This window comes from Stigmatopora argus, chromosome 11, assembly GCF_051989625.1.
Source record: "Stigmatopora argus isolate UIUO_Sarg chromosome 11, RoL_Sarg_1.0, whole genome shotgun sequence".
In the NCBI taxonomy this organism is placed as follows: domain Eukaryota; kingdom Metazoa; phylum Chordata; class Actinopteri; order Syngnathiformes; family Syngnathidae; genus Stigmatopora; species Stigmatopora argus.
Genome location: NC_135397.1, coordinates 3,539,204 through 3,659,555, shown reverse-complemented (window position 1 = coordinate 3,659,555; position 120,352 = coordinate 3,539,204). Strand labels below are relative to the sequence as shown.

At 42.8% G+C, this 120,352-nt stretch overlaps 8 protein-coding genes across 12 annotated transcripts; 3 read left to right on the top strand and 5 right to left on the bottom strand.

The window, feature by feature from the left end:
- Nucleotides 1-2,163: 2,163 nt before the first annotated feature.
- eef1akmt2 (EEF1A lysine methyltransferase 2) lies at nucleotides 2,164-4,788 on the bottom strand. Its single transcript, XM_077612507.1, has 6 exons — nucleotides 4,444-4,788; nucleotides 4,152-4,217; nucleotides 3,866-3,980; nucleotides 3,651-3,758; nucleotides 2,917-3,127; nucleotides 2,164-2,348 (listed from the first exon to the last, which is right to left on the bottom strand). The coding sequence occupies exons 1-6, from the start codon at nucleotides 4,662-4,664 to the stop codon at nucleotides 2,251-2,253; spliced, it is 819 nt and encodes a 272-aa protein (XP_077468633.1). The 5' UTR covers nucleotides 4,665-4,788; the 3' UTR covers nucleotides 2,164-2,250.
- Nucleotides 4,605-10,103, top strand: abraxas2 (abraxas 2, BRISC complex subunit). Its single transcript, XM_077612505.1, has 9 exons — nucleotides 4,605-4,722; nucleotides 5,758-5,848; nucleotides 6,135-6,171; nucleotides 6,387-6,453; nucleotides 6,519-6,709; nucleotides 6,785-6,907; nucleotides 6,979-7,063; nucleotides 7,151-7,268; nucleotides 7,341-10,103. Exons 1-9 carry the CDS (start codon nucleotides 4,651-4,653, stop codon nucleotides 7,850-7,852), a joined length of 1,296 nt encoding a protein of 431 aa, XP_077468631.1. The 5' UTR covers nucleotides 4,605-4,650; the 3' UTR covers nucleotides 7,853-10,103.
- A 736-nt stretch (nucleotides 10,104-10,839) lies between these two features.
- zranb1b (zinc finger, RAN-binding domain containing 1b) lies at nucleotides 10,840-22,740 on the top strand. Its single transcript, XM_077612503.1, has 10 exons — nucleotides 10,840-11,175; nucleotides 12,608-13,601; nucleotides 16,474-16,661; nucleotides 16,773-16,926; nucleotides 17,530-17,601; nucleotides 18,738-18,936; nucleotides 20,080-20,200; nucleotides 20,332-20,461; nucleotides 20,522-20,751; nucleotides 20,831-22,740. Exons 2-10 carry the CDS (start codon nucleotides 12,689-12,691, stop codon nucleotides 21,047-21,049), a joined length of 2,226 nt encoding a protein of 741 aa, XP_077468629.1. The 5' UTR covers nucleotides 10,840-11,175; nucleotides 12,608-12,688; the 3' UTR covers nucleotides 21,050-22,740.
- A 1,520-nt stretch (nucleotides 22,741-24,260) lies between these two features.
- Nucleotides 24,261-62,298, bottom strand: ctbp2a (C-terminal binding protein 2a). 5 transcript variants are annotated; one of them, XM_077613192.1, is made up of 11 exons: nucleotides 62,000-62,298; nucleotides 47,593-47,726; nucleotides 29,226-29,380; nucleotides 27,443-27,587; nucleotides 27,159-27,365; nucleotides 26,828-27,042; nucleotides 26,507-26,637; nucleotides 26,299-26,426; nucleotides 26,100-26,217; nucleotides 25,676-25,756; nucleotides 24,870-25,016 (listed from the first exon to the last, which is right to left on the bottom strand). In XM_077613192.1, exons 2-10 carry the CDS (start codon nucleotides 47,648-47,650, stop codon nucleotides 25,690-25,692), a joined length of 1,224 nt encoding a protein of 407 aa, XP_077469318.1. In that variant the 5' UTR covers nucleotides 47,651-47,726; nucleotides 62,000-62,298; the 3' UTR covers nucleotides 24,870-25,016; nucleotides 25,676-25,689. The 5 variants fall into 5 exon arrangements, with proteins under 5 accessions (XP_077469316.1, XP_077469314.1, XP_077469317.1 ...); XM_077613190.1 differs by lacking the exon at nucleotides 25,676-25,756 and having other exon boundaries at nucleotides 24,261-25,016; XM_077613189.1 differs by lacking the exons at nucleotides 47,593-47,726; nucleotides 62,000-62,298 and adding an exon at nucleotides 40,582-43,291.
- A 3,121-nt stretch (nucleotides 62,299-65,419) lies between these two features.
- Nucleotides 65,420-66,563, bottom strand: tex36 (testis expressed 36). The gene is made up of 4 exons (XM_077612949.1): nucleotides 66,360-66,563; nucleotides 66,100-66,240; nucleotides 65,895-65,969; nucleotides 65,420-65,812 (listed from the first exon to the last, which is right to left on the bottom strand). The coding sequence occupies exons 1-4, from the start codon at nucleotides 66,408-66,410 to the stop codon at nucleotides 65,498-65,500; spliced, it is 582 nt and encodes a 193-aa protein (XP_077469075.1). The 5' UTR covers nucleotides 66,411-66,563; the 3' UTR covers nucleotides 65,420-65,497.
- Nucleotides 66,564-66,665: 102 nt separating this feature from the next.
- Nucleotides 66,666-68,923, bottom strand: LOC144084481 (uncharacterized). Its single transcript, XM_077612948.1, has 6 exons — nucleotides 68,510-68,923; nucleotides 68,372-68,435; nucleotides 68,210-68,288; nucleotides 68,063-68,136; nucleotides 67,368-67,619; nucleotides 66,666-67,302 (listed from the first exon to the last, which is right to left on the bottom strand). Exons 1-6 carry the CDS (start codon nucleotides 68,595-68,597, stop codon nucleotides 67,218-67,220), a joined length of 642 nt encoding a protein of 213 aa, XP_077469074.1. The 5' UTR covers nucleotides 68,598-68,923; the 3' UTR covers nucleotides 66,666-67,217.
- A 204-nt stretch (nucleotides 68,924-69,127) lies between these two features.
- On the top strand, nucleotides 69,128-76,778 carry edrf1 (erythroid differentiation regulatory factor 1). The gene is made up of 25 exons (XM_077612946.1): nucleotides 69,128-69,483; nucleotides 70,161-70,375; nucleotides 70,688-70,754; nucleotides 70,828-70,953; nucleotides 71,057-71,181; nucleotides 71,254-71,392; nucleotides 71,469-71,573; nucleotides 71,642-71,763; nucleotides 71,844-71,955; nucleotides 72,023-72,170; nucleotides 72,247-72,358; nucleotides 72,439-72,550; nucleotides 72,638-72,913; nucleotides 72,995-73,066; nucleotides 73,273-73,420; nucleotides 73,638-73,826; nucleotides 73,892-74,092; nucleotides 74,157-74,372; nucleotides 74,460-74,686; nucleotides 74,773-74,931; nucleotides 75,005-75,154; nucleotides 75,252-75,405; nucleotides 75,485-75,600; nucleotides 75,686-75,828; nucleotides 75,895-76,778. Exons 1-25 carry the CDS (start codon nucleotides 69,406-69,408, stop codon nucleotides 76,055-76,057), a joined length of 3,675 nt encoding a protein of 1,224 aa, XP_077469072.1. The 5' UTR covers nucleotides 69,128-69,405; the 3' UTR covers nucleotides 76,058-76,778.
- Nucleotides 76,779-77,348: 570 nt separating this feature from the next.
- On the bottom strand, nucleotides 77,349-120,029 carry LOC144084818 (disintegrin and metalloproteinase domain-containing protein 12-like). Its single transcript, XM_077613591.1, is given in 29 exon segments — nucleotides 77,349-77,791; nucleotides 77,863-78,014; nucleotides 79,918-80,178; nucleotides 81,095-81,203; nucleotides 81,437-81,575; nucleotides 81,802-81,910; nucleotides 83,209-83,286; nucleotides 83,385-83,583; nucleotides 83,738-83,846; nucleotides 83,931-84,126; nucleotides 84,192-84,281; nucleotides 86,901-87,078; nucleotides 90,308-90,456; nucleotides 91,723-91,807; nucleotides 91,886-92,055; nucleotides 92,173-92,244; nucleotides 92,903-92,968; nucleotides 93,751-93,931; nucleotides 94,455-94,531; nucleotides 95,458-95,536; nucleotides 104,875-104,948; nucleotides 106,226-106,335; nucleotides 111,578-111,706; nucleotides 111,709-111,802; nucleotides 111,805-111,873; nucleotides 111,876-112,009; nucleotides 113,387-113,516; nucleotides 117,591-117,743; nucleotides 120,012-120,029. Coding segments are annotated over 29 exon segments (3,462 nt in total). The 3' UTR covers nucleotides 77,349-77,739.
- Between the last annotated feature and the right edge of the window lie 323 nt (nucleotides 120,030-120,352).

Sequence of the window (120,352 nt, the reverse complement as noted above, 5' to 3'; positions counted from 1 at the left end):
ATTAGGCGGGTATGGTATCTTGTAAAACTCTAATGTGTTAACCTGACATTGTAGGTTAGGGTTAAGGTGTTTCTTCTTTGGTCTACTGGTCCCGCTTCCAATTAGAAGTCCACAATGTGGTAGTTATTTATGAGCAGCATGACAGACAAGCCTTGTGGCCTCTTGTTTATTCATTATGTCAGCAGCTCTTCATCAGGACTCTTCTGAGCCCTGATTAGCTCGTTAGCTCAGGACCAGTTTTTTTTCTCTTTGACTGGACAGATGGTTGCAGTTAGCCACCGTTAGACAAAACAATGGTAGCTAAACGGGTCAGGGACTAAATGAGGCCCATGTTGGAGAAACAGGTTTAAAATGATGTTTTTCTTCGATTATTATTGTTATTTTTAATTCTAAATGTCTTAAATTGTCTTTTGGAGACTACAGTAACAGCATTTTGGAGACTAAGGGCACAAAACTGCTTTCAAACTGCCAACTACCATTGAGAAAACTGGTTTTACTTTAAGAACATAACAGTATTTTGGAGATTAGGGCCACCATCTATAGATAATTTGCGGAGGAAATATGAAGTGATGACAATAGAGAAAAATATATCAATTACATTGTGGAGAATCAGGCCACTTCACAGTAATTTCTAACAGAAAACACATTTTTCTTCTTTTGCAGCCGGAGTAAGCAAATCACACTTTGGCTCTGCGATCACCGCAAATAGGCCGAGATGAGAAATTGGACGGTAAAAACACAGGGCGTGTTGCTCGTGGGCTACTTTTGACAAATGAAAGGCTCATCATGTCACATGCCATGGGACTCTTCTTCTGATTTCAAACCAGAATTTCTATACCGGGCCAAGTCCTCATCAGCGCTAAGAGGTTCCATGTGAAAACATTTGGACGTGATCAGAAAGATCAGACGTGAGTGTTTTAAGCTCCCTTTTTTTCCTCTCTTCCATCAATCTATTTTAATAGCTTTTCGCTGGGGACGCATTAAGGGCTGTCAGTGAACATGGCTTATTTGAGTTGCATTCAAAAGAGTTTGGATGGCAAAAGACGCCTTATGTAAAGGGAAAGATGTCAAAATGCATGATAATGTGAAAGCAGCTATGCAAATAACACCTGTTTCTTAAAGGAAAACAAAACCTTTCCCCATCAACATTGACTGAATAGTGAGCATTTCATTTCAAACTAGCCGTGCACACTTTAGGTAAAGTATATCGATTAAAAAACAAAATGGGATAACCTTGTTACATTAGAACACTTATCTTAGCACAGAAAAGTTGGCCAGATTGCAAACAGCTGCAATAAACCTCAAACCTGCTCCGACGTTGTAAAATAAATCCACAGTCCGTTAATAATGATGATAAATGTCATTTAACAGAATAAAAATACAATGACCTGAATTAAGCCCGGACGACGTCATGCAGTTTTGCGATTTGAATCCAAGGCAGTGAAACACGTGTTTTTGTTATGTAGTTGTAAAATAAATCCACAGTCCGTTAATCATGATGATAAATGTCATTTAACAGAATAAAAATACAATGACCTGAATTAAGCCCGGAGACGTCCTGCAGTTTTGCGATTTGAATCAAAGGCAGTGAAACACGTGTTTTTGTTATGTAGTTGTACCAAAACCAGATGCTTTTCAGACTATCAAAATAACGTAGGTGCCATATGTGTAATATGTTGTTCATTTTCTCCAAAGTAAACTCTCACCACAGAAAATTTCACTTCAGTTTTCCTTCCTAAAGTTGTTGGAATGTGCAGACTATTCACAAGCATGAAGAAAAAACATCTAGAATAAAAATTCTACTTTCAAGCTACTTTTACATTTACAGACATCGGCTGCTAAATAAAATACACTGAGCAGCAGAGTGGTGGCGCCAGTTTCCCGTAATTGCTCAAAATGAGGAGCAAAAGTTGATTTATTTGTATAAAGCATGGTTGCTAAGGACCAAGGCAAAGCAAACAAATTTAAATGGGAAAATACAATGACTTTGCCAATAAGGAGGACAGCTGAAGGTTTTTGGAACAAGAGACTGGTTTCTCTGAAATAGCTCATATTTGGCTTCTATGTCAGTCAGACCAAGGACACAGTCAGTCGCATTACAATTGTTGCAGGCTTTTTAAATAGCAGTGTTGCATCATGAAATGATCACTCAAAGTCGTTCCATTGCGTAATATAATCTGGCCATTTTATTTAGAAAAGAAATCTATGCACATATACATACAAAATGTAGCAAAAACATGTTTGGTTACATCAGTGAACTCGCTGGAATATCAACGCAGTCACGCTGTTCCCAGTTTTTCCTCCAAATTGGAATCTGGGCGTTGGCAACTCCTGAACAAATTTGAATCCTGTGAGACATCAAAGAGGGTAAAAAGTCATTTGTCACATATCAACAAGCACACAGGCCTCACACAAACATCCTGTGTTCTTCAGTGTAAAATGCAACCCAATGATCTGCAGGCAGTCCCGTTCTGGGATGCCGACAGAAAAGGTGACAGCTAGCTGGCCGCATTCCAAATGACTTTAGACAGTTGTCGCCTGGGGCTCGACCGTTACAGGAGAGTTTGCGTGTTGACTGAGGGGGTCAACCAACAAAAAAAGGGCCCGAGAGTAAATATTTACAGTATGTTTCAATGCTCACAGGTTTCCATGCCAAAAGGTGAAATGAACACCTTTTGTATGTGAAGCTTTGCTGTTTTGCTCGGAAATACAAAGAAAATCCTTGGTTTTAGACAACTAACTATAAGTTGGTCATAAAGTATAGATGCACTGCATGAAAACACAATTTGTGTAGTTGCTCTACCTAGTGGTGGCCTTGCTGGAGTGCAATTGGTTTATCAAAGCAAGAATAGAATAGACAAGTTTCCAAACATGCCACGTACTAATAAAAATGTATACTTGGCATTTTGGCCTCACCTTCATTGAATCGCTCAAGCAGTTGTTCTTTAGTCCAGTTACATGAAGTAATAGAGAAGAACCCTTGATCCTTGAGGGAGTCTTTTAAAGCTTGGACGTATAGTCTTTTCCCTTCGCTCGTATTGTCGGGATTTAGGCTAATAGCATCAAATGTCCCTTTGTCCACGCACACGTCGTAGCCCTCCAGCCCCCCGCTGCAAAAGTCTACCTCCTAAACAGAGAAATACAAATAAACACATGCATCTGACAAGAAAAATGTATAGTTGGAGTGAAATAGGAGCGAGGACTTGACGTAATGCGGGTCACACTGACAGAAGAATTGAAAAAATGCTAATTGAGGTTACAAAACAATTATGTTGTACTATTAGGTGGTGGAAAAATATCTATGAGCAATAAAATAGTCTTTCTCCTCCGTCCTCTTTTAGGCCTATTCAGCTAATGTCAATATTGACTTCAATAGGAGCCTTTTCTGTCCAAGGAAAGCACACACACACACACACACACACACACACACAGCCACTGAACATATGCACTATTGTGTATATACACAGAAGACACGCCCAGTGGGACCGCCATTATAGAGAAGATCTGTGTTTATTTCTTCAAGGTTTAGAGGTGGTCAAATGTGGATGGTAGGCAAACCACCCTCACTTTCAGGGCCATTTTCAGGAAGACCACATTTAAACACAGCAAGCATTTTTCTTATATGTGTATTAAATAAATATGGAGCTCACCTTCACTTTGACATGTGCTAAACCCTCAGCCTGAATAACACTTTTTGCCATCTCCACAGAAGCTTGGGAATAATCTATTCCTGTAAGATTCTTGTAGCCATTTTTTGCCTTTTGACAAAAGACAAAACACATCTAGTAATCACCGAGTTGTTACTCTCAATGGATATTCTTGTTTTATGTGTAGTATTAAAGATAATAATCAGCCCTTTCCTTACCAATTCCACTAAAAAGGCCCCGTTTCCAGTGCCAATGTCCAAAATGGCAGCGTCTTCTGGAATTGTAGCCTTCTCCATCCATTTTAGCACACGACTCATGCTTTCCTCACCAAACCTTATTGGGAGAAAGATAAAATGAATATTTCATTTTCATATTTACTAATTTGTTGATGCACAAAATGTAAAATTGGTGCAAAAAATCCACACAGTATAAATGCATCGATTACTATATTTTCTTAAAAATAAAATAGCATAAAATTTGATTTTAAAAATAATAAAAAGTTACCATATTTCCCCCACATCCCCAATGTCTTTAAATGTCTCCAACTCCTTTTTGTATGCATCTTCCCAACTGCAGAAACAAAAGTATTGAAAAACATAAAAGAAACCACATTTCAACCAACAACTTCGTTACATCCTGAATAAAAACACGGTATTAATAGATCATAAATAATAACATGATTGCAGTTTTAACTCTAGCTTAGCCGTCCCTGTACCGGCTACATAAGCGAGAAATTACCACACGCAAACAAACGATCAAACTTTTTATCACGTGAGTCTATGCTTAAAAATCTTACTATTCTTTTGTTCCTAACTGCGAAGTTCCAAAATCATTTTCCGAGCCGCTGTCCACTTCTGAATCGGACTCATAAGTGTTCCGCACGGGGGCTGCCATGTTGGCTCCAAGAAAGGTAAAAACGACATTTCCCATGAGATATTGCGGCGATTCAAAAAACGCGTTCTCAACCGCAAGGGGCAGTGGGATTGATAGGGATGTTTCCATCATGGCGGCATCCATTTCAGGTTATACTTTTAGTTCTGTGTGTTACCACAGCGCCAATAGCAACTCCGATCATGTGAGTACACCGCGTCGTCTCGTCAAAATCGAGTGGGCGTTTGCCGTCGTTCTTTGGCGTCTTAAGTTTAGGGTGTCCGGCCACTGTCATGATCATGTAGCTGGGCTAGCCAGTTTTGGTATCGTCTACTCACCAGCGGATATATTCATTAGATCTTACATAGTAAGGCGTGTTATTGTTTAGCTAGATGTACTATGTCTTCGCAGTACTTAGATTATAAATCATTACTCTAAATCACGGTTGCTCATTCGTGTTACTTTACTATAACAAGTCGAGTGGGGGTTAGGTTCCAGGAAATACTCAGCTGTTAGCTCCTCTGGCAGAAAGCAAGTTGGTGCTAAGTTATTCAGTGGGTCCATTTCTTACTAGTTTACACGGTGAGATGTTGACGTTGACAATTCGGTTTTGGGGACTATACATTTAACCTAGATTGCCCAGAGCAGAGCTATTTGGATTTGTTTTTGTCAATTCAGTCCACAGGAAATGATGGTGCACCAGTCAATCAAAGCATCAGATCCATGACATGTCACTAGAGTGACACAAGCGTTGGGGATTCGTAATTGTTTGCCCTTCTCTAATTTTGATGATATTCACGAGCTTAGGGTGGGTGTTCCTCAATGATTTAGTAGTACTATCTCATTTTCCTGAAACGGCATCAGTCACGTGACAGTTTGGTTCAGTTGGCGCCTCCTACTGGCAGCTCATTAGAATGACAAGCGGGTGTTTGCCCAACTTTCCCAAAAATATGTACTATATATTGTATCTGTGGGAATTAAACCTAAAACATAAACTATCATAGAATTATCCTAGTTCATTGAACACTATTTTGGAATACAAACATGAATATTTGTATATATAGATGTTTTTGTGTTGTTGTTTTTTTCCTGATAAACGCACTCAGGATCCATTCAGTGGCTCCAATGTCCATAGAGCAATTGCTGTACAATGGCAGCATTCACGGAATACCAACAAATGCTTACATTGGGAATGCTTTGAATATTCCGCATTCATACTATTTCTGTGTTTTCTGTGCAGGAGGGCTTCCTTTTTGGTGAAGTGAGACAAGAAGAGACGATTACCATCAGTGACACTCAGATAAGCAGCGCCGAGCTCATCCAGGTCGTAGGTCAGGACTGCATTTGTCTATGTATCTGTCACCTCTTCACACCTACTCATTCATAGACCTGTATACTTGCCTAACTACACGACCAGATTTTATAAAAAAAATTAAAATTAAAAAAAAAGCTCCTCTTGTCTGTCCTAACGGAAAGAGATGCACAAAAGTGGATAATTTCAGTTCCGATCTAGGCAATTTGCATATGTTATTTAAAATCTGATCCCGGCATATTTTTGCGGTTTGAGCGTAGCCTTTCTGTCAATGATGTAACTGAAAATGCGTCTGTTTTTCACAGAAATCCATAACCATGAACCCTGTGCAAGATTATTTAGGTAAGATTTTATATTCTCTCTCTTCTAGGCTAATGCCACACTAATTACTGAATGACACTCACTCATTTAGTTTGTTTATTAACATTCTGATGCCATGAAATGGCAAGTAAATTCCTATCTATTTTGAGACAGTAGATGGCTCCATCTTACAAGATTGGCTAGCTGGCTCAAGCACATAAACAAGAGCGTAACACACTTTTTCCCTGTCTCACCAGCTTTTACGACTACGCCGGCAAAGTCGACCAAGATCATCTCAACAGAATTCTAAAAGACAAGCGAAAAGTGAGTCATGAATCCGTTTCGTCCCTCTTTACATGGCTTTTGATTGACATTACCCCCTCCCCCAGCACGTGATCGGCTGGTACCGCTTTCGACGTAACACGCAGCAGCAGATGTCGTTCAGAGAGCAGGTGATTCACAAGCAGCTGACGCAACTCCTCGGCGTGCCCGACCTCGTCTTCCTCCTGTTCGGCTTCATCTCCACCGCCAACAGCTCCACGCACGCGCTGGAGTACGTACTGTTCCGACCCAACCACAGGTAACGAGGCACTCACGAACTACGAGGCGCTCTCGGAACACCACCGCGACAGACATTTTGTCCATTTGCACCCAGTAAGTACAACCAGAGGATCACCCTCGCCATCCCCAACCTTGGCAACACCAGCCAGCAGGAATACAAAGTGTCCTCCGTGCCCAACACCTCACTCAACTACGCCAAGGTCATCAAAGAACACGGGTAACATGAGCGCTCACTTCCTGTTCACTTTGGATGGTTTCCTATTGATTTTGGAATCCACTTGACTTCAGTGCCGAGTTCTTCGACAAAGACGGCGTGATGAAAGATATCCGAACCATCTTTCAAGTGTACAGCGCGCTGCAAGATAAACTGCAGGTGAGAGAAGCGAAGAAAGCCGAGAAAATGATCTTTTTTTAATGATATCATCCCATTCAATATCTCTTCCCGTCACCCAATTCAAAGGCGGTGTGCGGCGAGGTCGAACAAAGCGAACGCGTGAAAGAGAAAATCCAAGAAGATGTGAACAAGCTGAAAGAACAAATTGCTCTCAGGAAACACAAGACGGCAGAAGAGGAGAAGCGTAAGTATCCGTCAGCGGCCATTTTGGTTCTATTTTCCTCACAAACTTGCAAATGTTGTCCCTCCTTGACAGGGTTACGTGAAGCCCAAAACCCCGACGCCACTCCAGAGGAAAACACGGAACCTTCGGATACGTCTCTCCTATCTAGGATAACTTTCCAAGCGCCTTCCGCGCCCGAGCGGCCCAGCATCTCCCCCAACCCTCCCCCTTACGCCGACCTCCTCTCCCAAGGCGACCCTCTGCTCTCGTCCTCTTCCCCTCCCCCCACCAGCGCCGCTCTACTTCCCCGGCCGCAAGCCGTGGGCTCGCCGGGGCACCCGGCGCCGGGCCCGCCGGCCACCGCCGCTCCCTCCAACCCGGTCGCCGCGCCTTACCTCGGCAACGGCGACGGATCGAGTTCGGACTCGTTAGACAGGCAAGCCGCCGGGCAGGAGTTTGACGAGGAGGACGAAGACGGTAGCGAGTACGAGAACCTGGTAAGCGAAGGCCCTCGCCCGGCCGCGACCCCCGCCAGCCTTTTAAGTCGGAGTCGGCCGTCCGCCCTGGGCCCCGACGGGGACGCTCGTGGCTCGCAGACCACATAGAAACACGCTTGCGTGCGAGGGACACTGACGCACCTTCTTAAGCAATCATAAAAAGTGCCAGTCCTGAAAGTGAACGGCATGTGCAGCTGGCATCCCGCTATGTCTTTTTGTTTTTGTCTTATCTCCATTTTAAGGGGAAACCTCGTCAGCTCACTGGAATAGGGGGGGTTCTTTATGTTCTCCGTTTTAGTTTTATCAAAGGGGCGCTGTCCGGGGTACTTCATTTTGGACGTGTCTGGGGTTTTACACACGAGGAGATTTCCTCTGCCAACCAGCGTGTTCATGAAAAGGCAGGTCCTGCTTCCCACTTTTTATTTTTTTTTCCATCCTTAACTAACACTCTTGCATCAATTTTGCACTATTTATTGCCTTCTTTTTAACAACGACCTCTTAAAGAAAACAAAAGGGAGACGATTAATCAGCCTTCAAACTGTTTTTTCAGACAATTGCTTTCCCATGCACAAGTGTCACATTTTAAGTTGGGGTTTTTACTGCAATGATTACGTTAAGTGGTTCAGTAGAGGAAAAAAACAACAAAAATGAAACGTCTCATAGGTAAATGAAAATAGATCACCAACTTATGGGTGCTTTACATATAAATATATATTTTCTTTTGGTGTGAGATGGATTAGACGTGAATGTCAACAGAAAACACGAAAATTGTTTTTCGCTGTGCTGCACTTCACATAAGAAAAATGTATCTTTTTCTTTGTGCTATACCAATGAGGTCCTGTCTTACCACTCGTGTAGTCCTGTCTGACCACTCTGCTCAGCTTTTGTACACGGTACAGGGCTCCATAGAGCACACACACACACTCTTAGACAATGTACTGTAGCTTTACTAATCGGACGCTTAAGAGGTTCCCTTCTACTGCTGCAACACAGAGAGCTACCACTAAACTTCATTAAAATCTACTGGCTTCTCTCCACTTTACTCTGCTTCTTGTTACTATTACTGGCCATGGATTTCTCATCATGTCACGCTCACTAATCACGCACTGGTTCACCATCAAAGTCACGAGCGGAAGACTCGCTTAACCCTTGCAGTCTGCCACTTTTAACCACTTGACCAAAGCTTCCTTTGACTTCCACTTTTGATTTTGTTGTTCTTTCTTAGTTAACAATAACTAGCCAAGAACTGCCCAACCCCAACAGAAGACTCAAAGAAGTACAAGTGCAGAACTGTTGCAACCAAGACTTTGCTGTCCGTCTTTGTTTTCACAAACTGGAATCCTAACGACACAGCCGCATTGAACCTGCCCTTTAATCCAGACACCTTCAAATAGGTCATTTGCATATTTTTAGGGCGAGAACCTTCTGGTTGTTCTTGATATTTAATGAATCTCTTTTTCCCCAGGAGAACCTGATTTTAGTTATGCAAAGGTGTTGCTATGCCATTTCATAATGGGGGTGGGGGTATATTTTCAGTGCTGTCTTATCATGAACTGACGCCGCTTTAATGTGACTTTATAATTGCAATCTGAATGTGATTTGTTGTTTGCTCTCATCTGGAAACTGGAGCATATGATCAACTTAAGTATTGAATGTACAGTAGACAAGGGAGATTGGTTTTATGCTAAAAAGGCCTACTAAAGAATTGTTTCCCATTTTTAAGGTCAAAAATAATACCTTCTGGATGCTTGTTGATTTGCATTTTATTCTGAATGAAGCACTATTACTCTCATCCTTTTTCTCTTCTAGTTGTCCTCCTACGGGCAATTGACTAACCAGATTTTCTTTCCTTAACAGTAAAGTGATTTAAATTGCAAATTGCCACAACCATGCAAGCAGAATTAGTTTAATAGGATGAATGCCAAAGTCATTTTTGATCTGTTTTCAGGAGAGAAAAAAAATCAAAATCAAGAGTTTGTAGTGGAAATTGCCTCAAAAGGGGGTTGATTTTTAATTAAATACATGACATAGGTATTGTTTTACATATTGAGATTATGACAGCGAGTTATGGCAATTTTGCTCTTTCGTACCTACTGTTATCAGTTTTAACTCGTCTTGCGTGAACCTCAACTTGATCAAAACCCAACAGGGCTCAGGTTTAGTTGTATTTGTTGGGTGTGTGTGTTTTTTAAAAAATATGTAACACTATATAAATAGACACTCGTACACTTAACTGAAGATAGGAGGGAGGATTTTTTTTTTATTTGGGGATTTGTGCATTTAGAATAAGACAAAAGACATCTTGAATGAGCACAGAATGGTCTTACAATACGGTTGAAAATAAAGACATTTAAATGTAGTGTCAATTTCTCATATTTTAGTTCATTTAAGACTCACAGTAGGAGTAACTGACCCATTGAACTGCTCTAAAATATTGTGAATTTTTTTAGTCTTCCTCACATTGATGGACAGCAGTCATTTATAGGAAAATTCAATAATTTATTCATATTTTGTGCTGCTTATAAGTGTCACCGGCCATATTAATCCTTTCAGTGTGTGAATTCATTCAATTTATGTCAACTGGGAGAGATCATGATTCATTGCAAGTGACGGCCTTAGACGTCCAATTCAGTTTTACTGTTGTGCCATAAATGCTGCAAAGAGTTGATAATAAAAGTGAAGATGGCTGCCATTGTGATCCATAAACAGAAGATGTTTGCGTCGGGCTGACATTGAAGCTGCCATGCATTGCTGCAGGCTGCTTGCAGTATTTTCACGATGACATCATCCTTTTATACCCCATACCACGTGGGTAGTTGCTGTTCCTGCAACAACAAAAAGATCTACGAGCAAAAATATCCAAGATTTTGCTAAATGGATAACCATTTTGCTGTCCGATTAACTAGTCCACTAATAGAGGCTGAGCGGGTCAACTCGAAAACGATGCTTTTATTCCGGATGACATTGAAGTACACTGTTTTGCTGTGACGTATGTCTTTAACATGGACAATGAGGTACGTCCATTTTCATTGGACGACGCGAGAGGATGCGCGGAAATCGTCCAATCGCAACACGCGGCAGATTCAGGTAGTAAATCCCCGGTCCAGCCTCCTCACTGTAACACGGCCCTGAGAGGGGGTTCCATACTTCTCTCGCTTGTGTGTTTTTAGCCATCGCGTCGCTGGATTTCTCACCGATCGCCGCCATTAACAGCCCTTCCGCTCGGCGGAAAGGAATCAACATGATTTAAAGAGTCCGGCGCGGGCAAGCGAGGAGGGACGGAGCTCCTCGGAGTGGGTGGAGGCTCTCGCCCTGTGGCTTATATGGACCTCCGCCATCCAGCCGAGTCAATATGCGGCTAGTGTCGGCGACGTGAGCGAAGCCCGAGTGGCTTCGGCTGGGAGTGGGACCCCCACGGCGAACGAAACGGGGTAAGGACATTCTCCTTGTGTTCCACTCGACGCTTTCGACGTCCCAAGCGCGATCTAACATAATCCATTCGTGTTAGTAGCGCGCGGGTGGCTAGCTTGCTCCGTAATTACTTATCTGGCAAGCTGACAAATCTCGTCGAGTTTGGAACACTAGATCTGAAATCTCGCGATATTCCGCACGTTGAGGGGAAAGTTCCTGACGCGTCCGGTGACGCCAAGGCACGTTTCTCACCTGGATTTCAGCACGAAACGATTAACGCGTCACCTGTAAACCTGTTAAACGAGATCGGCGTCCCTTTGGGAGAAAGTAGGGCGAAGGAGATGCTTGTTGTGGGCTTCAAAAATAAAGCCAAGTGGAAGCGGAGCGGTTGATCGCGCTCCCGTGATGAATTCCTCACCATGTAAACAAACATCCCACTCCGAAACAAACGGAATGTAAGCAATGCGCACGCGCCGTGGATTATTCCCTCACCCCCTTCCTTTTAATTTGGTTTTAATAGGCTTTGCGCTGAATTAAATTTCAGCGAGTGGGTTAAGTGTCTCAGGCGGTCACGCGTCTTTCCCTGCTGGGTGTCTGCTTTCATTCGCCCCCCGACCCCCGTCTCTTATTACAAGCCCCTCTGTGGTCCTGCTGCAGGCCACTCATGCGCGATGTCTATAAATTAACTTTGTATGTGTTTATGGTGGGTGTTGGGTTTCCATCCCGGTTGTTGTTGAGCATTGCTAGGTTGTGTGGCGTCATGTACTATACAGTCAGGAGCAAGCTTTCTGTGTGCTAGTAGTAAGTGCACCACCAGACACTCCTTTCGCATTGTGCAGATGTGCATTAGTGGAGATTAACATGCGATACACTAAAAAGCAGATTATAGTTGCCCTCGACCGCAAATACATAATGCACTCCCTGTCGTCATCATAAAACCTCTCCATGCCGTGGGCGTCAACCTGAATCCAAGCATTTACTGTCACTGCTGTACACGATCATATTTATTATACCGGGTTTTTCTCCTTTTTGGGGGGAAATTTGAGAATGCAGATCAGTGTAATGGGGAGATAGTTTCTGGTAGATGGTAACCATGGAAATCAACACATGAGAAGATGGAGTGATCTAAACTGTGTTTTTATGATAGAAACAAGGTGTCAGGAAAGGTAATGGAAAAAAAGATGGTGCAGTTCAGGAACAGCATTTAGAAAATCACCCTGAGTTATAATCTTTTTGTCATCAAAACTTGTTGTTAGTCTTTTTTGTTAGTTATTTATATTTTAAGGTGTCCCTAAAACAACAGCAATAGTGTAAAAAGTCACTTGTTTTAATGGGGTTTTTTTCTAGAAGTAGTTTTTCCCCCAGTCTTTGGTCAGAAACCAGCTCACATTAAATAATAAGCAATCACAAAATTTGGAGGTGCATTAACCGACTTTGTGTCTTTTGTCACAGTGCACGGTTTCTTCCCAAGTGGACCCGACAAGCTGAGATCCCCGCCGAAAGGCAGCGAGCCTCCACGGCGCGGGCGCGACGATGACCGAGCTGGTCGTCAAGTGGGCCTGTGAATACTGCACCTACGAGAACTGGCCGTCGGCCATCAAGTGCACCATGTGCCGTGCGCAGAGGCCCAGCGCGGGATCCATCATCACCGAGGAGCCCTTCAAGAGCGCCCCGGCGTTGGACCCTGCCGGTCTCGGCAACAGCCCCACCCAGGGGAGCTCGGCCTTGCTCATTTGCCCCGACTCCAGTGCGCGGCCCCGCGTCCGGGCGGCGGACACGCCCGAGATGAGTAGCAAGTGGTCTTGCCACATGTGCACCTACCTGAACTGGCCCCGCGCCATTCGTTGCACTCAGTGCCTGTGTCATAGGCAACACTCGCATCAACAAGGGCGGCACCCGGCGCGCAGCCCCACCGAGTCGCCCCAAACCTCGGGCTCCGGGTGCCGCCCGGCGCCCTCCTCCACCGTCACGGACCCCTGCGAGGAATACAATGACCGCAATAGGCTCAACACGCACGCCCAACACTGGACCTGCGCCGCCTGCACTTACGAGAACTTCCCCAAGGCGCTCAAGTGCGTGGTGTGCGACCACCCGCGGCCCAATCACGGTCCTCTGGCCGAACCCATCCAACTGGCCTCCGAGCCCGAGTGCCAGCAGCCGACGTCAAAGTTCATCGACGCCGACGTCGGCGGCAGACGGAGCGTCGGGGTCGCCGGCGGTCACGGCGGAGTGTCGGGCTCGCTCGGGGGCTGCAGCACCAGCCAGAGGAGGTCGCCGCCGTCCTCCAAACGCGAGTCGGAGTTGAACATGGACTTTCAGAGGATAGAAGTGGCGTCGGGGGCCGGGGTCAGGAGTAAAGAGGAGCTCGAGGTGGACTACAAAAAACTGAAGCAGATTAAGAACAGAATGAGGAGGACCGATTGGCTCTTCCTCAACGCCTGCGTTGGTGAGTTTAGTTTGAAATATGCACAAGGCTGCCATTTCGGAACTGTCATTAGATCATTTAGCACGGAGGGCTAATTGAATAAACATGCAATTCTGCATGACCTTATTTTTGCCGGTACACGGTCGATTGGTCGCCGGTCTTTTGGTCGCCCGGAAGGTTATTGATAATTACCATTTAAATCGTTGCTCAAATTCCCTAAATACAAACTGCGAATTACTATTTAGTCATACTTAATGCCCTAGTAATTATTAGGCTAAAGAAAAGCTCCAAATTTCCCGGACTTTTATTGTGTTTTGTTGGAGAACTTAAGACCCTGACTGACTTCGCTTCTTAAAGGGACAACGCATGTACATACAAACTCTTCTACACTCACACGTCGGCGCAGTGAAACTGTTCATGGCCATTGTTGGCTTTTATTGATGCGTGTTTGGTGAAAAAGTCAAATAAATGACTCGAAATATTTATGATAGCCACTCACGGGGGTTGTAACAGCCTGGTTTACACAATCCAGTCCAGACAGAAATAATTTGTCCTTTTTCATGCTTTTGTTAGCAAGCTTATCAGTGAATGATTCGAAGTGGAGTGCACAAGCAGCGAGTGTCCGGCCACCCACACCGTGGACCGGTGAACGTGGAGTGGGAGGATGAACAATTTGAGGAAAAGCAAATAGCGCTAGTTTTTATTCGGCTTTTTTACGTAGGCATTTTCCTCGCGTTCTCTCGTCAGCAGAAACGACGGATGGTTTTAGGCCGAGGGGACGTGAACTTGGAAAGAGGTCAGAGCCCAATTGTGTTGCGGACAATCCGTCACTTGAGTTTATCCTCTGTTGCTAGGGAGGTTTACTGTGACACATGCACGATGTGCGTGAGCAGGCTTTCCGAAGGGACCTGTCGCTTTAAAAATAGAGTGACAAGTCGTGCCGCGGTCACAAATATATATGTCTTGAGCAACAGTCATGACTTTCAGCCTGCATTATTGAGCACCTGACATGGACTTGCCATCACTCATCACATGACAAACAGCATCCGTCTTTTAGTACTCCGCTGGAAAGCTTGCTGTCAGAGTGTCACTTTGAGATACTTGCTTAGATATTTGTATTTCTACTGAGGACAAATAACAATAACACTGTCCTTAAAAAGAAAAAAACTCACTTATCTGCTTCCTAACTTCTAAAAAATATGCGCTTGAGATTTCCAATCAGTTGGTCGGAAACATTCTTAATTTTTATACCTTTTGAAATATTGTTTTTGCTTGTGGTCCTTCTCCCATTTACTGCCATTGACAGCAATAGACGTTATATTTAGTTGACGTGTTGTAAATGAAATGTGTGTGCATGTATGGGCACCAATTGAAAGCGTGGCTTAACTTTGTTATAATACATGACAAGTTGCCACCTTACAACACTTGTAATGAGATTAGATTTGGCAAAGGAGCTTGCAGGACTTATTAAACACCTCTGGATGAAGACGTGTAGGAGTGGCGTTTCCTGTTTGACATGTTAGTTCGTTCAATGAGGTGAGTAAAACAATGCTAAAATAAGTATGTTCTAGTTTGATAATGATCCAGCGAACTATATGAGTTATAACGCAGAGGTTGGTGTGGATTCATGGGGAGGTCTTGTACGATAAACAACCTTGAGGTGGCACAAAAGTTACTTTTTAAAACTGGATGGCGTTTTATCAGGTTTGTGCAATAATTTGCATTAAATGGGCTCAGGATGTCATTTTTCAAGTTACTGTAATTGGTCTAATTTGAATACTTTGTTTCCTCTATATTTATTTTTATTATTCTCCACTTTAAATTCGTTTCAAGATAACACGTCTGTTCCTTGTTTTTGATTTTATCAAGTGAAATTCCCTCCAAAATGCGACTTATATGATCCCCCCCCCCCCCCCCCCCCCCCGTATTGTACATTTTCCAGCTAGTGTGACCTATACTATAAAGTTATAGTCCGAAAATATTGTATATTATGATACATTTTTCAGCCACATAGCACCAGTTGACAACAATCACTCACTGCCAGGGACTTTCAGATGAAATGGTTTGGAGGTCTATCGCTGTCAATAGAAATTGCTACAATTGCTTTTTAGCTCAATCCACCTGAGGCAAGCGCCTTGTCTTATAGGATGTAGGAGTGTGGCACAAGGCTGGCGGCGGGACCACCGGCCCGCCCACGTCACTGCGCCGTTTTGTGAACCTCTCTTGTCACACTGCGCTGCTTTTGTGTAGCACCCCCCCTCAGCAGCTCCACATGGCACGGCGAGTCCTTCCACCCACTCTGTCTAGCTCACACAAACCTCTGTGTGCAGCCGAGTGTTGTCGGTTGACGAGAACAAAAAAAAAGGCCCCACAGTGTTTACGGTACTGCCAGAAGGATGTGGTCATTGTAGTACGTAAGATGTACGTGACAGCGATGTACGATATATATCAAATGGTATTTCGACATATTGTGATAGTGGGCTACCAGCATTTAAGACATGTGGAAATAGAGAAGCACTTTCGAAGAGCAGACTTGAGTCTAAGCAGGCAAATTCAAAGCCACGCTATTTTTCTGACCTTTTTGACTCTGCAAATTTTCTCTTCAAATATGAGCTATTCTGCAAATTTCAGTTAAACGGGTTCATTTTCAGTTCTCTAAAAATCATTTTATGACCTCAGTGAACCTTGACCTCATTACCCAAAAACCTCTTCTGTGTCATATTATAATAATAATTATGATACCACTTGTTAGCATTGCAAGTGGGTGAGTAGGAAATACAAGATGGGAAGACTCGAGTCAGTTCGCTTACAAGCGTAACGGCCTAAATAAAAGTCAGTGCTCAAATAACTTTTCAGGGGATTACCACTTTGTTTCCTCGTCTTTTTCGAACAGGTGTGGTGGAGGGCGACCTGGCGGCCGTCGAGACCTACAAGACGTCGGGAGGGGACATCGCCAGGCAACTGTCGTCCGACGAGGTCCACCTGCTCAACCGTCCGTCGGCGTTCGACGTGGGTTTCACGCTGGTTCACCTGGCCATCCGCTTTCAGAGGCAGGACATGCTGGCCGTGCTGCTCACCGAGGTCGGCGGAAAGCATCTCGTCGAGCGTTCGTTTATAGCCAATGATGGAAACGAATGAGTTAAATAAACGACTTGAGCACCCTTCTTCTCCTTTTGCGATTTCCCCCTGCAGGTGACCCAACAGGCCGCCAAGTGCATTCCGGCAATGGTGTGTCCGGAGCTGACGGAGCAGATCCGTCGCGAGGTGGCCGCCTCCCTCCACCAACGCAAGGGGGATTTCACCTGCTACTTCCTCACAGACCTGGTCACATTCACGTTACCTGCAGGTTCGTACGCTTTTAACTGACCAGATCTGGTCAGACCCAAACGCGTCATTTTCAGGGGATTGGAAATTGAAATTGTATTTATTTATTGGAGTATTATATAAGTATTCACTCATTGACTCCATACTACTATTACTACTACTAACCCTCTTACATGGTTTTACTGATAGATAGCCTTTTTCAAATTAAGAAAAAGTATTGTTTTTCCCCCTCCTTAATACATTTCTGAGTAATCTAACTAGGACTCGGTATTGACTTGAATACTTGATTCTCATGCAAAAATTTGTGAGCGGGTCATCCCTGTTATTTAGGGCCTTTTTATCAAATGATTTTCAACTGGCACTGTCTGGTTTAGTGTGTTGACAATGGCGACCTTGGCTTACAGCCACGGGCAGAGTTTTCCTCTCTTTCGCCCTTCGACAGCCTACGCGTCTATTTCTCTTTTCACGAAAGATTGGGCTGTTCTGTTGACAAGCACCGAAAGAGGGAATAAAAAAGAACGCTTTCCACTTTAGTAATGGCTGTTAAAAAGACGGCAAAGGCATTTGAAGCGGCAGTTCAAATAGCCACAAAAGAGTTCAAGTTGTTAAATCTATTTTATTGCAGATATCGAGGATTTGCCACCGGCCGTTCAGGAAAAACTCTTTGACGAGGTTTTGGACCGAGATGTGCAAAAAGGTAAGATGCACTCACTGTACGTATACTTGTTTTGTCCAAAGGCGAGTGCATGCACAAACTGCTGTTGGAGGGAGGTAAAACAGATCCAAGTTGACGGTGGTCCACCACCCCCAACGCACACTGGTCTGGTCATGGGAAGCATGCCAAGTATTTGCAACACTTTATTACTCGAACTTCCTCCCCTGCCAAAAGCGAACTGCGTCTGTCCCCTTGAGCGTCCTCCCGCCAGTCCCTTTTTTGGCAAGCTTCAGCAAGCATTTGGAACCTGACTTTTGCCTAAAATTCGGGCAAAAAAGACGGCTGCCCTCCCTGCCCCTTTTTTAGATTAATGGATTAAGATTTAAATCTGATCACGTGGCCAACTAAACCGCTTGACAAGTTTCTGTGCTTGGCAGGATAAAATGCCCACTTGTAAGTTTGAACATGATGCAGAAAATGCAGCTTGCAACAATGGCGCGCAGAGGAGGTCAACTATTACATTTGAAAGAGACTATATACTAAAATAAGGGCCTTTTTTTCTCTTCCAAACTGCACACGTTCGACCCGTACAAAATCCTAATCTCATTTAATATCTGGTGTCATATGCAACGAGATTAACTTTTTAAGGGACAATAGGCCATAAGCGTTTTTTGAGGGAATACAAGTTCTAGTTATAGTATTAAACAATTTCAACATTAACATTCTTAAACTGAAGTAGAAAAATATACAGTACATAAATGCATAAGATAAAAATACAGGGAATAAAACAATAAATGAAAAACAAAAATGTCACCGAAAGCAGAAACAAGGCATAATGTGCTGACAAAAAATACAAAATTGTGTGCGTTGTTATGCAGAAAATGTTACAATCAAATGAACGGTTAAGAAAAAAATGTTGCAAACAGGCAATCCAAAATAAAATGCATAACAAATAATTTGATTAATGAATACATTGAGTGACAAAGTGTAAATGCAGTTCTAAATATGATTTGAAAATGCAGAAAAATCATAATGCAATGGAAAGAAATAGAACACAACATTAAGCTTCATTCTCTGTAGGTAAAATCAATTTTTAATACATTTGACAAATGAAAATGAAAGCACTTGTGTGCCCAAATGGATCAATATGACAGAGGTTGTTGCTTTATCGTTTCCAGAGCTGGAGGAGGAGTCTCCCATCATCAACTGGTCCCTGGAGCTGGGAACCAGGCTGGACAGCCGGCTGTACGCTCTGTGGAACCGCACGGCCGGCGACTGCCTGCTGGACTCGGTGCTGCAGGCCACGTGGGGCATCTACGACAAGGACTCGGTGCTTCGCAAGACGCTCCACGACAGCCTACACGACTGCTCGCACTGGTGAGGTTGCAAATGAAAAACTCCAGTAGTTTTTTGTCTGTTTTTTTTTACTTGCTTTTGGAAGAAACACACAAAAATAGGCAGACAATCTTTCTGATGCGTACTTTTTTGCCATATGCAAAAACAAATATGTTCATTTTTTTGTTAAAAGAATTACGAGACTGAAAATACTTTTTTTGTCAAAAAAGCAACAGGGACATTTCTTCTGAAATGTTCATTTATAGCAGAACAGCCTAAAATTTAAGCTCAGTAAACCTCTTAGCATTTTGAAGATTCCTTTAAAAAAATTTTTTTTACATCAGTGGCCAGTGACCCTGTTGGTTTCCTGGCAGTGGACCAAGCTCATTCGGAGCCCTTCTTGGTGCTGCGTTCAAGGACATCCACAACAGCTGAAACGTGACTTGTAGCCACGTGACGCCATTGCTTGCGTTTTACACCTCAACGCGCCGATCGTTTTTTTTTTTAATATGCCACGCGCACATTGATCCCAAGGGAACCACACATGCTTGAGGAGCCATGATAAAAGACTTCAAATGTTGTCCCCTTTCAGGCTACCCCAAATGATTTATTTCAAAGTCAATCAATCGCACCCTCTCGGCTCTTGCATAAATTTACTTTTAGATTGCACTGAATATTATCACACTATGTAACCGCATCATTGTTTTCCAAAGCAATGTGGATATTTTGATTAATGACAAAGATACCACTATACATATTGGAGAATATTTCATCTTTTATTTTAAAGATATTTTCTCAAATTATTAAAGAAAATACAGTAATCACTCAAATATTGCTGCTATCGCTCCCCTTCAAGGACTTGGACTAAAACTCTCATTAAGATATTTTTTGGAATTATATCAAACGGAGAGGAACTATTTTCACTTTGAGTACAGCATTTTTATATATAAGATTATATTTAGGTATTAATGCATTTCAGTCCTTTGATATGCTTATAGCTGTAATATTTAATAAATATGCACTTTAATACTTGTATTTCTGTATTGTCGCGAATTGCGGTAGTAATATTGGGAGTGATCCTACTTTGCGATTTATCATTTATCATGATATTGGAGGGATTACTGTATATGGATTTTTTTTCTGATGGATTAGTTGGGAAAAAAAAACTTATTTGTGTTATGCAAGGTTCTACACTCGCTGGAAGGAGTGGGAGTCGTGGTATTCCCAAAGCTTCGGCCTGCACTTCTCCTTGCGGGAGGAGCAGTGGCAGGAAGACTGGGCCTTCATCCTCTCGCTGGCAAGTCAGGTACGTGGGTTGCCCGCCGAGCATTAAGGCTTGTCAATTATTCAAGGCGGCCCATGGCCCGTCCTCCTTAATGGCTTCCCTGAGTGCTTCCCGTCCGTCCGCCAGTCACGTGGCCTTCTTTTGCGTCGCAGCCCGGATCCAGTTTGGAGCAGACCCACATTTTCGTTCTGGCGCACATACTTCGGAGGCCGATCATCGTCTACGGAGTCAAATACTACAAAAGTTTCCGTGGAGAAACGCTGGGGTTCACTCGATTTCAAGGTCAGGACTCAGTCAATGACGGCGGCGTGCTTTTTTTAAAACATTTTTTTTAATGGTCAGGTGTGTACTTGCCGCTGCTGTGGGAGCAGAACTTCTGCTGGAAGAGCCCCATCGCGCTGGGTTACACGCGAGGACACTTTTCCGCGCTGGTGGCCATGGAGAACGACGGCTTCGACAACCGCGGCGCCGGCGCCAACCTCAACACCGACGACGACGTCACCGTCACCTTCTTGCCGCTGGTGGACAGCGACCGCAAGCTGCTGCACATCCACTTCCTCTCCGCGCAGGAAGTATGTGGCGCACCGCGGCGGGAAGGGAAACAAACGCCTTTGCGAAGCCGCCTTTAAAGTTTGCGTCCTTTCTTTTTAGACGGGCAACGAGGAGCAGCAGGAGAAGCTGCTGCGCTCGTGGCTGGACTGCTGCGTGACGGACGGCGGCGTGCTGGTGGCGCTGCAGAAGAGCTCGCGACGCCGCAACCACCCGCTGGTCACGCAGATGGTGGAGAAGTGGCTTGACGGCTACCGGCAGATCCGCGCTTGCGCCGCGCTCTCCGATGGCGAGGAGGAGGATGACGACGACGACGAGTGACGGACAAACGGATGGACGGAGCGAGCGACGGACGACTTTGGGACAAACTGTGACGCGCACGCAAAAATAAAACAGACAAACGAGAAAAAAGGTTTACAGATTCACAAGCAACTTTTTCCTTTGTTTCTCCCGCTCCAGCAGAATTGGCACACGGATAGAAAGAAGGCTCTCCGGTTCATTCTTTTAGCTGCTGTCCCGCCCGTTTGGACTGGGAGGGTTGGCAGCGACGACGCTGGGCAACGGACAAATCGTGTTACGCCAACAATCATGCTTCAGGTGTGCTCAACCTAAATTTGCGGTTAGATTCTTTTCTATATCCACTTTAGAAATTGAGTTTATTCCACTTACGACCCTTTTTAATCTGGGTCTATTTTCAAATCCAGTCGCAAAAATGTTTATCATATTAACAAACAATTGAAACTTTTATATAAACTTATCTTTGTGACATAAGAGCGTTAAACAGCATTGGCAACAGGAGTATTTTTTAACTCATCCAGGTACTGATGATTGAAATTTTTGGGGGTTAATTAGCTATTTTAGACAAAATATTTAACTTTACTCTCCCCGTGCCTGGATGGCTTTTCTCCAGGTACTCCAGTTTCCTCCCACATCCCAAAAACATGCATGCTAGGCTAGTTGAACGCTCTTAAATCCCTCGCAGGTGTAATTTTGAGCGTAATTGTGCCCTGCAACTGTTGGCTGGAATGAGCTCCGGCACCCCTGCGACCTAGGATAGAGAAGTGGCTCAGAAAATGAAAGATGTTTCATTTTACTTAATTTTGTGCTTGCTTTTTAACCTTTAAACAACAGAGTAAGACTTGCATGAAAGTTGCAAAAAAGTCATCAAGATTTTGTCCATGTTGCGTACAATCAAAAACATGTTTTTTTTTGGAATCGGGGCCTCCAAATTGTCTAAAATCAACATCTCGTTCATCGCGTGACAGAATGTCATGGTTGTTGTCGTCCATTGTTCTTCACTGCCAACCTCTCCCGGTCAAAGTCGATGGGACGGCGACCAGTGCGGTTAAGATCGATAAGGAGTGCTTAACCCAAAAATACCAGCATTCATGTGCACATTTTTACTATCCAGATTTTGCGATGAAATGGACGAAGCCATTGTTGTGTTTAGGAAGTTCTACTAAAGCACTGCACATTTATGAGGTTTTTACGTGATGGCTTGAATGAGGTCAAAAAAAGGGAGTCAATTCCCTTTAAGAAGTGGACTCACACTATATAAGTTTGTTTCTAGTGGACGTATTTATTATGATTGTATTTGAAAGCTCATAATCTGTATATTTTCTGTTCTAATTTTCTTTTTTTCGGGGGCGTCGTCGTCGTGAAGAAAGTACATGAGGGTTTTTGCCCGTTTCATTTTTGGCGTGTACCTCCATCGGACGCCTACAGCCTGGTTGGTGCTTGTTTTTCTCCTTTTTTTTCCTCCAGGTCACTTTCACTCACTTTTGTCAGCAAAGACATCCAAACCAAAGCAGATGGGAGTTAACTTGTTCGTCTTGTTCATGTTTTCACCACTTTTTGGGGGGTTCGGCGTGTTGCTCTGCTTGCTGTTGACGCCGGAGTGGGTTTGTCGATTTTAATTTTCACACCATCAATACTTGCAAGAGTGTAACACACAAAAACAAGTCAGCAAAAAAAATACAACAACCAGAAAAATTAAAACATTTTTCAATGTTTGAGGTGGTAAACTGTTTTTTTTTGTGACTGTGTCTTGCTCAGGTTAATCAAGTGTGAGATGGTCAACAAAGGAGACAACCAATCGTACCTAAAGGCAATTAAGTATCCAACCAAACTACCATGCGTGTCTTTAGAATGTGAAAGGAGAAATGCTAAAGATATGCATGTCTTTAAAATGTGGGAGGAAACCTATGCAAGGTGAGCTGAGTAGGATTTATACCCGAAACACCTGAAGCTGACGTGCTAACCACTCAACCACAGGAGTCCTGATAGTTTTACTTGATAAAAAAAAATACATCACATGATTTTAAGCCCTGAACACATGCCAAGTTTTATTTTTTTTTAACTAAAACTATTGGTGGCCTGTGGCTGAGTGGTTAGAGCATCGGTCTCAGAGATTTGGAGTTGTGAATTCAAACCCTCAATGTGTTGTGTCTTTTAGATTGCAAGCCTTTCAGACAAAATGAAAAGTCAACACAAGTGCACTGACTAGGATTTGAACTCAAGACCTCAGATCCTTGAAGCTGATGCTCTAACCACTGAGCCAAAGCCTCCTTAATAGTTTCTCTAAAAAAAAAAAAATTGACATGATTTTAAGCCCTAAAGTCAATTTTTTTAAATGTCTTATTTTTTTTTTTAGATGTAATTGTTAAGGAGGCTGTGGCTCAGTGGTTAGAGCATCAGCTTCAAAGATCTAGGGTCTTGAGTTCAAATCCTAGTCAGTGCACTTGTATTGAATTTTCATTTTGTCTCAAAGGCTTGCAATCTAAAAGACACTTATAATAGTCTTGTCTGTCTCCTCGTGCCCTTCGGGCACGAGGAGACAGATCCTCAGTGTGTAGTCTGTCTCCTCGTGCCCTGCGGGCACGAGGAGACAGACTACACACTGAGGATTTGAACCCAGGACTCCGGATCTCTAACGCTGACACTCTAACCACTCAGCCACGGGTCCCCCATTAGTTTTAGTTAAAAAAAAAAACTTGGCATGTTTTTTGGGCTTAAAATCATGTGTTTTATTTTTTTTTTTAAGTAAAATCATTAGGACTCCAATGGGTGAGTGGTTAGAGCATCATCTTCAAGGACCAGGTGTCTTGGGTACAAATCCCAGTCAGTCCACTTTACATTTTCTCCCTGGGCTTGCATGGGTTTCCTCCCACATTTTAAAGTCATGCATATCTTTAGCATCCCTCCTTTCACATTCTAAAGACATGCATGCTAGTTTGGTTGGATACTTTTAATTGCCACATGGTATATGATTGGTTGTCTAAGGTCAAAGGGTCAAATTGTAAGGGGCCCCGGTGGCTTAAATGTGTTGGCCTCACAGCTCTGTGGTCCTTGGTTAGTGAGGATAAGGAATAAATGAATCAACAAAAAAACACCATGTGTACCAGTAAGACTAGATCTTTAAAAAAAAAAAGTAGACTATTAATAGTATGCCTGTAGTCACGCAGAAGCACACAAGGGGTCACACTTTAGCATTTTAAACATTGTTCAATAAAACACATTTTAGCAACAGCACTTACCAATCAGGACAGCATGTTTTTATTTATGGTTTCTAGCTGCACCTTATGTTATACTTTTATGTTCACCTTATACAAGAACAAACACAGTCACGCAAAAAAAGAACGATAAAAAAACTAGAAGGAGAGGTCACGTGATTTAAGACATTCAATAACCAAACTGCACAACAAATAATTTGACGCGTTTAAAAAAAAAAATGAGGAAAAGAACTTAAGCGGATTGGTGTCGACCGAGATGCGGCTTGTTGTTCTGTCCTACTTGCTAGCTCATGACGATGCAAATATAATTTACGGATATCGTTTTTGTCTTGTAACGCTTGATGAGTAAAATTCCTGCTAGAAAAAAAAAACACGAGTAACACTTGTAGAAACAGAACAACACTTGCAACACAACATTGAAAGAAGAAAGAAAAGAAACAAAAACAAAATCAACACCAGACATGTTGGTTGCCGGAATGAAGAAAACGTTGAAAGGGGGGACGGGGGGGAAATAGGGGGCAAAGGGGAGAGAGGGCTGTAAATTCCCTCTTAAAAGTCCGGGAGGGACGCAACAGTCTCGTCCGCGGCCTCACGGCTCGCTCATGTGCTCTCTGCTGGGATCGCCGTGTTTGCTGGGCTGGTTGGGGGAGGTGGCCTGGGACGCGTGCGTGCCCGGGGGCAAGGTGTGGGCGATGGGCACTCCGCCGGGCAGAAGCCCCTCCAGGGGTCGGGGGATCCCCCCGGGCGCCACGCCCCCCACCATGCCAGGAGGGAACCTGTTCACGCAGAAAAAAACAAAACGCTTCAACAAAAAGAAAAAGAAAAGCGCTTTTCGCTTAAAGGCCCACTGTCACTTTAGGAAGTTCACTACCCAATTCCAAAAATTGACTTGTACGGAGTTACGACAGCTTTTTCTTTTTGTATATAAATATACTTTTAATCCCATTTCGCTAGGTGGTAATGTAATGTTAATCATTTGGTTCTGAATTCTGTTTTCTAGGACTTGCTTCCTCTTCTGATCCACTTTTTCATATTCCGACCCGTCACACGATAAAGTAAACAAGTCTTGACTACCGTTTTTCCATTAAGTCATGCACCCTCGGCCGAGACCCTTCTCTCCGATGACGTCGTCGCTTTCAACTATGCATCGGCAAACCGTCTCCAAACTAATTTTCATCTCACAATTTCAATAATTAAGGATCTTTGCGAGTATTAATCATTGATTTTGGAAAACTACATCATTTAAATTAGTGTGACAAAAACCGTGACAGTGAGACTTTAAAAGCCAGGGGTCCCCACAACGTTGATCCACGACAATTTGGGGAAATCAAGGGTGAAATCGGAAGGGAGTGGAGGTAAAATACAGTAGAAGTCAATGTAATACACACCGAGGTTGACAGGGGGAGCTTTTTTTGTTTGCTTTTGATCCATTTACCTGCTTTTTGAGCTTTAGGAATATATTTTGTCGTGCATCCCCCCCGTTGCTACGGCGTGAACCATGGTTTGGTTGATTCGGCTGTGTGTGAGAGAAGCACTTCAGTCAAGTAGGAAGCCCAGGTGGAAACTCCAAAGGCCAACGTCACCTCCTCACATTTCCAACACATTTTTTGGACACAGATTTGAACCCTTAAACAACTCTCGATTGGGTCTGGATCAATTAGAATCGGGTCAATCACACTGAAGAGAACCCACATCATCTGTACATATACACACATCAATGCCACTGACGGGAAGTGACACTGAAATGCCCGCCACGGAATATGAAGCGACCTGACGTCAACAGAAAGGGACGCTTGCCTAAATGGACTCAAATCGATAAGAAGTGAGTCCGAAACGTGCCGATTGTAAAGGCCTCCTACCTGTAGGCGGCACCGTTGATCTCCGGGTGAGGTTGCGGTTGCTCCATCATGCCCCAGGGCGCCGAGGTGACGAAAAACTCTTTGTTGACGCAGTTTCGCAGGCTGTCGGGAATACGACCTGACGCGACAGGCAAAGACACGCCAAAAACGTCCTTCCCTTGCCATCTTTAACCGTCCAACCCTTCATTTGCTTTCGTACCTGTGATGGCTCGTCGGATTTCCGTGGCGGCGGCCTCGCGCATCTCCAGCGACGCTTGCTCGCTGTACCAGGCGGTGTGCGGCGTGCAGATCAGGTTGGGGGCGTCCTTCAGGGGACCTTGGGAGAAACTGCAGAGTACAAAGTCTTGAGAAATAGCGGACGTCGGCGGCGGTCCGCCGAGCCGGTTGGCCTTTTTAATTGGACGCACCTAAAGGGTTCCGACTCGTGGACGTCCAAAGCGGCGCCACGTATTCTGCCTTCTTTGAGGGCCTGCGCCAAGGCCTTCTCGTCCACCAGGCCCCCTCGCGCCGCGTTCACCAAAAATGCGCCTTGACGCATCTGCAACAGATTTATTTTAAAAAAAAAATGTTTTTAAGTGTAATCATAAGAAAACTTCACATAAAATTTATATTGGCTTTTTGTCTTCTGGAAAAAAACCTGACTAAATTTGGACATATGTAGTTTTCAGTAGTAATGGTAGTATTATTTTTAAGGTGACTTGATTGATTTGAGTGTGCGCGCATCGTGCCTGTTTGATGGTGAAGTCATTGATGAGGTGGTGGTTGTGCTCATTGAGGTTGCAGTGCAGAGAGACGCAGTCGCTCTGGTAAAGGAGGTCCTGCAGCGTGTAGACACGCTGCACGCCCAGCGAGCGCTCCAGCCCGTCCTGCAGGTACGGGTCGTAGAAGATCACGTTGAAGCCGAACGCCTTGGCCCGCATGGACACCGCTTGCCCCGCGCGACCTAAGGAGGACCAACCAAGGCACCCAGTTTATGACCCGACTTCAAATTTCAAACAATCCAAAGAGCGTAAAACTGAAAATGCCATTTGTCAGCAAATCTTCGGGTCCCGGACTCACCGAATCCGATGAGGCCGAGCGTCTCCCCCCGGATCCTGGCCGCCCCCGACGCCACCTCCCTGATCTGCTCCACGCTCTGGACCCGCGTGCCCTCCCGGAGAGCCTGGTAAAGCCAGGTGTTCCGCCTGTACAGGTTGAGAATGTGACAGAGCGTGGAGTCGGCCGTCTCCTCCACGGCCGCCGAGGGAATGTTGCACACGGCGATGCCTGCGGGAAAAGCAGTCAGGGGAATTCCAATGCTGACCGCCCCGTACGGACGGACGGCGTCCACTCGGACGTCTCACCGAGTTCTCCGGCCGCCTTGATGTCGATGTTGTCGTAGCCGCTGCCGATGCGGATGATGATGCGCAGCGCTTTGAACTTCTCCAGGTCTTCTCGGGTCAGCGTGATGGTGTGATACATCATAGCTCCCACCGCCTCGCTCAGTACCTGAATGCAACATTTGGTCACACTTATCCTTATTTAATGACATAAACAGTATTTTATATAGTATATTTACACTAGTGAAACCAACATTGCAGAATTAATAGCGTAAACGACAAGAAAATCACAATCAAGAGACCAATTCATCACTGTAGACTATTACCTACTATATAAGTTTATTTATGACCAATAATAATAACCTAACTTTTTTAAGGCAAACTGAACGTAACTACCGCACGAGTGGACGGACCTCAGTCACTAAAAGCGTCCTGTTGTATTGCGGGTCGCAATTTCATTTGTCACTTTGTTCCAAAAGCAAGGCGACAAGCAAAAAAAAAAAAAAAGGTTTTTTTTTCCAGGATGGAAGTGAATTTCGACTCTCCGTCATCTAAATGCAAATGTCTTGTTGTGCAAGCGTTTGAATAAGAAGCTGCCAAATCGGCTGTTTGTCACATTAAAGTCAAGGTGGCGTAGCGAGCGCTTTTAAAAATAACAGGCTTAGATCCACAAAACTAACCGCTAACGGAATTAACTTCACCGCGGCGGTGGATTAGAATGGAATTTCCATAGAAGGTTTTTTTTTTGTGTCTGTTTTTTTTTGCTTTCAGGAAGGAAACCGGACACTCAAGCCAAGGTTAATAAAGCTCGCCTTTTGCTTTAATTCCGTTCCGGTATGAAACTGTTACGCTGGCGAGGGTTTATTAATTGCGGAGACAATGTTTTAGTTAAAACTGCGGCATGCAAATGCCACAAAAACTGGCAAATCAGGCAATTATGGTTCTGGTTCAATTGATGACTACACGCGAGCTCGTTTCATCTTCATAACAGAAAAGATGTGGAAAAAATGTTTAATATTATGTTCCTTTTACAGTCTTTATAAGTAGAAATGTCTCCCTTGCTAAAACATGTTTGAAGTCCTATTTTAGATTAGATGAGAGAACTTTATTCATCCCATATTTGGGAAATTTCACTGTCACAGTAGCAAGAGGGTGAGAATAAATAAATTTTTAAATTGTGGATGGACAATTATTCATTGCCATGAACCTCAAGTTAGCAATGGTAATGCCGTATAATGTTTAATATAGACGTTTGTATGTCTGAACTCTAATCCCACGGTGTGCTAAAGAACAATAAACATCTGTGAAAGGAAGTGTGCAGTCTTATATAATGACAATAAAAGCATTCAATAGGCGATCAACGGCGGAATTTTTAACTGGGCAATAAATGGCAACCCTGCAAATTTACCCACTTTTTTTTTAAATTTCCTGTGCGACAAATCGACTTATCGCGACAGGCTTGATTCACCACACGAAAAGCCTAGAACTTATAACTTTGTATTATATCTTACTAGTATCTTAGTAAAAAAAAAATCAAAAAACGGACCTTCTCATGAATTTCCTGCGGGGTTATATAATGACAATAAAAGCATTCAATAGGCGATCAACGGCGGAATTTTTAACTGGGCAATAAATGGCAACCCTGCAAATTTACCCACTTCTTTTTTTAATTTCCTGTGCGACAAATCGACTTATCGCGACAGGCTTGATTCACCGCACGAAAAGCCTGGAATTTATAACTTTGTATAATATCTTACTACTACTTACTATTATCTTGGTAAAAAAAAAAAAAAAAAAAAAAACAGACCTTTTCATGAATTTCCTGCGTGGATTGCGCGTCGCAGAAGGCCACGGTGGCCAGGTCCTTGAGGATGGGCATCTCCACCGTGCAGTCGCGTCCGTCCAGCAGCGCCACCAACGGACGCGGGTGCATGGGCCCGTTCATGATCTGCGGCCGGATACCTGCGGAGGAGACACGGCCGTTTGAGTTATTCGCTCTGAGGAAGAAGGGGAACGACAACAGGAAGTACTTTCCCCTAACTGACCCCTACGCTGGCACACATGCTACACACACACACACACACCAAATGCTGATACTGTATCTGCCACGTTACCCGGCAACAGGTACTTTGATTCCGTGAGGTCAGCACCTCAATCATCCAATCGGGTCAGATCTTCTCCATAACCCAAAATAAGATTAGATAGAGCAAGGAAAGGTTTTGGATGACTCCTCGTTGATGCCTGTTGTCATGGCGATTGCACGATTTGGGCGCGACGTGATTTTTATTCAGCGGCTGATGGAAGGAATGATCATCTTTTGTGATTTTGATTCATCTGAAATGAATGGCTGATCTTCTAGTAGGTTTCATTACAGTTATCCAACGAAGAGGAGAAATTTTGCCATTAAGGTTCGACACCTTTAAACGCATTTTAATGAGATTTGAGAACATTTGAGATGAAACTAAGGAAGAAAAAAGTTGCATTTTAAGAAAAGGAAAATGCTAGAAATGGCAGCGAGATTATTTATGGAAAATAGCTTTGAGTCATCCAAATATGAATTAAATTTAAAAAGAAAAATCTCATAAAGCACTGTTTAAATTGCAAAACATTAACACCCACTTGTCCCCCCCAAAAAAATCCATCCAAAATGTAATCTCATGGCCTCTAAAAAAAAACAGAAGCCACCAATATTTTATGTTATGACTAAAACCAATTTTTATGATGTTCTGCTTCCTGGTTTGGCTTCTAACTTTGCTTCCTGTCATCGCTCTCCTGTGTTGAATGATGTTTTTACAGCCATCTTGTGACTGGCTTTATGAGTCTGAAGATAAAAAGATGATTTTCTTTTTCTTTTTTCATTTTTTTTAACTAGAGACTTTTATATCACTCGCGTTAACAATATGACTGTGTGGGACTTGTAATAAAAGCAGCACTCCATCCAAGTGCCTGAGCTGGATATGATGAAGAGAGCTACATGAAAAGAAATGATCATAAAAAGAATAATGAGTGACAAAGGACCTTGAAAGGCAACTTTGCTTGCATTATTACTCGCAGGTGCTTCCATATACGCAAAAAAAGAAGGCTGGCCCATGTCCGACGATATATCCAACTTGTAATATATCCCAAAAGGTTCTCTATCGATACGCTTCCGTTAAGAATCAATATATCATTTTTAAAAGCAAAAACGGAGCCAACAGTTTGCAAAATTTTTCCAATAGAATAGTGTTGCCGTATTTTTAGGACTAATAAGTTGCAGCAACCAAACAATGCACAAAAGTCACGTTGGAATGATTTAAACTTTTGTTATTTCATGCATGCACACAGAATGCAAATATTTCCAGCTCTTTTTTTTTTGTGTAAGCGGCCTGTGCAACTAAAAAAATGTTTTTTTTCATTTGGATGTACTTTTTCTGTCATTTTGAAGATAGCAGACCATATTTTTGGCCCAAATCCATCATTTTAAAGACACTTAAAGGCACCTCACATGACTCCTGTCCTGTCCTCCATATTTTGCATGCACGAAAGCAATAATTCTTTAGATTCCCATGATGACACTTCCTTTCGGTTTATTAAATCCATATCTGCCCCACCCTGCGTCCAAACTGCAAAAACCGGACGGCGAGGGAAACCAGCGCGGAGCCCAAAGTCTCCGCCTCCAAGCAAAAAGTCAAGTATCATCTTGCTTTTAAGTAAACATCGGAAAGCACATGTAAGAGCGTGACTGAAGATGGTTTACATTAGACGGCGGGATATTTAAGGCTGGTAATGTTTTGGATAGAATTACAAAGTGCTGGTGCCAAACCCCCATTAACGTACTAAAAGCGTTTTTATCATTTCCCAACAAGCGGCTCGGCCGTTCTGTCCGCGAGCGGGGCGCAGAGCGCCGCGTTTAAACGGGTCCAACGTAAATATGGCTTTATCTGACAGCAGGTCGCCCTCTCCGCTGGAGGTCTGCCGGGATTTTTTTGATGTGCCGCTGCAAGCTTGAAAGCTCCATCCATCGTTCTACGGCCAACGCTAATCACAAACTGAATGATTCTCCAGGAGCTATGAAAAGTCTTTTTTTTTGGGAGGGGGGGTGAAGCTGGCAAGCGAGATCTCCAAACCACAAATGGATTGCACATGTTGCAATCGAGAAAAGAAAAACACTTTGGATTCTAATAAGAGACTGAAAAGGGAGGGGAAGGAGAAAGAGAGCATCACAAGATCTTTCGTTTTCACCAAGTACAATAGTTTGGTTCAATTTTGTTTTTTCTATTGTGGCCAAATTATTACAATTGACGTAAAAAACAAACAAACAAAAAAACAGATACATTAGTGTACCGCAATTAAGAATGTAGAGCCCAATTATGCCATTATATATATTTTTTAACAGGTGACTGTTTTTAGTAGTTTAAAAAAATTGATAAAATTCAAATTGAAAAATATATAGATTTATGTCATGTTAAATTAATTTTTCTGAGGTTGTTTTTATATTAATTTATAATAAAATTAAATATAATTTTAAATCATATTTGTGAATATTCCTCATAAAAATTTCAGTCATAAATTAATAAAATGTTCATTAAAAAAAGAAACAATGTTGTTATGGCCCAAAATAGAAGTTGACTTCTTTTTTATTCCATTGTATTTAACTCATTTCCTACCATCAACAAGCATAGATGTCCAATTGATTTAAACTGGAAGGGTTGGTTGCAAATGCTCATTTTTCAGTGCCATTGACAGAACTACTAGATGTGCATTTCAGTTTACTGGGAGAGGTTGGTAGGACCAAATTATGCAAATCTGGCTTGTCAATGATGAAAATTTCTGTTTTGGTAGCCCTATTGGTATTCCCTCCCTCCAAGAAATCGCTAGTATTCCATATTTCACACTGGCTTTAACATTGATCTCCAATGAGAAAGTATATCTTTCATCTAGTGCCACACTTGAAGTCTGGCGTTGGACCCCCCCAGACAGGGGGTGACCCACTTTAGGGATGGCTTTATGTCCATTTCTACTCAACTTCCCGTCGATTCAAGAGGAGAAAGGTGCTGAAACGCACGCCTCGGGTGCGCGCCCCCACATCGGGCCTCTCCATTAGCGGAACAATAAAAGTGCAAAAACAAAAGGAAGTGAGGAAGATTTTCCAACGGCGGGATGAAGTCGAGGCCACGGCGGCGGTCGTCGGGTTCACCACCAACATTCGCGGGAAAACTTTTCCGCGCTTGACCTCCAGCCAAGAGCGCCTCAATGGGCTCGGGACCAACAGCTGGTTCGGGTTACCTAGCAACTCCCAAGCCGGGGGGGAGGCTGGTGGATTTCGGTGGTGGCGAATGAGAACGCGAGTAGGACGAGGGGGGGGTTAGAAGGCAGGGCACGGAGCGCAGTTGGGGTTCTTTGTGGCAAGTGCGGTGATATTAAAGTCTTCCCAAACATGGAGGGTGAGCAATGGAACCCAAATAAGGGGTTGAGGGACATCAACTGGCAAACAGAAGGTGGCAGATTTTTAGAAGAGCCAAAGGACAAAGAAACTGATGACTTTTAAAGGAGGGACTAGTTGCTGGCAGGACGTCGCTTTGGCATTTAGGAGGCTTCAGATTTTATGAGCTGAGAAATAGTCAAGATCCTTTTTGTCAGAATCTGGATGAAGGTGATAACAAGGCATTTTTCTAGCCTGGATCAGAGGAACCAAAGAGTTGTTTTTTGATACGCATATTTGTAAAGTAGAAAATATCATGGGTGAAATTGGAACCAGTAAATCCTGTCAAATCCTATTTTTCCTATTTAAGTGATTGCTGCTGCTACTTCCTCAAGAAATGCTCTGTGTACGAATATTACATGATGCTCTACTTTGATCAATAATTTCTAAAAAGAAATAGTCCCACACAGCTGACATGTTGGTCTTGTTAGAGGTCTGTGCTTTTGACAAGACATGACTTAATATGTGGAAATTTGCCAATTTATGACCTCTGACTATTCTCATATGTTTTGCCAATACTTTTTAAACCAGTACAAATAATCCCCCAAAAAATCATGTAACCAGGAAATGACAAATCATACATTTTTGTATTAAAGTTAGCCTTGGTGGTAATGATATTACACGATACTTTGTTACTGTTTTTGGTTCCTAATCTCATCGGATACATCTCAGCAGTTTTTGGGAGTTACAGCAGTCAAAAAGTACGATTACACCGGAAACTCACAAAACTACTGAATCGGACCCGATCTCCCGATGAAATCAGATACTCCATAAATAGCCATATCGGATTGGAACATGGCTACAAGTAACACAAGTGCAAATTTGCAAACACACCCGTACATTTTAACCACATTCCCCTGCCGACAATACAAAACATTCAACTTTTGTGCACACATACGAGTTACAATAGGGGGGTGCTGTGTTCCTGGCACTGTCTATTTTCTGGAGTGGCTTTTATGATCCCCTGGCATCGGGCAAAAAAGAGGGCTGTGTGTGTGTGTGCAATCTTTTTGTAGGCCGACTTCTCTTCTGTGAGCCAACCCGCACCCCCACCCAATCTTCCTTTGCTTTGCCCCAGCTGGACCCTATCAGGGCCCCGTCTACACCAGCAGCCTATCGCTTCTTCTACTATGTGGCCACACAAAGACCTTGTTTGTCCTGCCGCTGCCCTCCTCTTCCTCCTCCTCCTCCTCCTCCTCCTCCTCCTCCTTTCCTCCAAACTTAATACAAGACGCACCGTGGTGGAAAAAAAGAGGGAGAATAAGGGAGCTTGATATCAGTAACAAACACAGGAATGGAGACAAACGCTATCACTCCAGGGCCTGCGCGATACCAAATCATCCGTCAGCGCTTACGGAAACATCGAGCGGTTACGTATATGCAAGTAAGAAAGCCACACATAATATCCACCTAACAGAAATGTCAAGATGTGCACATTTGCTGACATCTGGTCATAAGGATCAATTGAGAAGCTAAAAACAAACAGCTGACTAAAACACATACACAACTTATTCTTTTGACACATTTAGCATGGCCATTCAAGGTAACCAAAAAAATATGAGCAAAATTGTGTTAACTAAATCAAACGTACGCATCCAACACACTTTTCTACCAGGATGACACTCGCGAACACACACACATTTGTCTCCGGCCTACAGATGATGACACATGACAACCTTTCAATCCCCCCCCCCCAGCTTTCCCCCCCGCCCTCTCGGTGCTCGTTGCAGCAGCGCGGCGCTCTCAAACGCACGTATGACACACTTCATTGCAAATACATTACGAAGGCTCATTAGCCGCCGCCGCCTCCTTCGTCGAATCTGCTAGATTTGTATTTTTTTTTTCCTAACCGAGAGGCGTGCTTGCCTGGGAAATGCTGCTGTCGCCACATTCTTCCAATCAGGAGCGGCACATGGTCCACAAAATGTGTCGGAGATTTAAAAAAAAAAAAAAAAAAAAAAGGAAAAGTGGACGTTTTAACGGATTCTTTCACGTCCTCCTCCGGCGCTCCTCCTCCTCCTCCCTCTCTTATAGCTTGTTTCCAAATGTGTCCTCCTCCTTGGTCACCTCACCCCCTGGAGCTCCATGTCTTTTATTTTCCTCGTGGACGAGAAGGGATGCAGAATAGATGGTTCCCAAAAAAAAAAAAAAAAAATTGCGCTTCTTTTAATCTCCACTGAAAGGGAACCCCCCCACCTCCCCCCAAAAATGGATTTCTATTTGTCTGAAGCCAGCAGCGGCAAGCACTTCTCTATGCGCTCCTCTTCTTCCTCCTCCAGATCGCTCGCACCTCCCTCTCCTCCTCCTCCTCCTCCTCCTCCCCCCCAACCCACCACGCTCTTGGAGGCGGCAGGTTTTTGGTCTTTTCACTCAGACGTCAGGCAGCCTTTTGTTGCCAACCACACAGAGAAAGAGAGAGAGCGCGAGGCAGAGGGGAAAGGCAACGGGTGGGGGAGAGGACGGAATGGAAAAGCCCAAAAAGACAGAGATGGGAGGGAAAAAAATGCTCAAGGAGGACCAGTTGGAGCTGGTGTCGCCTCCCCCTTCTTCTCTTTTACAGTTTTTTCTTTTTTGAATTCCCTTCCTTTTTTATTAATGCTGATGTGGCCTTCAGGGTCCTTTAAGAGTGCCAGACCCTTTTGTGTGCGCACACTCAAGCTGTTCACCGTGATATCGCTCATTTTACACATGTCAATGTCATTCAACTGTGAATTAAAGCCACATGTTCGCATGCACGGGGATATTATTGAAACTTAAAAAAATGTCCCGTAACATTCAATGAAGGTTTGGGCTTGACAATGGCAGCGAGCGCTACATCTTTGGCAAACAGCAGTAAAGACGCCTATGTCAACACACACCTTGGCGAGTAGAACATATGAACTCTTGGAGACTTAAATGGGGATTAGTGAGTGACAGATTAACTTGGTTACAACCACTACTATGCGACTGTGATTGACGCTTTAATTGGATTTATCTAATGAAGGTCAATAAGGTAGTCCTCCAGGTTATGACGCTACAATCCATTCACTATATGATTTCAATTGAATAAAAACCGAAACACACCCTGGTTTTGAGCCCCAACAAGAAAGCTGATAAAAAAAAAATTATTCTCTCTTTGTTTCTATTTTAAAGAAATGAAACAAATAAATCAAACATTTTAATTTCAGGGAGAATATTTTTGATTTTAGCATTTTTTAAAGGAAACAACTACAACGAATCTGTTTTAATGCCATTGATAGCCTGTCCCAGTCAAAATGGATCTTTAGCCCAGCCAATTATTTCGTGCAAGTGTAAACTTAATACGTTAATTCTTGATTTATTTTTCTGATTACATTGTTGAAAATTCCTCTTCATCCACCAAAATATTAGGAATAACCTCATGGTATGACAAAAACAGCAAACGTGGCTCCATACAAGCTGAATGAGAGACTTCAAGGTGTTTCATTGTTGGTCTTTGCTTACAACATGAAACTAAAGAAACTAAAGAAGAGCCATAGTTAAAAGAAAAACAAGCTCTCATTCATGACAAGCCAAAAGAAAGAAAGGTCAACTGTATAATCCCGTCCCGAAAATCCGTCATCCCATCTGCCCCCCCTGACGAACGCCCAAAGTACAAACGCTATTCTGTGCAACGGGGACGCGAAGACGAGAGCCTCGGTGGCCAGAAAAGAAGGAATGAATGAGATCGCACAGCTGCAAGGGGAAGACAGATGTTCAAGTTGGGGGGTAGGGATTGGCCCGTGTCAGGACATAAATTCGTATTCATTCCTCGTCTGTGTGAAAACATCACTGTAGTTTTTCTTCGTCTGCTGTCTGCACCAATGTACTGCAAAAAATGTGTTACCAAGTCTACGCTCCAGAAGCACCGTAGCTCACAATCCAGCGAAAACCGAGGGATCATGGAGGGTTGGCAGTGAGGGATCCCAACATATGCTCGGGTTTTCCCGGGTTTTTCATTCCACATTCCGAAAACATGCGTGTTGACGCATGTCCATAGGTGGTTAGGCTTGTCGGTTTATTATCCGAACAATTAAACTGGTGACCAGTTTAATGTGGCACCTCTTGGCGTGAAAACAGTAGGGATGACGCCGTTTGAAAAAAAATCAGCGGTTTAAAAAATATGGGTGTTTCCAAATTGTTGCATTTACAAGTCATTAAATTTCTTTTTTTTTCCTCATTTAAATGTTAATTTAAAAGGGCTTCAGCGGGTTTGGCTTATCAGCAAAACGGTGAGCTTAAGCAGAAGAAAATATGAAATGATTGTTTGTTTGACTGGAAAGACAAATTATTGATTGAATACAAAAAGGAAAGTGGCTTTTTAAAGTCTCTCATATCTTAAAACCACACATCAGTGGGAAGCCATACTCTCCATTCTGTGGTGCTTTTAGCCAAAGACAGACTTGGAAGAAAAAACCAAACAAACAGTAATAATAGAAAAGTTCTTAGTCCCGTTTCTATGTTGACATATTTCTTTCATTTCCCTTAAAAAAAAATCCATTCCTCCACTGATCCCTCCAACACAGTGCAATGATTTCAAGATGAACAAAGATGGCCTGAGGTCAGTTTTACCAAAAGAAGATAAGGAAGAATGAAAATAAGAAGTGGAGTGACGCATGGTTGCAATCCATGTGCACGTTATCCTTTCATTAGGGGAAGAGGAAATGATCCTGCCTGGTATCGAGGGGAACAGCTGGTGTGGGAGAGAACCTCTGTGCCACTTGCCAGCGAACACACACACAACACACACATAAGCAAACATCAGTAGTCCTGCAAGCTGTAGAAAGCCAAATGGGAGGAGCTGCTGTTACTTTCACACGTCTTCTGTTAACGATATTATTAAAGCCCCCACCCCACCACAACAGTACAATGGGGAACATTAAAACATGTTTGTTATGGTCCGGGTTTTGAGATCAAGCTAGCCTCTTATGAGGCTATTTGACTCCAATTGAACCCGCCATAAGGCTCGAGGCTATTTTTTTGGTCATTAAAATGTATATTCAGGGAGGCCTCGATTATTACGGACGCCCCATAAAATATCAATATAGGCAAACGTTGGTTCTCGATCACAATTTGTTCTAGAAGGCTGTTCAAATTCCAAATCTATTTTTCCCATAATAAATAATGGAAATGGGCTTCAAATGGTTCCAAGACACTATAAAAATATCGCAAAAAAAATGGGAAAAACGGGGGGCGGGTGTTAAGCAAACAACAGAAAGAGTACTTTTCATTTTCATTTTGACCTTTTAAACAAACTCATGGCTTCATAAATATATATTTTGGAAAAGAGATCCATCATAAATGTTGAGCATCTGTGAATATGAAATGTTCACATTATTTGTTAATGTAAAATATTGAGTAATATAACAAGCCATCCGTTTTTTTAAATATTCAACAGCTGCAAGACATTTTGGGGCAGGTTATCACACACATTCATAACAAGGCAAAATTAAGAACGTAACATGCATATTTTGGGAATCTGGCTATTAGATAAGTCCCATACAAGCACAGAAAATAAGATCCAAAACTAAGAGGCAGATGTGGTTGGTAAGCACTCATTCACCGAGCTGCACAACTATAATGCAATATGTCTATAATTGAATTTTTCAGATTACAATTGAAACAGGGCATAGAAATGACCACTGCTAGACTTAATTCCAGTAAAAGTAGCAGTATTTCAAGTGCTCTCCCTTTCCCTCCGTGCCATGATTTAAGTTGCATCTTGGCTACACCAGTGGCCGGGAGCTGAAAACATGCAAATGTAATCCGGTGCCGAGCATCCTTTCGGGTCAAACGGAAGTAAATATTTATCCCTTGTATGTGTGTGACAAATAGACACACAGCAAACACAATGCAAAATGACTATCGAGCCAGAATCGGGCCAAGGTTTGCACCGTCTAATAAATCTCACTCTCGATGTAGCGAGTCCAAGGTTGACTGACAGCTGTCAACGCCTTCTGTCCTCCCCCCCGTCCGCGACCGTCAATCATCAGTCCGTAGCAGGACAATATCCGTCCCTGCCCCCTCCCCTTTCCCTCCGTTGCCTAATCCTTCACTCGGCGCGTTGACCCGCTCCCTCGGTTAATACATAATCTGCCATCCCAGAACTAATACTCGCCGATTCTCCCCCCGTCATCGAGCGACGGGAAATCACGGCGAGTGTGTCACGCAGAGCGGGACTGACCTGCACTGGCATTGGACCGCCAAGTCCGACGAGAACCAGCGCACCTCGGCGGGGTGGAAGTAAGGAAGTGGAAATCCTACTGTGCCAAATATGGCCAGCGTGCCCACGTGGGGGGATGGGAAGCGAGTGCTGGTTAGTCATTTGGAGGCGGGGTCTTGCTCAAGGGTATTCCGCGCAACATCAGATGCTAGGTCAGGGGTGGGCAATCTATTCCACAAAGGGCCATAGTATTGGATGCAAGTTTGTCTGTCACCAGAACATACTTTCAACTTTTTTTTTCAACAAAAGTAGCATAAAATAAAGTAAATTGGTTTTGTGGTTTTTAGCCAGTGGCTGTGATTAATGATAGATATCTAGATATTTCCCGTAATTAAGTTTCTTCAAAGTTCAGCAATATTTTTTCGTTGAAATGATGCTATAAATGGCAACAAAACATAGTTTCCAGGGTACAAGTACTGTACGCATAATAAATAAAATAATAAAACCGCAAAACTATCTGCAAATTGGCTGATTGTGATGTATGCATTTCACAATCGCTGCTAATGACACCAGTGTTTCAATGAAGGGCCCAAAGGGTCTTAATAGCCCCTCTCTTACACTTTATATAATCAGAAACACAATAAAATGAGCTTCATTAAGAAAGCTTTTGCAGTGCCTCAGTGTCAACCTCCTGGCTGCGTGCAGTCTCGCTCAAAAGAGGACAGAATGACAGTATTTGTGGATTAGTGCAACAGTGGAAACGGAGGATCTAAAAGGATTAAAGCACCCCTCTGTCTTGTCACTATGGCGTGCAGAGGGAAAATGACACACTCACACATTGCCCATCAGCACTGTAATTTGATTTTATCGGCGCAATGATGAGGAGAGACCAGGTTGTTATCATTCGGAACTAAAATACACTCTGATGTTGCCACCCAAAAAGAGCAAACTGGATATTAATATCAGATCTGATTCTATCACGATACTGGATGCATGTCAGTGTGCACTTTGTTGGGTAAATGTAGGTAAGGGTGTTTAGCCTATGGCTTTAAAGCCTACTCTCAAATACATGCATTATTATAATTGAATAATATCTGCAATGAGCTTTTAGGGGGGGGTCCTGCATTTAACAGTAATGCTATATCAACTATTGTGCAAAGTCCTCATTGCTGCAGCAGATTATACAACATGGTTGTACAAAAGCAGCCAATGGTGTCGTTCGGTTCAGTTGACAATGTTACACACTAATGAGAGTGAAATGAGAAACTAAATCCTTGCTAGGAGACTGGCAAATGACTGCCGACATTAACAAATTGGAATTAGCAAACCATTGCCGCAAACAACCAAACAACTCAATGCCAGCCTCATTTAAAACTACCAAGTTTACACTTTTCACAAAACAGACGAGCTAAGGCAGCCACAAAAGCAATGAAACTGTTTTTATGAACATAATGATGGCTGATAAACGCAATAAAACTCCAAACATGATAAAACCAAAAAAAGCTATTGTTGGAAAACAATAAAAAAGAAAAAAAAGATTACTTGTGTCTGGAGATGCCATGGTGGACACAATGACAGGTGGACCAGTGCGCCGACTTAGCTTCTGGTTAGCAAGCACGGCACTTTGTCCTTGAGTGGGGCCTCCCAAAGGTACCAAAACATTGTCTTGTGCTGGTCCGCCACTCTTACGAATCAGTTGGGGACTTGGGTGAGGGCTATGCATGGGTGACAATGGCAACAAACTTCGATCCCTCTTCATTAGCTCCATGGGCACCGTGTAATTGGTAGAGTATGCTTTCGGTACCTGCTGCGGCGCTTGAGGTAAAGCTGGCATGGAGACGGGCATCTGCTGGGGCATACCCGGCATGGGGTGAATAGAACCGGCTATAGCAGGCATGGATCCACTCATCTGCTGTGACATGATCTGCATACCTTGCACGGGAAACCCTTGCATGGTCATTCCTGATGAATATGCAGACATTGGCCTTGAGTGAACGGGCATCATGGCGCCTACATATGGCCCCGGGGAACGAGGCGCTTGGCCTGAGAATCCTCCAGAGGCTTCAAGGAGCTGCTGAGAGGGTGCGCTACTGGGCCGTCGGCCTATTACTTCCCCCATCCTCGGTGAGATGGTTTGCATGCACCCAGGTGTCTGGGGAGGAATTAGGTGAGGGTCGATATGCAAAGCCTGCGAAGGATGTATAGGCTGTTGGTGGTGGTGGTGGTGCTGTTGCTGGTGAAAGACATCAGAACGATGGCTAAAACTGTTTGAACGCCCGCGTATGGGTGTCTGAGGTTGAGAAGGAGCTGGGGGAGCCTCAGCGGGCCGTTTGCAGTTGTGCACCACACGAGAAAGCACACGGGCCTGCCCCAGGTTGGGCGCCACGGTGCGCACATCATTATCTTCCATGACAGCCAACATGCTAGTGGAGTCAAATCCCTGCTGGATCAGCAAAGAGATAGTGCTTTCAGAGATGCCATCGTTTCGCAATAAGGCAAGAAACTCTGGGTCTACTGTCTTCTTAGGATCCACAGGCAAAGGTGTTTGGGGCACTGTGGGTAGAGGGGCGGGGAGGGGAAGAGGGGGTTGAGCAATTGGAAGGGCAGTAGTTGGCACTGCCTGTAGGGGGACAGGTGCAACTGGGACCACTCCAGTGGTCTGCAAGGGGGAGGGCGATGGAGGAGGAAGTGGAGCCGCCATGGCCAGTTTCGGGTCGGGCATTGGCATGGTGTTAGGAGGTTGCATCTGTTGTTGCAACTGCTCCTGCTGAATTTGTGCCTGCAACTGTTGCTGCTGCTGCTGCTGCAATTGCTGTTGATGTATTTGTTGCTGCTGCAATTGCTGCTGTTGTATTTGTTGCTGTTGTATTTGTTGCTGCTGCAATTGCTGCTGTTGCATTTGCTGCTGTTGCATTTGCTGCTGCTGTATTTGCTGCTGCTGCTGTAATTGTTGTGGGATGTTATAGGGTGAGGCTGTCTCCTGCCTCATTATCATACCTTGACTGGAAGGATCCACCACTAGGCAAGTAGCAGCCTGCTGTTGCGCATCCAGAGGACGACCGTTAACATCAGTATAGACAGATGGACCAGCCATAGGTGGAGGCTCACTTGCATACCGAGGTGATGCAAGGTCCATGTTGTAGTGTGCAGGAGATGCATCTCGGGAGGGTCTGCGCTGACTGTCAGGCATAATCTTGGTAACAGCAGATTCTCTGTAAACCCGATTCACCTCGTGAGTTGGAGTGGTTGGAGGAGGAGGCATATTTGATGCTGGGGCTTGAGGTCCTCCTCTCACGCTTTGGGCTTGATCCCACCCAGCACGAAGCCCAAAATGGGAGCCTGACCTGCTCAGTGGATGAGGGGGAGGTGCTGGAGCCTGGTGCTCCGGCCGGTAAAAACCCTCAGGTGGACGCGGAGTCATGGCCGCTTCGTTTGGGTAGTAATCTTGATGTGGAATGGATCCTCTGTGAGCCATGGCTGCTCGTTCGTAGTGGTTCAGCTCTGGCACAGATCCCTTCCTCTGACCCCCCGGGTAAACCTGTCCGTATTCGGGGTAGATATACGGGTCGCGTTTCAAATCCAAGTCCGGAGGACGTACCCCAGCAGGAGGCTCGTACCACCCTCCTCCCCCCTCGCCGTACGACAGAGAGCTTCTCCGACCAGCTATTCTCGCCTGCTGCTCGTAGACACTCTCAGCCCTGTCCCAGTGACCCTCATTCCCCCCTAAAGTGTCCCAACTGTGGGAGCGACCGAGACTTAACTGTTTGTTGGGGACCAGCATTGGAGAAAAAAGCCGGAATGACAGAAGAAACACCACACCAAAGCAAAGTATTCCACTTGTAGGAGTTGTCTTGTCTCGTTGAAGTCTCCGAGTGTTGTGGCACCAAAAAGTATTGGAGAGAGGGGCGATTCCGGATATCGCAAAAAAGACAAAGCGGAGTTTGGAATATTCACCTGATATCCGGTTGTAATATTGTACGTCCCTGGTGTCAGGTGCCTCCCCCTCCAGCTGATAGTCCTTGAATAATTAATCTCCGGTTACGCTGCCTCGGAAAGAGGACACCGCACGTAGACACAACCGGGATCACACAAACACTGTACACAACCTAGGCAAGACTAGGCTGAGACAGGATACATGATTGAGCCACCAAATGTTGGTTCCCAAAAAAATAGAAAGAAAGGAGGGGCTAGGTTGGTTTAGATGTAGGGACAGGCTTTTGCTAATCCAATAGGTTTTATCTCTCTCTTCTTTGGTACATTTTACCCGCTCCGCCGATTGCTATGAGGGATTACAACGAAATAAAGCCCGTTTAATTCCACTTCGTGCAGTGACGTCACGTGAACCAGAAATGACTGTACATGGAATAAGCACGGGGTCCACGATCCTGAGCCCGCCGGCTTGCGAGACCGAAACGCTCACCTACCTGATGCCGATGATTTTTCACCAACAGGCTCCAGCCATCCGTTTCCCCAGCAGAAGGAGGGAACCCACTCAAAGCGCGATCGAATGAAATACGGTACTCTCCGTTAAGTCTCAAGCGCTGTCAGTAAATGTCAAATCCATTCTGATTGGAGCCTAATCCTCTGGGCCTCATGCTAGCTGGAGAGCTTCTACGCAACTGTTGGACATCCAGTGCGGAATCCACCCCAGCCTCTCTGTAGCTCATGTTCACTGCCCTACTAAGAGTTAGTTAGGGCTTCCCTATGCATAAGAAATGGGTTAAATAGTCGCTCAAAGTCACCCAAGTGTCGTATACGCTTGGGATATTACTGTTCTTCAATAAAAAATAAAAAATAACAGATTATATTTGCTTTTAAATTCTATAAATTGTATTTTTAAACAAAACTCCAATGCTTGGGCAGGTCTATGTATGTGGCATAGGATGCTTATGTCATAGCTTTAAATCCAAGGCACCTTCAGCTTGGAGAAATAAAATACAATGGCTACTTTTAAAAACATATTGCATGATTATCTATCTATTGTTTTGGGCAATAATGGTGCAGCACTTGCTGCTGACTTTTCTTTCATGTAACTCTTGTAGCATAAATCTCAGAATTTTCTCTTTAATAATCAATGCCTCAAATTACAGAAATAGCCTCAAGTGTCATTTGTCACCTACGACGGCAAATAAAAATAGCTTGCATCGATTTTATTGAGCAGACAAGGTTGAGTTAATCAATCTGCTGACATACGAACAATGTGGGCAGACGTAGTCAATACAAATACAACAGTATACATTTTTAAAAACATTGCTTTTAGCTAGAAATCTTATATCCCCAGACATATCTGAAGCCTCGGCCTTGGCAGGCGTGTAAATGTGAATAAAAATGACGTGCTGAGTTAAGCAAACACAGAGCTGCGATAAAAATAAAAAATAAATAGTGTCTCTTATGCTGTCACGAAACCAAAGCATACATTAGCAGAGGTTGAGTGGACAGCGCAGTTTCGTATGAGAGTCCAGTGATACATTAATTGTCTTTGAAAGCATCTAAAAAGCGGATATAAAATGGGTGATTGAAGTTGGTAAACATTGCTATACTGCTTTTTTTAACATCGCCCTTCACGCTTGTGGACTAAGTGATGGTTTGGGAATTTTTTGTAGAGTTTAATCAAAGTCATTTGTTTTTGTAAAAAAGCTAACACCACGTAGACCAGGGGTGTCAGACTGGGGTTAGTTCGCGGGCCGCTTTAACGTCAACTTGACTTCACGTGGGCCGGACCATTTTAGATATAATATTTAGATTTTTTTTAAATAAATGGATTAAAAGAACTGGATTAAAAGCCCTGAGTATTCCGTTTTTTATAGATCTAAAACAATGTTTATTTTAGCTTTTTTATATATATATTTAGATTTTACAAAATGATTTTTTAACTAAAAACACGGAAAAAAAATGATTAAAAATTACAATTATTGATTTAAAAAGGGGGAAAATCAGGAAATTTAATATACATCTATACTCTTCATTTTAATTTGATCCTAAAACAGAAAGTTGGCACTCATTATTTACTTTCCCGGGCCAAACAAAATGATGCGGCGGGCCATATTTGGCCCCCGGGCCGCCACTTTGACACAAGTGATGTAGACCTTTTCAAACTACTTTCATGCGTAAGCGGCACCACCAGGGCTCACTTTAATACTATATGAGTTGTCATTCAATGGTTACATGTTGTTTCATTATTTTTAGTGGATTAAAAATCCTGATTTCAGATTGGTATCAGTAAACGTATTGGCAAAACTAATCTTGAAGAAAATCGGATCAAATCGCAAGTCAATTAAGCAGGATCGGGACATCCCTAGAAAGTATTCCTGCGTTTTCCTCTAAATCTCCTTTCAGACATCATACATCGGGACAATACCAGTTAACGTGAGCTGGAATCTACCCTGCACGAGGCTTGACATAAGGAATTGTACTGGTACGTTACCGGCTGAAAGCAGCCGAGAATATAATTGTGCCCTCTGCTGGTTGCTGCCACCGACAGTGAACTCCAGTGTGACATAACGACAGCAACATAAGCCTATTAAATTGAATGCCAGATGTGATCATATTGCTAATACAACTGCCCATGCCGAATATCAATCTCACCGGGTTTTTCAGTTAAGAGTGAAGTCGTGCCGGGATCAGCAAAAGCGCAAAGTCTATATTTTCCTTCAAGTCAGCTTTTCTACCAATAATCCAACTCCCCGCGGCCTCTTGTTTGACCTACTGAGGCAACAGGTCAATGTAATACTGAAAAGGTTATTTAGGAAAAGTTAAGACGATTGTGCAGAAACCTGAGCACTGCATCAAAGCCCACACACAAGATAGCTGCACAACTGTGACACTATGGTGTGTGTGTGATGTTTAAGCTCCACCCTGCTGCTCCACAAAGCAAAAGTGGGGTGTGAGTGGATTTTAGTCAGGAGACTGGAAAAAGACCAGTGTGTGTGTGTGTAGGGTAGGGTAGTGATGACCTCATAGGAGAGTGGATGCCAATACGTGAGGATGAGTGGGGGAGCACAGAGAAAGAAAACACTGTTTTTCCCCCCTCACTTGTATCGGTCTATCAATTGTCTACATTGCTTATTCTTATTAGGACAGTGGATGGTTGACAGCCCAATTTTTCATTAGTGCAGCACCAAAATAAGGTTGGAAAAGAATTACCATTTAAATGTATTTTACATAGCGAATAAAATTGATAACCCAATGCAATAAATTGAGCAAATATAATATTAGACATTTATTTCGAGGTTTGTCTCAATAGTGTCAAATACATTTGCATAACTATAATTTTTTCCATTATACTCATTTTGTTACCTTAACTTACATTAACTGCCAAGGCAAAAAAAAATCAAAAAGAAAACACGATCTATATCCAGCCAATGATTCCATTTTTTTTGTTATTGAAAAATCCTTAACAGTTTAAGTAAGTGCTTCCTTTTTCACCCCTTAATTGTCAATGGCAATTAGTGGACTAGAGTGAATCCCATTACACCGTGCCTTAATTGCCTATCAACGTCACATTCACAGCTATAGGTATTTTAAACTCTGAAATACATCCTATGGCACATCATTACATCATATCACAATTTGTTTCCATGACTCCTATTGCCGTATGTATGGCTAAACCGAATGAACGACCTGTCATATGATTGATGGCAACACATTATGAAACCTACTTGTCACCATTTGACTTGCCAACTACAACGCAACGGAATCACCATGACGAACCACTTTGTAAACATAAACACCCCCGACAAGTTAGTGATAGGCAAATGCAACGGTGGGCGAGGGTGAGGTGCGGCGCTGCTGCCGGTGCCAAAATGCATGCTGGGAAAGCAGATGGCGCAGACATAAGGAAGGAGGAGGGAAGCGATGCCCACGACAGGTGTTTGCCACATTTCCCTCACTGCCATCCGACTCATCTTGGCATCTTTTCCGAGGCACAACAGACGGAACACTTGTACGACACTCGGACTGTTAAAGTTGTAACGACAAATAAAAACGGTATAGCTCGGTTTGTCTTGGAGGCGTACCACCGTAAAATAATGAAGTTATGATCAAATATATACAGAGAATCAATCGGATGAGTTGCGGGTTTTCCTAATTGCCATTAAAGCACTCAAAGGTACTGTTATTTTTCAAAACATACAATAATGCAATCAAATACTATTTAAGGGGCAGTATACGATATACTAAATAAGTGTACCCATGAAGAAGAAATTCACAGCTCAACTCAATGCAAAGTAATTGAGTGGCACAAAAATGGTGGCATTTGGTGGGGTGCTGGAACAGATTAATGGCCCTTCAGTTAATTTTAATGGGCAAAACTAATTTGAAATACAGAGCATTAAGTTATGATCTTGGTCACAAAATAAATTTGTTCTTCTATATTTTGTATATTGAAAGCAAATTGGCATTTTTTAAAGAAATGCAAGGGCAGGGACGACGACTGTGAGTTATCTTATTGGGCATTTGAATTTTTTAGGATGTTGCGTATGAACAAAAACTCTGATGAGACAACTTGGGAAAGCAGGGCGAGTAAGAGCAAATAAATAGTTCAAATAAACTCACCCTCACAAATTTTGTCGAGTCGCTGGCGTTTTACTTTGTGTTTGTCGGTCAAAGCCATGCTCCCGTTGCTCTTCTCCAACGTCTCATCCAAAGATGTCCAATGCTTATTCTCCTGGTTTAGTGATTTTCTGTACCTGAAAAATGACGAATACAATATATCAATCAATATAAGAGTTGTTCTTAGTGTCTAATGAAATTAAAAAAATGCCCTCCCCAAAAATACTCCAGTGCAACATATAGTATTTTTTTTCCTCCTCTTTTTGTACCGGACTATAAATCTGGCTGGTTTGACTTATAGTCCGCAAAATACGGTATTTCAAAAATAGAAGCATTTAAAAGAGGAGACATCCCTGGTGTTTTTCTTATAATGAGTGATGCGCCTCTAAAGAGCAATCTTCTAATTGGTTCCCGCTAACGCCCGCGGGAGGCAGTCATGTCTTTTTGGGGTGGGGGGGCTCTTAGATGGAGAGAAACGCAAACAAATGCACACACACGCACAAACAAAGAGGGAATGTGGGTCAGTTAGTCAGCAGAAAGGATGTGGTTGCATCAGCAGAATAAAGACATCAAGAGAGGAAAAGGAAAGGAGTGAATAACACAGCAGGATGAGTACAGTATCGTTCATCTTCCTCCCACGCGTTTGTCTGCCACTCGCTTCCCGAAGGCTGCAGTCTGTCGCGCGCCCGAGCTCTCGTGACATCTTCAACCGCTATTATAATTGGGATGTTTAGTGGTGAGCAAGCAACAGGAGGGAATTTTTGTGGCATTTGTTCAGACGTTACGTGAGCGTGGTGGCGTTGCTGGTCTTATTCTGCATTCGATGGCGGGCGCTTTCTCTTTAAAAAGGGAACTTCCAACATTGGAGTTGGTATCAGAGAATAGGATTTGTGGGCCAATGCGACGAGTGGTTAGCACTTCCGCCTTGCAGTTCTGAGTGGTGGGTTCCAACCTTCCATTGTGGTCATTGTATGATGTCCCCGTGCCTGCGTGGGTTTTCTCCGGGTACTCTGCTTTCCTCCCAGATCCCCAAAACATGCATCGTGGGAGGGTTGAACTCTCCAAAATGTTTCTAATAGATGTGAGTTCATTCCTCTCATTGTATCCTGCCATTGGCAGTCCACCAGTTCAGTGTGGCCGGGATAGGCTCTAGCACCCCACGATGGTTTACTTTTTTCCATAAGAAATTCCCCCAAAAATCCAACATTAGTACATCCACTCTTGCTCGTTTTGTGTTTTTGCTGCTTTTCTGTCTTAATGATTTGATTTGGTGATTCTCAATGATCCCATTGACTTTGATTTTCTTTGTACTTTGTGCTTTTGCTTTGTTGTTCTGTCTAATCACCCTCTTGCTACTGCCACAATGAAATTTCCCGAATACGGGATGAATAAAGTTATCCAATCCAATCCAATAAATATGCTACCAAGCACGTCAACTAAAAGAGATGAGATTCCTTCCCTTATATGAGAAACACAAAAGAAGTGTTTTGAAACTTTAAATTGCAATGATTGGTGCCCTCCCAACAATGCAGAGCTTACAAGCTACTGACTTTAGAGCGCGCTATCGATTTGGCTCAAGCTCTCAGCACCGTGTTGACACTAGGCAGTTCATCATGTGTGGCAGCGAGGCTGTGCTAGTCAACATGTTGCAAAAGAATACCGCAGCAACATCTCAAAGCGGCTGCTTAAGAGGTGATGATTTATGCCCCAAAAAGTGCAACGTAGCAGAAATGGAGGCGGCGGCGGGGTGAGGCCGGCCGCCCACGTTAACATTTCTTGCCTCTCCTTAAAAGAAGCAAGTTAAGAACTCCCAGGGATGCGTTAAGCTGTCATTCAAACTGCTGATTTATGCTTTCTGCTGTACTTCAACATGGCCACATCTGTCCATCATATCATTTTCACACCACCTAAGATGTAACAATAAAGTAGAGGTATCACGATCACGTTTTTTTGCACCACAGTAGAGACCGAGAAACCTGATTTTCAGGCTGTAGCAGTTTATTTATTTAATAATCTAGTTCCAAACATCAATCTTTTTGGTTATTTTGTCCTTCATACCGCTTACTCATTTACTGCTGTTGACAGCGGTATAAGTTAATTTTGTTTGAACTGTGAAGGCTGGCATGGAAGGGATCATGTTTCAGAATAAATAAATACATTTATTGCTGGCGGCCTTCCCAGTGAAAATGTATTAGATGTCTATCTAAAATAAGTGACAATTTTAAAACTGAGAGGATGTCAATACTTGGTATTGGAACAGTTATACAATATTTGCACTCACACTAGTATTAGAAGACTAAGTAATAACTACAATAAAAATAAATCACTTTTTTCATCATATTAATAGGCAGCATTTCTTTGACGATGTTCAGGAAGATTGACTCAGTGAGTGTTAACCAGGCTCGATTAAAAAAAAGTTTACAGGCATTTACGTTTTTAAAATATAGTGACATCCTCATATCATCGAGAAACAACAAAATAAATAGATCTCCTTCTGACTGTCCAAGCTCCTGAAAATTTCCTCCACATAGACTGTAAACACGCGCTGACTACGGCCCATTTAACAGCGGAATCTGTCTAATGCACATTTTATAATAACGCGTAAGTCACCGACAAACCGCGTAACGGCGACATTATCGCACACTGCAGACAATCTCGCCGAGGCTAGCGGCCCAGTACGGCTCTTTACTTCTAATGAACTCAAGTAAAGTCCTGCCATTAAAATCTCCACCGGAGTAATTGGCAATTTATTTCTCCACAGCATCATTTAATAACACGGACGGCCGGCCGAAGCCTTACGATGCAGCGCTGTTTATTGGGATTAAATAAAGGGGGTGGGAGCTTTGCGATATTTTAGAATTGGCTGCGGAGGTGTTGTTTGGCTTCTAGGGGTTGCTACGTGTTCATGATTTGGCATTGTAGAATGACGCGGTTAAAATATGGAATTTTGATTGAGGCAGCCCGTTTTTACATGTATTGATAGGAGTCTGTTAAAATGCGGGGATTGGATTGCATCAATTTCTGTCTGCTTAAATGCCCCCAAAAAAACAATAAAAAGATGCGATTGGAGAAAAAAAACATCATGATTAGCTGTCGAGAAAATGAAGGAATTTGATGTAAAACGGTATGCAGAAAAGTTCAGAATATAAAAATAAAATAAAATAAATAAACAAGGGCATCTTAAAGATAACTTAAGACAGCGTAATGGATTTTTCGCCCATTCAATTCAACCGGGAGCAGTTATTTCTCGCACAATAAATACCTTGCAGTCACTAAACAGCGATTTCCCTCCACTCAATTAAACTAATGAATTATATTTCTTGGTCAAGCCGTGTCTGACATTGCTGAGGTCCACAATTTGCGGCCAAAATTCCAATATGTGGCTTAAAAATGACAAGTTAGTGAAACAAACAGACTGAAGAAGTGTGTTCCATCATAGGTATTAAAACTCCAGTTATTATACTAATAATGCATAGTATCCAAGGATACCCATCGGAATAAGGCTGGGCTTATTAGTTTGCCTCATTTGCGAGCGGCGAAGGTCACGGGCATCAATTGAAATGGTTGAACTTAATGATCTTTTCCGCCGCATTAGCGCGTGAGCACCTGATGCATATGCAAAAATTGGAAAAGCTCTTGCCCGCCAAATTAAGAGGTCATGATTAGAGGGGCTGGCGTTCATGTTGAATGAGTATTGGTTCACTAGTTGACATGACTGGAGGGCCTAACACATGCTAGGGAAACATAATTAACACTCAAAGAGCAATTTGTTTAATGAAAAACATCCTCATTCTGTTTTTTTGGTCACAGCACGGCAACGTGAGAGTTGATTCTATTCATTTAACGTAGCAGATCATTTGTAAGAGATGCAAATGGTGGGAATGATATGTTCATTTTTCATGGATAAATCATTTCCAACTAAGTTGGGGGCGGAAACTCATTTTTATTGCGATATATTGCCTGAAAACAAAACAATGTGTGAGGTTAGTCCAAAAAAAATCCAATGTCGTGCCAATATATACGAATAAAAACATTGTTTACGCGCACCAGCGGCGATAAATCCCTATTTTAAATTTACCGTGCAATTAACTGACAGGCTTCCACACATCTCTTTTTACCTGACAACTTTAAGACATGAGTCAAAGTGGCGGCCCGGGGGCCAAATCTGGCCCGCTGCATCATTTTGTGTGGCCCGGGAAAGTAAATCATGAGTGCCGACTTTCTGTTTTAGGATCAAATTAAAATGAAGAGTATAGATGTACATTAAATTTCCTGATTTTCCCCCTTTTAAATCAATAATTGTAATTTTTTAATCATTTTTTTCTGTTTTTAGTTCAAAAATCATTTTGTATTTTCTAAAAATGTATTTAAAAAAAGCTAAAACAAACAGTTTTAGATCTATAAAAAAACTAAATATTCAGGGCTTTTAATCCAGTTCTTTTAATCCATTTATATAAAAAAATCCAAATATTGGTCCGGCCCACACGAGATCTAATTGGCATGAATGTGGCCTCGCGAACCAAACTGAGTCCGACACCCCTGCTTTAAGACATCATTTCACTAAGTAAGCTCAGAAAGGAAAAGCATTTTAAGCAAAGAATGTCGTGTTTATCAGACAAGTAACACATTTCCAAGGCCAGGTTCTATTCACCGGAGACGAAACAAAAGAAGCGTCCGCGTATAGCTAGGCCACCTGCAAGCTAGACACAGGAACGATACTAAGGGAAGAAAAAAAAATAAGATACAAAGGCAAAGGCATCTTAACTACAAGGAGAAAAAAAAGATGGTTAAGAGAGAGCTTAGCAGCAGAAAAAAAAGAAAGGTCAGGGATGAGACATAAGCAATGGAGAAAAGGGAGAAAAATAAATGTGTTCTGGGAGTTGTTTGAAACGTTCCGGTAGTTCAAACCTCGCCTTTGGGCTCAGAGGACCTGAAAAGTTCAAGTTTATCATCATTTCACCTTGCAGTGCAACCGTCAAGTAAAAACACTTTCTTATTCGTCCCCCTCTGGACAGTCTTACGACGTGAGATACAAGAAAATGAGGCAGGAATGTTAACGTGAAGGATTTGTGCTGGTGCCAAAAGGAAAAAGGAATTGCTTCAGTAAGTCTTTATCAAACACAGGCATGTCTTAAGATGGACACTTTAACCCAGAAGTGGTTAACAGATATACCCGCAAGTCTAAACACAAATGACGAGAATTGAATTTTGCGATTCCGATCATTGAGATTATTGAATTGAATGCTTTTTATTCTCATTATACAAGTATGAGATTTAAAGATTCACCACAAAGTGCAAAAACAACAACGAACAAACAATAAATAAATAATCAATAAATAAGTGGTCACAATTATAAGTAGGGAGCAATGTTCCCTCTAATTTTTTGTCTGGGCAGAAAGACAACCTCCCTGAGCACACTGAGTACTGGTGTGGAAAAACATCATCATTGCTCGCTATGGGCACACACCAGTATCACACCTGCCATAAGCAGGTGCATGTCTACTACACATAAATAATTTAGTAATAATAAAATGTAATGATTAATATCTATGAGTGGGCGGCCCGGCGGATGAGTGGTTCACGCGTCGGCCTCACAGCTAAAAACAAACATAAAAAAATTGGGATTTTATTTTGTGCGCTCCATATGATTTGCTGTGCGCAGAGAAGACGAGAATAGTGGGCAATTGCGCACGCGCGCAGCTTAGAGGGAACATTGGTAGGGAGCTGCAAAAATAACAACAACAAACAAACAAACTGATATATAAGCAATAAATAATAATAATAATAAGTAAATAATCAATAAATAAGTACTCAACTTAATAAATATGTTTTACTGAATCTCCGAAAGAATCCACTTAAAAATTGGAGTTCAAGTATTATATAGTGCATTATTATCCTTTTGGAACATTAAAGAAAGAAACAGTTATGTGCAACATGTCTCTTTGAAAACAGAGTCAGGTGAAAATAAATCCCTATTCTTAACTTAACAATTGTATCTAATCACATACATTTTGGTTCGTATATTAAAGCAGTGGTATAGTAAACCAGAAACAAAACCCATGCCATTTCATCATGATATTTGTACTGGAACAAATCCCATTAGGACGACTAATTAAAGCATCATCTACGGGTAAGCTGTCGGGAAGCAATCACAAGTTAACACGTTCAAACTTTATTTTATTCTCCCCCGACGCGAGCGAGCGAGCGAACGAGCGGAACCAGGATCAGTGGAACATTAACCCACCCAAATCTTCTTTGTTCAGGATCAGGGATCAAACATCTTCAAACGTCTGCAAAATCACACGCGTCTTTGTACGAACACGCTGACGAGCCGAAAACGTCGACCGTCCCGCTGCGACGGTAATGAGAATCAAAGAGTGAAGCCTAGCGCTAATATGCATATTCATAACCGACTCCGCTGAGGTGATAAAATATCCTCAAATAAAAGCATCGGGGCTGTCGCCCACTTTGCCGACAACAATGAAAAGATAATTGGGCTGTTTAATATCGCGCTGTTGATGAGGAGCGATGAAAAATGTTGACACCCCGTCGCGTACTCTAATACGTTAATTTCAATCAACGACAGACTTAACGGCGTAGTTCGGGAGTCCAACGCTTACGTGGACATCTGCCAGATTACCTTGTTGGACACGTGCCAATGCTTATGTAAGGCAAAGAGACACTTATACTGCATTAAAAAAAAGACAAATAACGGGGGAGATTGAAGCTGACCATGGAGATGAACTGGTGGCATTTAAAGAGCAAAGTTACAGTGATAAAGGTTGAATTTAAAGAGCGTCTTTAGGCAACAATGGTGTCCATGCCAAATGCTCTTAGTTTAAATGGTTTGGACGCGTATCGGTGTCAATGGAGTTAACGTTTGTCCTTCACATTTTGGGTTTAATCTGCACCAAGGTGGCCTTAACTCTATTATTGGCACCTTTTTTTATTACATGTGAAAAACTGTTCAAATACTGGGGGCGAGAAAAGATGTGTAATGTTTATTCATGTGGTCACTGCGTCTGAGAATTATAAGCAGGAGCGACTGGAAGGGACGTGAAAATATGTACTGAAAACTATCTGAAATGTAAAGATTGAGCAATATGAGACGGACGCAAAAATCCAAATGCACTTCCCTATTTCGACATCTCTTTCATATTTCAAATATCATTAGCATCAGCAGGATGCATCCGCCTGACATAAGCACATGTCCGTGGCGTTGAAATAGACACTGGTGTGGAGACAATGCCAGCCTTCCTCCTCCTCTTCCTCCACCTCCTCATGCCACCTCGCTCTTGAGGGGCTCAGACAGGAGAGAGTGGGCAGGAAGGAAGGAACAAAACACATAATAACAGTGCGGTGAATGAAACAATATGCATGCAAATGCTTTTACTGGCCACCCACACAAACGATGTCGTTCAAGCTATATGCAGTGAAAAACGCTGTCATTTGGCATTGTGTACATGACTTAGTTTATCTCTCTGAGTTCTTTTCTTGATAAATAAACCAAAACAAGATTGAATGCTACAAGATAAAAGTTCTACCCAAAATAAAAAGTAACAATAAAAAAAAATCCTATTTTGACAACCTGTCGTCATCATCTAAACCACGTGTGTCAAAGTGGCGGCCCGTGGGCCAAATCTGGCCCACCGCATCATTTTGTGTGGCCCAGGAAAGTAAATCATGAGTGCCAACTTTCTGTTTTAGGATAAAATTAAAATGAAGAGTATAGATGTATATTAAATTTCCTGATGTTCCCCCTTTTAAATCAATAATTGTAATTTTGTAATCATTTTTTTCTGTTTTAGTTCAAAAATCATTTTGTATTTTCTAAAAATATATTTTAAAAAAGCTCAAATAAACATTGTTTAAGATCTATAAAAAACTGAATATTCAGGGCTTTTAATCCAGTTCTTTTAATCCATTTATATATAAAAAAAAAAATCTAAATATATAACAAAGTGAAATCAAGTTGACGTTAAAGCGGCCCGCGAACAACCCGAGTCTGACACCCTTGATCTAAACCAGGGGTCTCAAACTTGCGGCCCGCGGGCCAACTGCGGCCCTCGGGACGATAATTTGCGGCCCCCGTCTTAATATGAAAGATTAATGTTCGTGCGGCCCGCAAAATTGATATGAATGACACTTGTGTTCGGAGCAATGTTCCCTCTAAGCTGCGCGCGTGCGCAATTGCGCACTACTCTCGTCTTCTCTGCGCAGTAGCAATCATATGGCGCGCAGTAAAAAAAAAAATCTTTTTTTTTTTTAAATTTTTTTTTTTTTTTTTTAACCCCTTTCCCCATGATGGCGCCGTTTAAGTGGCAGCCAGTGGCAGTAGCTCTGTCCACTCATGTTTTTCGTGTTTTACAGCATGTTTTACATGAAAAATTAGAGGGAACATTGACATGCACCTGCTTGTGGCAGGTGTGATACTGGTATGCCCATAGCGAGCAATGATGATGTCGTGACCGGATGATTCGCCTAAAGACGTTTCGCCGACGGACGTTTGACAGACGGACAGGTCGTACTAGTATTTGTTAGTTTAATGATTAAATACAAATACTAGTATTTGTATTTAATCATTAAACGCTGTTTTCAGCTGGATTTGACCGAATTTGAGAGCATTTTGAGCCGTTTGGCGAATGGACGTCTATAGACGTTTTTTTGCCTCCATCGCGATATCATCCAGTATTTGTATTTAATCATTAAATGCTGTTTTAGGATGGATTTGACCCGATTGCTGTCATTTTACGGCTCGGTTCTGCTACATCTGCCTGCCCAAGAGTGCTTATTCCCGGACTGCCATGCCCGCCCAAGAGTGCTTATTCCCGGGCTGCCATTGATGGTAGACGAACATTGATTTTTACTATAATTTGGACAACACCGGCGGCGGGCCGGATTAAAAATCCTAACGAGCCGTATATGGCCCGCGGGCCGAGGTTGAAAAACTTGTACACACACGATCCGGCGGGGCGAGCGTTCGAATCCCGTTTCGGCGAAACCTCCGTTCGGCCGAATGAACATTCGGTGGAACGTCCATTCGGCGACCTTCTGTCTGTCAAACGTCCATCGGCGAAACGTCTTTAGGCGAATCATCCGAGTACCGATGATGTCGCTCACACTGGTACTCAGTGCGCTCAGGGAGGTTGTCTTTCTGCTCAGACCAACAAAAAATTAGAGGGAACTTTGGTTCGGAGCTGAATGAACTAATCACGGTGAGGTATACGGCTCTGGAGGGCGGGACATCGGCCGGGCTGTCCAGTGCCTCGCTCACTCACTCATTCATTCCTCCAATCAGCTGGGCGGAGAAGAAGCCGTGAGGCCGATCACTCCGCTCGGCGCGCACACTCCTCCGCTGCTCTCAGCATAGAACTGAATGAGGCGCTATGAGCCGTGATCCAGCCTGTGTCAGTGTCTGTAGCCATCTCCGCGATTGAAACGGAGAGCGAAAGTGCACATGCGCCACAAACCCGCGCGACTGAATGTGAAAGATCAACCCGAGACTCATTCCAAGTGGAAAAACATATTACAGAGCCCCAGAGATGTCTCTTTCAAAGCCTGCCGTGAAGAGAAAGGTCGGTGATGAGCACAGACAGTTTCAAGAAAAGTGGGGAGTGCAATATTTCTTTGTTGAACACAGGGGCACCCCGACGTGTCTCATTTACACTGAAAAAGTTGCGGTGCACAAGGAATACAATTTGAAACGTAATTGTACTACGAGACATACTGAGGAGTACGAAAAATACCAAGGAGATGAGAGAGCCAACCAGGTTGCCAGTCTTAAAACACGTCTTCTGAGGCAACAGGATTTCTTCAAGAAGGCTACCAAAGACAGTAATGCAGCAGTCAAAGCTAGCTACGCCGTTTGTGAGTTGATTGATCCTGTGCTAAGTGATCCCAAATGGCTCATGGACTTGGCTTTTCTTGTTGATATCACACATGAGCTTAATGTACTGAACAAGAAGCTACAAGGCCAGGGGCAACTTGTCAGTGCTGCCTATGACAACGTGAGAGCATTCTGCACTAAACTTGTGTTATGGAAAGCCCAGCTCTCTCAGACAAACCTTTGCCATTTCCCAGCATGCAAGCTCTCGTGGATGCAGGCACACCATTCAGTGGTGAGAAGTATGTTGAGGCCATTTCCAAGCTACAGGAGGAATTTGATCACAGATTTGCAGACTTCAAGACACACAAAGCCACATTTCAAATTTTTGCGGACCCCTTCTCCTTTGATGTGCAAGATGCCCCTCCTGAGCTTCAAATGGAGCTCATTGACCTGCAGTGCAACTCTGCACTCAAAGCCAAGTTCAGGGAGGTGAGTGGAGAAGCAGACAAGCTTGGGCAATTTTTGAGAGAGTTGACCCCCAGCTTCCCTGAACTTTCCCGAAGGTTCAAGGGGACCATGTGCCTTTTTGGGAGCACATACTTGTGTGAGAAGCTCTTCTCCACCTTGAACTTCAATAAGTCCAAGTACAGGTCCAGACTTACTGATGAGCATCTTCAAGCTCTACTGAGGGTCTCCACTGCTTCCTCCCTCAAGCCAAATGTGACTATGTGAGAAGCGCTGCCAGGTCTCTAGCAGCAAGGAGTAGGCAAGAGAAGCCGTGTTCAGAATATTTCATGTTCAATGTTCCATTCAAGTTCAGAAAGTTAAAGGTTAAAGAGCTGTGAATACAGACATTTGAAACGGAATAAAAATAATTCATTTTCTCTACTTGGCCAGCCAGTGTATATCTACTGTATGCTCATTAGTATTATTTGGTTTTGTATTACTGATTGATTTATTTTTTATTCATCTTTAAGTTAATTTATTTAATTCATTATTTTTTGTTAAAAAATAAAGATTTTGATAACGTTGGAATGTTTTATCAGTGCTTTTCTTGTGGAAATCCTGATGCGGCCCAGTCTCACCCAGACTCGGCCTCTAGCGGCCCCCAGGTAAATTGAGTTCGAGACCCCTGATCTAAACAATGCAAAAGTGACTTTTGGCTGATGTCTGACTTTCATACTGCAGAACAGTAGGTGGCAATAATGCAACAATACCAAGGTTACGTTTGCATGACAATCATTAGATTAGATTAGATCAGATTACTTTATTCATCCCGTATTTGGGAAATTTCACTGTCACAATCATCTCCCTTCACTGCCAAATTTAAAGCACCCAAAACACCAATAGGCCTCTATGGAAATGTCTTTGCGCATTACCGTGTGCAAGGCCCCTTAGTCTCTGTACATCCTCCAAATCGGTAACATTCTACCATGAGTAGATTATCAGTATTAGGCAATTCCTCACAATGCTTCACCCCTCATTGTGAACGAGAGATGCATTCAGGCGCAGCGTCCCTCCGTTTTCGACTCGTCCACCACCGGCCTCGACGTTAATGCAAGCCATTAGTAGCACTTTGGAGGGAAATGGCTCGTTGTTAACGAGGAACACGTGGGAGTTTATTAAGTGGCTGGAGCAAACTCCACCTGTCTTAAACCAGGAAGAGTAAAAATCTACATCCCATCCCGACCAGTCGTAGTGAGTTAATCATGTGCAAAAATGCACATTTACGACTCCGCCATTAGTTGCTGTTGGACTAATAATGATCAAAAATGTGGGGCCTTTACAGGGGCAATTACGCTACAGTGATTGTAAATGAACGCGGATAACAGGCCGTTTTTGCATCCTGTAAATGCAAATTTGGGGAAATGGCTCTCAAAGGGACACGGCAAACTACAAAGCTATTGCTTCTGTGTAATGCTACATTCCAGAAAACTGAAAAAAAAATGTCTTTGATTGAGAAAAAAAGACAGCGGGGGTGTCTGTGACTAATAGAGATGAAATATAATATAAAGCATACCACAAAAATCAGTTTTTAGCGGTCATACTACATTATACTAGTTGTGATTTTCAGCACTACAGTGTAACTTTTCATGCCTGCTGACACTTCAGTCTAAAATGAGTATTTTCAATTCTGACCAAACAAAATAAATGTAAAATTATCCTCTTTTAAGCAAACTTTTCTTAATGCCAATCTTATTCAAACCTCATTTGTGCAGACATTGAGTTTAAACGAGCCATTGACGCCACCAGATGATCAATGCCGACTTTCCCACGTCATCAAAATAGCAGAACTAACAACTTTCCATATATATATATATATATCACTGTGGGTTCAATTTTGTGAAATACGGGAAGAGCAAACAACAGCTCAGAGACAAATGGGTTTTACTACGCTAGGATGAATAGTTTCCCTTGAACATTTTGGCTCATTCCCACCGCCAGAGCCTCCCCGGCGCCCAACACAGACGAGAAGATCACAGCATCCACCCGTCTTTTATCACTGAGGAGAATCAAACACCTGCTTCTGGCCACATCCACCCCGCCCAATCTTCAGAGCGAGAAAAATTAGGAGGGGGGTACAGCTGGCGAGCATTTGCGGAGGGCGCCAAATCCACTCGGCACACAAAAATGTTTGAAGTGTCTTACGCTTGAAATGTGAAGATATCACGGGAGCTCAGAGAGGTGTAAAAGCGTTCACAGTACAACCATTTGAGACGACAAAGCTCACAGTGAAAATCCGCTTCTCAGTGTCGGTAAATGATCAGTGTCATTTGGAACGGGCTGAACTGGATGAATGGCAGCGGTAATTGCAGTATTACATAATAAAACATAACCCTTTATTTACCCAGGCCAAACAATCCTAATTTGGATCGCAACCAGGAATTCTGTTTGCGGTTAAAACTAAAATCAGTTTGGCCCTTAATCTGCTCTTAAAGCTAAAGTTTTGGTAACAAACAAACAACTCATAAATGAAGATTCCCCATTGGCAAGTATAAATCAAGAATCTGCACCAAGTATGAGCAATCGTAATTTTCATTAGCAACAGAACTGCGGGTCTGTATCAAAAACAACAAAGAATCGATTCATCCGAGGATCATGCATTAATTTTCGATTTCACTTATTTTGTTCATTGTCAATGAGAACTGGAACATTTCCCAGCTGACTTTGAAGAGACGACACGAGGAACTGGTCGCCAGCCAATTACGCAGTAAATATAGAGAAAGACAGACAACTCTGACTGAACGGATCCAAGCATTCCTTTATTTTCTTTTGTAAATTTGGGCTTTCCTCCAAGTGTTCCAGCGTATAAATCATTGTAAAATGGGAAAAGCCAGTGAAGCTCTAAGGGGTCTATTTCCACAAGCAATTAAATAATCAATTAATCAAGTCCTTTGACAGTGCGCTTGTCAATAAAGCACTCTTTGATTTAGTATTTTCCTTCCCGTGAGACATCGAAAGGCTTGACAGGAACGCACGTTGTGTTTGCAGCATTCATTTTAGAACACGAGGGATCCGTGGGGACGCCAGAGGAAGTTCTACCCCCAACGGGGACGGCAGATGAGGAGGGGGATCAGTGCTCCAAAGTGGATTGAAGGCGCTTGGAAAATCCCAGTCAACGATGACAGCGGAGGGCACGTGGAATTTTAAAATAGCAAATCCAGACCGTCATTTCAAATTGTTTACTATTTAATCATGACGTGGTTAGTAATGTTACCCGGGATGCTGTTGACAGAAAATATGCAATAATAATAGCAATTAAACATGATCAGTCAATGCCCGCATTCACAGTTCAAATAAATATAACAAGTTTAGGAGCAAGTTCAACAAAAAGGTCAGTAAATTCATTACTAAGATATCAAATCAGACCTCGATATCGGCCGATTCACCAATCAGGTGCAAAAGTACGTGACCGGGCCCACTTTAATACATATGATTACATTTTTACTCATGCATATACTCCCTGATGAGGTCAATCTGAGTTGATGATACGGCATGCGTGGGCACTCCTGTCATTTGTGCAGGTTAATCTGAAAGCAAATCATTGTCTGTCTACGATCCCCTTTAAGAAAAACCCAACAACTTGAACTTTCCCATGTGAAAATACACCCTAAATTCCAACTGCCTTGTGACAATGCCCTGAAGGGGAGAGCAGATGTCCTTTGCCTTGCAGCACATCTGCATGCGGCCTCAATCTCCACCCCTCCGGCGTCCAGACAATAGCACAGCCTCCCTCCTTGAGGAGTTTTTTTTCTTCTTTTTTTTTTAAACTGGAGCCTCCAGTGCAACAATAAAACCAAGAATGCAAAGAGTTTCCCACTCACAACCATTAAAAATGAATCCACACTGCTGATCAATTTAGAGATGGCCAACTTTTTTGTATGCTTGCGTTTTAATCCCACGTGCATAAACTGCTCCCTGTCACCCACGCAAAGAAAGTAGTGAATCCAACAAAAAAAGTAGTGGGGTACCCACCTCCCACATCTCGTGAGGGGGAAACTCCCTTGAAAAAACAACTATACACAGCGCGGCTAGTACGTTGAATCGCAGATCTTAACAACAAACGATAGAATCGATTCCTACCTCCTGTTGGATGATGAGTGCGGGTGAAAGCGTTGAATCCGGAAGCAGCATCGCAGGCTAGGCGCATTTCAAATCGGCTCGGATTTGAATCATAATCCACCTTTTGAGGAATGTCAACAGAAACTTATCCCGATCGCTAGCGGCGAAGTGGACGCTTAAAAGGAGCCTGGAATGCGTCCCGTTGATGACTTGAATGGCGAGTAAACAATATCCTGCTCCTCCTCCTCTTCTTCTTCTTCTCCTTCTTCGTCTTCTTCTTCTTCTTGTTCTTCTTCTTCTTCCGTCTCTCCTGCCAGGATTGAGAGGTGCGTCTCCCCCTCCTTCCTCTTCCTCTGTCGCTTTGTCAATAAGGCGGAGCCATTGGCTCACGAGTAAAAGACGCACACGCACACGCACTCAACAGCGCAACATTGTCAACTGTAAAAAATAAAATACTACACGAGAAAAACAAGACGTTTCTTTGACTTTCTTTACTTTTGCAATCAATTGTTTTCTTCAAGTAGCACGAATGTTAGCAGGCTGGTAGGTTTATCCAGGAATTCAAATTACTTCAAATTGTGTAGTATTTAATAACAACAAAAGTTTTATTGCTATCAAAATTAAGTTAACATGTTTAAAATAAAGACACTGTATAATGTCAGTGTTTTGTTTTACATAAATTAACTTCTATAAAAATATTTTGGTTGGGACTGTATGGACTTAAAAAAAGTTTGCACACCTCTGCCCTGGAAGATCTCATCTCATTTTCTGAACTGCTTTATCTTCACTAGAGTCGTCGCGGGGGGGGGGGGGGGGGGGGGTGCTGGAGCCCATCCCAGCAGAATTAGTGGCCAGCCAATCAGAGGGCACAAGGAGACAAACAACCATTCTAGGGGCAATTTAGAGTGTCCAATCAGCCTACCATGCATGTCTTTGGAATGCGAGAGGAAACCGGAGTACCTGGAGAAAACCCACGCAGGCCCGGGTAAAACATGCATACCTGGATTTGAACCCAGGACCACCACCGTGAGGCCAACGCGCTAACCACTCAGTCGCTGGGCCGGGCCCTGGAAGATACCTCACAAAAAACATTATGTGATGCAGTATGTAGTAATGTGAGGTATATTTGCAGCATAGTAGGCTATGAATGAAAAAAAACTACTTCTATTTTGAATCAAGATGACAAAAGATACACATGGATGATATATGTAGATGATTTAAATTTTCATACTGAAGGCTCCAACTGACTATAACTACAAAAAAATCCCATTTTCATTTATAGTGTGAACACATAGAAGATCATCGGCGAACAAACATTTATAGCATTTCTGCAGCGAGGGACATTAATTCTCCCCTCACAATTCCTTCTGGCGTAAATGCAAGCATTTGACCTTTTTAAAATGCAACACGATTCTCGGACTTGAGAGTAGAAGCTCATGAAGCGGCTGCTCAATCTGAAGGACTTGAGTACACACTGGAAAAAACCCGCACACTCGCTGCCAGCAAATGCCCCCGTGCACCTTGCTTATTGGGAGTATTGGATAGTGTATTAATATCTAATGATAGCTTCTTTATGTGATGTCATCGCTTTAAGTAAGCTACTCATGTTTCATAAGACCTTATGTTAGATGCTAAAATGTTATTTGGGAGAAAAAGGTTGGGGGTCCGCTGTTGTAAAGGACATCTAAAAAAAGGTCAATGGTCTTGAAAGCAGAATTATATAAATTGGCGCATTTGACGCATTATTAATCTTTAAATTGCATTTATCCAATCCAATCTCCATCAACTCTCTGTGACAAGTCCATCTATCCTCCTTCAAAATGTCAGGTAACATTCCTAATGGAATGCAGTAGCTTGTCTGCTCTTTGCTTGCAACAGCTCTCTAATGTACCCTAATTATGGCCACAACCTAAAAGCTAATTGGCATGCATCATACTGCAGGGTCGGTCTTTCGAGATTATCGGGGCTCATCTGCTGGAAATAAACTCGGCAAATTCTTCAACTTGTTTACCGGTGTATCTCCCCAATTTTAGAGTTGGCCTTCTCTTTTAGATAAGGCAATTGGCAAATCCAGTTCTTAATATTTCCCCCTCCTCAAACAGGTGCCAGAGCCCTCTGCTCAACACATCAAAGAATACGCACACAAACCCACTCGCGAATAAATAAATCACAGCGAGTGCTAAGAATGGAGAGTGTGTGTGTGTAGATTTAGCGCCCCGTCTCGTTTCATATTCATGAGGTGCAAAGCTTTGGTGCTCCCTGTGCTTGTTTACCGGCTTGTAGCGTCTCGTGTCCTTGGGAGGAGGTTTGATATTCCGCAAGGTAAATGTGTTGACATAAGCTCGCCATTTTGCCTCTTGACACAATACACATGATGCTCAGCGCACACTCACAAACATCATCTAATGTTCTCCTTCCTGAAAGGCCTTGTTCGGTGTTAAAAGCTGTCCCTTTCTTTATATGATGAAACATTTGGACTACCTTATTTAACTGTCTGAAAGGGGAAAGCTATTAGACAGCTCAATATAATGTTGTTAGAGTCCTACATGACTGCCTACAACACAGTAATCACACACTGAATTTGGCATTAGGTAAACATGGCTTTCCAGTTGCTGACTGTTGCAAAATAACTCAAGCGATTGATTATTTTCTGTAACCCAGAGGCTGTTTACGCGGCAATAGTTGCAAAAATTTGAAATTTCCTTCCAGAGTGAACATTTAGTCAACCCTGTTGTCTTTGTCTAAACAGTTGAAATCGCCTGAGTTTTGGGTGCAGTCTAACTCCTGAAAGAGTAGGTGACAAAATGCTACACTATATATTTTCTTTGCAAGCTTCCCCCAATGAAGGCTAACGTACAAGCAGTTATTGTGCAAAAAAATCCACTTTTAGTGCGGTAGAGTGTGGGTCTCCCAAAAGTGCTTTTGTCCAATTGTCTCCCACGCATCCTGTCCTTGGAAATAAATTTTCTCATTTTACATGTTCTCATTTGAACTGATGAATGGATAGATCACTGCCTACAGGCAGGTTTCTTCAAAATGTATTTTAAATAAAACCCTATTGAGTATTCATTTTAACTCCTAGTCTATCTGAAACTGAGCTGCTACCCTCTGCTGCTGAGGATTTGAACTGCTTTGGAACAGTGTGTTTGAATGCCTTATTGAGGCCCGATATGGATGCTTAAAATCCCGTATTCATCGCGTCACTTGAGTTTTTACCTCAATTATGAAGAAAAAAAGGTGTCTGAGGTTCTAACTTTATCATCAGAATTCTGAATACAATCAAAATTCTCACATTGAAGTCAAAATCTTGGTCATCTTTCCTTTGTTGGCCCTTATTCTCCTCCATAATCTACTACCTTGTTTACCATGCTACTAAATATACCAAATGGTAGTTTCACTGTATATATATTTATCTCTGGTAAGTACGACATTCATTTATTCCTTTAAATACTGATTCTCAACACCATTAGACGATATAGTTGTTATGCGCTGTCATACTGTGGTTGCATTAATAGCCCACTACTGCTTCTTACAGAGAGGTCTGGTACCTGCATTAAGATTGGCGAAGCCCAGCACTTCCAAACTATCATAGTCATCATTGGAGGCTTGCCCAAACCACATGAAGTCTCCACCATCAAGTGGCGCCACCGCACTCTTCTTCTGGTGGTCGCGTGGAAAGCGCCGTTCCTCGGTGGGTTCCACACGGGGCTGTGTGGTAAAGTCGGCCCCGTAGACCGAGTTTTTCTCCGTGCTGCATTTGACATCATGCTGGCACAGGCAAAGGTGAGACCTGTGTTGATTGATCTCCTCTTTACACTTTCGGCGGCCCGCGCCCTGATGGGGTCAAACGCAAAATTGGATTTCAAGGGGAAAACGGGCTTTCTTAGATCAGACGTTCTGTCGGGGGGATACTCGCCTCATCAAAGACAACGATATTATCCTTGAAGGAAAGCTTGTTGTTACACTGTGAGGCGGAATACGCCCTGGATTTCTAAAACAAACAAAGCCACCATAGAAATATGAAAATAGAGTAAACGCCCTGGTGCTTTCACTGTAATAGCCATCAATGTTTCTCTAAAAATCTATCAACATTTGGCTTTGATGGCTCCAGATGCACATACTTGCTCCGGTCTCGTCTTGGTAAAGCGATCAAAGTCATAAGCTTGCGGCAAATGTGGGGGAACTTGGGTCAGCATCCTGCCCGTGCTTGTAGACGCTTCGCGATTCCTCCCCTCGTTCGGTGGAGGGTCGGGATGAGGGAACTGAAAGAGTCAAACATCCATTTTTTTAGTGTTGCTAGAAATGTACAATTTTGCAAAAAATGGCTTTCAATACATTTATGCACAGGGGAGTGGACTTCAAGACGAAAACATTTTCTTACCCAGTTGCCATCAAAGCATGTTGGGGAATAACGCTTGCCGCCTTTTACCATGTTGTCATACTTGGACGGTAACTTCACTGCAGAAATGGAAATCTACACACAAACACACACACACGTGCTAGTGACTATGGAAACTGTGCATTCAACAAGCATTATATGCTCTCACGGTCACCGTGGTGAGGAACTAAAATACCAAGGGAGCAGAGAAATTAGGACTACAGTGTCTACTTTATCATTTTACCAAAGAAAAAAAAATGACAAGGAACTGAGATTTGATTTAAGAAAAGCCAACATGACAGCATAAAATAAATGATGCAAAACTGTTAATTTATTTCAACAATTCCCAAAACAGTAGCCAATTATATCCAACACGATCATTTAAAGATTTGCAAACGAACGAGTTATTTTAAAACATGGTTCAAAGTCAATTTTCTAAATACAAAAAAAGTTATTTCATAGCCAAGAAACAATTCAATTAAACATTACCTTAGAAAATGGCAGTTTATTTGCAAATAACACTGGAGCAGGTCTAACAAAAGGCTGACATACTGTGACATCATCAAGCGTGTAATAAGGTGAAACAAGGTACTTTGATGACATATACATCAATGTATTACACGGCTTGCAATGTTCTAATATTTACATAACTTGATGATGTATGTGTCATTATGTTTGCATTACATTAACTGCTTTAGGAAATTACTGTTACTTGAACTCCTTGATAAACTGACCAAGCATGAATTGTTTTGTACGTTGGAAGAAGCTAAAATATGCGGACAAGCATCCTGGAATTTCTTGACCGAGAGTCTGACGTAGTAAAGGCTGATCCACCATGATTAAGACCTTTCTGCATCACTTTCAAGAACTGCTGGGAAAAGTCTGGCTGTTTATTTTCCCATTTCTGCACACGTGCCTCCTCAAGTGGCTGGCCACCCGATGCCACCTGGAGACAGTCGTCCGATGAGTCTGAGAAACTTTCAGACCACCGTCAAACACTTTACCACGTACCTCTCTTGCGCCACGTTGTACTTATTCATCCTGTCTGCTTCCTGCTTTTTCTCCTCCAGCCACCTCCGCAAGAGATCCTCCTTCTCCCTCCTGGCCTCCGACAGCGCGGCCTTCAGTTCGCACTGCTCCTTGTGCAAGGCGGCTAGCTCTTTAGTCTGATGCTCGATGGTATACTCGTGTCGGTGAATGATGTCCTTCAGGGCATTACTTGCTTTAGCCAGAGTCAGAGCCTCTTGGCGGTGGTGCGACATACTGAATTGGAGAAAGTTCATATTTGATGTGAATGAGTGCAAAAGCATTTAAAACTCATGTGGTGTACTGCAGGGGTCTTGTTAAGAGACACAACAGTAGAAGGAAATTGAATCTGTAAAGAAAGCTAAACCGTTGAATATATTGAAACACTACTTGCTTGTACACTCACGTAAAGTACATTTGGTGTACCGCAAGGGTATATTCTCGGACCACAAGGTTTTGACGGATCTCACTGAGGTATCAAAGATTAAACGAATAATTCTTACTTGCAGGAAAGGACGTTGAAATGTCATGATCAGTACACGTGAAGTTGCATGCTATAAACACAACTTACAACTATTAAAAAGAAGACATTTAAAAAAGCTGGGGACCCCAAATGTCTGTTCTGGAACCACAAGTGATAAGATACAGGGCAAGAATCATCGTTCAAAGGTCATTCTTACCGTGACTGCCAATGCTGTAGTTCGGCATCTTTGAAATGCATTACAGTGGTCAAATCGGAGACGGTCTGAGAGAGCTTAAAAGACATAAAAATCAGGATACACAATGTACATGTTCCGCAGGTCCAAAATCATAAACAGTTTTCATACCTTTTCTGCCAAATGCTCACTTTCTCTGAGGCCGAGCTGAAGTAATCTGACGTTCTGAACTTTAACCCCATCTTCTGTGCTGTGGTAAGGAATTATTGACATTTAACTTAGAAAATCTTGACATTTTTTGTGTGCAACAAAATAAAAGAAGACATTTCTAACCTTCCTGCCTGGATATCTTCTACAAACTGCTGGCGACTATCAAAACGGTCTTCAAACTGAGACACTAAAAGATGGGGAGAGGTTAAGTCAATTAGAATGAAGGAATGAATACTTGAAATAGAAATTGATGAATCATACAGATTGTATATACGCCTTCGAATGGATGTTTCTCTCTCTGATCTCTAAGTTGTAGTCGAGAACGTACACGACTCTTCCAGCTCGCCATCTTAGTTCACACAAACACGTCTCATATTTTCTCTTTGCCTTACAAACGGAGTATTTTTCGTCGTACGATTCTGTGGTGGTCAAACAACAGCTGATTGTTAGAATGCAGCGGTCAGCTGATGTATGCCACGCCCACAAACACCCCCCCTCCTTTCAGCCAATCAACAGAAGGCTGAAATAGACCTTTAATAAGGATTAATTATTTCAAATAATAATTAAATACTTCTAAAATTTTCTGAAAGGATAAATATATTACACATTCTCCCCCTAAAAAACTATTTTCAACCGAGTATTACTTTTGAGAAACGCAGAGAATATTCTCAAACCTTCCACAACAATCGCCCACTAAGCATTTCCGGGTTCACATCCTAGCGAGGTTGTTTTATTTACATTCACCGAAATATAAAAATATACTTGACCCATGTATTCTTGTATGTTATTTAATTTTTTATGTTTTATTGTATTAAAAAAATATTTTGAAGAAAAGAAAGCTTTTGAATAAAACGGAAGCCATGTGTTGTCATGAGACGCGACACCGACTTAGTTGCTCAGGGAAGGAGAACGAAGGAGCAAGTCCTTGTAATGCGGCGATCGCACAAGTTGACAGCATGAACCTAAATTATTTTCATATTCTTTGACCCTAAATGCTTTGCCTGATCCTCCCTTATACAAAGTGTCCGGTCTCGGACTGCGGAGGATCTTAGCATCCTGAACTAAGAAACGTCAACAACTTTAGCAATATCGATTCAGGTGGTTATTACTGCATAGAAAGGCTTCTGCTATAGCCTTTTTGTGTGTGGATCTACACTATGGACGCTTCAGATGCCCCTAGAGAAGCCGTGGATCATGCCCAGGAAGATCACATCATCTCAGGCGACAACAAGCACGTAAGTAGATAGGTCAGCTATGGCTGTGTTGGGAATTATTCACCCACTATTTATAGAAATGTTATAACCGATACTGTAGGTCACTCACTCATCATTCAAATTAAAAAATACTTTCAGGCATTTAACAACATCATTACTGTCATAAAATCAATCATGACGTTAAGATACCGACACCACGTCAGTCGTAAACATTGTGTTAACATTTTGTGATGTAATGTATCGCAAAGATGGAGACAGATTCATTTAAAGAGTTTAACCCCTTCCAAGGGATTATTTTGGTGACAAAAAACAACTTAAACCCCATAAAGACCTGGCGTGGTGGACGTGAATGTGATGGTGTGTTTACATTAGTGTTGTTCCAAAACTGTACTCAGTCAGGGCACCGAATACAGACAACTATGTGTTATCAATTTTGGTCCCAAGATTGAATTCAATCCAGTTTTCATGTGTATTCTTAGCACTGAAGCATTTTCCAGCTGCTGTGAATCACACAAATAACAAAATATGTCTGGTGCCTGGTATTACTACTCCTTATAAACCAGCAATACTAATATAAGAGCACCTATGAGTCAAATGAGTGCGTCTAAAGGCTTCAAAAATTATCACACATATTCGTTGTTGGCATTGGCAGTTCCAAAATGTGAAACATAATGTTTGATTTTCTATCTTTAACACAGAATTTGCCCACGTGCTCGGGCGGTGCCAGCAGCGAAATAAAGAGCTGCGCCGTGGTCAAGTACTGCGCTGCCCCGCCTTCCAGCACGTATGCGTTACTGCAAGAGAAGACCGACCTCAAACTGCCCCCTGCCAACTGGCTGAGAGAGAACACCCAGCTGGGCGCCGCTGGCACCACCGTGTTGGGCTCCAGCAGTAAAGGAAAGCCATTTTCAAGGTAGATCATCTCATAGTAAAGGCATTATTAATCTGTGTATGCATTTTTTCAGTTTTTTTAAATAGTGTTCTATGAGATTTTTTAAATCATCCAATTTAGTTCCCTAAAATTTAAGCATTTGGTTGATTATAAAACTATTTAAGTCATTTATAAAGTTAGCAAAGAGCAGCATAAGGGTTTTCCCAAGAGATAATGAACAGCTGTAGTGATGAATTGAAATTATGTAAAAATATAGGTCAATATGATTTCATTTGTTATGTAAAAAATATATATAAATATTCGATATGTGGCTGCACTTCTTTATTTGGTCAGTTTCGGGATGGCGTACGAATTTATAGACTGCATTGGGGATGACGTTGACGTCGTATCAGATTCAGAGGTTGGTGAAACGGTACCTTTTTCGTCTGCGTCTCTTTAAACCTTTTGCTGATGCTGACCGTCCTTTCTGACAGAACATCAAGAAGCTGTTGAAAATCCCATACAGCAAATCGCACGTCAGCATGGCCGTCCATCGTGTGGGTCGTACGCTCCTTCTGGACGAGCTGGACATGCAAGAACTCTTCATGAGATCCTCTCAAGTTAGTCACACAATTTCAGGCCTCACCTTCTAACTGACGATTCCTTTTTATGACTTATTCATTACATTTGGGGACAATAAATTCAAGATGAAATATGTTTTAGACAGGAGATTGGACGTGGCTGAAGGACTTTTACCAGCGGCTGATGGATCAAAAATGGCAGAGAAAAAAGAAGAGCAAAGAACATTGGTATCAGAAAGCCATCCTGTCCAAGTTCCTCTACTACAGGTCAGCACTTCAATTTACCCCAAGAGAGAAATAAGAAATCATCTTACCGTCGAACATCTGCGTTAATTGCAGCATTAACGGCGACTGCGCCGCCGAGCCGGTGGCGGACCAACTGAATGACGACGAGGAGTGCGGGGCTGGCGATTTCGGCTCGTCCTGGCCGACCGCTTTCTCCAGCTCTGACGCGGAACAGTCGGCTGCTCGTAAACAGGTTGCTTATCTCGCATAATTTTCCATTTGAGGAAAGGCTTCCGCCATGACTTGCAATTGATTGTCGAATGTTTTAGGACCGTGTGCCCATGGACAGCAAGTTTGCCCTGGGTCAGGGGACGTCGGCATCCCAAGAAGAGCAAAACCTCCTAGCGCTCTTTGACGAAGGTGAAAACAGTCAGGTAGGGTCATTCCTTCGCAGCCTACTTTTTCGTAAAACTCAACAGTTACATTTCTTGGTGTTTTACAGGGTTTAAGGAACGACTTTGTGCGAAACATTATGTGGACGTTCGAAGACATCCATATGTTGGTTGGCTCCAATATGCCCATTTTTGGAGGGGGCCGATATCCGGCTGTCAGCCTTAAACTCAGGTTGGAAAGATTTGATTTTAAACAATGTCGGAATCCTAAGCGTTTTTTTTGGGCTTATGTCATGTTTTGTCTTTTTCTAGGGATAACAATAAACCCATCAATATCTTGACGGGTATTGACTACTGGCTGGACAATCTGATGTGCAACGTTCCCGAACTGGTCATGTGCTTTCACGTCAATGGCATTGTACAGGTAAAATGTCTGCTGGATTTGTCTCTTTGCCAGCCCACTCTTGCTACATTGAATCTGATTGTTGCAGAAATACGAGATGATAAAAACAGAGGACATCCCCCACCTGGAGAACTCGACTTTTTCCACTCGGGTGGTGAAAGACATTGCTCAGAACATCCTCTCGTTCCTCAAGTCGAACTGCACCAAAGAGGGTCACACCTACTGGCTTTTCAAAGGTAGCATATGCGATGAAGTAAACAATTAAAACCTGCATATTTTTTTTTTTTTAAATACCTAATCTCCTGCGATTAGCTAGCGGGAGCGACTTCGTGAAGCTTTATGATCTTACGACATTGTGCGAGGAGGCTGAAGAGGAGAAAAGCCACAATCCATTCACACTTCCCGTGGCTGTGTTGCTTTACAAGTAGGAAAATATTGTGCCTTTTTTCAAATGAGATTGAGTTGGAAGCCGACTCTGACATTTTTGTTTGCTTACTGCTTCAGAGTGGCTTGCAACCTGATGCTCAAAGCCAGAGAAAACAGAAAGCACAACGGCACCATTCGAACTCTGCTTTTGAACTGCGTCAGACTTCTGGACCAGGACAGACATCCACAGGTAAGGTTATGGCCAACATATACGTATGTATACCTCGACTTAAAGGGTCAAGTTGACAAATCCACCCTCCTCTGTCTTTTTCCGCAGATCATCGCATCGGCCCACTACATGCTGTCCGAGCTTTTCCAGCTCGACGAATCTCAAGAGGACGACGACGACGGAACGGAGTCGTTCCGGGCCTGCGGCTCCGAGGACAGCTACAGTAACGACGACCGCGACGAAGACCTGGAAGAGGAGGAGAGCGATGACAGTAGCTCAGAGAGTAACAGCCGCACGCAAGATGACAGTAAAGCCGTGGCCGTCATCCGATCTGTCGGTGAACTTTCTGTCCCGGAGAAATACAAATCCACTCAGCTGATCAGAGTCGGTGAATTTTGATGTTTTTGCTTTTTCTTGAACGGTCACTGAAATATTTATACCAGGTTGTTTTTAATGCGTCTACAGCCAGGTTGTGCCTTTCCCATCTCGCAAGACAAAGAAGAGCGGTGCAGACACGTCCTCAACTACGTATTGAAGGCAAGTGTACAGGGGGTGCCGTTTGTTTGACTTTGACAATGTAAGGTCTGGGAGCGAGAAAAGTTGATTTGGCGACGAGGGAAAACATCATAACCCGAGGACTGGATTTACAATTTCCGTAGCAGTATCTCTCTCTACTATTGATTTGGAAAAAATGTGTTTTCGCACAATTGTCTGGTTTTAATGGCTACGTGACACTACCACAGGGGCTCAAGGCCGTCGATGGCAGCATCAAGAAGGAGAGTGACCTTCCAGCTGTGGACCCCAATACACCCATCCCTCTCAAGTACGAAGACGGCAACAGTTGCGGAAACGGCGTCACAGAGAAAGGCATCTCTCCTCTTCTCGAAAAAGGTCCCGTTTCTTATCACAATAAAGCTCTTATGACCGGGAGATATGCCTTAATAAATCAGATTATTTTTTACTCGCAACATTATATACAGTAATACCTCATTTAACGTGGGTAATAGGTTCTAAGACCTGCCGCAAAACAAAACAATAGAGATAAGTGATACATTCAGTGGATTTATCTACCAAAATAATGGAACGTCCATCTTGTCTTTTTCAATAGGGCCCTTGCAGATGGACCTGAAGCATCCCACGCGTTCGGGCATGATTCCCGGCTCGTGGCAGCACCAGATGAAACTGCAACTCTTCCTCAAGGCCTCCAAGGCTTACTATGTGTTGTCCGACGCCGCCACCAACCTGTTAAAATACGGCCGAGCCTTGCGTTACATCAAGCTGTCGTTGCAAAGCTACGGTTAGGAGCTTTAAAAAAAACAACAACTCCAAATCGTCCTTATTTCACCCTCATTTCCCTCTCAGATGCCTATTGCTTCATCGGAGGGGCGCTACATCCGCACGTGCTGCTGTTCCACAGTCACTGTCTCTCCCTGTGTGGGGACATCCAGCTGATGTTGGCCCAGAATTCCAACAACAGAGCCGCCTACCAGGAAGAGTACAGCTATCAAACCAAAGAGGACCAAGAGATCTTACACAGCTTGCACCGGGAGAGCAGCTGCCAGGGTTAGTCTCTCAGCGATTCACTCGTCGAGTCTTTACGACTCACCATAACCGTTGCGCCCCTCAGCCTTCAACATGGCGACCGAGCTGGCCACGGACCCGGAATATCTGCTGTTCGTGAGCAGCAAGTGCTACGAGGCCACGTACGAGCTGCTCGTCTCCCACGCCTTAAAGGACGAGGCGGCGGATCAGTTGGCTCAAGTGCTCAAACGGCTCGGGAACATCCGCAACGAAATGGGGGTTTTCTACATGAACCAAGCGGCCGCCATGCAGACGGAACAAGGTTCATTCTTCTTCGCCGGCCATCGGGGATGATAGACGTTCAGACCATTTGTACTAAAAAAATGGATTCCTCCCTTTTGGTTGACAGCAAAGACGTCAGTGTCGGCCGCCGAGCAGGAGATGTGGAAAAAGAGCTTCGCCTTCTTCGAGAATGGCATGAAGGACTTTGAAGCCATCGGGGACAGCACGAACAAAGCGCTGCTGCTGTGCAACACGGGCAAGCTGATGAGGATCTGCGCCCAGGCCCACTCCAGCGTCTCCACAGACGACGGCAGAGGGGAGTTCTCCCCCGAGGAGGCTCTCTACTACCACAAGGTGACTACTGCTCAACTCCAGCATCACATTTTTTATTTATTTTTGTCCCTGCTCGACCCATTCTCACTTTACCCCCAAAATACCAGGCCATAGACTACTACCTGCGAGCAATGAGGTCTCTATCGTGCCGGGACAACCACCAGCCGGTTTGGGACAGCGTCAACTGGGAGCTTTCTACCACCTACTTCACGTTAGCTACACTCTTGCAGGATTACGCACCTCTTTCCAGGAAGGCTCCGGAACAGGTATCGTTTGGGATTTAATAACCCGCTAACAATGCGATCACGATGACCACGTTTTTGTTCCTTCTTTGTCAAGATTGAGCGGGAGGTTACTGAGGCCATGATGAAATCGCTCAAGTACTGTGACCTGCACACGGAGTCAGCCCGCCAGCCTCTTTACCAATACAGAGCGGCCACCATCCATCATCGTCTGGCCTCCATGTACCACAGCTGCTTCCGAAACCAGGTGGGGAATGGCGTTTATCAACCGCCTTTGGGTCTTATCGTCCATTTCCATCTCTTTTCTAAAGTGTATTTCTGCTGTTGTTCCCGTGATACTTTAGGTGGGTGATGAGCGCTTGAGGAAGCACCACCGCAGTTTGGCCGAACTCCACTACAGCAAAGCCGTGTATTTGTTCCTCAGCCTGAAAGACGCGCCTTGCGAGCTGCTCCGCGTTTTGCTGGAACGAGTGGCTTTCGCCGAGTTCACCATGGCAGGTGGTTTTTGAGAAGCCAGGCTCTCGCTCCCAAAAAACACTGGCTTGTTTCTTCATCTTTCGTGTCTCGCCGCACGCAGCTCAGAACAGCAGCACGGCCAAGCAGAAAAGCCTCGTGGCCGCTCTGGAGATTTTGGCCGAGACTCGCGCTGCCTTCCAGATTATTCACAAAGAGCTGCTTGAAGAGCAACAAGAGGTTGGAGTTTGCTTTTGTTTTTATAAATGTTCTAATTCAGGGGTGTCCAAACAAATCAAATCACTCACTCACTTCTGATGCGCAGAGAAGCAGCGCCGATCTGGCAGGACCTCCATCGGGATTGAACCTCCAGGAAGTGACCAAGCTGAGCGCCCTGTTCGAGTCGCGCTTCTCCGACCTGCTCCTGCAGCTGGTCAAACTCATGACCAAAAGCAAACGCAAGCCCAGGTGAGAACCTGTAAAAAAAAACGACTTCCACAAAGGCCGTTTCCTCACCAATTTTTCACCGCGCAGCAAAAAGGACGACGAGCTACTGCCACGCTACAAGAACATTTACTCCAAGCTGCTGCGCTGCGACAAGAGCACGCCACTGCTGGCACGCGTTCACCTCTACACGGAACTGCTCCAACAGCTGGCGCACAAAGCCGACGAGGACGTCGTGGACATGGTATCATGATGGCACTTTACACGGTATTACGAAAAAAAAGAAGCTACTTTCAACCAATCCCGTAGTTGGAAATTCAAAATGGTTGAAAATTTTGCCATTCAGGATGAAAATCCTGAACTTATTGTAAGTAGTCTACCAAAGAACCATTTCATTTACCAGTGTGCCTTAAGATACAAATTTAACTCCTGAAAATTGAGTCCCTTGTGCTCATATCTGAAGGCACAACGATACAGAGAAGCCAAGAAAAAAATAAGACGACACAATCTACTTGACTAGCAGTGTTAACGTTATTTTGTGGTTTTTTTCTGTTAAACAAGAATGTTTTTGATTTGGGGTTATTTGAGCAGTTTTGGCACATCAGAACCACGTGATGAGAATTTGCCTTTTACACTGTAGCCAGCGAGGCAAGGGTGGAATATTGCGGGCATCCTGCAGTCACATCATTTTACGTGCGTACGTGTCAATACTACTTTTTTGTGGAAGACTTGGCACAATGGGGTGCCAACATTACTTCATTTGTGCTATTTTCTACAGAGTGGAACTTTAAAAAGGGCCAATCGATGCTGAATCAATAACAACATAAGCGTATTTTTTATATACAAAGCTTCCGTTGGCGTTGTGTGAATTTGTTTTTCTTTCACGGTTGTCCAAACCGAAATAGTGCAATTTTGTAAAAATGTGAAAACAAGCATGTTTGCTGTGGAATGGAAATAAACAGTTTTGAATACAATATGTACTGCTATGTTTTTTTAAGGCTATAGTTATCTGAAAAACTTCAAAGTTTGCCTGTTGTTCTCCGTTTAATTATTTTTAACTTTAACATATGTTAATTCTTGGTTGTCTGATCAATTAATTGCTTCCCCAGAAATAGGGATTTATACTCCAGTACAATCCTTTCCTAAATCCTCATGATACATTTAAGTACTGTTATTAATAACTTGTTTATTATGGGGTTGTATCAAAGCTGTTGGTAGTATGGGATTAGCAAAAAAGCTCACCCTATACACAAGGTGGCAGTGCTGGACAGAATATTCCTGGTCTTGATTTGTACATCTAGTACATGTAAACTTACATAACCATGTAGTACATAAAATTATACACACACGGCATTATTGTACTGTAGATTACCATGGTAAAATACAATATACTTAACTTCCTATGACCTGCCGTCCACGTGTGGACATCATATTTTTGGTTGACAACAATAAAACAGGCGTTGCATTAATTCCCATTGAGTGTTTTTTAACTAAACTAAAAAAATACCAAACACCTTTTTTTTCCCCAACAATGAAACCATGAATAGTCATGGTATATTTTATTTATTTTTTATTTTTTACAAAGGAAAAACTGACTTGTTTCCCTTTTTGTCCTTGCGCGGGACGTTATAAAACACTTACATTGTCCTTCCTAAAAGTATAAAAGACGTCCTATAATTTTTCTAGAGTGGAAGAGTTCAGACGCCAAAAAAAAGAATAAATAGTCCATTGGTACCTGAGCGGACAAGATTAAGCACCTTTAAGTGGGAGAGCACCACCGACGTCTCGTCAGCGTCTTTCTTCTTCTTCCAAAAAGTGTTCCGCCGCTCTTTTCACGTCCTGGCCGTCCATTTTAGGCACGGCGAGCAGTCCAGCTGAGCCTTGGGAATGAATTAGTGCAAATAAAAGACAGATCGCCAGAAAGACGCTTTCTGCTCAGCAGTCTTTGGGGGTCTTTGGCGGTCTGTAGGGCAACACGGGGGCAGGCCTAAAAAGCAACAACACGTTACGCAAGTCTTGATGAGATGGCTGAAAAAGAACTATTGCCTGCCAACTGACCTGCTGGGTAACGGGATGGTGGGTGGGGGTCTGGGCACGGTGGGGATGGGGATGGGGAGCGGTCCTCTTCCGGGAACGTGCCCCAGGCGGCCACTCCGATTCAGTGGATCTGCGGGTAGCGGCTTCTGCGGGGGGCTCGGTTTGTCCAAGTCCTGTGGATGATTGACAATCATGTTACAGCGCCAAGTCCGATCGATTGGAAGTCTATGTCGACAATCAGCAAATGGGGAGATGTCCCGTTTTTTGCTGGCCATGCAGAAGAATAAAAACATCTCGATCCTTTGCATTTCATTGGCTTTGTAAAACCCTCAAAAGCAAGGGTGTCAGACTCGGGTTGGTTCGCGGGCCGCTTTAATGTCAACTTGATTTCACGTGGGCCGTACCATTTTAGATATAATATTTAGATTTTTTTAAATAAATGGATTAAAAGAACTGGATGAAAATCCCCGAATATTCATTTTTTTTTATAGATCTGAAACAATGTTTATTTTAGCTTTTTTTATATTTTACAAAAATATTTTTGGACTAAAAACACAGAAAAAATGGATTAAAAAATGACAATTATTGATTTAAAAAGGGGGAAAATCAGGAAATTTAATATACATCTATACTCTTCATTTGAATTTGATCCTAAAACAGAAAGTCAGCACTCATGATTTACTTTCCTGGGCCACACAAAATGATGCGGCGGGCCAGATTTGGCCCCCGGGCCGCCACTTTGACACGTGCTCAAAAGCAAACTAAGGTGCATTTCATATATATTTTTTGGTTGCTGCAATGTGTTTGCTGCGAGACTGACACAATGTGTTGGAAAGGAAGCAAGTGTTCAGCACACAAACGTGATTGGCTTTCAAAGTAGCCATTCCAAATGCGCAATATTAGCAGTGACAGAGGCGAAATCACGTCTGACAATAAGCGATGAAATACGTTTCCCTCGGAGGGTTGCTAACCCTCGCCGCCCTTTTAATGAATCGCTCATTCGACGTGAGACGCGCCGCCTGTGCTCGATTAAGACCCGACCGAGCCGCTACCTGCCCTGCCCTTTTTACCCAGCAGGCTTTCGAATGTCTTAAAACCGCATTTAGCCGACGTGAAGCATCGTGGGAAATCAGGGACGCTCGATTTGCCGCGTATGTTTCCAATCATCACTGTGTTCTCGAAAACAAATCTCCTAAAACTAGACACAGAAAGCAAATTGGGCTTCGGGCCGACGGCCGGAGCGGCCGCGGGGATTTCTTATTCTGCAACTGCTTTCGATATTGCTGATTCAGCAAAGCTGACAAGCTGGGGGAGCAAAAAAAGGGAATGAGGAGAATGCAGAGCACAAATGCGCCGTTTGGAGCTTCTGGCCTTGCATCCATTTCTGTGCTTCACATTTTAAGTTGATTAGGGCCAATTAGAGTCTGGTGACGTCAAATAAGGTTAACAAGGTAACTCATCCCTTTCTTATTTGTGGCTATAACAAGAATGTGTTTCTGTTTTTTTATAAAGGATGCTTATGAATGCATATTTCAAAGAGGAGAAAGTGAAGGCCCAAACCACCACCAATTATTGTTTAAATTTCAAATCAGTTTTGTTTCTTTTCCATTTTTCCCATGTGGAGGTCTATGTGAATATCTAAGACTGCTCCACTGTGAATTCTACGTTTGTAGGGAATATTAAAAGATATTTTGGGTGATGTTTACGATGATTTGAAAGTCATCAATCACCAATAGAAAAGTGGGAATGAAGTATCTTAAGTGTCCTTGTGGTTAGATCCCAAATGCACCATCAATATAGCACATTTTGTTTATCTCCATACAACTAGAATGCAACTGGGACAAAAATAACATTATTTCTCTCGTGAGATGCGAAGGCAGCTCCGGCCTTGATGATTGAAAACAAAAAGTCAAGTTTGGAAAACATTTCTAAGCCTCTCCTCGAGAAACATTGCCTCCAAAAAACACCAAGCAAACATTTAATGACCCTAACTTGAACCCCATTAAGAATGAAAGGAATAATCCCATGCAGAAGCCACCCGTGTTAAACAGCGAATCAATATTCGGATCAACAAACCTGTCTCAGTCGAACGGACGCAGGCTGGCGCGGCAGACTGAGGAAAGGCGGCACCGCGGGTGGCGACGGTGCATTGGTGCGGCAATTGCTCGGCGCCAGCCTGTGTCTAGCCGGCAGGGGAGGCAGAGTCGGCTGACCCACGCTGAGAGACGCGGGCATGGGTTGGCTGATGTGCAGAGGCTGGTAGAGCGGCAGGCGCCGTAGGCTGTGCGAGTGGAACTTGTGCGGCGGTAGCAGAGGTTCGGCGCTCAGGAGGGATGGCTAGACGGAGGAACATCACAATATTAGGAACGAATGATCGTGCTTCAGTGCCATTGACGGCGAGGGATGCCCGATTTGTTTGAAGGGAATGGACGTCTCTCCCCGTTAATGGCAGTGTTTCATATCCAATACCGGTGTGCCCCAGGGGTCTATCCTGGTGCCCCTAGAAAACTAATAGCGTATTCAAAGTTCATAGTTTGCTTTCTTTTCTTTAGACCAAAATACCAAGTATCTTGTATAATTTGGTATGGTTCACTTTTCACGTGACACATCATAGAGACTTTTGCCACAGCCATAATTTGGCGTATGTAATGTTTTGCGTTATCTTAATCAATTTGCCATAGTTGGCAGGCTCAGGGATAAAAACATCCCATTTCCAGACATGCTTTTAAACTTTCATGCATGTTTTCAGTACATCGCCACGGCAATGTGGAGATGAAAAGAACTGCACTGGAATGAAATGTATTTATTAGAAAAACATCATTAGTTCCAGCCTGGCTTCAAAAGTCAAATGATCTAAGATGACATCACCAAGCGGAGTACAAACAGCCCCACTTGTGTGAACTAGTGCGCGTCATAAAAGTTCACGGCATTAGAGGTGACGTTTAAAAAGTTGCCATTCGGCTCCGAGAACACTTGGACGCCCGCGAAGGCGTGCACGCACGTCACCCCAGAGCGAACCGCAACCAATTCTGCGTGTGTGTGTGTTTTTCAAATTTTAAATATGTTTTCATTGTCCGTTGCCAAAATCCATCACCCCGGCTGACTGGCTATTAAACAAGCTTTTAGGAGCTCATCTTAACGGAATGCAACGCTGTCAACTTTATTAATATTTCTTCTTAGGGTGGAATCAATGACACGCCGACATGTCAAGCGAGCGCATGTCCTGAAATGGACCGGATAAGAAAAGACTCACCTTGTAAATGTTGGCTGCACAGGCTTTGGGAGGGGGTTTGCGTTGCGGTAATGTTCTGCACATGGAATTGGTTCCGCCGGGGCTGGTGGGCCTCTTGGCCTCGATGGATCTGGAAATGCAACAAAAAGCTCAAAACTCCCTCAACTTGGCCAACACGTAAAAGGAAACGTACAAGTCAACAATACATAATAATAGTTTTATGCACTGTTTTTGCTTTGTTGCAGCTGGATTTGAATGATTTCAAACGTTAAATAAACATAGTCTCGTGTAAAAATGAGGATATAACAGACATACTAACGCAAAAGTAAACAATTCAAAATCAGTCTGAGTTTGCATTCTGACCTGAGCTTCTCCAAGGTGCTCTTCCTGTGTGTGAAGACCATTCGCAGGAGAGTCTTCCTCTTGAGGAAGACCAGGCCAATGGCCAGCAACAAGCCGCTGACGGCCACCAGGGCGGCGGCAGTGAGCAGGACGCTGTCGGCTGAAGACACATGAGACGAGATGCAGATTAATGAGGAGAGAATGACCCGAGGACACGCGGAGGGGATGTTCAAAGGCTTTTCACTATGAGTCATATTCTTCGCAAAGGCCACGCCGTTGAATTTACTGCCAAAGCCGATTGGGAGTTGTGTTATTCCAAGAAATTCATAGCGCCGCGGCAAGGAAAGAGACGTAAAGCATAACATCTGCTGTGGCTCGGAGCGAACCTGCCAGTCTGGTCGGCCCGCTGTCCATGCTGCCGCCGAAGCCGGACTCCTCGCAGAAGGGGGGCGACCAGTGGGCCTCGCAGTGGCAGTTCTTCTTGTTGTTGCACACCTGCAAAAGGCGGACGTGAATGGAATAAGTCAGTTAATCGCACGGTAAAAGAGAATGTGATGTGTGTTTAAGAAGGACAATTAAATGCATTTGAATGATCATCCCTCCAGTTTCTGGGTGCAGAAAGTTAGCAATAGAAAAAACACCCGCTAAACACCCGAGAGGGGAATTCCCACAGATCCGAGAGGATTCCCAAGTGAGCCGTCATCGTTTCGTCAGACTGGGGAAAACGGGCGAGGAGCCGACCGAGGGGGGAGTCACGCAGCTGTGCGCTTGATGGATCTCGTCAGGTTCGCGGGGGTGAGGCGGCCCAACGAGGGAGGCTTGATGAGCGGCGGATTGATGGGCTTTTTATGACAGAGGGAGGGAATGTTTCTCCGGAGCTGACCTCAACGCACCTCCTCCTACGGGTGATGTCAAATTGACGCCGACGAGAATGTGACGGTTGAAACACACAGCGTTACCTTGATTTTGAAGAATTGCCTTCCGTGACTAAGCTCGTAACTCAAAAAAATTGTTCAGCAAGAAATTCTCCCTGTTGGAATGCTTTGAAATGCCTGTTCCTTCCAAAATACTATAATTTTTGGTTTTAATTCATTGGCCGACTATGATGAAAATGGACATCCAATCCTCCCAGTTCAGATAAATTGGATATCTGTCACTATCGATGCGTTCAATGACCTAATATGTAATATGACTTAAATTGCCCTCGGTGGCTGTGAATTTTGTTTAGAAAATATAGATCATTTGGACAATTGCAATACAATTTGTCAACAAAAAATGACAAAATGTGGAAATATGGGGCTTTGGCCTGACATCAAATCGTTCAAATTAGTTAAACAGAAGTATTATATGTATATATTTATATATGTAAGTATATATGTATGTATATATGTATGTTCCATACTTTATTTCTCATTCTATAATTCTACAAAAGATTTCCGGCAACTAAAACTATTATTTATGACTCAACAGGCATTTTCAATCTAAAAGAGTAAAATTAAAACGACTTGCAAAATCAACACGTCGAAAAAGAACACGTTGCTAATGTCAACACAGCAAATTGGAACGCTCCAATCAATATTGTTTACGCTGACAAACTTTGTCATGATTGGATTGCAGAATGCATTGAAACAAACAAGGGGGGGAAAAAAAGAGTAAAAAGCTGGATGTAAGTCAACACGCTTCTAATTTGCCCGGAAACCACAGTGATTAAACGGACAACTTGCTCAAGAGTCCATTAGAGCGCAAGACGGGCCGCGGCCCCGTTAAATATCGACTCGCTACTTTGCACTCACCCCACGTCCGTTGCACTTTCCCGAGCACTGGTGCACGCCGAACGCGCTGACGTTCTGGCACCGGCGGTTCAGACACACCTGTCGAGAGGGGCAAAACAAAACATTAAAAAAAACCATCGGAGCGTTTTACCAGGGATAAGAAGGTAAGGTTCTCTCGCAACATTTGCGTGGCTCACCCTCCCGTCTCCGCACTTGGTGCCGGCCAGAACCAGTCCCGGATCGGGCATGTCGTCCCCTAGGTAGACGTGCGTCCCCCGACACAGGATGCGACCCCCCTCCTGCAGCGGGATGTTGGTTTCTATGGAAACGGCGTTGGTGCCGATCACCGGTCGGTTGGCGCCGCCCTGGCATTGAATTTTACCGCATTTGGCATCCCTTCACACACAAACATAAAGACAAAAATAATCGAATGATGCAATGTGATTGCGGATTGGAAATGGAACAAAGTTGGTAAACGTGATCTCTGCCAGGCCTCTGGTTCAAGTGGATTGGTCGCCCCAATAAGTGAGCGCAAATGAGCCAAGCTCACCTCGCATTGCATTTGGCAAAAGAGCCTTTGGAATCCTTCCCGCAGTTTCCATAAGGATCCCCCGCCGAGTTGACGCGCTCAAAGCAGATCCCCGGGGCCGGTTTGGCTCCTGCACGCGAGATCGGCGCGGCTTCAAACGTAGCCGACACAAAGAGCGCCGTTCAAAGTCTCCAGTGCGGGAAAACAAACTGACCAGGACCCCACAGGGTGATGCACTGCTGTTCGTGCGTCTGGCAGATGCCGTTGTAGCAGTAGCCCTCCACGGCATGGCAGGCGTGACCGTCGTGGAGGTACACGTTGGCCGGGCAGTGGGGGTCGGCGCCCGTGCAGAACTCGGGGAGGTCGCAGGAGTTGCCCGAATCGCGGCACAGGGTGCCTGCCGGTTTCAGCTGAAACCAAAAGGAGGTTTTAGAGGGCTCGCCCGGTTTGTCCTTGTCAAATATGGAGGACTCACCTGACAGTCTTCGCAGCACTGGCCGTGGGCGCAAACGGCGTCTCCTTTCAGCGTGCACGTGGTTGCGTTGCAGCATGGATTTAAGCATTCCTGGGGAGCACATAGACAACTTTTAAACAGATATAGCAGGGGTGTCAAACTCGGGTTGGTTCGCGGGCCGCTTTAACGTCAACTTGATTTCACGTGGGCCGGACCATTTTAGATATAATATTTAGATTTTTTTTTAATTAAAAGCCCTGAATATTCAGTTTTGTATAGATCTAAAACAGTGTTTATTTCAGCTTTTTTAATATATATTTTTAGATTTTACAAAATGATTTTTGAACTAAAACACAGAAAAAATGGATTACAAAATTACAATTATTGATTTAAAAGGGGGAAAATCAGGAAATTTAATATACATCTATACTTTTCATTTTAATTTGATCCTAAAACAGAAAGTCAGCACTCATGATTTACTTTTCCGGGCCACACAAAATGATGCGGCAGGCCAGATTTAGCCCCCGGGCCGCCACTTTGACACATGTGAGGTATAGCGTCTCTTGTCGCATGTACGGCAAAGCCGAAGCAATCTCAGTTGCCAACCTACAGGCGGGGGTCTCATATGTTTCTGATTTGATGGTGTTTTCAGGCAAAGATTCTCCATTGTGACAAAAGCAGGCCCCCTCCGGCGAGACCCCGTGGCCTTTTTTATCTTTTATTAAAAGCCAAAACAGATCAGCTTTGTTTCTCCGAATAAGTCACACATTGCACCATCACGCTGAAGAATTAACTCACTTTAGTGGGCTCGTCGCGGATGCTTGTTGGGTCTTGGAGGAAACAGTGTTTTGAAAGTAAACAGATTCCACAAGATAAACGGTGTTTGGTATGATTAAAGAGTATGTCATTGTACTTATTTTTCATATTTTTAAATGATATGAGAACCTTGATATTGTGCTGAACTACTGAAAGCAGGAAAACAAGTCAAGCCGGCAATGAAAAAACGGAGAGAATATAAATAAGGATTTGAAAGTGACAGTAATTAATGTGTCAAGTGTGTCGTCTCCAGTGCAACTGTTAAAAAGTCAACCAGGCGAGAAAATGGAATTCCAGCAACTAATTATGCAATAGATAATTCCAGGAGAATTGTGTTGTGTAGTTATTACTTTATTTATTTGGGGCATGGCAGCACAAAACATTAGCAGCTAGAGAAAGATAGAATCATGAGGGCACATTAATTCTAGCATGGTTATGACATTTCATTTGTTTCCTTTAAAAATAGTGGGCTAAGCCTTTTATTGTGCGTATGAAAATCTAAAATCTTAATTTTGCGCCCTTTTCACCATCGATGGCACTGAATCAATTAACACCTGCAGACATAAATACAGATTATAATTTTAAATTCACGTAGTACGGACATGAACTGCACCTGACGAGCTATATTTTTGTTACATTAAAAGACCTAAAAAGGCTTTTTTGACTACTCCATTCCTCAATTGAATTATGCATAAATGCTAATGCCCAGCAGTATATGCTGATCTAAATTAGAATTGCTCCGCCTTAAGGTAGCTCCACACACACACACACACACAATGAGGCTCGTTCATCTGTTAAAAAAGGGAAAAAAAGACGTACAATAGCGATCAATCTTCCAGTGAAGCTTTGTCATACATGTCTGATTCGCCATCCTAAGAGACGAGGGCCTCGACAAGGTGCCCTGCCGTGTGTATACATCTATGTATATGTGTGTGTGTACGTGTGTGATGGATACACGCATCACCGCTTGCTGGTGAGGAGAGCAGAAAAGCCCAGGAAAGTTATTTCAACCTGGACCCCGATCAGACTTTTTCTTTTTTTGTTTCAGCACCCAAGAGCGACTTGATGAATGGGCCCGCGACTGGGAAATGACATCGGCGCGATAGCCTGTCACGTCACTGACGGAGCACCGGGTGCCGCGGCCCGCAGAAAGTGCCAGGGAAATACGAGGGAAAGGCAAACAAAACTGTTTTCCACCTTAAGTAATCAACTTGTCTACGACCATTGACGGCGAAAGACGTCCAATACATTTGGCCGATCGTTTGTGGTCACCCCATCCAGTTAAAAAGGACTGGACGTCTGTTGCTGTCCAATGAATAAAGGGTTAGAGCTAGAAAGGTGTTTTATTTTGAAAAGTACTGTATTTTCTGCACTATAAGGCGGACCGGATTATAAAACACACCTTGAATGAATGTCCCTATCTCAAAATTGATTTGTTTCTGTGCTTTGTGACCGTTCGGACTACAAAAACTCTATTCTGGTTTCAATATGGGTGAGCTAGAAAACCCTAAATGTGTTTGTAATTGCAAAATTGTAATTGTAAAAGTGTTAAATATATACAAAACGACTGATGACAGGAACTGGAGGCCTTTCAGTTCTCAGGACATTTATCAGCGATAGCGTCGTATCTAACTTTAGCAAGGTTAGAAATAATTTAGTTATAAAACCTGTTCTTTTGGTACAAATGACTCCAAGAAAAACAGTCTTCAAAACAAATCCTTTCCAAATCCTCTGGACGAACCTCAAAGTTCTTATCTCAACTCCCCCGCCAATCGACAGCAGGCGACCAACACACCAGTGAACCCGAACGTATTTGATCACTTGACACATTGTGTACCTACGCCGGTCCAAGAAAATCAGCCCCGCATTTAACCGGGCCACGGGGTACGCAAGGTCGGACTTCGCTTCGGTTACCTCGGGCTCCCCGCAGTCGCACTCCTCGCCTTCCTCCACGTAACCGTTGCCGCACTTCTGTCCCCCGTAGAGCACCTTGACCTCGGGCATGTTGTACAGACACATACCCACGCCTTTCTCCAAACTGGCCGCCAGGTCCTTCTTGCTGCACGTGCTGAACACCGTGGGGAATGGATACCTGCCAGCATTCAGATCATTTAGATCAGGAGGGTCCAATTCGGGTTGGTTTGCGGGCCGCATTAACGTCAACTCCATTTCATGTGGGCCGGACCATTTTAGATCTAATATTTAGATTTTTTTTAAAATTGGATTCAAAGAACTGGATTAAAAGCCCTAAATAGTCCGTTTTTATAGATCTAATGCAATGTTTATTTGAGCTTTTTTTTACTTAGTAATGGAAAATGTCTTTTAAGCCTGTTTTTCATTTCAAATGGAAACAAAATATATTTTTTAATTATGTTCGATATTAAAGTGGAAAACGGAAAATATCTATATATTTATTTTTAGATCTTACAAAATGCGCTTTGAACTCAAAACACAAAAGAAATAAAATTGGATTGAAAATATTGCAATGATTGATATTAAAAAGGGGAAAATCAGGAAATGTAATGTACATCATTTATAATCATTTGAATTTGATCCTAAAACAGAAAGTCGGCACGAATGATTTACTTTCTCGGGCCGCACAAAATGATGCGGCGGGCCAGACTTGGCCCCCGGGCCGCCACTCTGACACCTGTGATTTACATGAACTGGGAAGGACTTTAACGTAATGCAGCTTTTTTTGCCAGCAGACGTTCATAAATGTGACAATTCACTGTTGGTGGGCAACCAATTTCTTATAATAAAACTAATTTCCGAGGTGTGTTCGTTTTGGCGCGAATCCGCATTGCGCGTGTTTATTATGACAGCTGAGGCCAGCGGGTAGACAACGTCAGCCAAGCAAAAAGTGTCGACTTCCTCGGAAAATATTGGCTCAAAGCCTGGCGGCGTCTCCAGGTGAATCGTTTGGCAGAGCGGAACTAATTTGGCGGCGCACAACAATTAGGCGTGTTTTAATTCTGTGCCCCCTTTTCCAGTCCTGGTGAAAATTAAGCAACGGCGCAGATAATATCTCAAGGCTCGGTATGTCTCGGGCGAGGTAAAGTTTCAGCGGCCTTTCCGTTCTCATTCAGCTTCGTTAACTTTACCGGCAAATGATTCTGTTAGAAGTGATTTGGAACAAGCCCGAATCTACACACACCCCAAAAAAATCTTGAAAACTCCTAACATCTTGCAAATAAAAGCACAAACAGGCCATGACAAACACGCTTTGATGTCGTCATTGAATTGATGGGCGCGGGTTTCTGACGGATGAAAGTGAAAACAGTTTTTATCCCCGCCACCGTGGTCTCGAGTGACACATTTTTAGTGTCAACTAACGAGAAGAGACACGCCTGACCTTTTAGCAAATGTGAGGCTACGACAGCACAAGGGAAAAAGGCTTTGGTGATTAGAAGAAAGGAAGCATTGTTCAAATACGGGAATGTTGTTGGGCAGTGACATCCATCGTCTCGCTTAAATCTCACTTTGATAGCTTTTTGCACACTTGCATTCGAAACGCCACTCTTGAAGTGTTAAAAAATACCGTCTCCCGTTATCACTTTTACAAGTTCTACCAACTCGGCATGCCGTTTAAATTTTCTTTTGTTGACAGACCAAAAGAAATCTGCAAGTATGAGGAATGATCGTCATTCACGGTCTGTGTGAATACAAAACAACATTTGCAGGGGCTCAAGAACTTGAAATTCACAGCAGCGTCTTGGTGAAGCGATAACTAGAAGAGCCTAGCTTGACTCCTTGGCTTCTTGGCGGACGCCCCCCCCCCCGCGTGCCGCCCTCATCCCGATTGCAGCCGGTGGTGCCACCGATGATCACATCATTTGGATGCGAGACCGTCGTCGTGTCCCTCGTGAGCACATTTGAAGCGAGAGAACCCCACGCCAAAAACTGCAAATCCCAAATGCAAAAGGATCAGATGTAGCCACATTTACCTCCCAACCTCAGCCATAGATAAACCCGTTGGAATATGGGATTCAGAGAGCGACGGTTCTGTTGAATAATTCATCGGTACGGTGAGTCACAGTGCCGTGTTTAGATCATATCGTCGTTTCCCCCAAAAGCGCCGATTGACTCTACTGGCTGTCTTTTCCTGATCATCAAGTTGACATAAAGTAAAAAAAAAAACATTCCTGCAAACATTTCTGCTTGCATGAAAGGTACTTCCAGTTCATTTCAATCAATCATTGTCCATCAGGTAAATTACTAGGTATTTTCCCTAAATTTAAAAATGACAATCCCACAAATTATCCCTTGGCTGATTTACAAGTTTGCTGATTTTCCTCTCAAAAAGTATTTTAAAAAAATAGAATTGGAATTAGAGTGTTAAAAGTTGTAATATCACGAGATTGATGTCATTTTCCTGTTTTTACGCTACTTTAACCGGATGTTGTTTGGTTTCAAGGGCATCAACTTTTGGCCACGTAAAGTCTCTGTGAGCACATTACTTTTTGCGTAATATTGGGAGCAAAAGTAAAAAATTAAAATAAGGTTAAAAAACATTGCATTAATTATTTTAACATCAGTCAAACTGAAAGCTGTTCGGACATCAACTTAGATTGGTGTTAAAAAAAATTGATTTTGGAATAATTTAGGGGATTACTTAATTCCTAATAAAACTTTGATGAGAACGACTTCATAATGTGAATATAGGCAACATAGTGTTAAATTAGAAGATTTTAAAATAGTGGTATGCTCTGAGATTTTTTCAATCCAAAAAGTGTGCTGCAGTTACAAAACCAAACCAGATTATTAGGAATTAAAACATTTTCTGTCCCCTGCTTATACTGGCCTAAGAAAAAGACTAAATGGAATATTTGGAGTCTGGTTTTGGCGATGTCGTGGCATTCCGTCATGGATAGCGAGGGCGGTCTAAATCTGTAGTTGTGCTCTGGACCCGCCTTATCAGCTTTGCTGTTTACTAACATGAGAGTCCATCGCTCGCGGCCGCATTGTTATCTTGACGACCCAGGCGACGTGGGCGCAATACTGGAGCGGCTGCTTTGCTCTCAGGCCATAGTGGTGTGTGTAAATGTGTATGTGTGTGTGTGAGCCTGTGTGTGCCTGCCTTGCGATAAGAGCAATTATAGTATGTAGTGAAACCGCAGCATCATTTACAAACGAAAATGACCTTGTCCGATGCGATGCATCATGTAAAATGAGATCTATCGTGGATTTATCATGAAATATATCACCGTTTGTAAGGCCGCTTTCCTCTCCACCAGGACTCTCTTATTGCTGTCATTCCATAACATAATTATCGGCCACAGCGCTGTTACCATGACGACCGTTTGGATGTGGCGACTCACCCAGTGGAAGGCGTCATGATGCAGCCGCCGCGGTCCGCCGTCATCCTGCAGCCGCAGCCGCGTTCCGGCGTGTCGTGATTCATGCCGAAATTGTGGCCCAGCTCGTGAGCCAGTGTCACGGCTGCGCCTAGGGGGTTTTCGGAGTGATCCTGAGGAGAAAAAAAAGAGAAAATCTTGGGGAAAAGTACACAGGATTAAGTGTTTCTTCTAGTGCTTTATAAGCCTGGTGGGCTACCAGGCTAAAACTGTGGTGCAAAAGAATATCTACATATTTTCCAGTCATTTCTTCGTCAATCATTATGAGTAAAGTGAATAAACGAGAGAGATCTTTTTCGTCTCTCGTGAATGTCCACTGGGTAGCCGTTTAATCTTCACATTCACCATCTGCCCCCCCGAAAAAAAGGCGGACGGCAAACATCTGGAGAAGGCTGTGCCCCGAGAAAATGCATCAATTAACGGGAGGGCAGGTCCATCTGGGCCGCTACCTACTGGCGACGAGCAGATCACCGCTTTACGCTCTGGCACGCGTGCCGGCAGCTCATTTTTACGAGAAACGCGCCGTGATTGAAACGAGGCTTGGCAGTGGCCATTTATCACAAAAATGTAAATGAGTTTTTTCGGGTGTAAAAACACCTCAGGGCAAATGGAACGACGGAGCGGCCGGCAAGGTCCTTCCTGGAGCGTTTTACGGACGAAATGTTTGCATTTCATATGTTGCCGTGTCAGGTGTGCACGAATGCCCTTGTGGCAAAGACTCAACACCTCTGGATGAATGCGATACGACACGGAGGAGATGAGGCGGCGTTTCGCGGACTTTGCGCCGTGAGCCGTGGTCAGGTGTGCCGTGGGAAATGACCTTCCAAAAGCCATACATTGTAATATTCCCAGGGAAAGTGTGTCATATTACGAGGTTAAAATTTAAATGTCACAAACAAGCAGTCCATATTGTAAGATGACAAGATTCAATGCGTACGCGTGCATGAGTAAAGTTGTTGGTTTTTATCGCTTGTTTTTAATGTCAAGTGAACTGGGAATTGTTGCAACTTTAGGCGATGTAGTTTGACCACAGAACCGCTTTTGCGAGGAAATTAAGACATTGAAATAATCGGGAGAAAAAGTCATAAAATTACCAGAATAAAATCGGTACATAACTTAATGTTACGTTTCATTTTCACGTGAACTGGAAGTTGTTCAGAGTCTTTGGACTTCAACTTTTGCCCGCGTTAATTTGATATTGATCTACTTTTTGGGGTTTCTTTGATTCCTGTTGATAAAACTGATGAAAATGACTTTATCTTGTAAATACTAGTGTTGACAGAGTTGTTAAGGAAATGATTTTCAATCAGTAGTGTGCATTTTGCTATGCAAAAAAGTCTAAAACAGGCAGGAACCACTGAGATACGGTCGGCACTCACCATGACGATGCCTCCGGACTGCTCCGCGGTGCACATGCTCATGATAGGTGCCATGCCAATGGTCGTGCCCTGGAAGTACACCCCGCTGCAAAAGGCCGTGACAATTCATCAGTGAACCCTCCTCACTCCAAAAGGGACATCCACCGGATATGGCGTCGCCCACCTTATGAGCTGAGCGTTGTCGTGGGATTTCTGCGGAAGCAGCTTGACTTTGCGCCAATCCAAGAACTCGTGGAGGGTAGCGAAGGGGTCTTGCGTGACGGGACATTTGTCGTGGTCGCTCCACACCTCCAGACCCACCAAAGCCACGCGGATGTTCAGCACTCGGTAGAACTGAACGGAAGCCGCAAATGAGAAGACAACGATGAGAGAGATGGTAGCAGGTGGGCTAGGATGCAGATTTTTGTTTTCATTTATTTATGTATTTTTTTTTGTCTGTGGAGTTTGTACCTTGTCCACGTAATTGGCTATTTCTGCAAGTCGCTGTTTCACCTTCTCCACGTCACTTCCTTGTTTTTGAAACTAGACAACAAGAGACATAAAAACACAGAGGACTTGAAATGTCATCAATTCAGCAATGAAAAAAGCATAAACAACATTTTGCTATTATCATGTAACAGTTTTTTTTTAAATGGATATGAGAAATTTATAACTAGTTTCCCCCAAGGTTCATCTCAACTAAATGGGCAAAGGCCATAGAACATACTTCAAAAATAATAAACCCACAAGACTGCTATAATTTTAAATCATCTAACAATGGCGAGGAAAGGTCAATAAACATCTGTCCCTCCTTCCCATTCTTCTGCAAAGTCTCCCAATTGAATGCGTGGGAACTTGTGTCCATTCACCCAGCAGAGCATTTGCTATCTCTCCCCCCGGTTTGTCCCCGTGGTCGACGGGCCGGAGGTCAGGGCCCGAGTCCTCTGGGCTGGCTGACATCAGCGCGAGCCGGAGGAAACCCAGCGTAGATGTATTTCCTGTTTGCTTGTCTGCTCTCTCCGCTGGGGAGTCATTTCCTGTCAAGCCGCTGGCACCGAAGGCCCGTTTAAATACGGCGTTTGTTGCAGCACACTGACCTACATCTGCGGCTGCGCTCTTAATAGAACAAACCCACCCCCACTTCCCATCCCCTCTTTTTCATTGTAGTGTTGATAAACGGAAGCCGGGCGTGCGGCTTTACCTCTCGGTTGTCTGCGACGATGATCAGCTCCACGTATTTGGTGGTCTTCTGCGCGTCCCTTTTGTGCTGAAGGAAATAAAAGAAAAAAAGTTGATCTTTTCAACTCATTGGCTGCTGTCTGCAAGCAGGAAAAGTTGAAATAAGAATAACTACTATAATTTTTTTTATCCGTTCATCTTCCGTTCCCCTTATTCTGACGGGGTCGCGGGGGTGCTGGAGTCTATGCCAGCTGACGATGGGCTGTCAGATGGGTACCCCGCTGAATGGGTCACAAGGCCACAAGGAGACAAACAACCAATCACGCACAAACTCAATTTAAAGTGGTGAACAGTCCAATTTAAATCTTCAAAATAAAGCTTGTGCTTCCTAGCACACATGCCAATTTCTTAATGTACAGTATGTATATTAACAATATATAGAGGTATGTACGACCCCGATAGAGGGATTTGCTATAAAAATGTATTTAATCAAATAGACAAATTTAATATAAAGTCTACTTTAATGACTTCAACTTTTTTCTCTGGTGTGAAGAAAGATGTTTCTATCCTTGCTGAACTAGATGATACATGAAGTCCCTGCTTTAAATTCCACTTAGTGTCTAAACACTGTAAAATGTGGAGCTCCATTTGAAATTATTGTTCCTAAAAAGCATCTTGTTTGTAAACTGTGGACATATGGATACCGCAGCTGCTCTATGCACACCTTAGGCCAAATGCCCTGCGTGACGCCCACCACGCTGGAGTGTCAAACACTTGGTGGGAAACCTCTCCAAAAGCCAGTTTGCACATCTTTGCTCAAACGAGCATTTGTGCTCATTTCAACCCCAACAACAATCACAGTTTTCTCACCCGCACATGGAAGGGTCCCTTAAAGTAGTTTTCCGGGGCCAGAGAGGACAAGTTAAATCCGTGACCGCAGTCCCCCGGGGTCAGACGCAGCTCCTCCGCCCGGTACACCAAGTGGACGTCCGGGCCTCTGCCGAACGCGGGCTCGATGACGAACGATTTGTTTGCGAGCGCGATGAAGCCTCTGCGAAGATAAACAGTGGAATTAGCAACTTGCCTTTTGGATTTTAAAGAGCTCTTCATTTTTTTTAATGGCTTCTGCCTTGGGACCCCAATTAGTCGCTTTGGTTTGTCCTATTAATCATGTCAAAAATGATAGCCGTTAAAAAGCTCATTAAAAAACACATTTGTATGTGGCAATTTTGCAGAGACTAAAAACAACACATTGCATTATATGCTATGTATGCATTTTAGACTTGTAAATTAATTTCATATGCGAACTATTTCATCACTCACTTTACACTTTTTGAAATGAATGATTTGAGTTCAGAGTTCATCAATCAAATTGTGAATTAAGGTCATCCGAGCCAAAATGAACACATTCATCGCGCTCTCTATCCAGAATAACCTCGTTCACAAAAACATTGACCAAGCCAAAATACACACGGTTCGCTGCAAACATCAACTAGTTTTGGATCTTCCATTCATTGAACTCGTGTGGGAACAACGGTAAATCTATACGCAAAATTCTGGACGATATTTCATACCGAATGCCCGAGCAGGCGCTGAGGGTGACGTCAGAGTTGGGATGCGCCAGCACCTCCCCATGGTAGTAGCAGTTCCTCTAAAAAAAATAAAAAAATGACAATGATGTCAGCCCAGTTGCCATAGAAACAGAGTGCTGCCTAGACATATTCTCACCTAATGGAAAATGACAAATGGAACAAACGAAATGAGGCCTTCAAAATATTAATTATTGCAGCTTGTTTGGAGTCGAGCCGATTCGTAGAATTCTGCATATCATGATTTCATTTCACGGTTAGCGTAGGAGTAGGTAGGACGAGTACCTATCTTTCCAGACCCACGTGCTGATGCAATTGTGGTTAATTACGCTCCATGTAAAAATAGGATTCTGTGCTTAGAGCTATGTGTGACCTATATTACATCATCTTGGGCAAATAAAAATACAACATTGACTAAAAACTGTTTACGGTGCATTCATGGTCGATCACCTACTTTTCCGGAAAAACATTTTCAAATGCTAACAAATCCAGGAAAACACAATTGTTGACTAAAGTACATGACTTATTAGCAAATACCTTTCAAATGACTGATGATGGTCACATTTTTCTACTATTTGGGAAATAAAAAAGTATTTGACTTGGGATGTGTGGACTTTTTTATCCGCTGCTTGCTGAAATAACGATGAACGGAAACGGATAAATAGTTGTAGCTGGCAGATATTTGCAGTTTTTGAATAAAACATGTTCGAATATAGCGAAATCCTTGGCGAAGGTCATGAAAGGAGCAGCTAGGAATAGGTCAGCTGTTAATAGGGGATTCCATCATAAATCCCTGATGGCACCATTGGCTAGAAATCGAAAAAAAAACAGATTATCAACAAGTAGGCCACCAGATAAAAAGCGTGTTCCGCTACGGGCGCACCCTCGCTCCCACGCACGTCCACGTGTGGTCACGATGTACTGATGGAAACAATCTGGGACACACAACCTCCATTAAAATACGGGACTTGGTTCAAATGTGTCGTACCGTGGAGTTTTGCAGGCCAGTGACCACGCGTCCGCCCTCGTGGTAGTGCGTCTCCGTGTAACGGCTGGCGAAAAGACCCCTGTGAAAAGAACGAGACGGGATTAGGAATGTGCAGAGCATTCTTAGATGTGCACAAGGAAATTCAGCGAGGGTTTAAGGGATTCTTTTATGTGACTGTCTTCCATGATTAGGACGGCAGTAATCTCTGTAGGGGCAATTATTTAGCGTGTGTTTAAGTCCACGAGGAGCCCCACCCTGGGCTTGGCCAGCTTTTGCAGCTGCATCACGTGCATGTCAGGCGGGATGACCTCAGCGTGTGCGTGTGGGGATGATGGAGGGCCAAAATATATTGATTTCCCAAGGCGGGTTACACTATAAAAAGTTATTTGTCCAAAATTGCCATGTCAAAACATTGGAGGGGTGCAAAGTGTAAAAATGTGACGTTTGTAGAGCAATCATGTGAGATGTGGAAAAGGGTTTTTTTCGCTGAGTTTGACTGAAATGACAGCTTGAGGGAAGCGACACGACGGCCAAAATTGCTTCTTTTCCATGAAACTTTGACATGAGACCTGGATATTCTCACTATTTTCACCCAAAATATAGATTACCATGTAAAACACGCGAGTGTAAGTCACAATAGCCTGAGAATACAAAATGAAAGGGAAAAATAAATAAATACAAAAGTCCCATTGGAGTAGTTGCATTTCTGCGGGGCAGTTTATTAATTTATAAGAAAAAAACAACCAACTTTAAAGTAATTGTAAAATAGGGAACAACAGGCTAAATAGGCTCCTGTTAATGCAACACATATTACCATATTTTTCTTATATAACTATAGACTAAAAACAACTCTTGTGCCATAGTTCGCAGTCAAGGTGAAAAAACAAAAAGACAAACGTCGCACTTGAGTCGGAAGCCCAGCCAAACTATAAAAAATACAACTACGGTACATACTATCATCTCATTTTGTTGCCAGTTCAAATGGAATTGGCGCCATCATTGGAAGCGAATGACTTTCAAATAAAAGTACAAGTAAAAACTGTTACCAAATGCCACAATGTTTTCCCACCCTGCTTATTTTAGCCTATTTAAAATTGGCGGAACAATTTCATGTAAATGCGTCCCCGCCCACATCTTCCATTGTAAACCCGATGTTGCCATGAGGGCAAGCTCGGATGCGCGTGGCACTCCACAATGGATTAATTGCACGTGAGTAGTAATTCTCAACAAATGCACCCTTGCTAGATGTTGGCAACATGTTTGGGAAAGCCAGCTTAGATCCAAGTGGCATGACCGACCGTACATGGTGTATTAAATCCGCGGCTTTTGATCGTCCAGAAAGCTGCCTGTAATCAACTACTTGGCAAAAAACACTCGTTGATGTTTATCTGACCACCGCATTTGACGGTGCAGCACGGCGTACTGGTGAACATCAGGACTAACAGATGCTAGAGCTAGAGTAAAAAAAACTGATTACCAGATTTCACTTGTCGCAGCGCATTTGTGTACAAAGAATATTAAAGGACCACCCAAAACCTTAAGCTCAGTTCTCCCAAGAAGTATTATTTTCTGGAAAAGAATGAGCACCAAGCAAAAATTTATTAATGTGGTCTACAAGCCAAATTCTTCCTGGATAAAAGTAGCAAAACATTACGAAAATTTAGACCTTTTTTACCAAGTAACATCTCTGGTCTTTATTTGACAACCACACCAAAAAATATTATGAGTCAGCAGCCATGTGGAGATGCTTGAAGGTTAAATTTTAAAACTCCAGACATAATACGTAATTAGACTTAGATCTGTTCGCATTTAATCAAAATTTTGCCCACCCAAAATTAGGTTAAATAGACACTGGGAAATTAGCAACCCGAATGTGGACACTGATCAATTAGGTCTTGGTTCCTCCATTTTATTTGTATCTTGAATAACGGTTGGATCTTATTGATGAGCTAGACTTTACTTTCCCAATCACTTTTGTCTTCGCAATGCACAGCGCTCCCGTAATTGTCAGAGTCGGTATTCATCGATTCGGCACGAGCATTGCAGATCTCCAGACACGACGGCCTAATTATGGATGCGCTAATGGTCACGCGGGGTTAATTGTGATGAATGAGCTGCTCTTAATAGCGATGGCAACAAACACTTATTTTCCTTCACAATAACATGGTGTGCATCCGCAAACTCACAAACCAGCGATCGAAAGAAACTCAAGTGCCTCATAAAACTATATTACCGATGATTTATGTCCATACAAATGTCATTAGTTCAAGGAAAAGGGCGATTTGGAATAAAATGCAGCACTATAACTTACAATGATGCATCCATTTTGCTTGTCAGGAGCAGGCAAACAGTGTAATAACAATAATGAAGACGGGAAGACAAAGAAATAAAATGAGCAGAGTGGTAGAAAGGGCAGCACTTTTGGAATCTGGTTTAATATATAAATTATGCAATCTGCTAATAAACCTTGATCCTGAACGATTGCCATCAATGCATTAACACATGCATGAATTATGATTTTTGTACCTCAAATGGTTTTATTTCATTCCTATAGGACGGGGGTCTCAAAGTTGCGGCCCTCAATTGTAGTAAATAGTGCACAAATTTTGCAATGGGCAAAAAAAAAAAAGATTAATATAATTGAGGGATGTATTTTGGAGGGTGAAAATTAATTATTTGAATAGTAGTAAATAAACAGAATTTTTAAAGATTGATTTTCTTTTAAAAAGCCATGTCTAATAACAAGATATTTTAAAACAATCAATGCAGACAAGTGCATATTTTGTCCTGGTAATTTTATTTTTGTGAGGTTTTATAGATCTCGTGACCTCACATAGCGTAATTATTTTCACTGCAACGGCTAATGACGGTATGAAATTTATCAATGGCAAAAATAGCAGTGCATTTGTGCTTATCAACATGTCTAAAAGTATCATGTCAATGTCACCACAGCAACTTTGCAAACACAGCAGTACACTATGTTTACATATTGTGATTCTACTGACCTTTCAATTTCCTAACCATACCATCTCACACGTTATTTCCCCCATTTCTCGCCCATTATAGCTTAGCAGGCCGAGCGCAAGATAGACCACACGCTCGCAGATAAATAGACAATCACGGCGACAAGGCCTCGACAGAAACTCATTACCACGTATAAAACTACATCTCGCATTTCCCAGTCATGTGAACATCTCGCTCGTCTCTGCTGTATTCCGAATGACAAGACTTATTGACAAACAATATTTTTCCACCCTACTTTGAAGCCCATTCAGAGTTGGTGCTTCCACTTAATGAACGACTTTTTAATTAAACATGCAGCTCTGCTATTATGTTAACCACATGCATCTGTACTTTTAAGTCCTGAGTGTTGGTACTTTTGCCACCTCCTCAAACAGTTGAGTGTTCAGATCTCTGCCTCATTTACATACTGTACATGTGACTGGGTGTAATAATTCGCCAGCAAGCGAGCAAAGCCCCTCGAGCGTGAAACCTTTGGCAAGAAGCGTGCCGCCTTTGAAGAGGAACAGCAAACTGTGGTGATTTTCTTCTAATCGCCCCCCCCCCTCCTGTCAAAACCCGACGCCTTTCTATACTGTACTTGCCAGAGGCCCAACTTGGAAGAAGACCGTTTTTACGGAACGCTGCTAGTAATACCGAATTTGAAGAGAGAGGTGGGCTCGACGAAGCTAATTCTATTTCAACATGTGGCGGCGTTCCAAATTGATTTACATAGAGCTCAGTGTCCTCTCATTTGAGACTGGCGTACAAAGACTTGACATGAAAAGAGGAAAGTCTTGAGGACTGCAGCACATGACTTCTTTTTTTCCATTTGGTCACAAGCATATTTTTTTAAAATTTATTTTGTGACGAATTTGACCAAAAGGTTGAATTTGACTTCTCAAATTCTTGGCCTCATTTAGGACACTGAGCAAATTCCAAATTTCTATTGCCATGACCAAATTTCCACATAGACAAAATCACGGGTGTCCTTTTCATTTTTTTTTCATTCTAATGGCTGTTATCGGTTCGGGACACGGGATCGACAGATCCACAAAATCAGATGACTTGGCACTGAATCGTGATCATTCACTGTCCGCTTACTAAAAAAAGTTTATTTATTGGCATTCAGGGTGTAAACCCTTTCAGCACATTCACTCAAGGGCAAGGGACATCGTCACATGAGTAATAAAAAAGGCCAAACCATAAGAAAAAAACTGCTTTAGCTCATAAAAACGACTTATCGTCTGGTGACAATACAATTTTAAGGTCTCCCAGCTTGAAATCTACACAAAACATACACGCACACACACCCACACACACAAGGGGATTTTAAAGAGGGAACAACAAAACTTTGTAGCGGCTTAACCTCACAGTTACTGGAACTAAATGGTCAAGATAGAATGACACGGTCATTTCGAAAACACTTAAAAACTAGAAAGTTATCACCAAAATAAGACTGTAAAAAGAAGACACTTGTAGCGCGAGTAGCGGTACGTTTTTTTTTGTGTTATTTGTTAATATCAAAGAACCGAAACCATAAGTGCATTCCATTTACTGACACAATCCAAGTTATCGTCAAATTTTCGAAAGGACTCATGTTCATTATGCTTGCTCGCGGGGTGTTATACCCTCACGCTGCTGTTATTATTAAACCTAATATATTTTTTATGATGATCAGCCAGGTCTCCCATCCTTTCATTTTTCCTTTTTACAAGCTGAGAAGTGACAACTGGCACAAAGTATGGCTACAAGTGCAAACAACGGGATTAAAGACAGTGTTTTATGTGTCCCATAAAAGTCCACTTCAGTTTGGACGCCGGCTAATTCCTGTGAAGTCTTGGACGTGACTAAGCCTCTTTTCAACAGAGGTGATGTGAAGCCCAGCTGGTCAAGTACAAGAAGCATTGCTTGGCCAGCCGTTGGTCTTCAAGTGGGCTACAGGAATAAACACGTTTATATATGGACTAAAATTGCACAAATGAGATGAAGTCATATTCCCAAAATGCCCTTCAAATGGGAGACTTTACAGCGCCACACTTAAATGAAGCTTACTTTGTACTTGAATCCAGATCTATCGTCATCATTCATGTGTGGTTTTATCTTTAACTTGTAACACAAATCTTATTGCTATTTCAGCTTCTTAACTTGTTTATGATATTCATAACACTTTTTTGGGGAATAATTCTGTGAAAGCTGAAAAACTGTGTTTTTGCATTTCAACTATAAAAAACAAAACAAAAAATAATCCCATCATTCATGCAAAGATCATTTAGGACAAAGTGGCCACATAAAGTCCACACACCCTTTTTAAATGTTAGTCCCAAGATAAGTTTAAAAAAAAGTTTTCCCCATTAATAATGTGACCTAAAACCTTTACAAAACTAAATGTTGCTGGACAAGTTATAATTGGTGATGTGACTGTATTCACAATTAACAAGTCACATTGAAACACATAATTGCTAAATGCAAATCATGTTAGAGCTGACCCCATGTTTTTTTTAACCCTGATTAACCCTGATTATTCTTAAGAATATATCAGGAGAAAGTTACAAAATTCAACAACTAACTATTGAAAACGATGACATTTATTTGCGCACGTACGTTGGGAAAACAATATGCCAATTAGCACAGAATATTACAATTGTGATATGAATGACTAATTCCTAAAGACAAAAATTCATTAACTTCCGTACTGCTTTATCATTTCACAATGGTTGCAGGGGGTGCTGGAGCCTATTACCAGGCAGAGGACACCCTGAATTAGTGGCCAGCCAATCACAGGGCACAGAAATAAATTTAACAGTTATAATATGAATGATTGCGCTTATTCCGAGCCATCAGCTAATCCGTCCCAGACCAGAACACAAGCACGTTTTGTCTTTTCGTAAAAAAAAAAAAAAGGAGAACACATCCCGCACCATTAAGCGGCGGTCCTAAAAGTTTCCTGGACGCAGCTCGGAGTCTCCCGTAAGATAATAGCGTACAATCTGTCGCTGGCTTGCCCCATTAACTTCCAAAGATGATGGCAATGGAAAGTTAGCACGGTGCTGATGTATCATTTTGACACCACGATGGGGGTGAACGATCTGTCGCCGGAGCTAATGCGGCGGAACACGAGCCGTAATGGCTGCCGGCTTATGAGGAGATGAGGTCAATTATCAGATGAGGCGCAGGTAAAATGTCTTCATGACATTAAAATAGCAAATGTCTGGAATATTACGGGGAAATGTTGGGCGATAACGTTTTATTGTCCACCGAGACGGGGGCAATGCATTGTGGGAAGCAATCAAGAATTGTGTGTTGCTACTAACTTTGGAAAAAGACAATTATTTGCAATGCAATAGCTGACATTTTTGGGAACATTTAAAAATATTTTTCATTCAACGGCAGATAGAGAGTTAATACTTAAAAATGTTAACAAATTCACTTTAAAAACCCGATCTTTGGGCCCCATTTCCGATCAAGTGATCTGATCGGGGACGTCCCTACTTGTTTGGGATTTTTTGTGGGTTTTGTAAGGATGTGGGGAGTGCAAGATGCTTCTCTGGCATCTCTCAAGATTAACAGTATACTGATGACCGTATCCTGTCACAGACTAACTTATGAATGCCCGCCGCAAATGCGCATGATATCATCTGGAGAAATCTTTGTCTGCAGAAAAATGAATATAATCTCTCGTGTGGCTCTCTCGGCGGGACGTGTTCCCGTCTCGTGCCGATAAACGACAGCGGGGATGATATTATGCACCATCAATGTCTGAAGGCCCGCACTCGGCCGCCTCCAAAACACCACTGCGGATAATGGATTTTCTTCTCAGCGGCTCTTACGTCGGCAGCGAGCAAAATCTCAAGACGTGCTCCGGCGCCTTTGAGAGGACTTTAAAGTGGGCTCAGCCCCCGTTTGCAGGTTCATACTGGCTGTGATGTGAAAATCACTCGACTTCACTAATGTTCATGTCTTTGAGCTGAGCTTGGATGGCCAGGGTCAATGAAGAAAAGACTAAAAACTAGAAGGGGGAACAAAATCCATTTAGGGACGAACATTTGAATGGATTTTGCCTGCACTAAACTGCAGTTAATAGAAGGGAGTCATTTAGGCAACATTTGGTCTTAGAATTCTGATTAAATCTGCTATATCCCGTATATTTCAGATTATATTTCCATAACGTCAAAGGAACTGCACACCCCTGGCACACCCTTTCCAGTGACCAATCCCCTATTCTTCCTGTAAACCGCAGTGACCGAGGCATCAGCTGTGAGTCATCCATCTCCCTCACGCTGCCTTTACCATCCGCTCTGGTCCAGATGTGTCCTGTGATATCACGTTATTGGTGGGGCCCACCGAGACCAGGTGGTCTGTGACCTTGGACCATTTTAAATGACGGCTCGGTCTGCGCTGCAGAACAGATGACGACGTCGTCTGATGCCTGTGGCAATTACGGCTGTCGAGTCAGAATGGGCGATCATGCGATGAATAATCTGAGGTCAATTTGGATGATCGGCTGAATGTGTATTCCTCAATTAAACATGGCAGGAATGTGCAGGACAATCACCAATCAAAGTCAACTTTTTGTGTCTTTTTAAAATTTTGATGCTTTAGAATTCTCTTGAATGATTTTGTTGATTGAAGTCATATGTTTAAAAAAATGGTGATTTGCTCTAGTTTTTTACTTCCATCAATCGGCTACGATTTGGACGATTTTTGTAAATTTGGCAGATCAATGATCGGTTGGGCAATTGATTTCATCAGTTTGTCTTTTTTGTAACATGTGATATCATCATTACTCTGCAGCATAACTAGTACAGCAATATTTCGAAATCACCACTGTGTTATTGGAATTAGTAATTAACAAATGATGTATTGTTGACAAACTGAGAAATAATTGGTGATTAGACGACTAACAAAATAATCATTAGTGGCCACCCTGGTAAGATTAGCTCACTACATTTTAGGATGGAAATGCAAAAGACAGATGAACCCGTCATGTTAAAAGATGAAAAACGTTTGAGGTGAATATGATTTTCTCCACTTCAAACCCAAAGTTAAAAGCACCATTATCAGCCCTCTCCATCCTACTCTGCCTTTACTCCAAAACGAATTTCTACTTTGAGCACAATGCTCAATGCATTTGTTGGTACTCAAACCAGCTTTGCACAAAAAAGAAAAAAAAACCTCACTTCCCAATGACAACATTTCCTTTCATTCTTCTGCGGCAGGAAAGAAAAGAGGAAAAGGCCTTTTTGAAACACATGGCAACAACATCATTATGTTCCTGACAAAAATCCCCATAGCAACAACCTCTCTGAGCTTTCAAAGGGAAAAAAGATGCACACAGTCTGAAAACACTAGACAGACAATGCCAACAATTCTTTTTGTTTTTACCCGTTCTTTGCCAATATCTGCGACTGACATCCAGTTTATTTAAATGAGCTCAAACAGTTTTGGACCTGGATCCCGTAGAAGTCCCACAAACACTAAAAAAGGATCTTCCGGTGTTCCTTGTTGTTGTTGTCTTCAGTTTCTCGTCTATCTATAGACAGGTTTTCCTTATCTCTCGCTGTTGCTTCCCAGATTTAGCCGAGTGCTCGCCAGGCAACCTCACAAAGCCAGCGTTCCAGGAATTTTGTGCACCTAAACGCCTTTTGTTTGGCTGGCAAAGCCTTCCAATTCTCTGCGATTATTGCTACAGATGCCAAGTCGTATTTGTTTGCCTGTCGAAAAGTCCGACTGGAGCGAACAAAAGCCTGTCACGGAACTGCGACTCAACCACGAAGGCCGACCGATCAGCTTTAGACGTGCCAGGCTAAACGCTCCGTTTGTGAACCCTGACGGAATCGGGCTACCACGTCTGCTCGCATTTTGCCGTCCTAAAACTGCAAACTATAATTGGGAATAAAGTACGATCGCACCACTCCCTTCCAACGAGAATCGCCGTCCAAAACAAGGCATGAGTCAGCGATGGCATCATCCTTAAGAGCGTTTAACTCTCCCCTGACATGAAACCTGGCCTTCCCCACCCCCTCCTCTTTTCTGTGTTTATATGTGCATCACCATATTTATGAACTCCACATGATCCCCGCCCCTCTCTTCGCAGTCTACTGTTATTCTCGGCGGTCCGGAGGGGAGTGATGAGAACACGGAGTCGGCAAACCGAGGAGCGAGAGAGAGAGAGAACCCTCTTGTCCTCAAGAGTTTCTCCTCTGCTGCCTTTTTCACCGCCTTTCATCTCTTTTTTTGGGGGGGGGGGGGCCTTCGCAGAAAGTGAACTTTTGAAAAGGGCAATACCCCGAGGGGATATATTATTTTCTCTGGTCCTGCCGATTCGTATGACTTCTCCATTCTTTCTGTTTGTGATTAAAGATGCATGTGTGTTTGCTGTCCACATTGACCACTAAGAGGGGTGCTCGAACTCACTCGTTTTTCTCCAGCAGCAACACCAGGCGTTCGCCTTCCGCACGCACCAGCAACCGCAGTGACGACGGATAACCCTGGAGGGAGAAAATAAATAAATAAATGAGGATGACGGCTGTGAAGGTGGCAATCTTATCTCAGCCAACATGTCGGAAGTGGGCACGTGTCCGACTTCACCTCTCGTTGACACGCGCTGAGCAAAGCAGGATGCGAAGAGGCACAATGGACGTGGAGGAAGCGGAAGAGAGCTTCCGTATTATTCACTTCTGACAAGGATGGACAAAAGTATTGGGACAGGAAATGAAAAGGAAGGATGTCGGCAGGCACGTCGTGGGCCAACTGCGCGTAAACGGCCCTGTAGTCAAGTAGTGCGCTCGTTTGAGATAAGGAAATCATTAGCTGCCTAATTGGAAAAAAGGGTCACCTTCTTCTCTCTTAAAATGCATCAGCAGTGGTTTAACCTATCTGATGTAATTAAAAACCCAATGGACAATCACCCGGGTTGAGCCTTACGTTGCGTCTCCTATAGGCACCTCGCTACGCTTTTCAAGAGTGGCTGATAACTGTAAGTAATTAACAGTCAGACCTGCCCTCAATTCAAAGACAGGCACTTTAGTAAGGAAGATGGGGTAGGAACAGGAAGACAAGAAATGATTTCAAAACAAACCATTTCAATGAATCATCAAATAATCAAAACTGAAGTGAATCTTTTTTCGGATCCAATTTTATAGAGCTTCAAGAAGTTGGTATGAATCAAACACACCGAAATGCGAAATATGGATAAACATCATCGTTTTTAGATGTTCCATTTTGTTAAAAAGAAACGTTTTCATTCAAATATCTGAAATGTTGTAGCAACAATATTGTATCAAATGTCAAAATCGCCCTGTATTTTTAATGCTTTACATCTTCATAAACATTTTGGGAACTAGCGAGAGACTGCTGAGAGGCCATATTTTTTATGCTTAGTTTTAAATAATAACCTCTGAGAAATAGAACACAAACAAAAAGAAAAGAAGAATTACTGACAGAGGCAAGACGTCTTCGGATAAAGCAGCTGTCAAAATTGAGTGATGACTCACGAAAGCTTTTCTATCAACTTGAAACGCTCTAAATGGATCCACATGTATCCATAAAAGAAGGCTTCCTTCATTAAAATTCAAACCCGCGTTGAATTGTTGTTTATTTGTGGCGCTGCAGTGTGACTCAAACAAATTCCGTGGGTTTGAGGGATAAAATAAAAAAAGAAAAACTCAGCGGAAACCCTGTTCTTGGCAGAGTCAACGAATTGTAGAGGAGATTTTTTTTCTTTCCTTGATTTACCATGTGTCAAAATGGCCTTGCAAATACGTACCCATGAGTCCAGTTGTCCGAGGGGTCTGCTACGGTGGCCCGTGAGCAGCAGAGGTACGGTGGTCTCGTAGCGTTCCGCTCGAGTGGGCCGCTCCTTCGCCGAGACGCTTCCTATTAAACACAACGACAACACATGACCTCCATGTGAGCGATGACTTCACATCGAGACAAAATCCAATGCATCATAATACAAATTTGTTTAAAGTGGCAGGGTGAATAATCACGTTAAAATGGATCGGACGTCTATCGCCATTTATAACAATGAATGTGTTAATTAACTGGACATGATGCACACGAACTAATAGAACACCGTCAACAAAGGTCTGATTATCGGATGTCTTCGAAAAGATGATTACAGATGAGTACTATTCACAGTCACCGTGCGTTGAAAGGGAAGCGAGAACTGCAATTTAGATGGAAGATATATAATTTTAGACATGAGGAGATTGATTACCGGGGTGAATTCAATTCATACTAAGAGGTGGGTTGAGCTGGTCAATATAAATACCTCAATAAGAGAACTGTTACATTTGAATTGAACCCAAGAGAGGGGCACAAATACTGAAATAGTGGTTTGCATCTCCATCCCACAGTTTGAGTGTTCTCCCCGGGCTTGTGTGGGTATTCTCCGGGTCCTCCAGTTTCCTCCCACATCCCAAAAACATGCAATCATGCAAAGGGGTGCACTCAGAGTTCAGCGGTACTCGCCTTAACGCATAGCATGTTTGCTATCCGACTATCTTCCCTGGGGGTCCTATATTCATTTGTAGCTAGTTTCCTATCATTTTTTTGAAGTCATAACAACATTTCCATTATCTTGATATGGTGCCAATGAGCAAGTATTAATCCGTATAACAAGCGCCGCGACATTAAAATGGGATTTGATGTTCTGAATTGTGGGTTTGGAACAGGATGAGCGTGACTGGAATAAATGTTGCGGTTTGGAGGCTAATTAAAAAAGAAGGGGTAATAAAAAGAAAAGTCATGCAGGCCGCTTAATGAAATGTCATTTGCATTACATTCTGGATTGATTAATCGAATTGCAGTGGGACTTGCCTATGTTCTTGAAGTCATGTAATTTGTATAAATCCATCAGGTTTAAATACTATAGTGCTTTCCCAATGAAGATCATAAGTGAGGTGACTTTTAGACTGGTCGCCAACCAATCACACCACACAGTTGAAATTCAAACTTTAACAATCAGAACTGAGAGGCAGAAGAGCAAACCACTAAACCCCACACGCTGCCCCAGATATGTCCTAATTCCACCATTATGTACACGAAATAGTGCAATACTAATTATAGCTCAAAATATTTCCATGCCTTATTTTGATTCAGTACAAAGTCAATCAGTCTCCTTTCATCTAGGAATAGAGAAATAGGAAAATAATGGAATTCTTGATATGATAATCAGGACATCCCTGGTATATATAGATATAGTTATATTTTATTATAAATATTTATACATATTTTCACAGGAAGGATTGACTACCATTCGGTTGAATGCGGTCGATGCGTCACATTTGCATATATATTATCCCCTAACACTTCAATGCCTTAAAATGACAAATCAAAAACACGGCTTGTCTACCCAATAGATTCACAATTTTTGAAAATATCTTAGTGTCAAAATGTTGGAACAGCACAACAAACTTACTGATGAAAGCCTGCTTACTCACCAATTCACAATCAGTCATTAGGAACAAAACAAACAAAAAACTCAATTAAAAAGCACCAATAAACAGCCAAAAGTTTTACCAAAAGGGATGTTTTTTTCCCTTTTGTATTAATCGTAAACAAAAGACTAAAACACATTAGGAGAGCATCCAGATAACACCCAATTAAACAAACGATCGAAAGAAAAAATACAAAAATCCAACCAAATTCTCACCTCTAATTAAATCTTCAAGTCAAACCAGCCTTTTCATTAAATAAACTTATCTACAAGTAACAAAAAAAACATGTGTACACCCACCTCCGTGCCAGAATATTTCCCTGCCTTCATTTTCATCTCAAAACTCCTTCCTATTTTTTTATTTTTTATTTCCCCAAGTGGTATCAATCAAGGGAATGAATGGTATAATGAGAAATTGCTAACAAGTACGACCTTTAAATTTGAACAGCTCATCACAATAGGTGGTTTTATCCAAAACCCTGTCATGTCTCCCACAGATTTTGGCCTGATGTGGGGGGGATTAGAGGATTAGCAGGAATTTATTACACATGTTGGGTCACCTCCCAGTCAGCGGTGAAGGGTTGAACACCTCCCAATGTCATGTTTTTTATTTTTTTTAGCTTGTTTTTTAAAACCAGAATCTGTATTCCTTCACATAAATATGATATTTTAGTGCTAAAATGTCCACGACATGACTGGACATATGTTGCTGTCAAAGGCAGCTAATGAGTTGCAACGGTAATTTTTTGCAATACACAGAAAATTATTGTGGACAGAAATAATAAAAAGGTTGGGAAATGCTTCAGGCGAGGGAATTGTTTTTCCCCTTTTTTTCTAAAGCACATTAGAGTGCCAATTGCATGTATGTATGCACTGCGTACAAATCAGATATCTGGCTTGCTTTTTCTTGCGTGTGTGTGTGTTCCAGCCTAACACTTCACTAATGAACCGATTGAATGAATTATTGAATAATGTGAACCGGGGATGATGTTGGATAGTCACCAAAGGACCAAAACATTCAATTTTGCAGATGATTCAGAATGTATGCTGGGACCAGAGACAAATTTGATGAATAAATGAATAGGATTATTCTGCATTGTAAAGCAAATGTCAACAGGAAAATATGTATTTACACTGTCTATGCTGCAACAGAGCGAAAAAAATAGTCCTTTTTTTAAATATAACATCTCGATGTCAATATCCACTATTAAAACATGAATATATGGCCTTTATAGTGAGGTGTGCCATATATTTGATTTCTTAACAACATTTTAAATTGGGCTCTGGGGCTAAAAGTGCATTCTCTCGTGTCAAATTTTACGGTAACGACTGGTTTGGTGCGCTTCAAGCTTGGCTCGTTAAAAAACAGGATACATGCATGTACTTGAATTTTATCCGTAGATTGAAATTTCTCGTTAAGTAGTTTTTATGCAATCCTGCCGACACACAAACAAAAATCCTACCCCCTTGGATAGAGGTAATTACGTACTTAATGGGGATCGGTAACCACTTCTGGCACCTGTCGAAAGCAGATGGAGGACGTATAAGCATACGACCTTCCGTCAAACACTGCGGGGGAAGAACTGTCGTCCATTTTCCAGATGCATGAGTGCTCACGACAAGTGAAAATAAAAAAAACGGAACGTAATGTCCAACCAAGGCTGACGTCTGTAACATCAACAAGGCCGAGGAGGGAGACGTTGAAAAGCACTGACGGTTGAGATGACCGACGATGTCTCGCAGAGGAAGACGACAAATCAATGCCGGCTTGTCCTCAAAATGTCAAGTAATGAGCCAACCTTTGAAACAAAAGACACTGCGAGGTCATTTCCTAAATGGCCTTAGCAGATCCCACTTGTTTTAACTCAGATGGCAGCCATTCATCAGTAAGATGTGTGACTTGGTATACTGTTACTAGGTGGGCTGTGCTCCCGTGAGAGGGGGGTCTCGCTCTCGTCATCCACCACTTGGCTGGACCGATACGAACGTGCTAATCTTTCTAATGAACGGCGCCCGATGCTGCTGCGCCGCTGCCGGGACCGGATGAGATCTACAAATCAGGTCATTTAGTCGTATCGCTAATTATTTATTGAGCTTTCTTGGCTCAAAAAGGGGATCCGACTCCCCCCTAGATGAGTGGTTGATACGTACGAATCTGACACTTGAAATGATTTGCTATTTCTTTGTTGTTTTTACTGTCGCTGCCAAAGTTTGTCAGCTCATAAAACTTGATTTAAACAAATGTTTTTTTCCGGCCAGTATCGAATGTTCGAGGACTCTTAATTCCACAAACACAGCCTGGGATGATGACGGAGGGCTTTGGGGGTGATACTTACTTATCTTGATTTAATCAGCAAGGACACTGACAGTTTCATGGCTTGTACATTACTGCAGAAAGTCTTAGGTCACTAAGATTTTGTTGTTTCAGCATGGCTGTAATGATTATAAATACATTGAATTTTAGAGAGTACACAAAATGCCTCTTCCGAGGCTCGTATTCATGCGGATGTAGTTTGAAGTCGATGGTTTACTTCCTGGTTGACGTCCATGACCCGGATGAGGGTCATGCAAAATGGATGGCTGCAGGTTTTCCTCGCCAACTTTCTTTCAGAAGCTTTTCCGTTGAGGCGTTCCAACACGGTCCACGTTCTGATGTTTTCTTCACTACATGTTGGGAATTTGCCCACGTTTGGGCTACTTAACTGCTAAACTGCACTCGGCCTGGATTTGGGCTCAAATCGGTCAGCTCGTGGCAGCAAACCAACGTTGGCTTTAGTCACAAATCTGACGTTCTTGTCTGGCAAGTACATGGTCACAAACCACTGACTTGCATCGGTGTGTAAATACATTTTTTTACAGGTTTGTCGCTAGGGATAATCTAATGAAAAAGTGGTTACAATAAACAGCCCCCTCACACACAGATCTTGCATTTGGATCTCATTAGTACCTAATGTTGTGGCTTAGGTGGAAATTGGAAGGAAGCCACGACAAACAATCCACGGAGGCGGCAGCGTCGATATCCCACTGATATCAAAGAGAAGCCCTGTGTTGCCCTACTTCACTTTTCACTATTTTTACGACTCACTGCATTAGTATTTGGCCGAGTGAAAGTTTTAATGATTCCACTGAGATGATGATGATGATGAGGTTGTAAACATCTGGATAGTGCTCTGGATTATGTTGGAATATTATAGAAATGCATTTCAAAGATCAACAGGCTTCCAAAATAAAAGACATTAAAATGCACTGAAAGCAGTTGGTCAGGGGTGGCTGCCAGCTTGTCTACATCAAAATTGATTGGACATCCATCACCGGCAGTGGCAGTCGACGACAAACACATTTTTTTTGTTTTTTTAAATTCAAAACAGGGCAAAATTTCACAGCTTGAACATGTAAATAGAATAACATCATTATTTCACTGTAAATCTACCTTTTTGATATTTTGTTCAGTATAGTACTATGAAATATTCATAATATCTATATAAAAAGAAAAGGCCATGGCTCAGTACAGGTAAAATTTGCATTACATTTTAGTTTACACATCGATATAAATCTGATTTACACGTATCCAGCATTATATACATCAAGTGGATATTAATATAGTATAAATATTGCTTTGACAGCCCAAATATTGAATGAAAAGTTTATAAACAGGTAGCGTACACTGCCTTCACTTACCCCCCAGAGTGTTGTAAATTGGGCTGTCAGCTTTGGCGACAACCGAGGTCAGGCACCAGATGACAAGCAAGACGAGAAAGCCAGATTTCTTCCTCCGCCACCAGATTCTCATGGTGGAAAACGAATGCAAACGCTCCACCGATGACTCGTAGCCGACACCAAAGCGTTACCGGGGAAGCGATTGAATTGGAAAGTGGAATCGTGGAGGCTTCTTGCAGGAGCCAGACTCCCAAACTTAAGCTGTCACCGAGAAGCGGACGGAAAAGTTTTCCTGACTCCGCAAGAATGACACTCTCAAGTCTGCTGCTGTGGAAACATGTGTTCGCTTCGTGTTTCCGAGTGGGAGTGTTGTTCGTGCGCCGAGGACATGACAGCTGCAACCGCAGCTGCAGCCAAGGAGAACGCTGACTGAAGCCGGCGAGGGGAGTAGTCAAGCGGATGAATCGTCGCCAGCCCACAAACAGGCAGACCTCGGTAAGCCATGTGCGCTCAACAGTCCGCTGGGTCCTAGCGTCTTCTCAATCCATTTTTTGTTGTTGCATTAAGATGCAACATTGATTGCCTGTTCAAAAAATATACTCTTGCAAAATTAAGATAAAAATATCATGAATCAGTGGAATCAAATGTTAAATCAGATTTATAAAGTCAAACAAACAATACTATTAAAACGGGGTAGAAAACCTATTCCACAAAGGGCCACAGTGGGTGCAGGTTTTCATTCCTACCCATAAAGAGGACAACTTTTCACCAATCTGGTGTCCTACAAGTGCAATCAGTGGATTGCAGTCAGATGCTTCTTGCTTTCTGCAGAAATCTCATTGGTTAAACTGTCTGTGCTGGATCGGTTGGAACAAAAACCTGCACCCACAGAGGCCCTTGAGGACCGGGTTACCCACCACTGACATAAGGGATGTGGTTTTGTCTTTTTGGGATACATGCAGCATCTGGTGTTGCATTAATATGATAAAGTATGAATGCATTTTGCTTGCTTCTTCCTACTGCCTTATGAACATGTTTCAAACTTTATTAAATAATAATGTCCATTGCATGTGCATGTCTTTTTTAATTTAATTTGAAAATGTACTCCAATTCCCCCTGAGAGCCCAAACAAGTACCTCAAGTTCTTAGAATAGTTATAAAGGTCCAATCATGCTGTTGTTAGTTCATTTCAAATCCATTGTCTTGCTTCCAAAAGCCCAAAAGATGACAATTCTGTAAACAAACCTCGATTTTTTTATTACACACTTCAAATCTCAGACTCATATCGTCATTCTGCTAAGGTTCCTCTCTAATATGCATTTTAGACTTCAATAGCAGTCAAAAGCAGTGAACACATTTCATTTAAAATAACAAAAAAACAAAAAGATACAGCAGACTATTCATAATTTGGGCACATGATACTTCTGCTTGGCAGTAAAAACAACCATTTTCGGATATTGCTATAAACCCATCATCTCATTTCTCTGTATGCAGCCTTTGTAAGAAAATGTTTTGATGCGCGTCCTTTATTGCTCGTAAACTTGAAAAGCCACAGATGTGCGCACGGGTGCCATATCTGCCTACAGACTCGGTAAATCCGCGTCGCATCGCTTAGGCTGACTTCGAATGGGTTTAACGCGACTGTATACTTCGCGTGTGGTAAATAGAGTTGACATTAATGAAGGCCGGGAAGCGAGAGGGTTGGCAGAGGGAAGGGCGGCAGCATGATACGGCTTCAGAGAGGACAGATGCGGCGATGATAACGAGCAAACACTTTGCAATCAGCGGCTCTGCGTGACTCTAATGGTCCGCGCGAGATGAGCCCCCCACTTGGGGCCAGGCCAAAGAGCGAGGGATCCAGTCGAGAGGCCTCAGAAGACAGCATCCACACGGTGATGATGATAAGGACGAGAAGGCAAGAGAGAAGCTGCAGCTTGGCGGGACTTCTCTTCCAGTACGACTGCGTGTCAAGTATATGTGCTCATTATCCAAAAGCAGGGGACGTGGCATCATCTCCCCCGCCGTGATGCCCTCTCGCCGCTTTAACATCCCCCGTGTCAGAGCATGCTGTGCCGACGTGATGGTGAGCGCCCGAGGTCGCAATCAATCGCAAGCCTGAGAGAAAACCACCGCTGCCTTGTAATGACACTCTCCCAACTTGTCCTATTTGGACACCAAGACATTGCTTACCCTTGAAACTATATGGGAGCGGTTTCCCAATTGGCATATGGAGTCTACCATGCATGTTTTGGTGATGTGGGAGGAAACCGCAGTACCCGGAGAAAACGCACACAAGCCCGAGGAGAACATGCAAACTCAGCACAGTGAGGAACCAGTTGGGATCGAACCCGTGACACCAGAACTGTGCACTAATCACTCATCCACCGGGCTGCAATTGGTGCAAAATTGACATTTTTAAAAATCGCATCAAATGATGTCACAATAAGTAGAAAAGTTGACTGGCGACCACTCCAGGGTGCAGTTTGCCTTTTGCTCCTAGTCAGATGCGATAGGCTCCAGCATCCTGCGACCCGGACAGGGATTGAAAATGAAGGAAAGGGTCAAAGCGTTATTAGTATCATTTCAACAGGGCTCACAAAACATAGGTTAGGAAAAGCAACCTCGAAAGATGCCATGTCAGGTCGTCTGCCAATATTTCCCCATGTATTTTTTGGTCAAAATGATGCTTGTCAGCAAAACCTAAATTGCCTCTAACTAGTATATAAATGCAGTCCAAACAGTCAGAAGAGCTTAGTGTACGGCGTTACTATGTCGGGGCACGTGTCAATGTTATTCTTCCCCAGGCTGTGATTAAATGTCAGATGGTGGTCTCCTCTCTCCTGTTACAATGTCATCTCCAGCTATGACAAAAGGTCTCTTTTAGCAAACGCTCCCAGTCTCCTGAGTTCTATTAGCTTAGAATTCCTGCATTCCAGATGGGAGGTTGCACAAGGGAAGGTCTTGGGTCGAAAAAAATGTGAGACTCGCCCCGTCATACTTTCTATTAACATCTACTTTAGCACTGACACAGATGCTTTATTTTAATTTTTTTTTGCTGAGAGAGCTCAATTTTACGTCGAGTCAATATTTTGACTCGCAATCTTCGAGGCATATTTCCCATTCCTGATGTAATACGTTAATGCAATTCAAATCACCCAATCTGAATGATGAATTAAGGGCTTTATCGTTACGTTATCATAAGTAGGAAACTGCGGAAATACGTTTTTAATGATCCAGTCATCCCCCCTATTAAATCTACAGGATATTTGTCAGACAACTATCACATTTTAGGGACATATCTGACAAACTAAACCAAGCAGGACTCAATATGAGGAAAACTGATTGTATGAATACAATACCAAACCCAAGTATTTGCTTTTCTGCACATGCATCATCCCCTTCATCTTTGCAAGATGTGGTCCAAATGTCTCTGGCAAAGAATAAAAGCAGCATTACTGATACATTTCCTCCCCACACCCAAAAAACAATATCATCACCGAAGAATATCATAATCTCCTTTGAGGAGCAGCTCGGCATCGGAACGGCTAAATTGCTTTTTCACTCCATTGGTGTGTGTATGTGTTTCTGCGGCTCAGGTAGCTGCAATCCCTTGACTTTGCTATCTGACGGCTGCCAGCTCATTTTTAAAACACCCCTCCTAAGCCCCCACTGCTGAGAGCAAGCCCGACTTTATCGACGGAGTGCCAATCTCGCTGGAGTTGAGCCTTGGTAATAAGTTTATTTGAGAGTTGCTGAGGTCATGCCACCTCAAAAAAATAACTCCTTTAAAAAGTGTAAAAACAAGATTTGGCCAAGTTATTTTGGAGATATTGAAAAGAAATAAAATATTGAATTGTAATTTTAAAACTGATTTAAACCTGAGCAAGTAATCTCAAAGTATTGTGGCTAAACAGATTTTTAGATGGTGTTTAAATAGCCCTGATATTTGTCCAAGGAAATTCACAATTTGAATGCCATTGACTTACAATTCAGATATGGACCTTGGTAGTAAGCTTTAAAATATATCCATGGCCAGAATTTATTATTCATTTATTGACTGAATGTTTCAATTCATTGAGTGTGTGTTAATTAGACAACAAATAATTTACAAGCATGGAAATTGAGGATAGCACAGAGAGAATTTGATTTTAGCAGTCAAACAGCGTCCTCTGCTGCATAAAAATCTATAACATACTGTACTGGCTTTAATAAAACCTGTTCTCACTTTCACCAAAAGAGGGCATGTTCATACATTTATACTTAACTCTTGAGAAAAATGCTAAATAAATGCTTAAAACCGTTTTAAAGATACATATTATTATTATGACAAGGGCTCAAATGACTCATATACTTTCTATAAATCATGTGCAGATATAAACATAACCTGAAAACTATTTGTGGAAACCACATCCACATTTAAAGTACATTTAAATTCCTGGGGACAATTTTGCTTGTGAGATTCCTTCTAGATTGCAATAAATCTACAGTATACAACAAAATAAGATACATAAATGAAGTCTATATGATAATTAATCATCACGTAAAGGTATTTAAAAAAAACAGATATACAAAATGAAACACACATGCACAAATGCACATATAGGCAGACTCTCACACACTATGTACATTTGATTTACCCTATAATACTATTAGATGTCCTTGGGTCCCTTTAAAAGCCATGGCATAAATCAAATTTATTATCACTTTTCTAATTATGATGATATAGAACTTCCATCTAACAGTATTAAAAAGTGTTCACCTTTTTAAAGAGGTCAACTCACAGTCTGTTCACATGGGATGAAGCTTTCCTCCCTGGATCTTTTTTAACCTCCGGCATCATGTAGTACATCCCATAAACACACACGTGATTAGGGAATACTGCATCACGGGGACTTATCTGGCGAACAGGTCTTATGCACGAGACTCCCTTTTCACTCCTTTACATGCCGCTGGCAATGTGCTGGCAGATCCTGCCAGTAAGATAGTGTCACCTTTGAAAAAGTTACAATGCTTTGCCAGCATCTGATTAGAAGGGAGTAGAGTGGGGGGATTGGAAGAGAGAGAGGGGGGCTTGGTGCAGATAAGCAACATGAAAAGGAGCAGATAAGGTGCTTGGACTGTGGCTCATCTCTTCCGTCAAAATGGCCAGACATCCAACATGGTGTGTGAGGGTTTTTTTTAATTTAATTTTTATTTTTTTTATCTTTATGCACAAAATATGGTTGGAAAATGTAACAAAATGTGAATTATACTTTAGGTTAACTGTACCAAATAAGGAAAAGCAATGTAGAAAGTGAGTACATAGCATGTACGGTTTATAAGCCTTTCATAATGGACACGGTATTGTGAAAAAGCTTTTGGAAAATGAAAATACAATTTGGAGGATGACCTTTGACACTAAAAACAAACGTGATAGGAATTTTGTCTTGTTGTGGTATTGTGGATGACAGTTTGCTAAATAAACCTAAGACAAGGCTGTGCACATGTAATGCATTTAAATCCTGTTGTGTAATCATACTAAAACAAAAAGTACACCATAATCATTATTAAAAAGCTCTGAGGGACAGATACGTACTATCAATCGGAAAATCCCATGTGATTAGAATTCAGAGACACAAGGGAAATTTCTGATGAGATTAAAAAAAATGAATGCGCTCTGTTTGTATAAGACTCCCGTATCGGATCTCATTATGTACGTTCTGATAACATTTTGAGTTATGATGTATTTTTGGCCCTTAGATGAAACTGCACTGCTCAATAACTGCCAGCAGAGAGCAAAGTTGGATAAATGCCAGATGAGGAATTCCATTGTCTAATAAACGAGCAAACTCATTGAGCTTTGAAGTAGAAATGAACCCATCCACACATTTAACCATAATAAATTCCCCTTCAGTGAGTTTTAACGGCCTTCTTATCGTGTTTTCACAAGAGGTCCCAACCTCTAAAGTGTGTTATCTGTGCGTAACAAGTGTAAGAAAATGTGTAATAAAAAGACAAATGAATACGGGCCCGGACGTCCCGGGTCATCGCTCACCGCCGAGCCGATCCGGCACGGTCGGTGCACGTTTTGCGTGGGTTCGGTTTTCCTCCTCTCCATCCTCCATCCTCCATCCTCCTCCTCCTTCGTCCTCCACACTCGAGCCTTAGATCGGTTGATGAATTCTGGCCTGGAGAGCTCCAGGGCCTCCTGGGATAGGAGAAGGGGGGTGAGAGGAGAACATACCCAGTGAGCTGCTCGCTTATTGCTGGGAAGAAGTTCAGCAGCTCTTTGACACTAATCCTGAAGGAGGATGGAGATGGAAAAAAAGGGAGCATCTTAGCGGGGTCAACGTGTTGGGAACATAATCTATTCTTTAACCTTGATAAATCCTCTCGTCGGTCTTGTAATGGTGAGGAAGTGTTGGCGTTATGCTCTGCTTTAGAGGGGATGAGGGCAACGGGAGAGAATCACCATCCTTGGGAAACCTCCCCGAGCTGAAAGATCGGATGGATGATGAAAGAGCAAAAAAAAAAATCACCAGATGATTGTTAGGTTACAATCGGAGCATGCTATGGCCCACAGTCTCAAATATACACATACATACATATATATATATATATATATATATATATATATATATATATATATATATATATATATATATATATATATATATATATATATATATATATATGTATATATGGAGAGAGATGACTGTTATAATGTGGGTAATAAGTAAAAGTTGTTCTTTTTTGGACAATTTAAGATCCAAAAGAGTCCCACGTTGTAACTTTTCTGATTAAAATTTTCAGCTTAGTAAAACCACAAAGTCAGGAAAAATTAGGTCTGAAAAGCTTCAGTTTTATCAGTGTTAGGTGGGCTCAGAAGAGTTTAGAAATGAAGAAGACTGCTGATTGATTAGGATATTCTCATTTATGATAAATATATAGTATATTTGCCTGCGTGGGATTTTTCTGGGTACTCTACTTTCCACCCACATCTTAAAAGCATGCATCACTGGCTGGTTGACTCTAAGTCACTCTAAATTGTTCTTTGCTATGAGTGTGATTGGCTGTTTTGCTCATTGTGCCCTGCAATTGGTTGGCAACCAATTTCGAGTGTACCCTGTGTCCCGCCCATTGTTAACAGGGATAGGCTCCAACACCCTTGCAACCTTACTTTGAGAAGTGGAATCCTGGCTAAGGCCTCTTGAATATTTGTCTTCACGTAGAACAGACAATATTCCATTCCACGTCCTTTTCTAAGACCTTGTGCTGGTTCTTTTGTCCTCTGTAGAGTTCCTTTTTTTGCTAAGAAAATGGAACACACTTGGTTGAATGACATTATTTTAAAAGGGCAAGAAGCCATCTTTGATGCCACGCTCACAATCAGAACATTAGTGCTCGCAGTAAATATTTTGACCGTTCTCTTGTTATATCTGAAGTTTATGGTGCGTATAAAGGAGAAGAAGACGCCAACAAATGACCACCGGCGGCAGCTCATAAAGTGAAAAAAGCCCAAGGCGACATGACTGTGGCTTATGAATAATGCAAAAGATGACGGTGCATCTATCCTGCTCGTGTAATTTCCATTCCTGCCGCTTTTATGGGACATCTCAGCTGAATTCACATCGAGGACTGAGATGCCCAAGGCTGCCACGTTGTTTTCTGAGTGGTTTTTCCACGGTGACATCCCAAATGAGTCCCGCTGCAAAATGCGGAGGCGCATTTGGAAGTGTCAAAGTCGGAAAATGGGGCTATAAATAATGACACAGATGATGGCTTGGTGCCATGAACTGTCACACGGCAGCTGTGACTTCTTCTCTATGGCGTGTCAAATGATGATGTTTTTCTAACTACTTTGCAAGGACATTTATGAAGTTATTGTGACTTGCTTAACTGGCTGAAATTGACATCAAAAGAAGTCCAAGCCATTTGAACTGCGCGTGTTAGGCAGCAAATGAGGTGAATTGATTGGCCAATACTTTTAGTGCAGTAGCCTCCAAATTTGAGGAATTTATTCAATACGGATGAGAAATGGATCGAGTTTGAGACTTTTCTACGAGCACAACAATCAATCTGTCGACTGGAAACGATCCAGGCAAATCAATTGAAATGCAAAACATCGAAGTAATAAGTCCAAATGTGAAAGACAGGGCGGCAGGGAATACTGAAGATTTTCCACCTTTCTTTTTTTATAGCCATTTACAAACATTAAATTGCTGCGACACTTTGGAAATGAGATCTTATTCTATCTACAATCGCTGCTGAGATAAACTGATCCATTGCTTGGGCTGAGTTTGAGTTTCATAGTTGAAATTCAAACCTGCTGTTATTAAACGCATGATGGAAAATTATCATCCATTGACAACAACATCCCAAATGAGAGTTTAGTTCAAGTGGATTGGAGGCCTATCGCCGTCCACTCTAGCAAATTCGTATAATAGTTGCCATAGAGATTTGGAAAATGACTTACCTGCCCGTTGCTCGCCATCCGTCACGGCCTCCAGGACCTCCTTTTGCGTTGGGTGAGCAGAGCCAAACAAACACGGTGGACTTGTACCGAGATTTGATCCCCGTCCTTCTGTCTTGAGAACCACCAGGGACGCTGAAAATAGCTCGTCAAGACAACACGAGAGAGATGGTGCGAACGGCGGTCCAGAAGGAGGACGACCGCGGAGACGTCCGAATGATTGAGCCATCTATCATGCGCCGGCTCTGCCCCTACACAATGTGAAGCGTCCAATTCCCCTGAGCGATCAGCGCCGATCTATCAGCGGCTGAGTGGGCTTGTCCGCCCTCGTTAGGTCTCGTGAT

Bases quoted from the DNA above. Each gene is read 5' to 3' on its own strand.
- abraxas2 (XM_077612505.1), top strand. From the start codon at position 4,651: ATGGCGGCATCCATTTCAGGTTATACTTTTAGTTCTGTGTGTTACCAC. The intron at 6,454-6,518 runs GTGAGTCATGAA...CCCCTCCCCCAG, and splicing joins TTCTAAAAGACAAGCGAAAA to CACGTGATCGGCTGGTACCG. The intron at 7,269-7,340 runs GTAAGTATCCGT...CCTCCTTGACAG, and splicing joins GACGGCAGAAGAGGAGAAGC to GGTTACGTGAAGCCCAAAAC.
- eef1akmt2 (XM_077612507.1), bottom strand. From the start codon at position 4,664: ATGGATGCCGCCATGATGGAAACATCCCTATCAATCCCACTGCCCCTT. The intron at 4,218-4,443 runs GTAAGATTTTTA...TTGTTTCTGCAG, and splicing joins CAGTTAGGAACAAAAGAATA to TTGGGAAGATGCATACAAAA. The intron at 3,128-3,650 runs GTGAGCTCCATA...TTCTCTGTTTAG, and splicing joins TAGCACATGTCAAAGTGAAG to GAGGTAGACTTTTGCAGCGG.
- zranb1b (XM_077612503.1), top strand. From the start codon at position 12,689: ATGACCGAGCTGGTCGTCAAGTGGGCCTGTGAATACTGCACCTACGAG. The intron at 17,602-18,737 runs GTAAGATGCACT...TATCGTTTCCAG, and splicing joins GGACCGAGATGTGCAAAAAG to AGCTGGAGGAGGAGTCTCCC. The intron at 20,752-20,830 runs GTATGTGGCGCA...CTTTCTTTTTAG, and splicing joins ACTTCCTCTCCGCGCAGGAA to ACGGGCAACGAGGAGCAGCA.
- LOC144084481 (XM_077612948.1), bottom strand. From the start codon at position 68,597: ATGGCGAGCTGGAAGAGTCGTGTACGTTCTCGACTACAACTTAGAGAT. The intron at 68,289-68,371 runs GTTAGAAATGTC...TCCTTACCACAG, and splicing joins GAAGATATCCAGGCAGGAAG to CACAGAAGATGGGGTTAAAG. The intron at 68,137-68,209 runs GTATGAAAACTG...ATGTCTTTTAAG, and splicing joins GTGAGCATTTGGCAGAAAAG to CTCTCTCAGACCGTCTCCGA.
- tex36 (XM_077612949.1), bottom strand. From the start codon at position 66,410: ATGGTAAAAGGCGGCAAGCGTTATTCCCCAACATGCTTTGATGGCAAC. The intron at 66,241-66,359 runs GTAAGAAAATGT...TGACTCTTTCAG, and splicing joins CATGCTTTGATGGCAACTGG to TTCCCTCATCCCGACCCTCC. The intron at 65,970-66,099 runs GTATGTGCATCT...TGTTTGTTTTAG, and splicing joins CCAAGACGAGACCGGAGCAA to AAATCCAGGGCGTATTCCGC.
- edrf1 (XM_077612946.1), top strand. From the start codon at position 69,406: ATGGACGCTTCAGATGCCCCTAGAGAAGCCGTGGATCATGCCCAGGAA. The intron at 71,393-71,468 runs GTTGCTTATCTC...CGAATGTTTTAG, and splicing joins AGTCGGCTGCTCGTAAACAG to GACCGTGTGCCCATGGACAG. The intron at 71,956-72,022 runs GTAAAATGTCTG...TGATTGTTGCAG, and splicing joins ACGTCAATGGCATTGTACAG to AAATACGAGATGATAAAAAC.
- ctbp2a (XM_077613188.1), bottom strand. From the start codon at position 42,820: ATGCTGGTCCCCAACAAACAGTTAAGTCTCGGTCGCTCCCACAGTTGG. The intron at 27,588-29,225 runs GTCTGTTTTTTT...TGTTGCATTCAG, and splicing joins CGCAGGAAATTCATGAAAAG to GTACTGAGCGAGGCGGTGGG. The intron at 26,427-26,506 runs GTGCGTCCAATT...TGTACTCTGCAG, and splicing joins CACGAGTCGGAACCCTTTAG to TTTCTCCCAAGGTCCCCTGA.